At 49.7% G+C, this 142949-nt stretch overlaps 1 protein-coding gene and 1 non-coding gene across 2 annotated transcripts; both read left to right on the top strand.

The window, feature by feature from the left end:
* The first annotated feature begins 70676 nt into the window (after positions 1-70676).
* On the top strand, positions 70677-70748 carry TRNAA-AGC (transfer RNA alanine (anticodon AGC)). The gene has a single exon. It is a non-coding gene; the product is annotated as a tRNA-Ala (tRNA).
* Positions 70749-87196: 16448 nt separating this feature from the next.
* Positions 87197-142359, top strand: SEZ6 (seizure related 6 homolog). Its single transcript, XM_056865419.1, has 15 exons — positions 87197-87331; positions 99406-99598; positions 102521-102706; positions 102812-102980; positions 106182-106348; positions 106926-107120; positions 109498-109636; positions 115463-115659; positions 117006-117200; positions 127520-127711; positions 131315-131512; positions 138222-138260; positions 138657-138777; positions 140514-140616; positions 142196-142359. The coding sequence occupies exons 2-15, from the start codon at positions 99463-99465 to the stop codon at positions 142223-142225; spliced, it is 2067 nt and encodes a 688-aa protein (XP_056721397.1). The 5' UTR covers positions 87197-87331; positions 99406-99462; the 3' UTR covers positions 142226-142359.
* Positions 142360-142949: the final 590 nt, after the last annotated feature.

The following is a 142949-nucleotide window of genomic DNA, read 5'->3' as shown; positions in this document are numbered from 1 at the left end:
GCGGAGGCTAATCTGGTGAACTGGATTTGTTTCCCCACTCCTACACATGAAGCCAGCTGGGTGACCTTGGGCTAGTCACACTCTCTCAGCCCCACCTACCTCACAGGGTGTCTGTTGTGGGGAGGGCTCGTCACAGCTCTTAGAGCTCTCTCGGCCCCACCTACCTCACAGGGCGTCTGTTGTGGGGAGGGGAAGGGAAGGTGATTGTAACCCGGTTTGATTCTTCCTTAAGTGGGAGAGAAAGTCAGCATATAAAACCCAACTCTTCTTCTTCCACCCAGCAGGACCAACTAGCCCCACTGGAATGGCAGAGGGGGAACCAGACCAATCCATTATGAGCCAACCATTTGTACCAGCCCCCCCCCACACACAACCTTTTTGAGCCTGCAGACACCTTTTGAATTCTGACACGGTGTGGTGGGCACCGTAGGGTTGCCAGGTTCGGGTTGGGAAATACCTGGAGATTTTGGGGGCGGAGCCAGAGGAGGGTGGGGTTTGGGGAGGGGAGGGACTTAAATGCCATAGCATCTAATTGCCAAAACGGCCATTTTCTCCAGGTGAACTGATAGGGTTGCCAGCTTTAAGGTGGTTTACCTTCAGACACACAGTGAAGATCCTTGTGCTGTGGTGGCTGCTGCTGCCAAAGCAACATTTAAAAAAAAAATCTGCAGAGTCAATCAAATCTCCAGTGGCCAATCAGAAGCCTTGCTGGGCAAAATCCCCACCTGGCCCTGCCCATTTTCTAAAAACACTTGGGGGGCACCAGGAAAGGGGTCAGAAGGCTCCATGGTGCCCACATTGGGGACCCCTGATTTACAAATTGTACATATACAAACAGCACAAAAATTGCAGTGGCCATTAATCCTCTCAGGTTTTCCCCCACGATGGAGAAGTGAAAGCAAACCAGGGGTTGAGCTGAAATGTGAACTTCAGTTAGGGTTGCCAGGTCCCTCTTTGCCACCGGCGGGAAGTTTTTTTGGGGTGGAGCCAGAGGAGGGTGGGGTTTGGGGAGGGGAGGGACTTCAATGCCATAGAGTCCAATGGCCAAAGCGGCCATTTTCTCCAGGGGAACTGATCTCTATCGGCTGGAGATGAGTTGTAATAGCAGGAGATCTCCAGCTAGTACCTGGAGGTTGGCAACCCTAACTTCAGCAGCATCCCCAGCCCATAGGGTTGCCAGGTCCCTCTTCACAACCAGCAGGAGGTTTTTGGGGCGGAGCCTGAGGAGGGAGAAGTTTGGGGAGGGGAGGGGCTTCAATGCCATAGACTCCAATTGGCAAATCGGTCATTTTCTCCAGGTGAACAGATCTCTATCGGCTGGAGTTGTAATAGCAGGAGATCTCCAGCTAGAACCTGGAAGTTGGCAACCCTAGCAGCCCAGAAGTGACTGAGCTGTCACCAAGCGCAGTTCTTCGTGGCACAGGAGAGAGGGCCTGGTTTAGCATGGAGGGCCCGTGGCCACGTTTCCCTAGGAGAAGACGCAGAGCTGCTGCTCAGCTGAACTGGGCTGTTGCTGGGTGGGGGTTATTCCTCTTGCAATTGCAGGGTCCGCAGCTCCATCTTGTAATTTCCTAGCAGGGAGGTTGGCCTCTAAGAGGCCTGTCAGGAAGCTATTTTGGACAAACAGTCATTATCGCCGCGAGAGCCAACCACGTCCCGCTTGCGCAGCGGCCGCCGAACCCAGACGAGCGTGCTCCTCTGACGCTTGCACGGGTTTCAAAGACGCGCTGGCGCTTCCCCAGGCAGGCCGGCGGGCCTGGCGGCGCCAAACTGCCACGCATCAAACTCTTTCGCCAGGCCTGTGATTTCTTTTCCCCTTTGCACAAAAAGCGAGCAGGAGGTGGCCCGCTGGGAATTACTTTCAGCGACAGTTGATTGGAGGCAGCAGAAAGTCGAAACGCAGCAGGCCCAATGAGAAGGAAATTACTGCCAGCGTCTGCAGGCAGCAAAGGCCTGTGGGATTATCTGGCCAAAGCAATTGCGGTGAGCTGGGTTTGCAGAACTGGGAGGGTGGGCGGGGGATGGACCCTGCCTTGGCAGCAGTTTTTTCATTCCTCTGTACGGGGATGAGAAAAAGAACATTGCCGGCAGAAAAGAGAAACCCCACGCTGAACAATGCGCCCTGCTGAGGCATGAAGGAAGAGACAGGGTTTCTTGCTGAATGGGCAAAACTGTGAAACAGTTCACTTGTGGAACTCGCTGCCACTGGATGCGGCAATGGCAAGCGGCTTTCGTGGAGGATGGGTACGAGCTGGACTATTGAAATGGAACCTCCATGTTCAGGAGCAGCCTACCTCGGAGTGCCAGATCATTCCGATAAGACCACCTTATCATTCCGATAAGGGCTGTTGCCTTCCTCGCCTACCCGTGAGCTTTCCAAAGGCATCCGATCTGTTTGGTCAATACTGGGAACAGGATGCGGGATCCGGTCCAGGAAGGATGTTCTTAGGGATAGCTGTCAAAGAGGGCATCTGATTTGAGACTGGAAGAACCTTGCACATGATGCTTCTGCAAAACAAAATGCTCCCTCCCAGCTTGAGGCCTCCACTTGCTGAGCCACTGGAAAGAGCAACCAGAAAGACCAAAAGACTGGGTCTCACACACATGAACACACGGAGCTGCCTTATACTGAATCAAAGTCCATTAAAGTCAGGATTGTCTACTCAGACCGGCAGTTGCTCTCCAGGGTCTCAGGCAGAGGTCTTTCACATCACCTACTTGCCTAGTCCCTTTAACTGGAGATGCCGGGGATTGAACCTGGGACCTTCTGCATGCCAAGCAGATGCTCTACCACTGAGCCACAGCCCCCCCGCCCCAAGTCTCTGTCATTACCTGAAACGACCAGGGAGTTTGGGATGTTTAGAAAGAAGAAATGGCGTGAGGGAAGGGGGAAATAGCGGGTTATTAAATTATGTACAATGTCGTAAATTTGGTTTTTGTCTTATGTATGTTGCGCTCAAGATCTTTGGTCAGATGAGCTTGAAATAAAAGGAAAGGAAAATTATGTATAGTGTGGAGGAAATGTATAAAGATATTATTTCCCCCCTCTCCCAAAACACTAGAATTCAGGGCACTCATGAAGCTGAGGGGCTGTCAGTTCAGCCAAGACAAACAGATGTAATTCTTCCCATGATGCAACATGAACTTTGGCCACTAGCTTAGACGGCTTTCAAGAAGTATTGAGTGAATTTGTAGAGCAAGGCAGGTCTGTCTGTGGCAATTAGCCATGCTTGCTAAATGAAACCTCCACCGTCAGAGGCAATGTACCGCTTAGCAGCAGAAGAGAAAGGCTGCCCTGCTTGTGGACTTCTCACAGATGGATTTGGGTCTGATCCACCAGAGCTACACCATCGGGAAGGTTCCTCTATCCCCTCTGCTGTCGCTGTTTTGGCAAGGGGGGCAGGGGCTTGGCTCTTTCCCTGCTTGGTCCTGCCCAACCTGGCCTGACGGCTGTGCCTGCCACTGATGTGCAATGGAAGGAACTCCTGGCGGGGCTCATTAACTTGCCTCTCCAAACCACCGGAAGGGGCTCAAGGTGGCTGCAACAAGCTTGCAGCTGTTCTGCCCCTCAGCGGCTGTCGCCTCCAGCAAAGTATGAATCCCCTTGCCGATATACTCATGCGCAAGCCAACAGGGGAGGGGCTGTGGCTCAGTGGTAGAGCCTCTGCTTGGCATGCAGAAGGTCCCAGGTTCGATCCCTGGCATCTCCAGTTGAAGAGACTAGGCAAGTAGGTGATGTGAAGGACCTCTGCCTGAGACCCTGGAGAGCCACTGCTATTCAGAGTACCCCTTGGGTATCTCTTGGGCACTAAAGACCAAGCAGGTGGAAGCCTTTCTTTGAGAGAGTCGGCTCTTGAAAGATGGAGACCTGAAGGGAAAGGAGTGCCCTGCAGAAGGGAGATGACAGTTGAGGGGTGGGGTGAGGAAGGGAATACGTGAACACATGAAACTGCCTGATACTGAATCAGACTACAGCTCCATCAAGGCCAGTATTGTCCACTCAAACTAGCAGCGGCTTAAGCAGAAATCTTCCACATCACCTCCTGCCTGGTGCTTTTTACCTGGAGATGCCAGGGGTCGAATCAGGGACCTTCTGCATATGAAGCAGAGGCTCTTCCTTTGAGCCACAGCCCCTCCCCTAAATGAACACATGAAGCTGCCTTATACTGAACCAGACCTTAGGTCCATTAGGTCAGTATTGTCTGCTCAGACTGGCAGCGGCTCTCCAGCAGCTCTGGTGGAGGTCTTCCCCATCACCTACTGTCTGGTCCTTTTAAATGGAGATGCCAGGAACTGAACATAGAACTATCTGCACACAAAGCAGATGCTCTACCACCGAGCCACAGCCTCTTCCCCTGAAAGACGCATGACACATGAAGCTACCTTCTGCTGAATCGGACTACTGATCCATCATGGTCAGTACTGTCTGCTCAGACTGGCAGCAGTTCTCCAGGTTCTCAGGTGGAGGGTTTTTGCATTGCCTACCACCTGATCCATATTAACTGGCCATGCCAGGGATTGAACCTGGGACCTTCTGCATGCCAAGCAGATGCTTTACCTCTGAGCCCCAGCCCCTCCCTGGTGAAGCAAGGGATCACAAGCATATAGCCTGCAGGGCAACCTCTGAGCAATGAACCTTTCCCTCATTGCTGGGCACCCCGAACCAGTTGGGGGGGGGGTGAAGGAAAAAGGAGGGGAGGGGCCGTGGCCCAGTGGTAGAGCAACGGCTTGGCATGCAGGTCCCAGGTTCAATCCCTGGCATGGCCAGTTAAAGGGACCAGGCAAGTTGGTAATGTGAAAGACCTCTGCCTGAGACCCTGGAGAACTGCCGCCAGTCTGAGTAGGCAATACCAAGGGTCTGATTCAGTATAAGGCAGCTTCATTTTAGGGGAGGGGCTGTGGCCCAGTGGTAGAGCCTCTGCTTGGCATGCAGAAGGTCCCAGGTTCAATCCCTGGTATCTCCAGTTAAAGGGAAAAATTCATAGAAATTTGGAATTTAATAAGAGAGAACAAGGTAGGAGGTGTGTGCGCCCTCGCTTGTGTGTGTTGCAAAAATCTGTGACATGAAGAATGGGACAAGCTGAGGAAGACTGAAGAAGACGCTCTGGCGGGTGGAGGGGAGGGGTGTGGCTCTGTTTGTAGAGCCTCTGCTTGGCATGCAGAAGGTCCCAGGTTCAATCCCCGGTATCTCCAGTTAAAGGGACTAGGCAAGTGGGTGATATGAAAGGCTGAGACCCTGGAGCGTCGCTGCCGGCCTGAGTAGGCAGTACTGACTTTGATGGACCAAGGGTCTGATTCAGTGTAAGGCAGCTTCCTGTGTTCACGCGAGGCAGGAATTCCCGGCGGGCAAGCCCCCGCACGTCTCGTGTTCGAAAGCCTCAGATAGACTGCTCGCCGACGCCGCGGTGGAACTTTGGACTTCGTGGTCCAGTTAAAAGAGGTAATTCACAGTGGGTAGCCGTGTTAGTCTGTCTGCAGTAGTCGAAAAGGGCAAGAGTCCAGTAGCACCTTCAAGACTAACACAAATATTTTCTGGTAGGGTGTGAGCTTTCCTGAGCCACAGCTCACTTCTTCAGTTAAAAGAGGGAAAAGCAGCGCCCGTTGGGCGAAGCCCGAGACGATTCCAGCGCTTTGGTCGGCAGGTTGAACGCAACGTTTTCCTCCCGGAGCAGGGCGCGACCCCCGCTCCCTCTGCCTGATGGGGCGGCCGGTTTCTCCCTCCAGGCCCTCCCCACTGCCGCCGGCCTTGATCTGCGAGGGTCGGGAGGCGCTTCCAACGGGGGAATTAACTCCGCGCGGCTAATGAAGCCGGGGCCGGGGAGGGCATCCGCCGGGCTGCCGATTTCCCCGGGATCGCGGCGGTGTTTGCGCCGGGCGGTAATGAGCGGGAGGGCGCGCGGCTCGGCGGACGAGGCGAGGACTGAGGTCAGCCGGTCTGACAAGCGCCTGGGCGTCGGAGCCGGAGGAAAGGGGGTCTGTGGAAAGTGGAGAGGGAGGAGGAGGAGGAAGAGAAGAAGAAGAAGAAGAAGAAGAAGAGGAGGAGGAGGAAGAAGAAGAAGAGGAAGAAGAAGAAGAAGAAGAAGAAGAAGAAGAAGAAGAAGAAGAAGAAGAAGAAGAAGAGACACTGTCCTTCAGTGTTACTCCTCTGAAGATGCTTGCCACAGCTGCTGGCGAAACGTCAGGAAAGAAAATGCCAAGACCACGGTCACACAGCCCGGATAACCTACAAGAACCAAAGAAGAAGAGTTGGTTTTTATATGCCAACTTTCTCTCCCACTTAAGGAAGAATCAAACCGGCTTACAATCACCTTCCCTTCCCCTCCCCACAACAGACACCGTGGGGCTGAGAGCGTGTGACTAGCTCAAGGTCACCCAGCTAGCTTCCTGTGTAGGAGTGGGGAAACACATCCACTTCTCCAGATTAGCCTCCGCTGCTCATGTGGAGGAGTGGGGAATCAACCCCGGTTCGCCAGATCAGGCTCCACCACTCTAAACCCACTGCTCTAAACCACCACTCTTAACCACTACCCCACGTGGGCTTTTATATGCCGACTTTCTCTACCACTTAAGGAAGAATCAAACCATCTTACAATCATTTTCCCTTCCCCTCGCCACAACAGACACCCTGTGAGGTAGGTGGGGCTGAGAGAGTTCAGAGAGAACTGTGACTTGCCCAAGGTCACCCAGCTGGCTTCATGTGGAGGAGCAGGGAATCGAACCCAGTTCTCCAGATCAGAGTCTACCGCTCCAAACCACCGTTCTTAACTACTACACCACACTGGCTCCCTGGGGAGGAGGAGTCTCTCTTCCTATTGCGGGCCGGGGCCCAGTCTGGCGCCATGGTTTGTTTACGCATGGGAGCTTCCCCTGAGGTTCATTGCTCACTGGACCCACACTTTCCTGTTGGGAACCTATGCACCAGCAGACTCCCAGCTTGAATCAAGTTCCCACCCCTTGAAATGCTGCTTTGTAATTGGCTGACTTTGTAGCGCTTACTGTGAGAGAAAGTCCCCCCCCCCTTGAGGGGGTCGTCATCTGTGACTTGAAGGCACGAAAAAGAAGTTTGTGGCCATTACTGCATCCTCTGGCAGCGAATTCATCCTGAATCTGATGCCTATCAACTTCATTGTTGCTACTTTTCCATTGCCTTGGTGGCTCCACATCAGAGGGGCCTGGTGTGTTGGGCTGGGGGCACAGTCCGAAGCTGGTGCTTAAGCAGTGGAGCAAGGTAGGCTGCCTTGAGCCAAGCCAGGGCTTGGCTGACTGCATGAAGTTTTATTGTTAGTGTCATAGACCAGCACATATGCTGACTGCATGAAGACATTTCATCTTTCAGATGCTAACCTGTATTTCTTGGACAGTGGTGATGCAGATCATCATCAGAAGAAGAAGGAGGAGGAGTTCTTTTTATACCCCAATTTTTCTCTACCATAAGGAGTCTCAAAGTGGCTTACAATCAACATTCCCTTCCTCTCCCCACAACAGACACCTTGTGAGGTAGGTGGGGCTGAGAGAGTTCGGAGAGAACTGTGACTGGCCCAAGGTCACCCAGCTGGCTTCATGTGGAGGAGCAGGGATTCAAACCCAGTTCTCCAGATTAGAGTCTGCCGCTCTTAACCACTCCACCACGCTGGCTCTCAAAACATACTCACCAATAATATTCCACCCAACAGGCCTTCAGTGCAAACTGAACACAGTGGATGGGCCAGGAAGATGTACCATCTGGTGCTGGCGTTGGCACTGCCCAGTGTGCCCGCCCAGCTCATGCAGAGTCACAGGCTGAAAGCGTTGGCCAAAGAGCCTCTGCCAAAGCCAGACTGTCTGGAGAGGAGCCAGGGCCAATCCCAGGTCTTACTCAGCTCAGCTCCCAGCTCTTGCCTAATTCAGCTTTCCTAAGGGCCTGACCAGGAGCCCCGTGGCGCAGAGTGGTAAGCTGCAGTACTGCAGTCCAAGCTCTGCTCACAACCTGAGTTCGATCCCGACGGAAGTCGGTTTCAGGTAGCCGGCTCAAGGTTGACTCAGCCTTCCATCCTTCCAAGGTCAGTGAAATGAGTACCCAGCTTGCTGGGGGTAAAGGGAAGATGACTGGGGAAGGCACTGGCAAACCACCCTGTAAACAAAGTCTGCCTTGGAAACGTCGGGATGTGATGTCATCCCATGGGTCAGGAATGACCTGGTGCTTACACAGGGGACCTTTACCTTTAAGGGCTTGACCAGATACCAGGCCTGGGTCTTAGCTGGAATTAATCTCTAGCATTTTGTAGGAGAGTGTCTGGCAGGATCAGACTCCCAGTGTGAGACCTAAGCACTGCACTCCAAAAACCAGGCAAAGTGGATAGGCAATGCTCTGACTTCTCCTGGTGCAACCTTGTTCAGGATGTCAGGGGCTGTGGGGCCATGGCTCCGTGGTAGAGCATCAGCTTTGCATGCTGAAGGTCAAAGGTTAAATCCCCAGCATCTCCAGGTGAAAGGATCAGATAGTAGGTGATGTGAAAGACCTCCACTTGAGATCTTGGAGAGCTGCTGCCAGTCTGAGTAATAGGGATGCCTGTCTTCAGGTGGGACTTGGAAATCCTCTGGAATTGCAGCTCATCTCCAGTCTACAGAGATCTGTTCCCCTGGAGAAATGGATGCTTTGGAGGATGAACTCTGTGTCCCTGTACCTTGCTGAGGTCCCTGAGGTCCCCCTGAGGTCCCAGGCTCCACTCCCAAATCTCCAGGAGTTTCCCAACCTGGATATGGCAACCTTACCCGCCCCCCCCCCCATACCCCACCGGTGACCATGGGGGACCTGGCAACTCTACTGAGTAGACAATACTGACTTTGATGGACCAACGGTCTGATTCAGTATAAGGCAGCTTCAAGTGTTCCCGCATGTGTTCAGATCAAATCCAGCAGTATCCGTAAAAGTCACATGACAAAAGGAGGGGGCGTGAAAGCCAGACTTCTCCAGGCCCCACCCAGCCCACTCCATCCACCCACTCCACTCTTCCATCCCTTTGAATTTACACATCATGATTATATGGAATTTGGAATAAACATGTTTTGACCCCGAAGCCTCCCTCTGTTCCCCGAAGCCTCCTCTATAGCAGTCCAAGGGGGTTACTGCACTTGTATTCCCAGCTATGTATTAAGAGTTTGAAAATGTTATAAAAAATACTGTTCTCACTTTCTATGTATTTCCACCAATGTATTAAGAGTTTGAAAATGTTATAAAAAATACTGTTCACACTTTGTTTGGCCCCTTTAGCTGTGAAGACGTCTTCCAACCATTTATAAGCCGTGATTTCCAAAAACCCTTTTAAAGCGATGTTTTTTACAACATTTTCAAACTCTTAATACATCGTTGGGAATGCAAAGTGTGGTAACCCCCCTAGTTTGATAATAATGGATCTCTACTGTGATTAGGTCCTTTTCCAGACAGCAGAAGGCCTTGAATAATAGGGTTGCCAGGTCTCTCTTCGCCACCGGTGGGAGGTTTTTGGGGCAGAGCCTGAGGAGGGCGGGGTTTGGGGAGGGGAAGGACCTCAATGCCATAGACTCCAATTGCCAAAGTGGCCATTTTCTCCAGGGGAACTGATCTCTATCGGCTGGAGATCAGTTGTAATAGCAGGAGATCTCCAGCTAGTACCTGGAAGTTGGCAACCCTATCGAATATAACCATGCTGGTGATAATGGGAGATTGCAGCACTCCCTTCCTTTCCTTGAGCCCTTCTGGCCTGACCCACCCCTGGACAAAACAAGCTTCAGAGTCGAGTCTATTCTTCACAACGTCCCGATGAAAGAGAGGCCGGGACCTCTTCCCTGGCTGCTTCCACCACTGGCCTCTCTTTATGCCCAGGAAATGTAGCCTGACATGAAATCCATATCCGCCTTCTCCCCACTCCCACCCTTTCCCCCTCCTCCCCTCCTCCTGGTGACAGGCGACCATTGATTTGCATCCCATTTATCGCTCTGTTTGCATATTTGAAAGCGTTAAGCAGGCCGCTTCCTACGATACTTCTTGATAGGTCTTAATGCGAAATCTTTATCACCCATAGTGTCTGTTGACACAGTTGGGGGAGGTAGAGAGCTTGATGAACTGGTCCTGTGCAGCTGAACACTGGAATTAGTACTACTAGTAGTAGTAGGAAGAGGAGGAGCAGGAGCAGGGGGAGGAGTATTTATTTTATTTTACAAAATTTAGCTCCTGCCTTTCTGCCCCATCAAGCCATCTCCAAGACGGCTAGCAAATTAAACTGTGCCTAACCGAGCCCCATGGCGCAGAGTGGTAAGCTGCAGTACTGCAGTCCAAGCTCTGCTCATGACCTGAGTTCGATCCCGGCAGAAGTTGGTTTCAGGTAGCCGGCTCAAGGTTGACTCAGCCTTCCATCCTTCCGAGGTTGGTCAAACGAGTACCCAGTTTGCTTGGGGGTAAAGGGATGATGACTGGGGAAGGCACTGGCAAACCACCCCGTAAAACAAAGTCTGCCTCGTAAACGTCAGGATGTGACATCACCTCATGGGTCAGGAATGACCCGGTGCTTGCACAGGGGACCTTTATCTTTTTAACAAAATCACATTTTGAAACCATTAAAACCAACCCCACAAACACAAAAAGCACACATCATTAAAACAAATAAAAACAGATACATCCAAGTGCATATAGTTATTAAAACATTGGTCAGGAAGGAGGTATCACTGAGCAAATGCCAAACAAAACCCAAAAAATGGTATTCACCTACTTCTGGAAGATGGCACTGGAACAGACAAATCTCCCTGAGGAGAGAATTCCAGAGTTTTGGGGCCACAATCAAGAAAGTCCACTACTAGTCATAGTAGTAGCAGCAGTAGTTAGCCATAGTAGTAGTAGTAGTGGTGGTAATATTTATTTGTCCATTTACATGATGCTTTGCAGAATAGCATAAGCAAAGAAAAGATACACAGGTGCTCTGAGGAGCTTCCAATTTTAACAGTGAGGCTAACATTAGAGAAAAAGGAGGGGGGAAAGAAGGAGAGAGGTAAAGATAGGGTTGCCAGGTTCCTCTTTGCCACCGGCGGGAGGTTTTTGGTACAGACGGGCGGGGTTTGGGGAGGGGAGGGGCTTCAATGCCATAGAGCCCAATTGCCGAAGCGGCCATTTTCTCCAGGTGAACTGATCTCCTGGAAATCAGTTGTAATAACAGGAGATCTCCAGCTAGTACCTGGAGGTTGGCAACCCTAGAAGGAGGGTTGGGGGCTGCTGGGGCCAAAGGCAGGGCTTTGGAATATGCAAAGAGATGGCATGATGGCACTTGTCTGGCCAGCAGTGGGATTTCGAGGGGCACTTCGTATGGTCCCATGGGCCACAGCCAGAAATACTGTAGAGGAGGGACTCACTGAAACTTCTGGCCTTTGTTCCGCTGGGCCTTCCTTTGGCCTTCCTTGCTTCCCCAGCGGAAGAAACCCACCCATAGATGCAATGAGGGGGGCACTGTACCTTGGGCGATACCATCTCCCACCCTGCAGCTGCAATGAGATAGTACTGCCCTTGCCCATAGAGCTGCCAGGTCCCTCTTCGCCACCGGCGGGAGATTTTTGGGGCGAAGCCTGAAGAGGACAGGGTTTGGAGTGGGGGGGGGGGACTTCAGTGCCATAGAGTCAAATTGCCAAAGTGGCCATTTTCTCCAGGTGATCTGATCTCTGTTGGCTGGAGATCAGTTGTAATAGCAGGAGATCTCCTGCCACCACCTGGAGATTGGTAACCTTACTTGCCCACCCAATCTTGACCTGAGTTCCCTGTTTCACACTCACTGTATTCTTCCTGGAGCCTTTCAACCTTTCTCTGTCTCTCTCAATCCCCGCCCCAGCTCCTTCCAGCCTCTGTTCCTTTTTTTGTCATGTTCCCCACCCCACACCCCGTGATGCATGGATTATAAATCTCTCCTCTGTCAGATAAAGTTTAAATCCTTCCCCCTACTTTGCCAAATCTGCTTAGTCTCTGGCCCACTGGTACATGCACAATGGATTCCACAAAAGGCTGATTTCGACACCTCGGGTCCCGCATTTTGCCCCTCTGCACCCCCCCAATATGTACTTCCTGCTTGGCATGGGTGCTATTGCCCCCTAAAAGAACCCCTTAACTCCTCTCTTTTCTGTTTCCACTCCTCTTACATACTCAAGTGACTTATGCTGTTATTGACACAAACGTTCAAGGGCAGGTTGCCTAGCGATAGCAGAAGTGCCCGCCTACTTACCAGCTGGGTTTTGTGAACAGTGGTGTAGTCAGCCTAGACTCTGAAGGCTTCGCTCCCACCCCACATATGCGCCCCAACCCGAGAGGTTTCAACAAGGCATTGGCTATCTACCGCAATGGTGCCTTTGGAGACAAAATTGGGGAGGGGAGGGGAGATGGCCCTTCAGAAGGCATGTTTACATCCCTCCTCTGTTGTGATGGCCAAACTCAAAAACTGCTTCAAAGAGAGCGGTACAAACATATTGTAAGACTAACCCCCCATCTGTTGCTAAGGAATATGCTGCGTACGTTCCTACTCTACAACTGTGCGTCATTCTATAGGATTCCAACCCCCCCCCTCTGCCCTCCATTGCGTTTACTTGAATTGAGGGTTTCCTGAAAATGACCCCAATTAGGACAAATGAAACATTGCACATCCAAGGTATGGGGAGGGGGGGGGTCTAAATGACCCCAGCACAGTAGAATCTCTCATTTAACAACACCACAGCAACTTTATATTGATTCAGCAGTGAAGAGAAGGAAATGTTAACTACTTTATTATTCACAGCTATAGGAGATTCGGAGCCTGTAAATAAGCACTTTGGAGTGTTACAGATCCCAGAGTAAAAGTAACTCCACGCTGTAAACAATAATCCTGAAGACACGGTCATAATTTCTCACATCCAAGTGAGTCACAAATCAAGAAAGAATGAGATTTATTTGACAATAATTAAATTGGGGGTCTTTCGGACCCCAATATCGGATTAGTAAATTCTTTTTATAAGCTTCGGTGGTTTTTAAACATGTATCAGAGAGAAAAAGAGGGAGGGAGGGAGTGGGGGAGAGAACTCTCTTGGGACAACCTACTGTCTGCAGTGGGGAGGGGGTGCTTTCCAATTAAATCCACTTGTCAGTCTGTCACATACTTCAAATGCTTAACATGCCGGGACACTCAAGTACAAACATGCAAACATTGGACACACAAATGTGTGCATCAAAGATGAACACTTGCTCATTTCCTCCCATGAACAGCATTTGCTTCCTTGTCTGTAGGGGGGAAACGCAGCCTTCATTCGACCCTCCCCTCTCCAAAAATCCATGGTTAGTTTTCTTTTAAAATCCAAATGGGCTAAGAGAGAAACTTGGGCTGGTGTCTCCCCTCCCTCCCCCTTTTTTTGTTTCACCCCCCCTTCATTCGCAGAGCAGACTTCCCAAAGAGCCTCCAGATTCGAATCCCATCTGAATCTCACGATGTTACGGAAGTCCAATTTGTCTACAAAGTGCTTCACTTCTGGGGAATTGCTTTATTATTGCATTAAACATTTATGGAGTAGTGAGAATTAAAGAAGGCAAATTGAACAGCGGGAAAGGTGTTGCAGGTGACGGGGGATCACTGCAGCGGGGGGGGGGGGGCCTGTCTGTGGATCCCAGCTGGCCCAGACTCTATCCAAGATGCCACTGGAAATGACACACACACACACACACGCCCGCACACCTGTTTGCTTCCTTGGGCCATCTGGTACGACTTACAGCCTCAAGTGGAGCAATGTGGAGCATGGGGGTGCACATGTTCCTTCCGCACTTTGGATCCATACCCTCCTGGCCTCTGGGATCAGCCTGGTGGGGTACAGTGTGACTTTTCACAGGGCTCCGTCTTTCCCCACTGAGATCTGGGACTGGAACATACTGTCCAGAAGGCCATAGGAGACAAGACCCGGGGTGGGAAAGAACAAGAAGAGTTGGTTTTTATATGCCGATTTTCTCTACCTTTTAAGGAGAATCAAACCAGCTTACAATCTCCTTCCCTTCCTGTCCCCACTACAGACACCTTGTGAGGTAGGGGGGCTGAGAGAGCTCTAAGAAAACTACAACTAGCCCAAGGTTACCCAGATGGCGTCATATCTAGGAGTGGGGAAACCGATTCTGTTCACCAGATTAGTATCTGCCGCTTATGTGGAGGAGTAGGGAACCCAACCTGGTCCACCAGATTAGAACCCGCTGCTCATGTGGAGGAGAGGGGAATCAAATCCGGTTCTCCAGATTATCCACCACTCATGTGGAGAGCCAGCATGGTGTAGTGGTTAAGAGCGGTGGTTTGGAGCGGTGGAGTCTGATCTGGAGAACCGAGTTTGATTCCCCACTCCTCCACATGAGTGGTGGGGGCCAATCTGGTGAACTGTGTTTCCCCACTCCTTCACACGAAGCCAGATGGGTGACCTTGGGCTAGTCACACTCTCTCAGCCCCACCTACCTCACAGGGTGTCTGTTGTGGGGAGAGGAAGGGAAGGTGATTGTAAGCCGGTTTGATTCTTTCTTCAGAGGTAGAGAAAGTTGGCATATAAAAACCAACTTCTTCTTCATGTGGAGGAGTGGGGAAACCAACCCTTGTCTCCATACTAGAGTCCACCACTCTAACCACTATTCCACGCTGGCTCTCAGCAGTGACAGCAGCTCTTGGTCAGTAAAATGGCCCTGGGGGGGGGGGAACAGGAGGGCTCCCCCACCCCCCACTGCTCCATTTCAGGCTTTCCTTTTAAAAAGTCCTCCCACCATCTCATCCTGCCACGATCGGCCGTACGCGGGTGCTGCGAACTCCGCCCATGGGCCATGAAGGGAACAGACGGCATGCTGTGATGCCACCGACGCCCGCCCGGTGCAACAGTAAATGAGGTTAAAATAATGACAAAGGAACTTTATTAAATGAGAGCTCCAGAAGGATGCTCTGATCAAGTTAGAGTTCTGCATCCATATGTCAGTGGTCACGCGCAGCAACTGTTGTGCCTCATCAAGAGTCTGCCCTCAAACTCCCATGACTGTGAAATATGAAGCCTCTGAATTGGGCAGCCGTGTTTTGTTTGCCGGCTTTTCTGTCAAGTTGGAGCCGATGTATTGAGACCCCCTCGGGTTTTCAAGGCAAGAGATGTTCAGAGGTGGTTTGCCATTGCCTGCCTCTGTGTAGCAAGCCTGGTATGGAACCTAGTGTGAAGAGCCAGCGTGGTGTAGTGGTTAAGAGCAGTGGTTTGGAGTGGTGGACTCTGATCTGGAGAACCGGGATTGATTCCACATGAGTGGTGGGGGCTAATCTGGGGAAACTGGATTTGTTTCCCCGCTCCTCCACATGAAGCCAGCTGGGTGACCTTGGGCCAGTCACAGTTCTGATAGAGCTCTCTCAGCCCCACCTACCTCACAGGGTGTCTGTTGTGGGGAGGGGAAGGGAAGGGGATTGTAAGCCAGTTTGATTCTGCCTTAAGTGGTAGAGAAAGTCGGCATATAAAAACCAACTCTTCTCCTTCTTATTTTTTAAAAATTAAAGATTAACAAGCGACCATCAACAGCTTCCTCTAGTCATGGCTAAATGGAACCTCCAGGTTCTTCTTCTTCTTCTAGAACTTCTCGGTGGTCTCCCATCCAAGTACTAACCAAGGCCAACTCTGCCGAGCTTCCAAGATCTGCTGAGATAGGGCTAGCCTGGCCCATCCAAGGCAGGGAAGCCATGGTACAGATACTCAGACTGTGGCCTTTGCCTAATTAACCGCATTTCCACCTGCTATGCCGGTGACCCTGTGTGGAAGGTATGTACCTTCTGAGTCTTGCTTCAGGTAGTCAGGCTGGCCCTGATGGAAGTTCTCTGGAGTGGGCTATCCATGGCTAGTAGTCAAAATGAATACTGGTCATGATGCATACCTATTCTCTCCAGGATCAGAGGAACCTGCATATTATGTTTGATGCTGTGGGAACACAGGCAGGATGGGGCTGCTGCAGTCGTCTTGCTTGGGGACTTCCTAGAGGCACCTGGTTGGCCCCTGTGTGAACAGACTGCTGGACTTAATGGGCTTTGGTCTGATCCAGCATGGCTTTTCTTATGTTGTTATGTTGACCCTCTGCACAGTCCAGTTTGTCTTTATCCACCTGGCAGAAGATAGTTTAGAAGGCTTAGAAAGAAGGTGGCTAAGGGTAGATATGATAGAGGTCTATAAAATTATGCATGGTATGGAGAGAGTAGTAGAATTGTGGGACTCCCTGCCTCAGGATGGGGAGATGGCTGCCAACTTGGAAGGCTTTAAGAAGGGAGGGGATATATTCATGGAAGATAGGGCTATCCATGGCTACTAGTCAAAATGAATACTAGTCATGATGCTTACCCATTCTGTCCAGGATCAGAGGAGCATGCCTATTATATTAGGTGCTGTGGAACACAGACAGGATAACGTTGCTGCAGTCGTCTTGTTTGTGGGCTTCCTCGAGGCACCTGGTCGGCCGCTGTGTGAACAGACTGCTGGACTTGATGGGCCTTGGTCTGATCCAGCAGGGCATTTCTTATGTTCTTATGGATGATTTGCCACCTCTGCACTGCTGAACTGGGAAGACGAAGTCAGACAAAAGGGTGTGCAACACTGAATCATGCTGAGTTTCCAGAGACGTTTGCTGCAGCAATACTGGCAATAAGGACTTTCCCTTCACAACTGGCCCTGTTGTAATGTTTGGAAGTAACATTTTCCATTGCACCGGGAGTCTCCACTTCCTCTGCTATGGCGGCCAAGACTGTGGAGTGGCAAATTGCCAATGTCCCACTGCTCTTGCTCTCCAGCTCCATCTAAAGCAGGGAACGGGGTGGCTGGTTGGGTGCAGACTGTTCAGGACAGCACTACCAAATCCTAGAGGGCAGCGGTGCTTCTAGCAGAAGAGAAGGGAGGTCTGGCTACCAAGCCCTGTTTGGGCTGAGCCTCAGTGAGCCTGATTGGCCAAGACGGGACCAAAGGTCCATGTCATCCAGCACCCTATTTTCTGAGCCATATGCAGGGCTTGAAGGTGTGAGTCCTCCCTGTCAGTTTCCTTGCATGTGGAAGATCCAGCGTGGTGTAGGGGTTAAGAGCGGTGGTTTGGAGCGGTGGAGTCTGATCTGGAGAACCAGGTTTGACTCCCCACTCCTCCACATGAGTGGCGGAGGCTAATCTGGTGATCTGGACTTGTTTCCCCCACTCCTACACACAGAGCCAGCTGGGTGACCTTGGGCAAGTTACAGCTCTGTTAGAGCTCTCTCAGCCCCACCTACCTCACAGGGTATCTGTTGAGGGGAGGGGAAGGGAAGGTGATTGTAAGCTGGTTTGAGTCTCCCTTAAATGGTAGAGAAAGTCAGCATATAAAAACCAACTCTTCTTCATCATAATCCCTTCTAATCCTGACGGCCTTTGCAGAGGAAGTCTGTCTCCTCTCCCTTTCTGCTTCCTAGCAATCCATCCACCCAACGTGGAGTAGGCTGGCCAGGGAAGCAGGCAGGTAATGCCTTCCTGCTAAAAATAATCCCCGTGTTTTACAGCTCTCTTCTTTGGTCGGTGCATTTCTACAGCACTTTGTAGATGTAAGGGCTGGGATTCTTTTGCTTTCACCCGCTTGGCACCCACATGTGGGACTGAATTATCAAAGAGCCAAGCCCCCAACCCGCACAGAGCTCTTTTGGAGATGCTCGCCTAATTGTTACTGCCTCAGGCCAGGCCTGGGCGGTAGCTGTTTGCTCACAGAAGAACCCCCTCTGAACAGTTTAAAATGTTACTGTTTGGGCTACCCCTCTGGTCGGCAGCTGCTGTTGCCAGATCGACTGCATTTTCTAAAGTGCCTTTGATAAAGAGAGGCAGGGGGGTGCTTGGCCGTTGGTGCTGCTAAGGGGAAGGGGCAGGGAAAATGGTGTTATATAAACATTTATTAAAGTCAGTTCATTAATTCAAAAAAAAGTTTTTTCCTCCCCTTCTCTTTCCAGTTCTGTGCTGCTGCTGCTGCTGCTGCTGTCTCTTAATACAGACTGCTTCCAGCAAGATCTTCCTGGTGATCAGTACAAGCCCACACCACCAACCCATAACCTCCAAATCCTAAAAGTGCAGGGCCATTCTCTACTGAACTCCCTGGAGACTGATCAGCCCCAGATCCCTCAGTGAGCTCAGAGATCCAACCCATAAATCACACCAGGTTGACCACACATCTAAAGGTAAGGTGGAAGGTGCAATGCAAAGGGGGTCGATGGTGCTGCAGGTTGAGCCTCGGAGCCGGAGCAGTTGCCCTGGCAGCCTCCAGCCAGCGTGGTGCAGTGGTTAAGAGCAGTGGTTTGGAGTAGTGGAGGGTTTGATTCCCCACTCCTCCACATGAGCGACGGAGGCTAATCTGGTGAACTGGATTTGTTTCCCCACTCCTACACATGAAGCCAGCTGGGTGACCTTGGGCTAGTCACAGTTCTCTTAGAGCTTTCTCAGCCTCACCTACCTCACAGGGTGTCTGTTGTGGGGATAAGAAGGGAAGGTGTAAGCTGATTTGATTCTTTCTTAAGTGGTAGAGAAAGTCAGCATATAAAAACCAACTCTTGTTCTTGCTCTTGCTCTTCTTCTTCTCTGTCAGTTGCCAGCCAGGCTCTGCTTGGTAGTAGAATGACTCACAGTGCCATCTTAAACAGAATTTCACCCACCCCTGACTGCAGTGGATTAGGAGGGTGTAAGGCTAGCTCGGGGAGGGAAGGCAGCATGGTATAGCCTAATCTTGTCAGATCTTGGAAGCTAAGCAGGGTCACCAAGGAATACCAGGGTTGCTATACTGAAGAAGGCAATAGCAAACCACCTCTATTAGTCTCTTGCCTTGAAAATCCCATAAGGGGTTGCCATAAGTTGGCTGCAACTTGACAGCACTTTACACACAAGGCTAGTCCGATCTTGTAAGATCTTGGAAGGTAGGCAGGGTCAGACGTGGTTAGTCCTCAGGCAATGGCAGACCACCTCTGTTCCTCTCTTGCCTTGACCTGGATAGCCCAGGTTAGTCTGATTTCATCAAATCTTGGAAGCTAGGCAGGGTCAGATGTGGTTAGTCCTCAGGCAATGGCAGACCACCTCTGTTCATCTCTTGCCCTGACCTGGAAAGCCAAGGTTAGCCGGATCTCATCAGATCTTGGAAACTAAGCAGGGTCTGCCCTGGTTAGTACTTGGATGGAAGACTACCAAGAAAGACCAGGGTTGCTATGCAGAGGCAAGCAATGGCAAGCCACTTTGGAAAATCTCTTGCCTTGGAAACCTTACAGGGTCACCATAAGTCAGCTGTGACTTCCATCACCACATCTGCTTAAGATAACACTGTCGGTTGGGCTTTGAGATGTGCTGGGTCAACTTCCTGATGTCCTGGTGGGGCTAGCACACGTGACCTTCCACCTGCTCCTGCTGCCCCTATAACCTTGTTCTGCCAACCTTTGCCCCACATCCTGTGAGGTTCTCCTTCAGGCTGGGCTCTGAATACGACAAAGGAGAGCCCTAAAGGTGTTTCTGCCCCAGAGATGTAACCAGAGCTGCTCTTTTCCAGTTGAGTGAAGATAGAGAAGGCGAAGTCCAGTCCATAAGCTTCTCTTTTCCCTTCAACATTTGCAAACTCTTGAAAAGACTCACTTCAGATGGTTATGGAGTGGGGGAAGGGACATATTTCCTGTCCTCTATCCCTCCCCCTGGCTTAACCTGAACCAAAGATAATCATTGGAACCTATTTTTAGTGTTCAATATGACTTTCTAAATACCTCTGCTAGGTTATCAGTTTTTTTTGGGGGGGGGGATATGTTTTTCTATTGCAAAAAGGGAGTCTCTTGGCAACTAATATACATAACCTATTTATACACAATAAATAAATCTGCTAGCATGCTAGTGATATGCAGACCTCTCTGGGTATAACTGGACAAACATTCCCTCTTTGTTCATGATAGAAAGGAAGGGAGGTTTCCTAGAGTGGCTCTGCAAATCAGTACCTCCCTCTTCCCAAAAGCCCCTATGGGTTTTGATTAATGTTGTATATTATTAAATAAACAGCCAAACTTCTTCTCCCTCCGACACTGAAAGAAATGTCCAGACATCAGCTTTGAGCACTTTTCACTGTTAGATCCTTCCGAATGCCATCTGCCTGCTTAAAGGAAAGTCTCAGTGCTTGCATCAAATCTCTCAGCCTTGGTAGGAGGTTAAAATTCAATTTAAAGCAATTCAGGGGAAAAAATTAAAATGAGTCAGGGCACAGGAGCAGATTTCTGAAAGCCGTGATGTGTTGCAATCCATTAACTGTATTAAATAAAAAGGATCACCGTTGGAATTTAATTGTGCATGATATCTGGCCCAGAAGGATGTCAGGCTGAGAAATATGGCCCCATTCGGGATAGTCAATAAGGTCTGGAAATAAAGATGCTGAGCCCAAATCTTTCTGGGCCCAGCCTAATAGGCAGTACAGGCTGACCCACAGGACAGTACAATTCCAGGGCCCCCAGTGCTGAGCAGGAAAACCCTCTCGGAGGAACACCATTTCCTCCCTTCTCCAGGCCTGTAAGACAATTCATTCTGAGGCATGGGGAAAATATTGCTCACTCCCCCACCCCGCATGACTGCAGCCTCCTCCGTGCAAGAGCATGGGGTGAACGCAGCATGGGCAATTGAGAAACCCCCTTAAGGAGAGAAGAGCTCATGTCCCCCTTGCTGTCACACCTCATGATGCAGGCTGGATAGCAAAATTCCTTTATTGCCAAAAGCAGCAAAAATTGCTCAAGCCAGACTAGTACGGGAAAGGGGGGAGCCCTTATCTTCACTCGGGCCCCTTCGAGTTGTTCTGAGGACAGACAACACTGAAATCTTGACCCAGGGCTACTTTTCTGCTGAGGGCCTTCTGCCTGGGCTGCTGGCTGTTTGCCAGGCAGGGATCTGTTCCTTCACAGCAAGTCCTCCCTTGGTCTCCCCCCCCCCCCGCCACCACGGCCTCCAGCTCTTCCACAGACGCTGGTACGGGGTGCCACTGGCTTTTAATTCTAATATAATGATAATTAAGTTCTCTCTCCTCCCTATGAGCACAGTTTGCTGCTGAGGCAGCTGCCTAAAGCCTTGGCATTTATTGAGTGCAAAGTAATAATTTATTGTCCTTTGTATGCTCAAAAGCCATCTTCATTATCCTGCAAATTTGAAATGCGGAGAGAATAGATGGGAGTCTTTAGATCAGCGTTTTCCAGGGGCGATGATGGGTGGGAGTGGGGGGGGGGAGGATGAGACTGAGTGCTTAGGAGCTGACATCAGAAGGGCACTCTGTCAAAGCCCTTCCTTGGCCAAGAACCTCCTCCCCTCTTCCCCCTTGCCTTGCTAGCTTATACCCCCCACCCCCATTCCTGCTAGGCCATCCCTCACTTTCATTAAAGGGATGGAAATGGAAAGCCTCCCAATAGGATTCCCGGCTGCATTAAGCGCAGGGGCCAAGACGATGAAGGGGATGCGTCGCAGCGAAGGCTGCCTGCTTTGACCAGTTCAGAACTTGGAGGGAGCAACTCTGAAGGGTCCTCCTCCCCCCCCCCTCCAAAAGGTGGAGAAAGAGGGAGAAAGGCCGGAGAGAGAAAGAGGGGGGGGCGCAGGGTCTGCTCTCCGCCTGCCCCAGCCCTCCAAAACCGGACCGACCCCGGGGCCGAGCCCAAATCGGGGAGGGGGCTGGATTTTTTGGGAGGCCGCCGTACTCGGAGCCTTACGGTAAGGAGCTGTTCTTCAGCACTCCGCCAGCCCGGCGATCCCCGGCGCAGACGCTAGGAGCTGTCCGCGGTGCTGAAAGCGGAGCGTCCGCCGGCGCCACGATTTGGGGCTTTCGCTCGCGTGTAGAAGCGCCTGCTCCGGCTCAGCTGGCCGCTCCGGGCTGCGAATCGGGGCCAGCGGCTCAGCTCTCCTCTGCCGGGAGCCAGAAGCCCCCCGGCCAGCCCTGGAGGGGTGGGGAGCACGAGGCGTTTGCATCCAGGCGAGGGGCGAGGAAGGGAGAGGAGCCACCTCCCCCGGGCAAAGTACCTCCGAGCGGGCATGAAGGGGTCTCCAGCCCTCTGTCTCCTCCTGGCTGCGCTGCTCGGGGTCCGGGCGCAAGGTAGGCGATCGCTTGGGGGTACAGCCCCCCTCCCCCGCCCCGTGTGTTCTTTTTGGGCAATCCAGGATGTGGGCTGGGGGGGGGGTAAACTGACCCCCCGTCATTCATTTGCCCACCCCAGTCCGCTTTAGCATAAATCACGTTCTTAATGCCCCTGATTTCCTCTCTTCTTCTTCCCTTCCCTTCCCCCTTTTCAGGGCTTAGCAGATCATGAGCCAATAGCTTCAGGGGCTCTCCTCGTAATTATTTGCCATGCGTGGTAATCTCATTTCCACCACCCCCTCCCAAAATTATTAGTGGTAGTATTTGACCGAGCAATGAATACGAAATAACATTTAATCACGTTCAACCGTCTCTGAAAATAATTGATTTTATTTAATTCCCCCCCCCCCCGTCTGTACTACAAACAGGGAGGAAAAGAGCCCTGGCAGCGGTTTTAATTAAGCTACAGAATAAGCTGGTCTGTGTTGTAAACGGGGGATCTCCAGAAGCCTCAAGCTAACGCCCCCTCCCCCTTTTCTAAGCTCCCAGCTCTGGAGACGCTGAAGCTCTCTCGGGCTGGCAAAACCCGGAGCCACTCCTCGGACAAAACTTCTCCCAAGTTCCTCTCGCAAAGACTTTTGTTTTTTGGGGGGGTGGGGTGGGGGAGGACAGACGCTGAATTTAAAACGAGCTCTCCCCTTTTCCATCTTGGAATCCAGCCCCCGGACCTGCATGGCTGAGATGGTTTCAGGCTGACCTCCAACGCCCCCTTTTAACTCCAAATTATGCCTCTGCCTGGCCTGGCCAGGGGTCGAGCCTATTTAATCCCAGATCAAGCTGTGGCCTGTTTACCACTAATCTAGCTCGGGAATGGAAACAAAGAGGGTTGGGGGGGGGTCCGCCAAGGCTTTGATCTGGCAGGTCCAGATTACAAGGAGAGAGGAGCCAATTGTATTGTTAGCGTTATTAAACTATTATTAATTTCTCGGCGCTTTTCATGCAGAAAATACTTAAGAATTGATGGAAGGGGCTTGTGGGGGTCTTTCATTAGGTGCCTTTGACTTGATACCGAGCACTTTATTTTTCTTTTTAAAAAATATATATTTATTTATTCACACAGAATGACATTACACCAAAGAGCTCGGGGGGGGGGGTTACCATCATTAAACAAAGAAAACAACTTAACAGACATTTTCCGGTTCCTTCTTAATATGCCATTTGATTGATTTTATTGTTTGCATTCTATTTTTATTAAGCTGTAAGGGTGTCTCCTACTCCCTCTAGTAAACTGCTATGTGGACAATTATTAAAAGCAATATACAAATATTGCAACTAATACAATAATACATAAAATCATCTTTGGAATTCTTGTTAGGAGAGCCTAGGGGGGCATTTTCCTTCTTTTTATAAAGATGCTTATAAAATAAAGATTCTTGTGCTCCAGGGCAGGGGTGTGCTATACAAGGTCCCTTCCCATTGTAGGTGCTGGGCAAGCCAAATGGTATCTTGGTTGCAGATGCAATCCCCTTTCTGTGCCTCATCTTCCTCTTCAAGGGTCCCTGCTGCACTAGGACCCTTGTTGCCAAATTCTCTTGGAAGGACTGGTTCTCTTTGGGGTCCTCAAACTATCAGGAAGTGCTGAGAGAGGACAGCCATTTGGATCGCTCCCCTAGACACAAAAGTATTTCCAAAGTTGAGTCCATGTGTTGAGAATAACACCATCCTTAAGTTCAGTAGGCTGTGGTATATCCTGTAAATAAGTGCAATGCCTTTGGAAGTTTTTTGTTTATATCAAGAGAATCGAGGAGCCTGTAATGTATACACACATGCCCCATAATTTAGAAATGTGATAGCAGCACAATACCTGTCATGATAATAGGTACAAATTTCCCCATGTGGCTGCTCTGAGCCGGGTTTTGCTGGGGAGAGCAGGATACAAGTGTGATGAATAAAAATAAATATTTTTTCTTGGATTTACTAATAGCCAATTTAGAGGAGGAAAATCCCCAAGAGAAGCAAGGGTAGCATTTTAAGTTTGAGAGGGGAGGGGGACATTCAGTGGTGGCAGGGCAAGATTCCCACCAACAACTGAAGGCCAGCTCAAAATTAAATTGGAGGAAAAGTGGGTATTTCAAGATCCCCCACCCCTAAAATACAATACACAGTATATAGATGCTCCTGAGAAATCAGTTCATGGGATCTTCCCTTCCCAAGTGCTGCCTTGGGATTTCCCCCCCACACACACACACACCTGCATGGTTGAGATGGTTTCAGGCTGACCTCCACCGCCCCCTTTTTATTTCAAATTATGCCTCTGCCTTTACTTTGCCTGGCCAGGGCCTATTTAATCCCAGATCAAAATGTGCCCTGTTTACCTCTAATCTAGCTCAGGGATGGAAACAAAGAGTCGCAGACTTTCTCCTGTGGCCTATTTTATCTTTGACTGAGAGTTTTAGAAATCATTGGACAGTCTGAGATTCCTTCTTCCAGGATCAGATCCTTTCAGTTGAGGAAGCTTTTGAAGCCCATCTAGTTTCCCGGCAGGTAGCAGATTGTTCCCCTGTGCTGTGCACAAATTAATCCAGAAGGGTTTGGGGACTTCAGGTCACCAGAGATGACTCAAATCACCCACAGGTATGCATTGAAATTGAGGGAAATCCACCTTGATTGTATAGTCAAAGGATTTTGAGAAGGGGCTGACCTGTGAACCGTGATCTTGCAAGCGTTCCCTGAGCTCTTCATTTACTTCGATGTACCATTCAGAGAAATTGAAGTCCACTCATAGAAATTTGGAATTTAATAAGAGAGAACAAGGTAGGAGGTGTGTGGGTGTGTGTGCCCTCGCTTGTGTGTTGCAAGAATCTGTGACATGAAGAATGGGACAGGCTGAAGAAGACTAAAGTAGATGCTCTGCTCTGGTGGGTGGAGGGGAGGGGTGTGGCTCTGTTTGTAGAGCCTCTGCTTGGCATGCAGAAGGTCCCAAATTCAATCCCTGGCATCTCCAGTTAAAGGGACTAGGCAAGTAGGTGATGTGAAAGACCCCTGCCTGAGACCCTGGAGAGCTGCTGCTGGTCCGAGTAGACAATACTGACTTTGATGGACCAAGGGTCTGATTCAGTGTAAGGCAGCTTCACGCGTTCATGTGAGGTCTCTCTTTGTGCTCTTTGCTGGGGTAAACTGGATCCACTTGATTCCACGGGCCCGTGGAATTGCTTTTAATAACTGAGGCACAGGCCACCTCCTATGGGTAGTTTGCTTGTCTGTTTTCAATTAGCTTTGACTTGGTTGTCCAGTCCCCTAGAAAGGGAGGGGAAGAAGGGCTGGCTGCTTCTTGGGGGGGGGGCTTTTGTGCGCCCTGGGCATAGTGGTTTAGGGACTGCATATATTTAAGTTAGGACACATTCCGTGCTGTCCATTCTGAGAAGAAAGATTGCCACAATGCTGTAGTGCATCTCCCAGGGAGGCTTTTTCTTTATCTTGGCCATAAGACCCTCGGGAGCTTCCCTCGACAGTTGGTAGATTTCCCCTTATTAGTCTTCCCTAGATGCTATGGAATGCCTCCATTTGAAGAGGTGCCGGGGTATCCTGAAAGAGATGCAGAGGGCAAAATTTCGGCAGAGTGCCAAACTGGGGAAGCCGGCTGGATTAATCGCTCTTCTGTCCTCATCGCTGCTGCTTAGGTCTTGATCCTCTTCTTGGCCATTAATCGAGGATGGGCGGATGGATTGTCTGTTGGGGAAATCAGATGCTCAGCTATGTTACAAATCCCTTATTTGGGCTCTGCTGATCCCAGCGAACAGCTCCAATATTAACTCTCTTGCTAGGGACGGTCACACCATATGCTTGATTTAGTCCCAGATCGGTGAGTTATTGTGCTCGCAAAGACAAGGGGACTCCGGAGAAGGTGTTAATCTTCTCCATGAATTTTCTTGGATGGATTCTCCCACCTATGGGCACAGTTCTCTTGCTCTATCTCTTTGGAGAGCACTGGGGGGGGGGGAGAAAAGATTGATCGTGTGAGTTGTCAAGGGGCATAAGGGTTGCAGATTTGTTTTAAATAAGAACAGGAGAACAGGCCAGGTTTTTGGCGGGTTCGAATCTTGACATTGTGCCAAACCAGCTAGTAGGTTGTACTTATCTTCTAGAAGTTTTTATTGAGACCAGTTTGGGAAACTGCCAGAAACGACTGGAACTTTTCCTCTGAATTTGATTTAGGCAGCGTGGAGATCTTTGCTCCCAGTGTATGATGTATCTGGATGGACTCTAGCTTGTTGTAGGGGAATGAGAGAACATATCCAAGAAATATTTGTCTGGAATTGATTTTTCTGGAAAATCTATGGGCAGGATACTGGGGAGAGAGGGGATGAACAGAAAGGATTCTTTATTTTTTTTTCTCCCCCTCCCCATTCAAAACACTACAACTTGATTGGCCAAAGGTCCAGAGTGGAGTAAAAGTATTTCTTCATATAAACACATAACAATGGGACTCACCGTTGAAACATTCAGCAATGGCCACTAGTGTTTAAAATGATTAGGCAAATCAGCAGCGAGTCCGACTTTCGACGGCTGTTAATCAGGATAACAAAATGGAACATCCAGGTTCAGAAGTAGTATACCTCTGCATATCAGATGCTGCCAACAAACAGCAGGGGAGGGTTATTGCCCCCTTACCCTGCTTACGAGCTGCCTGATGGCATCCAGCTGGCTGTTGTTGAAAAAATGAACGCTGTGTAAGATGGGTCTTTGCTTCATCGAGCAAAGAAATGATCACTATACCTAAGATAAAAATGGCGTGTCCTGCATTAAGCTTGATAGTAGCAAAACCAAGCATTGCACATACAAGGAACAGGTCTCTGCCAATTTGAGGAACTCTTCCGGCCTTCAGGGGAAAAAAATATAACTATTAAATTAAAAATGTTTGTGCTTGCTCACACACAAACATGGATGCGAAAATTCTTCAAGAAGGTTGGAATGTGGAGAGCAGCAGAGAGTCAATCAAAGGGGAAAGGGAGGATGGGACATTAATCTGCTAGTCCCAGCGAGCTGATAGAAACCTGGAAGGGGACATTTGGAGAGGGCTTTTGAAACACTTCCCCCTCCGATAGTTCCTTGAGGGCCCGGCTTGTTTTGTTCTTCTCCTTGTAAAGGTAAAGGTCCCCTGTGCAAGCACCAGGTCATTCCTGACCCATGGGGTAATGTCACATCCCAACGTTTCCAAGGCAGACTTTGTTTGCAGGGTGGTTTGCCAGTGCCTTCCCCAGTCATCTTCCCTTTACCCCCAGCAAGCTGGGGCCTCATTTGACCGACCTCGGAAGGATGGAAGGCTGAGTCAACCTTAAGCCGGCTACCTGAAACCGACTTCCGTCGGGATCGAACTCAGGTCGTGAGCAGAGCTTTTGACTGCAGTACTGCAGCTTAACACTCTGCGCGACGGGGCTCCTCTTCTCCTTGTACCAGCTTCCATTTACAAATCATTCCTGGGAGAGAGAGAAAAATCAATTTTTAATGTCAACAAAACTATTTTTTTCATATGCATTCTGCTGTGGGAATCATCCTCAAGCCTCTTCCTCAGACCTTGGGCTTCTATGCTGGGGGGTGGGGGATTCCAACAAACACTAATTTTGCACTATGCCTCTAGCAAAGACTGCCTGAGCCGGATCAGACCCAGGTTCATATAGCGCTCCACTCTCTGCCTCCGACAGTGGCCAAACAGATGCCACAAGCAGAGCAAGATGGACTTGAGGTAGGATGCCTCAGAGCATGGAGGCTCCACTGAGTAGCTAGGTCTAACAACCTTGAATATAGCCCTTTCCTCTGTGAAGAGGAGGGACTTTACAGCGCACCTATGATGAGATAAGTTGGCCGATAGGTTTTGGTTGTGGGGTCCACACTGCAGGGGATACTTTCAGATGAACCTCAGTCAATTTCCCTGATCGGCTGCAGATCAGTTGTAATAGCAGGAGATCTCCGGATAGTACCTGGAGGTTGGCAACCCTAGTCATATCCAGTCCTCATAACAGTTTAGTTTGACATCTCCGCTTTAGCAGCAAGGGCCCAGGTCACCCAGAGAGCCATCCCCAAAGCTCCAAGCAATCCAACCAGTTTAAGCTCTTAGTGTAGATATGCACTATGATTCTTCTTCTTCTTCTTCTTCTTCTTTTTTACAGGAAGAGTAGTTCAGCAGTGGAATTGGCTGCCTAGGGAGGTGGTGAGCTCCCCCTCTCTGGCAGCATTGAACCAGTGGCTGGACTATTACTTGTCAGGGACGCTCTAGGCTGATCCTGCATTGAGCAGGGGGTTGGACTAGATGGCCTGTGGGGCCCCTTCCAACTCTATGATTCCATGATTCTTTTGGAGACGGAGTGGCAGGACTGTTGCAACCTACACTGGAGCAAACGTTATGGGCTCAGGATCAGGGCCACACATAAAAATACTCACCCCAGCCTTGCCGCATTTAAGGACTGCAGGGAGTCGCTTTGAGAGCCAGCATGGTGTAGTGGTTAAGAGCAGCAGAATCTAATCTAGAAAACCGGGTTTGATTCCCCGCTCCTCCACATGAAGACTGCTGGGTGACCTTGGGCCAGTCACAGTTGTCTCAGGACTCTCTCAGCCCAGCCTACCTCACAAGGTGTCTGTTGTGGGGAAGGGAAGTGATTGTAAGCCACCTTGAGACTCCTTAAAGGTAGAGAAAAAGCGGGGTATAAAAACCAACTCTTCTTCTTCTGCTGCTGCTGCTTCTTCTCAACTGCAATTTCTGTTTAAAGAAAGTTGCCGTTTGACCCCCTGCTTGCAACAGTTCCAGCCTTTGATCTTTATTTTTCAAGCATCTTTTTAAAAAGAAGGAAATTGCCTCCCTAGGCCTTTCTTTTTAGAATTCCAAAGATTATTTTATATATTATTGTATTAGTTGGCTGATTCTATGATTCTATGCCCAAAGCCACTGCTCCCCCAACTATCTCCCCGATCACCACCGCTGCTCACGCTTATGGGGACTGAGCTCCAGTGTCCATTGTTCCGAATGTTGCAAGCTTATAGCAGCTCTGTGCCTGCCGTGGATCCTCCCCCAAATACTGGGGATGACAGCGGCTGAAAATCCTGTAAGAGACCCCTTGGCCATTTATGCAGGGTCAATTCTGCTCCTCCCTCAATGCTGATTTTTAAAATCCAACCTTTAAAATGACTGTTCACGGTCCCGATGCAAGAGGAGGCAGCTGGGATTCTGCATGCTTCCTTCAGTGAATGCTTCAATGCGGGGGCAGAGCAAAAACAAAAGGTCATGTTAAAGGAGCTCTTAAGAAATGCGAAGCAGGTGTGCGCCGGCTTCGAAGTGACATCTGAATGACGGTTCAGCGTGAAGAAATTAATATAAAATATTTTTTAAAAAAAGAAATCAAAAAAATATGCAGGCACTTAAGCCTGGAACGCACTGCTAATTACCAAGCATAAACGGCCAAGGTGTCCCTCCCTCCCAGAACTACAGTTCCCAGAGTTCCCTATGGTGAAAGAGTGAGTTGAAGTCTGTAGTCAGAGTTGTCTTTCCTCTGCAGTCTAGATGGCACCTGCTGATTTGTAGGGTGGTGGCCCTTGGTCAGCACGTCCCCGGGACCCTTTGCAGCTCTCTGGACAGTAAACCTTGGAGAGAGATGAAAGCATGAAAGGAGAATGGTGTTGCAGCCTTTGGTGGTGCATAACTATCCCTCACACTCCAATGACCCAGTCATCTCTGGTCACAAAGGTTTCGGCTCTTTGACCGAGGACAGTAGAGGGTGAATTTTCACACTGTGAGTAACTGCTGGGTTTCAGCGTGGTTGTTTTCAGCCTGAGTTCCATCCTGGAGGCTCTTGGATGTATATGTGGGTTCCTTATTTGGCAGTCCCACAACCTTTCCTGAAAGACGGCTCAGTAGCTGTGTCCTCCCTGCACCATTTCACGGTTCCCAGCAAATCTCAGACCCTGTTTGTCTCTAGTTTTGCTTCTGCGGAATAACTTGTTAAAATATCATCAGTGCCAGGTCGCTTGAGGCGCTGCCATTCGTCGGGGTTTTCACTCCCTCTGCAGGATCCGTGAGGTTGCGCCTAGTGTCTAGTGTGCATGCTCACGCACACAGACGCAGGAACACTAAGACATTGTATGAACACTAAGACCCTACAGCCTGCCACATCCCGCACGACAACTACTTGAGATACATTTTGGAACATGCCTGTAATATACTGTAGGACAATGTGATTGTTGCTGCTGTTTTGCTAGTATTATCTGAAGCCAAAACCAAATGCTTTATGGCACTGGTTCCCAACCGGGGGTCCGTGGACCCCCAGGGGTCCGCGAGAACTAAAATAAGGTCCGTGAAACAAAGTTATAAACCCATAATAAATTAATATTTTCAATTAAAAGTTCTCTATTATAAAAATATATATTCAAATATTATTCTAAGTTTAATGTTTAACTAACAGTTATGATTAAAGTTTATTTTCAAATTCTCTGAATTTTTACTTTGAATCTTGGGGTCCCTGCCCCGAACAAAAAAGTCCTAGTGGTCCCTGGTCAAAAAAAGGTTGGGAACCACTGCTCTATGGGTTTTAAAACAGAGCCTTGTTTCCTGCAGAGTAACCTGAATTATAGCTCATCCTCCAGAATTATAGCTCAACCCCAGAATATGGTCATCAGTTCCCCTTGAGAAAATGGACTCTTTGGAGAGCAGACCCTATGGCTCTGTACCCCACAGAGGTCCCTGTCCTCCCCAGACTCCATCCCCAGATCTCCAGGAGTTTCCCAACCTGGATCTGGCAACTCTACCCCACCCCATCCCCTGTTGGTGGCAGGGGGGGATTTGGCAACCCTATCAGCAGACAAGCCAATGTTGGCAGCTGTCTCTGTGAATCAGAAGTGTCCAAGGTTAGGGCTGTTGAGCTTGGAAAGAAGGCGGTTCAGGGGAGACATGATAGAGGTCTATGAAATTATGCATGGTTTGGAGAGAGTGGACAGGGAGAAGCTTTTCTCCCTCTTTCATAATACTAGAACATGGGGTCATCTGCTGAAGCTGGAGGGAGAGAGATTCAAAAGAGATAAAAGGAAGTATTTCTTCATACAACACATAGTTAAATTGTGGAACTCCCTGCCCCAGGATGTGGTGCTGGCTGCCAACTTGGAAGGCTTTAAGAGGGAAATAGACATGTTCATGGAGGAGAGGGGTATTCATGGCTACTAGTCAAAATGGATACTAGTCATGATGCATACCTATTCTCTCCAGAATCAGAGGTGTATGCCTATTATATTAGGTGCTGTGTAACACAGGCAGGACAATGCTGCTGCAGTCGTCTTGTTTGTGGGCTTCCTAAGAGGCACCTGGTTGGGCCACTGTGTGAACAGACTGATGAACTTGATGGACCTTGGTCTGATCCAGCATGGCCTTTCTTATATTCTTATGTTCTTAAGGTGTCTCTCAAACAGCAGTCCAGTCACGCTGCCGAGACTGCCCTCTTGCCTTGGGCAGGGGTCTTCCTTCCAGCCTCTTCCATCTTTAGCTCTGTCGTTCCTCTGGGTGTGCCTTCCCTGGCCACCTGCACCCCACCCCCATCCCCTTCAGTAGCGCCTTGCAATGCTCAGAGCTGCCTGGCGCTCCGAGACGCTTGGGACTTCGTGAGATGTGCTGCTCGCAGCGTTGGGCAGAATCCATCTTGCAGCCTCCCTGCGAGACCCGAGGTGTTAGCAGCACAAAAGCTGACTCAGTCCTTTCTCCCTCCCTCCCCTAACTGCCACTCACCTCCTGTTCTCTTTCATTATTAGCTGACATTAGTCAGACGTGCTGCAGAGAGTGTGTGGGGGGGCCATCTTAGATGTGGGTGGCTGGAGGGGAGGTTGCAAGGAAACTGTGCCAGGGGATAAGTTTTGCGACTTCTGTTCTGGAGGGGGAGGCGGCTGCTTCTCAGCCTGTGCCTCAGGGCAGCAAGAGAAGGTCCTTGGGGAGCCAGGATGGTGGGCTAAGCTTTTAGTAAACTTCTGGCTGTTGGGAAGGAGCCAGCAGAGAAGCAAGCCGCATCTGACATCTCCAGGGGCCGGGAGTTGGAACATGAGCTGCTCAGTGTCAAAGCCGTTGTGCGTGTGTGTGTGTGTTTTACCTTCCAAGACTAGTGGTGCATGTCTTGGACGCTTGCACAAGAAATGTCTTGAACAGAGAAGATCCTGTTTGAAAGAGAGCTCGCCTTTACAACAGCCTCACTGCTTTCCTTGTGCCGACCATGTGATGTGGGGAATGTCCAGTCCCTTGAGTTTGAAGAAGGTCTTTCCATGTCCTTCAATTGTCCTGGTTTACCAGGGTCCAGGACAGTCTCTGTTTTCTGGAACCTGTCCCTGGAGGTTCTCTGTCTTGCCTTTAGATGAGGCGCTGGGCCTCGACGAGGGGCACTCGATGTCTTCCAGCCAAGGGCCTCCTCCCTCTGAGTTTTGAGAAGCCCCATCTGATTGTGCAAATGTGCACTTTTGCACAGTGGTTCTGATGTGTGTACATGAAAATGCATGCATGGGCACACAGTGGTTCTGGTGCACGTCCATGAAAATGTATGCATGCGAACACAGTGATTCTGATGCACATACATGAAAATGCATGCACGCGAACACAGTGGTTCTGATGTAAATAAATGAAAATGCATAAATGCACACATAGTGGGTCTGACATGCATACATGAAAATGTATGCATGTGAACACAGTGGTTCTGAGGTAAAGGTAAAAAAGGTAAAGGTCCTGACCCATGGGGTGATGTCACATCCCGACGTTTCCTAGGCAGACTATGTTTACGGGGTGGTTTGCCAGTGCCTTCCCCAGTCATCTTCCCTTTACCCCCAGCAAGCTGGGGACTCGACCTCGGAAGGATGGAAGGCTGAGTCAACCTCGAGCCGGCTACCTGAAACCGACTTCCGTCGGGATCGAACTCAGGTAGTGAGCAGAGCTTTTGACTGCAGTACTGCAGCTTAACACTGCGCCACGGGATTCTGAGGTACATACACGAAAATGTATGTCTTCCACGTCCATGAAAATGTATGCATGCGAACACAGTGATTCTGATGCACATACATGAAAATATATGCTTGCAAACACAGTGGTTCTGATGCCCATACAAGAAAATTCATGCATGGGCACAACCCTGTCTCCACCTCCCCAGCCCCCGCCAGACTGAATATTCCAGAATGTCTTTTTTCCGTTGCAGCTTTGTCATTATAAGTACTACTGGAATCCATTGTGTGATTAACCCATCCTTTTAAACATTGCTGTTTGTTGGTTTTAAAGGGGAGGGGGAGAAACAGTTGTGGAGACTTGACAACCCCTACTTTCAAAGTCAGGGCAAGACAGGCCGCTGCAGAGTGAAGGCAGGCAATGTTCAGCGGGGCTCCAGAAGAGTCTCCATCCCAGCGAGCGCAGCAGGCGACGGGAGGGGAGGGGAGCGGTCCCCGGAGTGAGAACAGGGATGCATTTGAGCGGGACAAGGGCCTCTCTGTTTCTCTCCAGGCAAACGTTGGCAGATCTTCCTTCTGCATTGGCCAGAGGCCTGGCCGAGAGGCTCCTCGGTGCTCCCCGGAGGAAGCGGCCCTTATCTGCAGCGAGCCTCTGAGCGTTTTATGCATGGAGGCAGAGAGAGAGGGTGGGTGGGCGAGGGGGAAGGCATGTGCTGGCAGGTTGAGTTTCTCTTTTGCTCTGAGTGCATGAAAATTACAGCTTTCCAGAGATATCTGTATTTTTAGCTCAGGCCGTGTGAGTCGTAATTAATCTTGCTAAGGGGATTGGGGAATGCATTTCATCTTTCTCCTTGAGAGCATAGAGTGGTGCGTTTTCCACCCAGTGGCTCCCGGGAACAGGGATAGGAGTGGGGTTGGAGGGGCTGTTGCCAAAAAAGAACAACCTTTTTTTAAAAAAGAAGTTGTCTCTCATCTGTTGCTCATCTGCCTAGCCATTGACACCAAGTGGAGACCTGGTCCCAGCTGGGAGGCACCCGCCTGTGGCAACAGCCAAGAAGGGATCCAGCAGTAGCAAACGTGGGAGACAGCAGGTGGGCACTGAGCATTGGCAGAAGGTTGCCAGGCAGTATGGCAATATCTCCAACAGATGAAAGCCTTGCAAATTCCCAGTACCTGCAAGGAATTGAGAGAGAGGGGAATAATCTGGAAATTCTCCCCACCCCCACCCCCGAGATCTTTCTCTCCATAATTCATGAACTCATGAAACTGCCTTATACTGAACCAGACCCTCAGTCCCATCAAGGCCAGTACTGCCGAATCAGACTGGCAGACTGGCTCTCCAGGGCCTCAGGTTAAGGATCTAACACATCTCTTCCGTTTAACTGGCGATGGCGGGGATTGAACTGGGGCCTCATGCATGCAAAGCGGATGCTCTACTGCTGAACCATGGCCCTTCCCCTCTAAGCCAGGGGTATGCAATCTTTTGTCCAAATGCACACCAGGGTTGCCAACTCCAGGTTGGGAAATACCTGGATATTTGAAGGGTGGAGCCTGAGGGGGGCGGGATTTGGGGAGGGGAGGGACTTCAACGAGGCGTAATGCCATATTCCACCCTGCAAAGTGGTCATTTACTCCAGGGGAACTGATCTCTCTCGCGATCAGTTGTAATAGCAGGAGATCTGCAGCCACCACCTAGAGGTTGGCATCCCTCTTGCATCATTTGCCTTGGACTGCCATCCATGCCAGCATTCATTGCTGTCCCAGACATGTGGCCACAGAGAGACAGAGAGAGAGAGAGAGAGAAATCAAAGCACGCCATTTGCCTCCTTTCTTTCCTGCTTGCCTCGGAAAGCTTCCAAAGCACAGAGCTTACCCTTCCTCCTCTCGGCTCGGCTGCCAAGTCTTCCTGCAGCCAGGAACACTGCTTGTTCCTCGAGTCCAGATCGGGCAGGATGCTGCTCTCTCCTCGGGGGGCCAACATCTCTGCTCCCAGGTTATAGCAGCGTTTTGGGAATGACTCCAATTGGCCCGAGGGACCCCCTACTCTGTTGCGAGCTTAGCGAAGCGGTGAAGCTGGCTTTGGACTGGACGTGCTGTGATTTCTGCTTTCCCAGAAATTTCTGAGTCCTGGAATTGGAAATGGGTTCTGGGATTAAGCCTGGGCGAGTCCCCGGCTCACATGAAGCTTTGGCGTCGCTCTTGCCTGCGTTCAAAACGCGTCCTGGATTTTGTGCCACCCTAGAGGGGCCGGCCTCTTGGCAGAGACAGGATTCCTGTTGTCACACTGCCCTCAGGGGGAGTTCTCCTCCTGGTAAGCACTGGCTGTGGGAGGCAGAGGCAGCCTGACTCCTTCTGTCCCTTGCCCAGGTGGGCGGTCTGTCTGAAATGGACCCGTTTCTAAAGTAATAGGTGCTGAACTGGTTCTTTCCTTTTTCTGAGAGCAGAGCTCCATCACTCAGATCAAAACAGGTTCGGGGGCTGAAGTCTGGCTCAGATTGGGGGAGGGCCCCAAGGACACTATCGGCCCCTCCAATAGGGTTGCCAGGTCCCTCTTCGCCACAGGAGGGTTTTGGGGCAGAGCCTGAGGAAAGTGGGGTTTGGAGAGGGGCGGGACTTCAATGCCATGGAGTCCAATAGCCAAAGTAGCCATTTTCTCCAGGAGAACTGATCTCTATCAGTAGGCTTGCCAGGTCCCTCTTTTGCACCGGCAGGAGGTTTTGGGGCGGAGCCTGAGGAGGGCGGGGTTTGGGGAGGGGAGGGACTTCAATGCCATAGATTCCAATTGCCAAAGCAGCCATTCTCTCCATTTTCTCTACCTGCTGGAGATCAGTTGTAATAGAAGGAGATTTCCAGCTAGTACCTGGAGGTTGGCAACCCTGCCTACCAATGCAGAACAGGGCAATGTGGAGAAGAGGGTGGGCTGTGCCAGGAGAAAGAACAGAATGCCCCTCTTGAAAATTCCTTCCTCTGCTCGGTTACAAAGGGAAGGAGGGCCTCCCTCCCTAGCTCGAGTAACCACTTCTTCCTGCCTGCCCTTGTCTCTGTGTCTGCCTTACTGTGTTTGGAGAGGACAGCCAAGGACACACAGACTCACACGCAAAGCCATTTGCACATCTCTTCCCTCTTCCCCAAGGTGGCGAGCCACTGAAGGAAAGCCAGATGTGGTTAATAGAGGGCAGTCAGAGCAGCATGCAGGTGGGAGATGCTCGCTGCTTCCCTCTTAGTCTCAGGCCCTGTCTGTTTGCTTAGATGGTGCTGGGTTCTGCCTCCCCATTTCCAGAGAAACCCCTCCCCACTCCCAAGAGCCTGTTGCATCTTCCCAGGATGTGATTCTCTCCCCAGTTGCTTGGGGGGAGAGAAACAGACAGACAGACAATTTCTGTGAGCCCCTAAAAGTTATAAGAATGCTTGCTAGGGTTGCCAACTCCAGGATAGGAAATTCCTGGAGGTTTGGGGGTGAAGCCTGGGGAAGGTGGAGTTTGGGGAGGGAGCTCTGCAGGGATGCAATGTAGGGTTGCCAACCTCCAAGTACTAGCTGGAGATCTCCTGCTTTTACAACTGATCTCCAGCCGATAGTTCTCCTGTTCACCTGGAGAAAATTGCTGCTTTGGCAATTGGACACTATGGCATTGAAGTCCCTCCCCTCCCCAAACCCCACCCTCCTCAGGCTCTGCTCCAAAAACCTCCCGCCGGTGGCAAAGAGGGACCTGGCAACCCGATGCCATAGAGTCCACCCTCCAAAGCATCCATTTTCTCCAGGGGAACAGACCTCTGTAGTCTGGAGATCACTTGTAATTCCAGGAGAACCCCAGACCCCACCTGGAGGTTGGCAACCCAAGACTCTTCAGCTGGATTTGGGCCTGTGGTTCACTCTTTTGGGATTGGGGGGGGGGGCGCCTCATGGGAATCTTTCCAATCTGCCTCACAAGCACATTGGAGACCGAGCCGGGTTATAAAGAGAAGCTGCACTGTTATGTAAAGAGCCAGATGTTGCCGGAAATAATCCAGTGTAGTCAGTAATATGAAAAAAGACATCAGCCCAACCAGCAGGGCCTGGCCCCGTCACCCCTGGGGCCCCCTGGGTCTTCCCAGAGGGGCTCTGCAGGACTACAGGGGGGCGCGCTGGGTCTGTAGGCAGCGGCCCAGGCCAGCCTCTCTTCTCAGGGCTGGGATTAATTGAAAAGGAAGGTTAATCCATTTCCCCCTTCCGTCATCAGCTTGGCTGCCTGCCGGAGCCGTACCGAGAAGACGGAGAAATCATAGGTTGGAGGTCTGAAAGGCCACATCCGGCACATATGAGGCGGCCTCGTCCTAAATCAGAGGGATAGTCCATCCAGGCTGGGCTTGTCTGATGCAAAAGGCAGCAGCTTCTGAGGGTCCGTGGCGGCGAGAAACGTCTTTGCCAGCCTAGAGCCAGCGTGGCGTGGTGGTTAAGAGCGGTGGTTTGGAGTGGTGGACTCTGATCTGGAGAACCGGGTTTGATTCCCCACTCCTCCACAAGGTCACTACACCTTGCTGGCTCTCGTGAGTCAGAAGTAGGAACGTTGTCCCATTGCGTCGTCACGTTGTTTTGATACAAAGAATCCCATTGCTGACACCAGCTCTCCCACTTTGGGTTGAAGCAGCAGTCGGTCGTCTTTCCCCCCAAATGTCGTAACAAAATTCGATGGTAATATTACTGCTAAAATGAACACCTGGTTTTTCTGTGCATGAAAGAACTGAACAAAAGCAGGGAATTTATCAGAGGAGATAGGAGAGGCGACAATAATCTTCCCAGCCATGCACAAATATGGGAAACAACCCCCTGCCCAAAAACTCATCCCTACATCTCTCTTGAGATGTTGTTATTCTTTTCTTTTTGTGCTATTCACTGTGAATTATGTGGGGGGGGGGTCCAACGGATGCCAGCAAGGCGAAGAGAGGGAAACGTAATGTTTTCTGAATTGGCTGCGTTCAAAGCGGAGGCAGAAATAGCCTGGCATGTCCTGAGGTCGAATTCCTGGGGGCCCTCATGGCTTCCATGCTGCCCGTGCCAGCTGCTGAGCCCCTCCCATTCCTTTGGAAGTGGAGAGTGGGCTGCAAAGACCCCTGCTCTCCATAGCACCCGTCCCCCAAAGGAAAATGATCCTGCGTGCTGGCTGTGGAGCCCTTCCCAAGGAGGAAGGGACGGAGCAATGTTACATCGACAAACCTGCCCCCGATCTCTTCCACCATTCCCAGCATAACAATCTCTTGTAGGGTTGCCAGGTCCCTCTTTGCCACCGGCAGGAGATTTTTAGGGTGGAGCCTGAGGAGGGCAGGGTTTGGGGAGGGGAGGGACTTCAATGTCATAGAGTCCAATGGATAAAGTGGCCATTTTCTCCAGGTGAAGTGATCCCTATCAGCTGGAGATCAGTTGTAAGAGCAGGAGATCTCCAGCTAGCAATTGGAGGTTGGCAACCCTAACTCCAGGATAGGAAATTACTGGAGGTTTAGGATGGAGCCTGGGGAGGGTGGAGTTTGGGGAGGGGAGGGAGCTCAGCAGAGATGCAATGTAGGGTTGCCAGCCTCCAGGTACTAGCTGGAGATCTGCTTTTACAACTGATCTCCAGCCGATAGAGATCAGTTCACCTGGAGAAAATTGCTGCTTTGGCAATTGGACTCTATGGGATCGAAGTCCCTCTCCTCCCCAAACCCTGCCCTCCCCAGGCTCTGCCCCAAAAACCTCCCACCGGTGGCAAAGAGGGACTGGCAACCCGATGCTATAGAGTCCACCCTCCAAAGTTGCCTTTTTCTCCAGGTGAACTGATCACTGTCGGCGGGAGATCAGTTGTAATAGCAGGAAATCTCCAGCTAGTACCTGGAGGTTGGCAACCTTGATTTATTGGGATGGGGCATGACGGTCGCTGAAATACCTGGCTACCTATGGAACTTGAGGGGAGTCCTTGCTGGTGGGGCAGATTCACAACAGAAAGAAAACACAACGGTTGTGTCTCCTGATTAGGCTGGGGGGCAGCTGAGGAAAGGAATAAGCACCCCCAATTTCCACGGCTGCTTAAAAATCCGGATGCAGTCCCGGGGGGAAAGTGGCAGGATTGGGGATAAAACCTCACAGTGCCACCAGGACACGATAAAGCCAAACAGCAAATGTTGCCACTGCGTGAGTTTAATCTGGAGATTAGTTTGTGAAGGATGCTCAGCACAGTCTCTTCCATTTCAATTTGGGAGGCATTGTGCTCGGCTGGCTGGGAGCATCTCTTGTCTCTTCTACCATCTCCTGAGCTCAGAGTTCCCATCCTCTCTTCTGCCTCTACCACCACCAGCACCCCATGGAGGTATGCACATATTTATAACCCGCCTTTCTCTCTGAGACTCAATGCGGATTGGGGGTGGAAAGTACTGTCAAATCACTGCTGACTTACAGCAATCATGTAGGCTTTTCAAGGCAAGAGATGAAGGAGGAGGAGGAGACCTTATATATTCTGCCTTTCTATGTGTAACTCTAATCCTATATATTAATAAATTCTAAATATTTTAACTTTAACTAATTTATGGGGTACCAGCTGGAGTTTCCAAGTTGACTTCAAGGGCAGACCCATGTTGAGGGCATTACAGTAGTCTGGTCTAAAGGTCACTGTGGCACGGATCCACATGGCCAGCTCGGCCAGCGGTTCCACCCCATCATCTTGTCCCCATGTGAGCTTCCACCCACCTCTTTTCTCGGTCCCCTTGCCCTTCTATCTCCTTCCCCCCCCCCCACGTTTTGTCTACGCTTCACCTCTTGCCTCTTGATTCACAGCCCCCCACCCCCACCCCGGCTCTCAGTAGCACTCATGCTCCTTGTCCTAGGGAAAGGTGCTCTCATTTCTTTCCCTGTTCAGCCCCCTGGCCGTTGCCCCTTCCCCTGGACTCAGATAACTGCCTGCTCTGCCCTTTTCCCCACCAGCAGCCTTTCCCAACACCCAACCACCACCACCCCCAGTTTCTTCAAACAGCAGCAGGGACCACCTAAGACAACTTTGGTTCTTAATTATATATCCTGTTTCTGATGTTTCCGCTCCACAGCTGCGAGTGAGTGAGCTGTAGAAGAGAGTACCTCTGAGCATGTGCAGACCATGCATCCCTAAATCCAGCATAGAACCACAGCGAGATCTTCCACCATTTAGGTATCAGAGACCAAGGTTTTGCAGAGCTTAATTTGTATAACGATAAGTGCTGGGACTTGTTTCTCACTGCATATCATGCCTTTCAGCCTGTCAAGGTTTCCAGTTCTGTCCGGTCGGATTGGGACTAGCCTATGGATGGGCTAGTCACAGAGAGCCAGCGTGGTGTAGTGGTTAAGAGAGGCGGATTCTGATCTGGAGAACCGGGTTTGATTCCCCACTCCTCCTCGTGAGCGGCGGACTGTGATCTGGTGAACCGGGCTGGTTTCCCCGCTCCTCCACATGAAGCCAGCAGGGTGACCTTGAGCTAGTCACAGTTCTCTCCAAACTCTCTCAGCCCCACCTACCACACAGGGTGTCTGTTGGGGGGAGAGGAAGGTAAGGTGATTGTAAGCCGGTTTGATTCTCCTTAAAAAGGTAGAGAAAATTGTCATATAAAAACCAACTCTCCTCCTCCTCCTCCTCCTTTTCCTCCTCTTCCTCCTCCACACATACAGAGGTTCTCTTCAGGAATTCCACGGCATGGCCCTCATGTTGACACTGGTTCTGGGACAAGATTTGTGTTTGCATTGCGCAGTGTGCAAATTCAACGGCACGAACCAGGCAACCCCAGGAAACATGTTTGTTTTAGTGAAGAGTTTGGACGAGCATGGCTCAGAATGTTTTATTCCTCAAGGGCAGGAAACCCTCCGCTCAGACTCCCCCCCCCCCAACAACTTATTCCCATGTTTTCCTATTAATGCAAGTCGTTCTCCCCCACCCCCCACACAACACAGAGAAGGAAGGAATCTGCTTCTCAGTCGCCAAGCTCTGCAACGCTAGCAGGCGACCTGTGTTCCGCTGCCCAGCCAGCCGTGTCCTGGGTTGCATTTGTTCGGCAGCTGAGCCCCATCCAGTCAGCGGCATTTGGGATGAACCAGTCGCGGCCTGGCATGGGGGAAGCCAGCCAGCCCCAGTTCCCACCGACAAGCATTGGGGGAGCTCGCTGGGGCAGAGGGTGGCCGGAACACATTAAAAGGGAACTAGGAAGCCAGGCCGTTTGGTGCCTGCTGTGTCAGTTTAATGGTTTTTAATGAGCAATTACCTTTAGTCGTTCGCCTAATTTCTGAATATCAATAAAGTTAATTAAACTCGGCATGGCTCATCCTTTGGAGAAGCCAAAGCTTGAAAGGTAGGGGAGGTGCTCTGGCGAGAGCGGCTGCTGATGGGCACCAGGGCCGGGTACAAAGAGCGATGCCAGGGGACTGGTTAGCGTCTGATGGCATGGAGAGGAGGGCGGCCCTTTTCCAGGGGAATCCTGCAGGAGGAAAGCTCTGCGAAGAACCTCGGCCTTTGATGCAGAGGTCTGCCAGGGGGGCCCGGCCAGCTGGCCTGCCCTGGACTTCTGGGGAGAGGGATGTGAGATTTGTGCCCGGGCGACCTGGTGCAACGCAGCAGATCACACCGGCTTAGAGATTCCTGGTCTTGATGCCTGGAGTGATCACAAGCTGCGGCTGACTCTGTAACCTCCTCTGCCAGAGGTTGCCTTTGAGTTCCTGCTGCCCTCAGGTTACAAATCGTGCCGGGCTCCGAAACAAAGGTGTTGTGTGGCCAAGCGGACAACAGCATCCTGCTTCAAAGGGGCTGCCCTTCTCAGGAAGGCAGAGGAAAGTAGACAGTTTCATCAAGCCAGGGCAAGAAAATACCTTGCCCTGGGGTTGCCAACCTCCAGGTGTGTGTGTGTGTGTTAAGTGCCGTCAAGTCACTTCCGACTCATGGCGACCCTATGAATGAAAGTCCTCCAAAATGTCCTATCTTTGACGGCCTTGCTCAGAGCTAGCAAATTGAGGGCGGGGGCTTCCTTTATTGAGTCAGTCCATCTCTTGTTGGGTCTTCCTCTTTTCCTGCTGCCCTCAACTTTTCCTAGCATGACTGTCTTTTCTAGGTACTCACCTCAAAAAGAAGAACCTAGGTTGTTAGAATGATGGTGTTTTAGCAAAAACAGCCTATTATAGTGTAAACCAAGTTGCAAAATCTAAGTTGCAAGTTTTGTTGTTACTACCCTCCTGGACAAACCTAAGGAGGAAAAAACCTCAGTTCCCAACCTCCAGGACTGGCCTGGAGAAAAATTCTCTGTTGCCACCCTCCAGGAATGGCCTGGAGGAAAAAGGGTTAGCCAATCTCAAGGGCTTCTGTAGACTGAAATTCTGTGGTTGCCAACCTCCAGGGCTTGTATTATAACAAAAACAATCTATTATAATCTTTACCAGGTTTTCATATCAAGGTTGCACATTTAATGATGATATTCCTACGCTATGTGCTCTTACTACAACTATAATGCTAAACATGAACCAACTCAATGTTATACACAAAAAAGGGTAGTAACAACAAAACTTGCAACTTAGATTTTGCAACTTGATTTACACTATAATAGGCGGTTTTTGCTAGAACACAAACCTCCAGGTACTAGATGGAGATCTCCCTCTATTACAACTGATCTCGAGCCGATAGAGATCAGTTCACCTGGAGAAAATGGCCGCTTTGGCAACTGGACTCTATGGCATTGAAGTCCCTCCAAACCCCACCCTCCTCAGGCTCCACCCCAAAAACCTCCCACCGGTGGCGAAGAGGGACCTGATAACCCTACACTTGGGGGTCCGTCGGAATTGCAGCTGATTTCCAGACTACAGAGATCAGTTCCCCTGCAGAAAATGGATGCTTTGGAGGGTGGACTCTATGGCATTACACCCCACGGAGGTCCCTGTCCTCCCCAGGTTCCTTCCTCAAACTCTCCACCAGTTTCCCAACTTGGATCTGGTAACCCTACCCCCCCATCCCCCTCCGGTGGCCATAGGGTTGCCAACCTCCAGGTACTAGCTGGAGATCTCCTGCTATTTACAACTGATCTCCAGCCGATAGAGATCAATTGCCCTGGAGAAAATGGCCACTTTGGTAACTGGACTCTATGGCATTGAAGTCCCTCCCCTCTCCAAACCCCGCCCGCCTGAGGCTCCGCCCCCCAAAATCGCCAGGTATTTTCCAGTCTGGAGCTGGCATCCCTAGGTGGGGGGCTGTGCAGGGTATTTGGGTCAATCCAGTACAACTGAAGCACTGAGCACGTGGTCATTCCAGGCATTCCAGAAATCAAAAGGACTTAAAAGGGCTTCATAGTGGCTGGATTGCATTTAGGGTTGCCAGCCTCCAAGTACTGTTAATAGTACTGGCAAGAAGAAAACAAGAAGAAAACTTGCCTGCACTGAAAAGAAAACAAGAAGAAAATTGCCTGCACTGTTTTCTTCTTGCCAACCTCCAAGTACTAGCTGGAGATCTCCTGCTATTACAACTGATCTCCAGCCGATAGAGATCAGTTACCCTGGAGAAAATGGCTGCTTTGGCAACTGGACTCTATGGCATTGAAGTCCCTCCCTTCCCCAAACCCTGCCCTTCTCAGGCTCTGCCCCAAAAAGCTCTTGCCGGTGGCAAAGAGGGACCTGGCAATCCTACCTTGTCCACCGACCCTGAGCCAGCCTCTTGGTGCCCTGAAATGGCTGAGAAAGACAAGGGATGCCCGGAAACTGACATGGGAAGGCATTCAGACTGCACCACGGTGGGAAATCTACCCTATTTGGGATGGTTGGGCTGAGACATGGCTGGACAATCAGCTAGGGTTTCCCATTCTAGGTTGAGAAACTCCTGGAGATTTGGGGGATGGAGCCTGGAGACGGTGGGGTTTGAGGAGGGTGGGGTCCTCAGCAGTCTATAGGGACATAGAGTCCATCCTCCAAAGCAGCCATTTTCTTCAGGGGGAACTGTTCTCGATTGTTTGGAGGATAGTTGGAATACCAGGAGATCTCCAGGCCCCACCTGGAGGTTGGCAACCCCACACTCAGCAGAAAAAGGGGGTGAGAAAGCTGTAGAGAGCACAGGAAAAGGCCTGCTTTTTTCTGAAGGGATCATCTTATATCAGAGAAGTACCACTTCAAATAGTAGGCAGGGTGAGGGGTCTTATATGATTCAGTGTTCCTCCAAGCAAAAGAATACTCCCTGCCCATGGACAATTGTGGTCAGCTGCCAGCTGTCAAGTCACAGCTGGCTTATGGCAACCCCCTAGGAGTCTTTACGGCAAGAGATGTTCAGAGGTGGTTTGCCATTGCCTGCTTCTATGTGGGCCGAGCGAGTTCCGAGAGAACTGTGACTAGCCCAAGGTCACCCAGCAGGCTTCATGTGGAAGAGCGGGCAATCGAACCCGGTTCTCCAGATTAGATTCTGCCACTTTTAACCACCACACCATGCTCCATGGACAATTAGATGTCAAGAAAAGGGTTTTAGTCTAGGTGTCTCCGTAGCATGATAGTTTTCTGTGTGGGATTTGGGGTGGTGGTGGTAGGGGAATATATTCCACAGTGCTGTGGAATATAATTCATAGAAACATAGAGTTGGAAGGGACCACCAGGGTCATCTAGTCCAACCCCCTGCATAATGCAGGAAATTTACAAATCCCTTCCCCCCACACCCTCAGTGACCCCCACTACATGCCCAGAAGATGGCCAAGATGCATTCCCTCTCATCATCTGCTTAAGGTTATAGAATCAGCATTGCTGACAGATGGCCATCTAACCTCTTCTTAAAAACCTCCAGGGAAGGAGAGCTCACCACCTCCTGAGGAAGCCTGTTCCACTGAGGAACCGCTCTAACTACTAATTAATTATAACGTCTTATAATAAGTTTTGTAGGAATGCATCAGGCTTTTATTTTTTTCTACAAGGCATCTGTTTTTGAAAATTGGTTAGCAATGGGGGGGCACAAGTAGTTAGCCTTGCCTAGGGCGCAAAAAAAAACTAGCACCCGGCCCTGGTCTTCACATACCCGTGGGACCCTCTGGGGACTGCGTGTGGATGCTGAGGAATCTGGTGCCATCCCCGCTGGGGCTGCGGCTCAGCTGCAGGCGGAAGACTCGGCGCTTCTCCTCTTGCTTAGCAAGCCGGGGAGCCGTCGAGAAGGACGGCGGGCGGAGGTGTTAAGTGCATTTAATTCCCTGTCATGAATAAGGAAAGGGAGAGAGAGGAGCGAGAGAGAGAGAGAGAGGCAGAGCCCAGGGGAGCCCAGAGGGAAGTTGGTGGGCCGTTGATAGGCAACCGAGCCTGGGAGAAGGGGGGCAGGAAAAGGTGCCCCCTGCTCTCCTAGGGCCTGCGCCCGCCCCTCTCTGGCTTCTCTTAGGGTTGCCAATTGTGGCTTGAGAAAGTCCTAGAGATTTGGTAAGGACAGGGTTTGGGAGGGGCCTCAACGGGCTACAATGCCCTAGAGACCACCCTCCAAAGCCGTTGTATTGTCCAGGGGAACTGAGCTCCATGGTCTGGAGATAATTTGTAATTCAAAGAGATTTCCAGCCTCCCCCCCCCCCACTGCCCGGTTGGCAACCCCACACTCTGCAGCCATCCGTGTGCTTCTTCAAGAAGAGGAAGAGGAAGAACACATGAACACATGAAGCTGCCTTCTACTGAATCAGACCCTTGGTCCATCCAAGTCAGTATTGTCTACTCAGACCGGCAGCGGCTCTCCAGGGTCTCTGGCAGAGGTCTTTCACATCACCTACTTGCCCGATCCCTTTAACTGGAGAAGCCGGGGATTGAACCTGGGACCTTCTGTATGCCAAGCAGATGCTTTACAAACTGAGCCACAGCCCCTCCCCAGAAAGAGGAGAAGGAGGAGTAGGTTTTTATATGCCAACTTTCTCTACATCTTAAGGAAGAATCAAACCAGCTTACAAGCCCCTTCCAACAGACGCCCTGTGAGGTAGTTGGGGCCGATAGAGCTCTAAGAGAGTTGTGAGCAAGTTCCAAGGATTTCGGTGCTGGACCCTGGCGTCGAGCCTAGGGCTCCAGTGTTGCAGCATCAAGGCAGAGGAGGGTAGGAGAGGCACATGAGCCACACAGAGGGACTCTCCATCCAGCCTCAGGCCAGTTCCGTGGAGGCAGCAGAGTGAGTTCTTTATGCAGCGGAGAGAATTTGCCGCCTCTGGCCTCTCCTCACTGGACGAGAAGATCTTTTGGCTTCTGATCGATGCTTGAAACACGCCCAGTTGAAAAATCACCTTGGAGACGAAAAAGAGCAACCAAAATGATCAGGGGACTAGAGCAACTGTCCTATGAGGAGCGGTTAAAACTCTTAGGGCTGTTTAGCTTGGAAAGAAGGCGGTTAAGGGGAGACATGATAGAGGTCTATAAAATTATGCATGGTCTGGAAAGAGTGGACAGGGAGAAGCTGTTCTCCCTCTCTCATCATACTAGAATGTGGGGTCATCTGCTGGAGCTGGAGGGTGAGAGATTCAAAACAGATAAAAGGAAGACTTTCTTCACACAGTGCATTGTTAAATGGTGGAACTCCCTGCCCCAGGATGTGGTGATGGCAGCCAACTTGGGAGGCTTTTAGAGGGGAGTGGACACGTTCATGGAGGAGAGGGGTATTCATGGTTACTAGTTAAAATGGATACTAGTCATGATGCATATCTATTCTCTCCAGGATCAGAGGAGCATGCCTGTTATATTAGGTGCTGTGGAACACAGGCAGGACGGTGCTGCTGCAGTTGTCTTGTTTGTGGGCTTCCTAGAGGCACCTGGTTGGCCCCTGTGTGAACAGACTGATGGACTTGATGGGCCTTGGTCTGATCCAGCAGGGCCTTTCTTATGTTCTTATGAGATGGGGCCTGTCCACTGGCATCGCCTCTGGCCGTTAGCCATCGGCAGAGCAAGTCAGAAAGACTGGTGGGGAGGGGGGAGCTTGCCCAAAGAGCTCCTGAAACCGCCTCCTCTGATTCCATGGAGGGGGCATCTCTCCCCTGCCAAGAGATCCCTGCCTGGCACAAGGGAAGAGACTCCCCCCACCCCAACCCGCCTGGTGCCTTCCAAATGCTTCAGAATCGACGTGCAGAAGCCAGAGTGGCAAGATGGGGGTGGTTGGGTGGGTCAGGATGGGAAGGCAGTAGGGTTGCCAGGTCCCTCTTCTCCACCGGTGGGAGGTTTTTGGGGTGGAGCCTGAGGAGGACAGGGTTTGGGGAGGGAGGGACTTCAATGCGATAGAGTCCAACGGCCAAAGCGGCCATTTTCTCCAGGGGAACTGATCTCTATCGGCTGGAGATCAGTTGTAATAGCAGGAGATCTCCAGCTACTACCTGGAAGTTGGCAACTCTAGAAGGCAGTGATAAGGTGGAGGGCCTACCTAGCCCCCTGGAGATGGGAGTTCTCTGGGGTTTCGCTCCACAATCTGTTTTCATCTCCCTCCCTTTTATTGCGTTAGCTCAAAGCCATAGCAAAGCAAACAACCCCCCCCCCCATAAAACACACTCACACATAAGGCAATGGCCATCTCAAGTCAAATCCATGAAATCTCCATTAGAAGATTATAATACGTTATAAGAGTTTTCAGCACCAAGTCTCAACCTTGAACTCGACAAAGCATACAATAGCACTTTTATGCATGCGCAGAGTGCAGACTCCCATGTTTATGGAAGTCGAAGCAGTGAGAGCCAGTGCGGTGTAGTGGTTAAGAGCAGTGGTTTGGAGTAGTAGGCTCTGATCTGGAGAACCAGGTTTGATTCCCCACTCCTCCCCATGAGCCATGGAGGCTAATCTGGTGAACTGGATTTGTTTCCCCATTCCTACACATGAAGCCAGCTGGGTGACCTTGGGCTAGTCACACTCTCTCAGTCCCACCTCCCTCACAGGGTGTCTGTTGTGGGGAGGGGAAGGGAAGGTGATTGTAAGCCGGTTTGAAAGTTGGTGGTAGAGAAAGTTGGCATATAAAAACCAATTCTCTCCTCCTCCTCCTCCTCCTCCTCCTTCTGTGTCTGGAACTCTGAGTCATCAATGAGAAGCCCCCTGGGTTGAGGCTGGAGCCTAAGGGAGGGCATCAGAGCCCTCCCCAAGTCCAGAAGGGTCTTGATCCCTGAATGAGCCAACCCCGACAGAGGAGGAGAAGCAGTGGTTGGCAGAGATGCATTTGGAGTACTGGGTACGGCTCCAGGGGTGGAGTAAGAACGGACAGAAAACAGCACCGCCAAAGAAGAAGGGAGGCAAAGATAAGGAGATCAGAGCATTTCAGTCTAGAAACAAGATGGAGGGGGTGAATAACATGGAGGTAGGTGGGGCTGAGAGAGCTCTAAGAGTACTGTGACTAGCCCAAGGTCACCCAGCTGGCTTCATGTGGAGGCGTAGGGAAACAAATCCAGTTCACCAGATAAGCCTCCGCCACTCATGTGGAGGAGTGGGGAATCGAACCCGGTTCTCCAGATCAGAGTCCACCGCTCCAAACCACGGCTCTTAACCACTACACCCCGCTGGCTCTCCAATATAACCCAAACCATGTGCGCATGGGATGCTCTCACTTCCAGTGCATCTATTGGGCCCAGGGCAGCGTGGGCTTGTGAGCGTGTGTTTACCTGCTCCATTCCCCACTCCCCATGTAAATCATGCACTCGACCATGACAGAACAGCTCCTGCGCCACACGGCTGCATGTCGTGGCACGGCCCTGGGCCTTGTAATAAGAGCGGCCGCCTGCTGCGCGTGACTCTGCAGCCCCTTGCCGGCGCAGAGAAAGGTCTGCGCTTGTGGGGGTGAAGGGCCTGGTGGAACCTTTGGAATCCGTCGAAAAGCCATTATGGGGAAGCTCACCAGCGCCGGTTCCCACCGGGGGCTGTTGCATATATAATTCAAACCCAGTAACAAGATGAGCTGGAGGGTTAAAATATTAATCAGCCTGGAGAACATCGCTCTGACGGGGGGGGTGGGGGGAGAAAAAATGGAGCGAGGCGCTTGAAATGGAAGATTGGTTGTTGCTCAGGTGTTCGCTCCTGTGACCGAATGTCTTTCCACACCTCCCTCCCCAGTCCCTGCTAAATCCCCCCCCCCCGCGCCCAGGCTTGTTCAGGTGAGGATAGTGGACTCGGAGCTGTGCAGATGCCTGATTTAAGAGGATGCAAGCAGGCATTCTCCAGGAAGAAGGGCACCTTCGCCAGCCGCTGCGGCTTACCCGAGCACTAACATCCCTGCCTTCTTTAAGGCAGAAAATCCCAACTGTGCATTGCCAAGGAAAAAATAGGTTAATTGAATGATTCTGCAGAAGAGTTTGCCTGCTGCATCTGTGCATGAGTCACTACACGGACCTCACCTCCTTGTGATGAGCCTCTGCAGAGGAGGTGGGGTCATTTGGACATGCCTTTGCGATGGAAGCGATAACCACGCACAGAGAGGCGCAGAAGAATTGTCTGCTTTTGGAGGAGGTTGCTCGTTGCTTCCCTGCAGGAGTCACTGCTCTGCCCTTGTCTCTTTCTGATCAAGCGTGCTGCACAGGACGGGGCAGTGGCTCAGTAGCAAAGGACCTGCTTTGCTTGCCGGAGGTCCCAAACTAAGTCCCTGGCATCTCATGAAAGGATTTCAGATAGCAGGTGTCGGGGAAAGATTTTTATGTGCCTGAGACCTTGGAGAGCACCTGCTGGTCAGAGTGGACAGTGTGCCTCTAGATGGACACAAGTTCCTTCACATGTGCTCAGAAGAGGGGAACCAACAGGGGGAAACACTGTGAGAATGGGCTTGATAACTGTTTTCAGGAATAAAAGTGAAGTGTGCTTCCTGTTTTCATTCAGAAACAAGTGCACCTGGACTTCCTGACATTTGGGAAATGCAGCATGGGGGCAGGGAGAGCAATCGACTGTTTCCTCCCTTCTGTCCCACCCTTTCCCAAGGTCTGTATGTTGGAGCCAATGCTGAAGTCCTAAGCACAATAAAAACCAATGAGGTCAAACACCTGCTCAATATAAGGTTAGAAGAAGAAGAGTTGGTTTTTATATGCCAACTTTCTCTACCGCTTAAGGAAGAATCAAACCAGCTTACAATCACCTTCCCTTCCCCTCCCAACAACAGACACCCTGTGAGGTAGGTGGGGCTGAGCTCTAAGAGAGCTGTGACTGGCCCAAGGTCACCCAGCCGGCTTCATGTGTAGGAGTGGGGGAACCAACCCGGTTCACCAGATTAGCCTCCGCCGCTCATGTGGAGGAGTGGGGAATCAAACCCGCTTCTCCAGATTAGAGTCTACCGCTCCACACCACTGCTCTTAACCGCTACAAAACGCTGGCTTGGAGGGAGGAGGGCTATGAAAAAGGCTTATGAACACAGGAAGAAGAGAGAAATTACTCTTTCTTCTAGAAATGCCAGTGGACCCAATTAAATTGACTCGGAGTTCTGTTTGCCAATGCTTTTGGATCCTACCATGGCGCTTAGAACATTTCTGCTCTCTTATGCTCATAGTGACTCTGGGAGAAAGGTGAGGCTGAGATGGTTCCTGGCCCACAGTCACCTGATTGACTGACTTTCATAGCCAAGGGGCTACTTGAACCTAGATTTCCTTAGTCCTCGTTCAGCTCTCTAACTACTGCATCACACCAGCTTTGGTTTATGACCGGCCTCTTATGGAGTCTTTAAAAAACAGACAAATCCGTGGAAGGCTAAAGAGGCTAAGAATGGTTTTGCTGGATAAGACTCAGGCATATTTTTTCTTTGTTGCCGACAGCATCCACAATCAAAAAGAAATAAGGGGAGAAAATCCAAATGGAAATTCAGCACCATGGAAATATGTACACAAGTGCTGGCAAGTCACAAACTGACTAATGGTGACCCCACTAAGGGTCCTTCAAGGGAAATGAGAAGCAGAAGTGGTTTGCCATTCCTTCCTGATCTTTTAAAATGGACTTAGCTTGACTCTTTTGTGTCCTCTTGGTCAAAGATAGTAGATGAAAGACTTTCAAGTTTACAGATTTCCTATCCAAGTTTTCTCTCAGGCCTCCCTTTAGTATTGAGTAAGATACTCACGGACTTAAACGAAGGGACCATCTTGAACTATGCGGTGATGCCAGAAGGAAACGCCCACCCTCCTTTTGGGGACAAAGCACCCCATCTTTTCCTGTGCTCCCAGATTATCTTGAATTCTTAACCATTCCAACTTTTCACAGACTTTTCTCCTTGGCCAGACGTAATGCCTTATCTCTCAATGAATTAACTGGCAGGTTCTTGAAAACCCCAATCAAACAGCGAGTCTGCCCGTGTGAAAAGGCAAAGACAGAAACACTTACCCATTTTTTATTCCGTTGTGATTGATATTCTTCTATAAGATACTTTTTGATTACTCCATTGATTTCACACTTTCCTGGAGGTTCTCATGACTACCACTTAATCTATCCGCTGTCTGGTAATGATAAGGCTGTTACTCTATCGGTAGTTTACTACTTAACTGCCTCTTTGAAGATACACTGAAAGTTATCGTTGAGTTACACCTAAATGCTCATTTGCATACAGGCTCCTTTTTTGCACTGGAACTGGTTTGCCATTTGCCTTCCTCTGTAGAGTCTTCCTTGGGGGTCTCCCATCCACGTTCCGACCCTGCTTAGCTTCCGAGATTTGACAAGATCTGCTTATACCATTCCATCTTCCCTCCTTACCATAGAATTAGGACTCCAAATTGTGTGAATTATTAAAACGGTCCTTCAGTGGCTGCCCTTTGGCTGTCCAGCCAGTGAATTGGCGTAGGGGGTTGAGATTTTACAATGTGAAACTCAGCGACTGTGGCAAATTGCTCCATATTGTTAAATCTGGAACCAGGCTGGGTTTTTAAGCACCAGCCCTAGCGATGCAGACATAATGAAAGACGCAGCAGCCGTTTCAAAAGCACATAAAATTGTACAGCCCTCATCACCGACATTTTTAAAACAAATATCTGGACACATTTTGACTTGCTAGTTTTCCTTTACTTAGAAATGGACACGAAATCAATCCCAGAAGAGCGAATCATCCATCTTCCGGACAACTCTGGCTCCCATGACGGGTCCAAACAATGAATCTGGGAACAATTCTTTTTCCCGGAGAAAATGAGCTTCAGAGACATACTCATCATGAAGGTTTCTTTGTAAATAAGCTATATGGACATAGGAGATTATATATATATAAGAGGAAATGCATGCAGAAAATGAGTTTGACAGTAAGTAAGAAAAATCGAAGACCTGCGGAGACTGAGGGCTCCTAAAAGGGACTTTTTTGGTTTGCTTGTTTTTAATCTCTTGCCTCTTCAGAAGAGAAATGGTTGGGCTGGGAATATCTGGTTCAAACAGATTGTTCTTACTCTATCAGAAGAGACTGTTCTTGGCTGTTTGTTTGCTTATTTATTTACTTCATTTATGCCCACTTTTCTCCCCAATGAAGACCTGAACTGGCATACATCATTCTCCTCTGTTCCATTTTATCCTCACAATGACATTGTGAGGTAGTTAAGCTGAGACCGTGTGGCTGGCCCAAGGTCACCCGTCAAGCTTCTATGGCAGCGTGGGGATTCGAACCAGGGTCTCTCAAATCAGAATCTGGCACTCTAACCACTACACCCCACTGGCTGTTATGATGTGTTGTGATGTGCTGTGATGCACAGCGCATTCCTGCCTACCAGGGATGGGAGATGTGCTAACTGGATTATTTCATGAACTTTTCCAAGCAGATGCTGCAGAGGAAGACAAGCAAATGGGATCACATCAAGCAATTGAGAGGATTTTTTTTTTTTTATGTCAACCGGTTTGTCAAGGAGGGTTTTTGTTTTGTTTTGTTTTTGCTGTCAAGTCACAGCTAACCTATGGTGACCCCATATGGTTTTTAAGGCAAAAGATGCTCAGAGGTGGTTTGCCATTGCCTGCCTCTATGTTGCAACCCTGGAATTCCTCTGTGGTCTCCCATCCAAATACTAGCCAGGGTCAACCCTGCTTAGTTTCTGAGATCTGACAATATTGGGCTATCCTGGGCTATCCAGATCAGGGCGAGAAGGATTATACAATGAACGTTTTTTCCATAAATAACAGAAATAAATACCTTTTAATTAGGACCTAAACATCACAACCAGCTTACTGGGGGTAAAGGGAAGATGACTGGGGAAGGCACTGGCAAACCACCCCGTAAACATAGTCTGCCTAGAAAACGTCATGATAGGACGTCACCCCATGGGTCAGGAATGACCCGGTGCTTGCACAGGGGACTACCTTTACCTTTATCCTTTTTTTGCCATCAAGTCACATCTGACTTATGGTGACCCCGGTGGGGTTGTCAAGGCAAGAGACATTCAGAGGTGGTTTGCCATTGCCTACCTCCATGTCACAACCCTGGTATTCCTTGGAGATCTCCCATCCAAATATTTGCCCGGGTTGACCCTGCTTTGCTTCTGAGATCTGACAAGATCAGGCTAGCCTGGGCTAGCCTTTTTAAACATCACAAAATAGAGAACAAACTTTGGAGTTCCCCAGAACTCTTCATCAACCTGGATGTTTGGGAGGGGGGAGATGTTTAGGGGAAGAATGAAAAGACCCCCAAGTTTGTAGTCTGTAAAATCTGAAAAGGGAGTGCATTGCAAAATTAATAGGAATAAACGGTACTGGGTGCAAAACAGGTTTCAAGAGACACCAAATGTTACGGGGCAAGAGAAAACCCCCCGAAAACAACTGGTTTCTCTCCCCTTAAGAGCATTAAAAGCCTGCCGAAGTCAGCCTGATGTCTCCCCAGCTCGGATTGGAAGGAACAAACAGGCCTCTCTTAAGTCAGGCAGGCAGCGGGAGAACCTGAGAGCCCTTCTGTTGACGAAAGTGGAGGTTAATTGCAGGTGGTGCGGCATACGTTTGACAAATGAGAGCTGTGTGTTCCATTACTTCTGCCTCAGTAGGACCGTGGGTTAATAATCCAAAACCGTTTTAGTCTTAATGATATGGAACGATTTGCAACGCTCTCTTTCGTGGACTTTTCTCACCTGGTAAAGAACGCTTTCGAAAGGTCGTCTCGACGCTGATAAAACCCGCTCTGCCCAGTTCGAGGCCCTCGGCCTCGCGCCCAGCCGGATAATTCTGCGGAAAAACAAGACGCCTCGAAATCTGTCCCTAGTATCCAGCGTGGTGTAGTGGTTAAGAGCGGTGGTTTGGAACAGAGGGCGCCAAGTTATTATTTCCAGGAAGTACAGCCGGCCCAAGAGCTTGGTTGGGTGATGTCAAGACGACACTTTCATGATTTAAAAAACACCACCACCATGCAAATTGACTTACCGGATCAGAGCAAAGATCTATCTGGTCCAGCAAATAATAATCTGGAGAACTGGGTTTGATTCCCCACTCCTACACATGAGCGGTGGATGCGAATCTGGTGAACTGGACTAGTTTCCCCTCTCCTACACATGAAGCCAGCTGGGCTAGTCACAGTTCTCTTAGAGCTCTCTCAGCCTCACCTACCTCACAGGGTGTCTGTTGTGGGGAGGGGAAAGGCAGGTTTTGTAAGCTGGTTTGAGTCTTCCTTAAGTGGTGGAGAAAGTCGGCATATAAAAACCAACTTTTCTTCTTCTTCCCTCAAAGGTAGACTGCTTCTGTGTAGTGTGGAGGTTCCATTGACCTGTCATGGGGAGGCCTTTATGAATGCATGGAATCCTTTTAGAAACCGCCTTAGGCAATTTGCCAGGCTTCTAGGCTCATGGCCCAGAGTCCTGCCAGCAAACTGCCCGCTTCTGTGAAGAGTTGCCTTCATCAGCTCCTCCGCTCTGTTGGATGACCTGGAGCAAGGAAAGGCCCTTTGGCGGCTGAATGAAGGATGGAACTGCATGCTCAGAGACCATGTGCCAGGGTCTACAAATAGCCGTCACTTCTAGATCCAGCATCTGTTCCCAAGTTCATGTTTATGTCCATCAGCCATTGGTTATGATTTTAAAAAAACCCAGGAACTATAGAAAAGGGAGCAAAGGATTTGTCCAGCTTTCATCACAATCGCAAAACCAATTCACAGAATCATAAAGTTGGAAGGGACCACCAGGGTCATCTAGTCCAACCTCCTGCACAATGCAGGAAATTCACAATTACCTCCCCCCACACACACCCAGTGACCCCTACTCTATGCCCAGAAGAGGGCCAAAAAAACCCTCCAGGATTCTTGGACAATCTGGCCTGGAGGAAAATTGCTTCCTGACCCCAAAGTAGAGATCGGCATTTCCCTGGGCATGTGAGAAAGGGCCATGACAGCCAAACACTGATGGACCTTCCTGCCTTCCCTCTCATGAACTGCCAAAGTTCACAGAATCAGCATTGCTGACAGATGGCCATCTAGCCTCTGCTTAAAAAAAACACAAAGAAGGAGCGCCAACAAACAAGTCATATGATCATAGTGGTGAGAATGTGTGTATGGGCGGGGGGAGACATAGCTCTGAGACCAAAAAGCTCAGGATCAGCCCCCAGTGAAAGGCAGGCTGTGGTCACTGGAGAAATGTCCAGGCAGCGGCTTCCAGGCAGAAAAGGTGAGGCTGAGCTGGAAGAAGGCATATCGTGTGGTTAGCTGGACATAGGAGATCACTGGGGCTGTCAGTAAACAGATGTGCATACATTTATATCATTTCTGCTAATCTGGGAATGGGCTTGGGACCTGAATGACACAGGGTCTAAGATTTCAGCACTTGCCTTTTGCCTCCTTGAGGACTAGAAACTTGCCTTTACTGAAAAGACAGCCGAGGTTCTCAGGATGCTGGATTCCACATCAGCTATTGCACTTGACAGTGTGTGTGGTCACTAAGAAGATCGGTAATATGGGGGAAAGGGCAGGACTGTGAAACCATCCCCGCTGATCTCTCCATGCAGGAAAAGCAGCACCCAACATGACCTGCTAAAAACCTCTGGTAAACTGGGGATCCATCGTAAAGGATGCCCCCAGAATCTCCAGCTGTGCCCAGAGGGTTCTGTCGGGAGGGGCTGTGGCTCAGTGGGAGAGCATCTGCTTGGCATGCAGAAGGTCCCAAGTTCAATCCCCAGCATCTCCAGTTAAAGGGACTAGGCAAGCAGGCAATGTGAAAGACCCCTGCCTGAGACCCTGGAGAACCGCTGCCAGTCTGAGTAGACAATACTGGCTTTGATGGACCAAAGGTCGGATTCAGTAGAAGGCAGCTTCATGTGTTCATGTGTGTTCTGTGGCAGAAAGGCCGAGAAAAGAATGACCCTGAGGGTAACATGAGCTAAAGAATTTGAGAGAAGCCAGGGAGACTAAGATGGTGGAAGGATGTGGATATGTGGGGGGAGGTAGTTGTGAATTTCCTGCATTGTGCAGGGGGTTGGACTAGATGACCCTGGTGGACCCTTTCCAACTCTATGATTCTAGGTGAGGAGGGCAAGAGGGCAGCTCCAGCTTGGGATCCAGGATGATTCTGGTCCTCGTTATGGTGGTGGATCCAGGCTAAATTATCAGCATGGTATAGTGGTTAAGAACGGCGGATTGGAGCCATAAACTCTGATCTGGAGAACTGGGTTTGATTCCCCATGAGCTAATCTGGTGAGCCAGGTTGGTTTCCCCACTCCTCCACAGGAGGCCAGCTGGGTGACCTTGGGCTAGTCACAGCTCTCTTCGAGCTCTCTCAGCCCCACCTACCTCACAGGGTGTCTGTTGTGGGGAGGGGAAGGGAAGGGGGTTGTAAGCCAGTTTGATCCTTCTGTAAGTGGTGGAGAAAGTCGGCATATAAAAACCAATTGTTCTTCTTCTGTGGGACAGAACACTGCCCCCCCCCAACCCCGCTGCATCTCCCTGCTCTCTCTGCAACGCTGTTCCTGGCAGACAGGAGGCCCTCAGGAATGGCATAAGAGGCCAATCTGGGGTGGGCAACAAGAAGCGGGAACTGCTGGAAACTGCTCTACCCCTTCCATTAGTGGAAAATTTAGTCTGGACGCCACCCAGCACGTTGCGCCGGCGAGAAAAGTTGCTCTTTCTTTTCCAAGCGTTGCATGGAGAGAACGTGGCAGACCCTGGCAGCTGGCATCTCAGCCCATCTGTGCAACCGGCAGAGGGCCCAGCTGCCAGCATGGAGGCATGCCAAGCTGAAGCATGATGGGAGAAGCAGCTGGACTGACAAGGGGCTCCCCAGAGCTTTCCAACATATGCCCTTCCCCACGTCCAGCAGGCCATTATACCCAAATAGGGGCTGAGTATCAAGCCAGACTTACAGAGGCAGGAGAGAGACAGGGAACTTGGGCAGAAGAATCTGTGTGAGCAGCATCAGAAGGGAGGCTGGCCAGTAGGGTTGCCAACTCCAGTTTAAGGAATTCCTGGAGATCTGGGGCTGGGGAGAGCAGAGAGCTTGCAGGGATGTGTTGCCTCTGAGTCCACCTCTGGAACTGCTGTTTTCTGCAGGGGAACTGTCGAGTCCAGTGGAAATTCCAAGGGAACTCCAGGTTTCACCTGGAGGTTAGCAACCCTGTCGGCAAATGCAGGGAGGTAGGCTGCTTCTGTTCCAACTGCAGTAAATAAGAGCAAGAGTCCAGCAGCGCCTTAAAGACTAACAAAATTTCTGGCAGGGTGTGAGCTTTCGTGACTCACAGGTCAAACATACATTCTGTGAGTCACATAACAAATGTACCAAATGTCATGTACCATGACAGCTGAATCTACCTGCCTGGGGACTAGCTGCTTGGCTAGTTTTGAAATACAGGATGCTGGACCGGATAGATCTATGCTCTGATCCTGTAAGTCAATTTGTTTTTTAAATCATGAAAATGTCGTCTTGACATCACCCAACCAAGCTCTTGGGATTGCTGTACTTTCTGGAAATAATAATTTGATCAAAATTAGCATTTATACAGCGGTATGTGTGTTTCCTTCAATTTGCAAGATCTGAGCAAGGCTATCAAAGATAGGACATTTTGGAGGACTTTCATTCATAGGGTCGCCATGAGTCGGAAGCGACTTGACGGCACTTAACACACACACACACACATGTGTGTTTCCAGAGTTCAAGCATATTGTTTATACCTGGGAGCCAGCATGGTGTAGTGGTTCAGGACATGGTTTGGAGCGGTGGACTCTGATCTGGAGAACTGGGTTTGATTCCCCACTCCTCCACATGAGCGGCAGATGCTAATCTGGTGAAGCTGGTTGGTTTCCCCGCTCCTACAAGTGAAGCCAGCTGAGTGACCTTGGGCTAGTCACAGCTCTGTTAGAGCTACCTCAGCCCCACCTACCTCACAGGGTGTCTGTTGTGAGGAGGGGAAGGGAAGGTGATTGTAAGCCCGTTTGATTCTCCCTTAAGTGGTAAAGAAAGTCGGCATATGAAAACCAACTCTTCTTCTTCGTAGGGTAGGCACAAGAACCAGCGTGGTGTAGTGGTTAAGGTGTCGGACTTGGATCTGGGAAACCCAGGTTCGAATCCCCACTCTGTTGTGGAAACTTGCTGGGTGACCTTGGGCCGGTCACACACACTCTCAGCCCTGACCCTGGCTAGTATTTGAATGGGAGTCCTCCAAGGAATACCAGGGGTGTGATCACAGAGGCAGGCAGTGGCAAACCACCTATGAACACCCCTTGTCTTGAAAACCCTACAGGGTCGCCATAAGTCAACTGTGACTTGACGGCCAAAAAAAAAGGTAGGCACATATTTGCATCCCCCAGATCGAAGATGAGAGCAAGGGGGACATTTTGCCAAGGCCTCGTTTTCACCTGCCGGCAGAAGCAAAGCTTCAATTTGGGGAGGGGGTCTTTCGCATTAGCAGCTCCCCTTCTGAGCCACACAAGCCCTTTGTGAAGGGCTCCAGTTGTCTTGGCTTAACTGCTGATGGCAGTGAACCCAAGAAAATTAGAGAAGAAGCTGGGATAGTTGCACGAATGTAGAACTCAACTTCCCCCCACCAAAAAAATTTTTTGTTGTTGTAGGGTAGGATTAAACGGGTGATCCAGGAAGTGCCCAGTTCAAATCTCAGCAAAGCCTTTTGAGCATATCCTCACAGCCATGAGAACCAAGAAACTTAATAAAAAATACAGGAAGCCAGGTTTCTCAGAAAGTCTAACTCAGTGGCCTTCAGCAAGTTTCTAAGCCCCCTTCTGCAGTGTGTAGATGACTATCTACCTTATAGGGTTGGTTTTTTTGTATGAATTGTTTTGCTAATGCATGTCTTTTAGGGTTGCCAACCTCCGGGTTGTGGTTGGAGATCTTCTGCTACTACAACTGATCTCCAGGCCACAGAGAACAGTTCACCTGGAGAAAATGGCCTCTTTGAAAGGTGGAATCTATGGCAGTATACCCCACTGAAGTCCCTCCCTTCACCAAACCTGGCCCTCTATAGGCTGTACCCCCAAAATCTCCAGGTATTTCCCAACCCAGAGCTGGCAGCCCTAACGTCTTTGAATGCTCTTTTTTGAAGGCAGGCATCTAGAGAGAAATAAAAGCATAAGGGCAATACCTGGTGGCAGGTGGGCATTAGTAAGGCCAATCGGGCCATTCAGGGTTTGCAGAATGGGGATCACTGCCCTGCAGAGGTTTTTGTGCTCATTACTAGGGTTGCCAGGTCCCTCTTCGCCACCGGTGGGAGGTCTTTGGGATGGAGCCTGAGGAGGTCGGGGAGGGACTTCAATGCCATAGAGACCAATTGTCAAAGCTGCCATTTCCTCCAGGGAAACTGATCTCTATTGGCTGGAGATCAGTTGTAACAGCAGGAGATCTCTAGCTAGTACCTGGAGGCTGGCAACCCTACTCATTACTGATGCCAGATGAGCCAATGAGATGCGCGGAAGTTGCAGAATTTGCCTTTCTTGGGTGCAGAATTGTGATGTCCTTCCCTTCTGATGCAGATTATTCACAGTGTCTGATCAAGTCGAGTCACATGGAAGCTTTGCGTGCTCACATATCCCCCCTCCCCTCTCTCTTAGACTACAAGGTCAAACTGCATTGCTTTCCCCTCTCCTCCCCCCTCCCCCAGCTTCTGAGTAGCTGCCTTATCTCATACAAACATAATCGCATAGGGACCGTGCTGCTGGCGTGCTGGCAGAACACATCCTCTGCTGCCGGGGGCTAATGTCGATGTCCCTGTCCCCCGCCCAAAAAAAAACAACCCAGGAAGACATTACATTCTGCAACCCAGCAGAGCTGGCAGGAGGCGCTGGCCACCTGGGCTGGGGTAGGAGAGAGTTTTGGGTCCCTTTCCACTATTGCTGGGGGTGGGGGGAGAGCTTAGAAAGGCAGCCAAAGGAATCCTTGGTCACTATTTCAGATTGCAGTGAAGGAAAGCCATTTTTATAATCATGGGGAGGACAGAGCTCCTCTCAGCCATTTAAAAACATGTTTTTTTGCCATCAAGTCACAGCTGACTTATGGCAACCCTGTAGGGTTTTCAAGGCACAAGACAAACAGAGGTGGTTTTGCTATCGCCTGCCTCTGCACAGCAACCCTGGACTTCTTTGGTGGTGTCCCATCCAAATACTAAGCAGGGCTGACTCTGCTTCGCTTCTAAGACCTGACAAGATCAGGCTAGCCTGGACTATTCAGGTCAAGGCCAAAGACATTCAGAGGTGATTTTGCCATCGCCTGCCTCTGCACAGCAACCCTGGACTTCTTTGGTGGTGTCCCATCCAAATACTAAGCAGGGCTGACTCTGCTTCGCTTCTAAGACCTGACAAGATCAGGCTAGCCTGGACTATTCAGGTCAAGGCCAAAGACATTCAGAGGTGGTTTTGCCATCGCCTGCCTCTGCATAGCAACCCTGGACTTCCTGGGTGGTCTCCCATCCAAGTACTAACCAGGACCGGCCCTGCTTAGCTTCCAAGATCTGACAAGTTCAGGCTAGCCTGGGCTATCGGGGCAAAAAGGGCTTATGTTTATCAAATCAGGTGTTGTTGTTTTTTAAGCCACAGGGAGAAAGAAGGATTTGGGGCTGTCACCTAAAGGAACATAAGTGGGCACCAGGCGAGACTGGAGAGGCAGGGCATTCCAAAACTGAGGCGCCACCACTGAAAAAGCCCTGTCTCTGGTTGCCACCCACTTTGCTGCTACAAGCGGCAACACGTGAGCAGGGCTTGGGAAGACGGTTTTAACTGGCAGGATGGAGAGTGTAGGACAACTACATAGTTATGCCAAAGAAGAGGAATGATTCAGTCTCTGTAATTTATACACCTTGCAGAATTCTGGGGAGGGGCCGTGGCTCAGTGGTAGAGCATCTGTTTGGCACGCAGAAGGTCCCAGGTTCAATCCCTGGCATCTCCAGTTAAAGGGACTAGGCAAGTGGGTGATGTAAAAGACCTCCGCCTGATACCCTGGAGAGCCCCTGCTGGTCTGAGTAGACAATACTGACTTTGATGGACCAAGGGTCTGATTCAGTGTAAGGCAGCTTCATGCGTTCATGTGTTCTAGCACACCTTTGCATTGTTTATATTTGGCTCTTGAAGGTTTATAGCAACAATTTCTCAGTACTCAGAACTAGAGAACTAGCCCAAGGGTGCCCCTACCCTTCTGTACACCCAGTTCACGTTTGCAGGAAAAAGAGGTGGCAATAAGGCACTGAAGCTGGGGGGTGGCAGAATGGAGTGCACCCCTTCAGACTACAAGTGTGCAAGTCTGTTCCTTTGCATAAAGATGCAAGTTCCTTTTGCGTAAGACATCCCCAGCAAATAAGAAGCCAATATACAGCTGATTCATTTTATTTATTTACATTTACTTTTATTTGTATTCTCCCTTTCTCCCAGCGGGGGACCCAAAGCAGCTTACACTGTTCTCCTTTTCTCCGTTTTATCCTCCTAACAACCCTGCGAGGTAGGTCAAGCTGAGAGTGCCTCACTGGCCTGAAGTCACCCAGCAAGATTCCATGGCAGAGCAGGGATTCAAACCTGGGCCTACCAGATCCTAGTCCAATACTTTAACCACTCTCAGTCAGCAGACGTAGTTATAGCTATACTCAGCTGAGGGAGCCAGCATGGTCCAGTGGTTAGTGTTGGACAAAGATCTGGGAAACCCAGGTTCGAACCCCCACTTTGCCATGGAAGCTTGCCGGGTGACCTTGGGCCAGTCACACACTCTCAGCCTCGACCCGGGATAGTATTTGGATGGGAGACCTCCAAGGAATACCAAGATCATGATGCGAAGGCAGGCAATGGCAAACCATCTCTGAACGTCTCTTGCCTTGAAAACCCCACCAGGGGTCACCATAAGTCAGCTGTGACTTGACAGCAAAAAAGGAAAAAACAGCAGAGGAGGATAGACTGTGGGTTGTTTGATGGCCATCGGCTGGATAAGGTGAGATTTCAGAGCCCAAACCTCAAAGTTTGCAAGACCTGGGTGCCTTCTGCCCCAAGACTCGTTTTTGTCTTCGCTGCTCCACCTGGAATTTGCACACCTACCTGTCAAGAAAGAGCCCTGCAGCACAGAATGGTAAGCTGCAGTACTGCAGTCCAAGCTCTGCTCACGACCTGCGTTCGATCCCAACAGAGGTTGGTTTCAGATAGCCGGCTCCAGGTTGACTCAGCCTTCCATCCTTCTGAGGTCGGTAAAATGAGTACCCAGCTTGCTGGGGGTAAAGGGAAGATGACTGGGGAAGGCACTGGCAAACCACCCCGCAAACAAAGTCTTTCTAGTAAACGTTGGGATGTAACATCACCCCATGGGTCAGTAATGACCCGGTTCTTGCACAGGGGACCTTTACCTTTAGCTTTTACCTGTCAAGAGCCACAAAGAGCCATGGCACAGGTGTGGGTTTCACAGAAGCAGAGATGTGCCGGGGAACCAGAGCTGTGGACAGCCCTGGCTGTGGAAGGCGGCAGCAACTCATGCGCAGGCCCTTTGAGCATCTGTGTGATTTAAGAGTCTCCTTAGCAAAAGCCGGCGGGGGCTTCTCGTCGCACCCTCTGCGGCGCTGGTCCATTGTTTGCTTGGCATGGCTGGCCCCTCTTTCTTTGGGCTCTCTTGTGTTCTTTGAACAAGGCCCTTTCAAGCCGGCCGGGGAATTTAGACTCCTGAGTAATTTTGCTTCAAAAGGATCCCGTAGTTTCAGGAGCGGGCTGTAATTATTTTTTCCCTTATCTCTCTCACTTCCTCTGGCTCGCATCGTCGGCGCACACAAAAAAAGGGGGGCGAACAAAAGGCTGAAAGGATGCCGAGCTGGGCAAAGAGAGGCATCGCTTTCAAGGTGCCTCAAAAACACTCGGGGAGAGAGACACAGGCCTGACCTGGGTTGGGGAGCCCAATATGGACTCTTTAGGGCATGGAGTGATGTCACATCCCGACGTTTACTAGGCAGACTGTGTTTACGGGGTGGTTTGCCAGTGCCTTCCCCAGTCATCTTCCCTTTACCCCCAGCAAGCTGGGTACTCATTTTACCGACCTCGGAAGGATGGATTTGCCACTCTCTAGATCAGGAGCAGGCAGGCATCCAACCGGTGGCACACTTGCCCACCTGGTGGCACAGGATGGTCTGTTGCACCAGCTGGGCATAGCCGTCCAGCCGCACGCTGGAGTTGTTCTTGCTCCACACGGTCAGGGCCGGATTCTACAGCCAGCTCCTGCTACCTCCACCTGCAGGGATGAAATGAGGACACACTGGCTAAGAACTCCCCCCGCCCACATGCATTCTGGCCCTGCCCCCTTTAACCCCTCCATTGTCGCACTTCAGCCCCCAGCCCTCTTGTAGTACAGAGGGAATACATTTCTCCACGGCCTGGGTGAGAAAGGGTTAACACAGTTTCTTGGGCAGTCCTAGCAGCTCCATAGCTAAGGACTCTTCTGCAAGGGGGGGGGGGAAGGTTCGTTTTCTCAGCAAAACAAACTCACATCTGCCTTGAATGGAGGCTATTCCTGTTTGTGGGAGGCAGGAGGGGGCGTATTGCCAGTCTTAGATCCTTCTGAGCTAGAGATCTGCCAGTACCCATGAAGGGCCAGACCAAAGGGGCCTGATGTTCCCCACCTCTGCTCTAGATGCACCTTTTCCCCATCCGAATTCTCAAAACTCAAAAATCAGCCCCCAGGCAGAGTTTTGACAATTCGGATGGGGAAAAGGTGCATCTCGCGAGCGGCAAATCCAAGGTGAAACCTGCCGTGCATAAGAGCCCAAGGAGCCGGCTACCCGAAACCGACTTCCGTCGGGATCGAACTCAGGTGGTGAGCAGAGCTTGGACTGCAGTACTGCAGCTTACCGCTCTGCGCCACGGGGGCGTCTGACAAGCCGACTTGGGGGGGTTGACCAGTGGGGGGAGACATCTTTGCCTGGGGACCCAGGAGGTCTCTCGGCAGCCCCGTCCCCTACATAGAGCCTCAGCCTGCCCCCCTCCCTCGAGGCCAGCCCCACCTGGAGAGGTGGGCGCGGCGCCTCTTCCCCCCAAGTCGGCCAGCTCCAGAAGCACGGGGGCCCGGCCAGGCGGGAGACGCGCAATCTGTCATCTGCGCTGTCTGTGGAAATTGCTGTACAAATGCATTCGCTCCGCAGGGAGAGCCGGCGAATTGGAATTACGCGGGGGGCGGCGAGGGGAGGGGAGGCGGCGGAGAGGCGAGAGGGTGGGTGGGGGAGCGCAGAGAAGCCCCGCTTCCCTTTCACAAAGAAGAATTCAGCCGTGGATGCATGGGAGGGTTCACCTTGGACTGGCCGCTCTCCAGAGGCGCATTTTCCCTATCCAAATTCTCAGACCTCTGCATGGGGGCTTACTATTGAGTTTGGAGAATGTGGATGGGGGAAATGTGCACCTGTGGGTAAAGTGCCGTCAAGTTGCAGCCGACTTATGGCGACCCCTTTGGGGGGTTTTCATGGCAAGAGACTAGCAGAGGTGGTTTGCCATTGCCTTCCTCTGCACAGCAACCCTGGACTTCTTTGGTGGTCTCCCATCCAAATACTAACCAGGGCCGACCCTGCTTAGCTTCTGAGATCTGATGAGATCAGGCTAGCCTGGGCCATCCAGGTCAGGGCTAAAGAGTGGCAAATCCAAGGTCAAACCTCCCGTGTAGAAATGACCAAAGAGTTGGTTTTTAAATGCCAACTTTCTCTACCACTTAAGGCAGAATCAAACTGGCTTACAATCACCTTCCCCTCCCCGCAACAGACACCCTGTGAGGTAGGTGGGGCGGAGAGAGCTGTGACTAGCCCAAGGTCACCCAGCAGGCTTCATGTGTAGGAGTGAGGGAAAAAAATACCAGTTCACCAGATTAGTGTCCACCACTCATGTGGAGGAGTGGGGAATCAAACGCAGTTCTCCAGATCAGAGTCTGCCACGCCAAACCACCACTCTTAACAGCTACACCCCGCTGGCCTGTTGGGTTCCTGATCCTCACAATAATCGGGACCCGATTTCCAGCATTTAGTCCTCACAGGGATTGCCGACTCCAGGTTGGGAAATGCCTGGAGATTTGGAGGGTGGACCCTGCAGAAGACAGGGTTTGGGGAAGGGAGGGATGGGGAGATAATGCCATAGCATCCACCTTCCAAAGCAGCCATTTTCCCCTGGGGGAACAGATTTCTGTTACCAGGAGATCTCCAGGCGCCACCTGGAGGTTGGCAGCCCCAGTCCTCACCTTCCTGGGGTTTGCAGACATGGGGGTGGAAGGCCCGTTTTGCATCAAAAAAGCAGGTCTGCCTGCTCCGGCTGGAATATATGTTGCTTTGGGCGCAGAACTGTAAATATTTATTATTATTTTTTAAAAAGTATAGCCCTTATTGCTCAAAACTGCGTGAATACATTCACACAGGGTAGGAGCCAAGCAGCCTGTTCCAAACTACTCTAAAACCAGGATTACGGTTAAACTTCCAGAATGCAGCCAAAGGTCACAGGCGGCGTCTGTGGACAGGGAGAAACTTTTCTCCCTCTCTCATAATACTAGGACACAGGGTCATCTGCTGAAACTGGAGGGTGAGATAAAAGGAAGTATTAAAAGGAAGTATTTCTTCATGCAATGCATAGTTAAATTGTGGAACTCCCTGCCCCAGGATGTGGTGATGGCTGCCAACTTGGAAGGCTTTAAGAGGGGAGTGGACATGTTCATGGAGGAGAGGGATATTTGTGGCTACTAGTCAAAATGGATAATAGTCATGATGCATACCTATTCTCTCCAGGATCAGAGGAGCATGCCTGTTATATTAGGTGCTGTGGAACACAGGCAGGATAATGCTGCTGCAGTCGTCTTGTTTGTGGGCTTCCTAGAGGCACCTGGTTGGCCACGGTGTGAACAGACTGCTGGACTTGATGGACCTTGGTCTGATCCAGCAGGGCTTTTCTTATGTTCTTATGTCTGACTTATTTCTATGAATTAATTTATTAAAACGTGTTTTTTATCCCTGCTTTCCTTTTGGTTCAAGGCGGCATACAATGATACAACTTTTGCGGCCCTTCTTTAGGCTGGTTTAGGCGCTTGACTAGGCACTTTGTGGCTTGCATGGTACCCTGCCCTGCCAAACAGCCATGGACCTCTGGGCGGGCAGGAGCCGGGGTTGGAGAGATGAGGAGGGGGCCTGCCAGGGGCAATCTCGCAAAGGGGGAACCTGAGAGGAGGAGGAGGAGGAAGAGGAAGAGGAAGAAGAAGAAGAAGAAGAAGAAGTTGGTTTTTATATGCCGACTTGCTCTACCATTTAAGGGAGACCCAAACCGGCTTACAATCTCCTTCCCTTCCCCTCCCCACAACAGACACCCTGGGAGGTAGGTGGGGCTGAGAGAGTGTGACTAACCCAAGGTCACCCAGCTGGCTTCATGTGTAGCAGTGGGGAAACAAACCCAGTTCACCAGATTAGCCTCTGCCGCTCACGTGGAGGAGTGGGGAATCAAACCTGGTTCTCCAGATCAGAGTCCACCACTCTTAACCACTACCCCACGCCGGCTCCACTCTGTCCTGTGGCCCAGGAGGCGTAGGTCCTTCAGACTCCTCCCTCTTGGTGTTGTTCTTTTTTTGCCATCAAGTCACAGCTGATTGATGGCGACCCCACAGGATTTTCAAGTCAAGAGACGTTGAGAGGTGGTTTGCCACTGCCTGCCTCTGCGGTCACACCCTGGTATTCCTTAAAGGACTCCTCTCCAAATACTAACCAGGGTCAGGGCTGAGAGTGTGTGTGGCTGGCCCAAGGTCACCCAGCAAGTTTCCTTTCCAGTTCCCGAAGCTGGGTTTCCCAGATCCTAGCCAGACATCTTAACCACGACATCACGCTGGTCCTCCCTCCCCCGATTAGCATATTTAAAATCAACTTATGCCCATCTAAATCGATCCCAGCCAACGGATTCCCCATCTCTGGGCGCAGAGGTGACCCTGGCTCTATTAATTTTCCAAAGTGCTCTGCCAACCCTTGCGATTACAAGCAACTTTTGGTAACACTGTGAAGTGTGCCAGCGTGCTCTCCTTTCCCCAGAGGGAGCACTGAGGCCAAGAGATGCAGAGGACCCTGCGGGTAGGGGCAGGGCCCAAGCATCCAGAGGGGGCGTCCCGGGTTCATCCTTGCCTGGGACGCAGCATTGCAGGCTGGCAGCATCAGATCTTCGGAAAATTCATGCATAACTCCAAGGAACAACTGAGACAGACTGGGGGTGAACGTGAATGAAAGTACCCAGTCATAAACAACCAGTCTGATCTGGCAAGACTGTTTTTTATTTGCAAGATATTTTGGGTTGCCAAAAATGTGGTCTGCCGTTTGGAAAGGAAAGGTCAGTTCTAGAAGCCCCTTCCACTTCCGGGAGGTTTGCCACCACCTGGGGATGCCAGCAGTGTTCCACGCGGACTGGAAGCTTTTGCTCCGAGTTAGGGGGATTACCAGATGTCTTCTGGCCTTGACTCCTGTGTCTTGAGGGTTGCCATGGTTTTAAGTTCCCTGCTCCTGTGCAGTTAAAGACCTTTTGTGACAGCTTTCCTGTCTTGGGGGGGAGGGGAGATTTCTGCCCAAATGCATGTGTGTCCGGCTGCTGTTAAAGTCACAGGAGGAAGTAAGGAAAATAATTCACCCTCCTTCTTAAAATAGGACTGGGGGGGTCTCCCGCCTTGCTCTGCCGTGCTGGCTCCGTGCCAATCCGCCACGCCCATGAGCTGGCAGCCACTGGTGCCAAGATCAGGTGCCCAGAAAGGCCATAAACAAGGATCAATGGGGTGTAAAAAAAGACAACATTGGATTAATTCAATCGTGCGGGGATGCCGCAGCCACCTGGCTGGAATTAGGGACATCTGGCAGGAAGTGAAACCCGCCTGTTCGTTGGTGTGTGTGTGTGGGGGTGCTTTTTCCTTCATGACCGCCCGATTCAGCTACATGCTATCGAGGTTTAGGGTTGCCAGCTCTGGGCTGAGAAATTTCTGGAGATTTTAGAGGTGAATTCTGGGGAAGGTGGGTTTGGGGGAGGGGAGGGAAGTCAGCAGGGTACTATGCCATAGAGGTACTATGCCATAGAGCCTCCAAAGCAGCCATTTCCTCCTGGGGAGCTGATCTCTATTGTCTGGAGATCAGTTGTAATAGTATTGCCAGCCTTCAAGCCTTGGTTTCTAACAATTAAAGGACGACAACCCTTGGGAGGTTGGGAGGAGGCTGCGTCAGGAATCATAGCTCTGCTGGGTTCAGCCGAGGGTCACTCTGGGTTGCAAGCCGTTTTCCCACAGCAACTGGGGTGCCAAGGGATGCTGCTTCTGTACATGGAGGTTTGTGGTTACCAGCTGCGGTGCTGTTCAAGAGCCAGTGTGGTGTAGTGGCTGTGTTGGACTAGTATATGGGAGACCCAGGCTCGAATTCCTGCTTGGCAGTGGAAGCTTGTAGGGTTGTTGTGAGGATAAAGGAGGAGAGGAGAATGAGGTAAGCCGTTTTGGGTCCCCATTGGGGGAAAAGGTCATTAGGGAGGAAAAAAGAAAAAAGAAGAAGAAAATTCCCTGTCATGATTGATAGCCATTGATAAAACAGCCTCCCTCTGACTAAAGGGGCTCTATAGGTTTATGAAAGAGATGCAAGAAATTGGGCTCACCCCAGGAAACCTCTAGGCAATGCTCAGGAAATTCTTTTTCATATAATACGTCATCAATAGATCTAATTCTTGACATGGACAGATCTGTGGATACTTACATCCAGAGGTTGGAGCCATTAACAGATCAGGCAGATGTTTACACAAACCTGAAAGATATTCCAGGTTTGCAGAAAAATTTTAAATCTTAAAAAATACATCCGGATGTTTTAAAAAATCAGAAGAATAGAAGCAGTACCTGCAGCTTTTAAGACATGAATGCCTCAGTGGCTGTTCCTAGACAACCACAAAAGTATTGCCAGCCTTCAAGCCTTGGTTTCTAACAATTAAAGGTAGGGGGCAGGGTCCTTTCCAGGGCTGTTTCGCCTTTAAGGGAAGCCTCATAGTGGCCAGGCCTGGCAGCAACCAGCTGGTGACTCACTATCACTCAGCTTGCATGACTCACCTGGGATTGGCTGCTTGCTACTGTTCAACAGCAGCCACCCCACGAAAGCCGATTTGGAGTAGTAGTTTAAGATTCAGTCTAGGATCTGGGAGACCCAGGTTCAAATCCCCATTCTGCCATGGTGCTTGCTGGGTGACCTTGGGCCAGTCACACATTCTCAGCCTGACCTACCTCAAATGGTTGTTGTGTGGATGAAATGGAGTAGAGGAGAAGGATTTAAGCAGCTTTAGGTCCCCATTTTGGAGACAGGTGGTGTATAAATGAAGCAAACAAATATAGCATAAGATGGGGGGGCATCTAAAAAGATGGTGGGTGGGTAGGAAAGAGAGAAGGAAGCAGGGAAAGAGGAGTATGTGGGGACTGCCAGGAGGAGGGAATGAGGAGTTAGTGTAGGGAGGTGCATAGGGGGGAAATTGAGGTGCTCCCTGCAAGTCCTTGAGGGTTCTGCACCCTACAACTGGGCCTGGCCTTCTGCTAGCACTATGAAACTCGGCCAAACTAGCAGCCAGCACCACACAACTGGGTCGTAGTTTTCCCAGGTAGATGCTGTGGGGAGGGGGAAGCTGAAGACAAGAGAGCAGGTAAAGATAGGTTGGTCAGCTGATGGAAGAGAAAAAGAAAAGGAAGTGGGAAAAGGGGGAAAGCTATGAGAGCTTTCAGGGAAGGGAAAGAAGAAATAGTGGGGGAGAGAAAAGAGACTCCCAGAGATCCTTGTGGGTCCCCCACTTGTACAACAGCGAACAACTTGGAGGGCCAGTGTGGTGTAGTGGTTAAGAATGGTGGTTTGGAGCGGTGGCCTGTAATCTGAAGAACCGGGTCTGATTCCCCACTTCTCCACATGAGCAGTGAAGGCTAATCTGGGGAACCGGGTTTGTTTCCCCACTCCTACACATGAAGCCAGCTGGGTGACCTTGGGCTAGTCACGGCTCTGATAGAACTCTCTCAGCCCCACCTACATCACAGGGCGTCTGTTGTGGGGAGGGGAAGGGAAGGTGATTGTAAGCCGGTTTGAGTCTCCCTTAAGTGGTAGAGAAAGTTGGCATATAAAAACCAACTCTTCTTCTTCTTCTAATTTTTAGATCCAGGTTCAAAGGCAGTATACCTTTCTTTTGAGTATCCGATGTTGGGAGCAAACATGGAGGGAAGACCGTTGCCTTCCTATGCTGCTTGTGAGACCCTAAAGGACCCCTGGCTGTCCTTGATGCGGTGAAGCTGGAGGAGGTGGTCCTTTGATGGGCATCTCCACAGTGCCAGGAATTGCAGGGGGGGTGAAGAAAGGGTGTTTCACAGGATGGAAAGATGGCCCTGTGGCCTCCCATCTGAACTGCTCCCCCTCCATCCCTCTGTGCCCTTCTCTGTTTCTTGAGGAGGGGCTGTGGCTCAGTGGTAGAGCCTCTGCTTAGCATGCAGAAGGTCCCAGGTTCAATCCCTGGCATCTCCGGTTAAAGGGACTAGGCAAGTAGGTGATGTGAAAGACCTCTTCTGCCTGAGACCCTGGAGAGCCGTTGCCGGTCTGAGTAGACAATACTGACTTTGCTGGACCAAGGGTCTGATTCAGTAGAAGGCAGCTTCATGTGTTCGTGTGAGTCCATGGAGGGTTCTCTCCCACCAAGCCCCCCTACCCCTCGTGCGCCGCCCTCCTCCACAGGGTAGCTCCATTACGGCGACATGACTGTAATTTCCAAACGTTGTATTTGATCCGTCATCCATCATTTGTCATCTCTTCCCTTCCTCCCCGATGCTCCGGGGAGCCCATTGAGACGACATGTGACAAGTGTCAGCGGGTAAATGACTGTTCAATTCAAGGAGAATCGCGCAACATGCAAGGTCAAATGCTTCCCGGAAAGCCACCGCATGAATATTAATCCAGTCCAGGCTTGGGAACGCCGTGCTGGAGGGGGTGGGGGGGGGTGGCTGGCGGCGGGCAGGTGGCCCAGGGGACAGGAACGGAACAGGCCTGCTTCTGCCCGATTGCAGAGACTCTGGGCGTCTTCTGCCTGTCTGCTGAGATTCTGCAAAAGAAATAGACAGACAGTCAGAAACCCACTGCAGAATACAGCCTCTTTTTGTTGGGTTCTTTCTAAGAAGAAAGGAAAAGTTGCTGTCTCTCATGACAGCTTGCAATCTTCCAAGCCAGACAGGGAGCTGAATCAGATTTCCTGTGATTGAGGTCAGGCCCTCGAGCGCTTTGTCCTTCGCGCGGCCAGCAGCAAACCAACCAGGCGAAAGAGGAGGACGAAATGACGCCAAATGTTTTGCGATACGAGGAGGGAAATATGCAAATAGTCCCAACAACAGCAACAACTTGGAATTATGCAGCATTTGCATAGTGGTGGCGGGGTGGGGGGGAGGCCTGTCATTTGCCTTTTTTGTCTAGAAGGCAGCATACAAACATTTCAGATCCCTGCATTCTTCCAGCAGTCCTAAGAGGCCGGTCTGTCCAGGTCAAAGACTGACCTTGGCTAGGTGCATGCTTGTGGTTAGGGTTGCCAACCTCCAGGTACTAGCTGGAGATCTTCTGCTATTCCAACGGATCTCCAGCCAACAGAGATCAGTTCACCTGGAGAAAATGGCCGCTTCGGCAATTGGATTCTTATGGCATTGAAGACCCTCCTAGGGTGGCCAGGTGTCAGGAGCAGGCCATGAGGATGATATGCGGTAGTGCGATTGTGCTGCTTCCAGGTGCTGTTGTGCTATTCTGTCCAAGGCCAGTCTATGCCCCGTGTTTAGTCTTCATAGATTCCCATACTGTGGGAATTGCCAAGTACGACTTTCTGCCTCCTGGAGGGGGGGAGTTGCCTGGGAAACCGGTTATCTCCTTTTGCTCTTCCATATATGCTGTGTACCTTGCCTTTGACCCTTACTAGTGTCCTTTTGAATATGGCTTCTGAAACCTGTCGATTCTACCCAATAAAACTGCTTTTGTGGATTGGTTGTCTGCTGAAGTCTGTTTAATGGTGCCGCAGGACTAGAGCTTACACCAGGTCCCTCTTTGCCACCGGCAGGAGATTTTTGGGGCGGAGCCTGAGGAGGGTGGGGTTTGGGGAGGGGAGGGACTTCAGTGCCATAGAGTTAAATGGCCAAATTGGCCATTTTTCTCCAGGTGATCTGATCTCTATTGGCTGGAGATCAGTTGTATTAGCAGGAGATCTCCTGCTACTGCCTGGCAGTTGGCAACCCTAGTCCCTCCCCTCTCCAAACCCCGCCCTCCTCAGGCTCTCCCCCCGAAAAAACCTCCTGCCGGTGGTGAAGAGGGACCTGGCAACCCTATCTGCACAGGTAGGAGAATGAAGTGGTACAGTCCGGAAGCAGGCTGGCAGTATTGTACCACTTCAGACCAGCCCAGGCATTCTTGCGGGTGGGTAACCGAGGCCAGCGGGGGTGCCTCCCTGCCAGCCAACTCCAGACTTGGGAGCTTCTCTTGGGATCAATCCCGGCTTCGGAGAACTGGTTCCAGGAATGACGGCTGACGCACTGAGCCGGTTGTCTGGCTGCCGATTAGCGGGAGCCCTGGTGCCGTCACATTAGCGCCACCCGCCGTCGCCTGCCTGGCCTGCCGGTTTCCTAATGCCTCCTTATTATCCCCCAAACGGAGCCGGTGCTTAGCACCTGCCAATTGCATCCCGTCTCAGCCCAGCAGCTCCCTGGACAGGCGGCGGCAGCGATGCTTGGCCCAGCACCCTCTTCCTTAGTACTGCCTTTGTACAAATCTATGGCGAGACCACACTTGGAATACTGAAGACACACAACGCATGGAGATGCCTTGAATCAGACCCTCGGTCCATCAAAGTCAGTACTGTCTACTCAGACTGGCAGCAGCTCTCCAGGGTCTCAGGCAGGGGTCTTTCACATCACCTACTTGCCTAGTCTCTTTAACTGGAGATGCCGGGGATTGAACCTGGGACCTTTTGCATGCCAAGCAGAGGCTCTACCACTGAGCCACAGCCCCTCCCCAAATGAACAAATGAAGCTACTTTATACTGAATCATACCTTTGATCCATCAACGTCAATATTGCCTACTCAGACTGGCAGTGGCTCTCCAGGGTCTCAGGCAGGGGTCTCTCACATCCCCTACTTGCCTAGTCCCTTTAATTGGAGATGCTGGGGATTGAACCTGGGACCTTCTGCATGCCAAGCACTGCAGAGGCTCTACCTCTGAGCCACAGCCCCTCCCCTGTACTGTGTACAGTTCTGGTCACCACACCTAAAAATCGATATTACAGAGCTTGGGAAGGTGCAGAAAAGAGCTACCAAAATGATCAGGGGACTACAGCAGCTGCCCTATGAGGACTGGTTAAAACACTTAGGGCTTTTTAGCTTGGAAAGAAGGTGGTTAAGGGAAGACATGATAGAGGTCCATGAAAGTTTGCATGGCATGGAGAGAGTGGACAGGGAGAAGCTTTTCTCCCTCTCTCATAATACTAGAATGCAGGGTCATCTGCTGAAGCTGGACGGTGAGAGAGAGTCAAAAGAAATAAAAGGAAGTATTTCCTCACACAACGCATTGTTAAATTGTGGAACTCCCTGCCCCAGGATGTGGTGATGGCTACCAATTTGGAAGGCTTTAAGAGTGGAGTGGACATGTTCATGGAGGACAGGGGGCTATTCATGGCTACTAGTCAAAATGAATACTAGTCATGATGCGTACCTATTCTCTCCAGGATCAGAGGAGCATGCCCATTGTATTAGGTGCTGTGGGACACAGGCAGGATAATGCTGCTGCGGTCGTCTTGTTTGTGGGCTTCCTAGAGGCACCTGGTTGGCCACTGTGTGAACAGACTGCTGGACTAGATGGGCCTCAGTCTGATCCAGTATGGCTTTTCTTATGTTATGGTGTAGTGTCTTCTACCTTTGTAGCTCGTTTATTGCATTATGGGATGTCAGGTCTTAGACAGGCTGTTTGTTTGTATTGTTTTCTAATTGTGTGACCCTAGTCCTGTGGTATTGCACATGGGATATCTTATGATGCCTGGCTGATTTCCCCACCCCCCTATTTTGTAATCTTCCTTATCCGTGTCTGTGCATGAATGACATAAAAGTGGTGTGATGGATTTCTCTCCTGAAAAGTGCTCCATGACTCAAAAAGTTTGGGAACCTCTGCTGCAGGTCATCTACCTGAGACAAGAGCCCTGGACTCTACAGATCTTTGCATCTGATCCAGCAAGACCATTCTGGTCTTTTTAGGCATTGCATTTCCTGCAGCTAGCAAGTGTGGTATGTTTGTTCGTGCTGCGCAGCTAGAGCTGCGGCAGCTAATGCTCCTGCGCACATCTAGGTCACGGCGCCATTCTCTCCTGATGGGGCCGTTATTAGTATTTCAATTTATTTACCCGTTTCCCCAGCACACAAGTGCCCATTCAGTAGTTCCATCTCATTATCGGCGCTATCGAGGGAGCAGCGGGGGGGAAAGTTATAGCATTGAATGATGGGGGGAAGAGGGGAGGGCGGAGTTGTGTGAGGGGAGGGAAGAATCCAGCATTGGCACTGGGGGGTGAATGTTCCCCAGTGGCCAGAAACAAACCCAGCTGTTTGAGAGCCAGCGTGGGATAGTGGTTAAGAGTGGTGGCCTGGAGCGGTGGACTCTTAAGTCATTCTGGAGTACCGGGTTTGATTCCCCACTCCTCCACATTAAGCCAGCTGGGTGACCTTGGGCTAGTCACACTCTCTCAGCCCCATCTACCTCACAAGGTGTCTGTTGTGGGGAGGGGAAGGGAAGGTGATTGTAAGCCAGTTTGATTCTCCCTTAAGTGGTAGAGAAGGTTGGCATATAAAAATCCCCAACTTCTTCTTCTTCTTCTTCTTCTTCTTCTTCTTCTTCTTCTTCTTCTTCTTCTTCTTCTTCTTCTGTCATCCAGAATGGTCTGTCGTCCAGCATGGTGTAGTGGTTAAGGGCAGTGGTTTGGAGCGGTGGACTGTAATCTGGAGAACCGGGTTTGATTCCCCACTCCTCCACATGAGCAGCGGAGGCTAATCTGGTGAACTGGATTTGTTTCCCCACTCCTACACATGAAGCCAGCTGGGTGACCTTGGGCTAGTCACACTCTCTCAGCCTCACCTACCTCACAGGGTGTTTGTTGTGGGGAGGGGAAGAGAAGGTAAGCCGGTTTGATTCTCCCTTAAGAGGTAGAGAAAGACAGCATATAAAAACCAACTCTTCTTCTTCTTCTTCTTCTTCTCTTCTGCCTTGCTCCGCTTCAACCATATACACTGAGCCCCACTCTTCTTTGGTGCACCCATGCATTTTGATGTGAGGCTACAGCCACATAAAATGCCTCTGAGCATGTTAAGAGTACCTTTTCCTACCTGCTGAACAACTGCATCTGGCCCCACACACTCAGAATTAAGAGGACGTTCTTCTGGCCCTCATTGGGGGGGGCACCAAGTCACAATTGATTTATGCTGACCCCATCATGAGGTTTTCAAGTCAAGAAATGTTCAGAGGTAGTTTGCTATTGCCTGCCTCTGTGCAGTGACCCTGGTCTTTCTTGGTGGTCTCCCATCCAAGTACTAACTAGAGCCGGCACAGTTTAGCTTCCACTTTTTAAAGAAAGCTTTTTTTTACCTTTTATTGCTTCCTTGACTTGGGTCATTAACCACACAGACAGCCTTTTAGACTTGGTAGTAAGCTTTCCTAACCTGAAGCGTGCATCCTTTCTGGACCTCAGTTAGCTTGGTTTTGAGTGTTTCTAAGCATCCTGGAGGGCTTCGACTCTCTTAAAAGGTAAAGATAAAGGTCCCCTGTGCAAGCATCAGGTCAATCCTGACCCATGGTAGAAAAAATCAGCATATAAAAAACCCAACTCTTCCTCTTCCTCTTCTTCTGTCGTCCTTGGACCCAGGTGAGCAGGGGAAGTTTTTCCCAGCAGGAAGAGAAGCATTCTCAGGTGCCAGTGTCTGCAGACTGATGCCACAGGAGCATGGAAAGGTCAAAAAAGTTGGCACCCCTACCCCTAACCCGGGTGCCAGATGTAAATACCCAGCACCCAGCTCAGCTGGGGAATTCTGTGAGCCTAAGGGATCCCCTTCCAGAGTTTAATTCACACCAAAGAGTTTAATTCACATATATGCAAACCATAGCCTCAGAGCTTGCTTTGAACGCCAGGACTCATTTCAGAGGTGTGTTCGAAGGTCTAACCAAAGTGCCTCCGAGCATGTACAAAGTGCACTCTCTCTGCCAGTAAAGAGACACAACCCAGTCCCACACAAGGGTTGTGTATCTATGCACGACTTTTAGACTAGAGGGGGAATTTTGGGGGGTGGATTGTCTTTAGCCCCTGTGCCCTTTCATGCCATACAAACACTCGGTGGGGGCTTGCACTGGAGAGGGAGCTGACAGAACACCCTCCCACACCCGTTAATGAGCCAGTGGCAGAGTCTGGGACGCTGCGCTAATCCCCTATTAAGACCTTAAAAGGAATGCTGGCGCCTTTCCGTATAAACTCATTAACTTTTATGGGGTAATAAATGGATTCTATTAAAACATAATTCCCTCCATGCTGGGGGCAAGTTAACCTCTTTAAGCATCAACCGCAGAGTGGATTCCTCCCCGTCCTCGGTCATGCGGGGATGGCTGGCACCATCTTGGTGGCATCGATGCCTGTGAATGGCTGTGGCACCTCCGGCTGGCATCACTAAGGTTGCCACCATTTTCCAGCCATCGACTCCTGCGCCTGTCAGTGGCACCCTGAAATTTTGCAAGGGCATGTTTTCCTGGCAGGGAGAGAGAAGCCCTGGACGCACCTGCGCATGCCACTGCCCTGGTCCTCTCTAGAAGCAGTTGTGAGCAGCTCACCTGCCTCTCCGCTTGTGGCAAGGGGTGGGCAAATTATGCCCATTTCCTTGACTTGGGTTCCCAACTAGTTCTTAACTTGACCGGAGAACCTCTGCCAGTCCTTGGAGGAGTGGACTCTAATCTGGAGAACCGGGTTTGATTCCCCATTCCTCCACATGAGCGGGGGACGCTAATCTGGTGAACTGGGTTGGTTTCCCCACTCCTCCACACAAAGCCTGCTGGGTGACCTTGGGCTAGTCACAGCTCTCTTAGAGCTCTCTCAGCCCCACCTACCTCACAGGGTGTCTGTTGTGGGGAAGGGAAAGGAAGGTGATTGTAAGCCGGTTTGATTCTCCCTTAAGTGGTAGAGAAAGTCGGCATATAAAAACCAACTCTTCTTCTTCTCATGCTATGCTGTGTTTGCACATAGTGAGGGTCTGGGCACCATATTTAAAATCTGTTAAGATGCCATAGGGAAGAGCCACATTCTTGCCTGGCTCACACATGCAGAAGAATGTGATGGGGAGGTAATGGCAGGTCCCCTGCATCCCTTAAGACAGGGGTCCCCAACCTTTTTGGGCACATTTGGAATTCTGACATGTCGTGGTAGGCACAGGAACAAAAATGCTGCCGCAAGAGGCGAAGCCAGCCACAGAATGATCGCCACAACTTAACTTCAGTAACACAGTGCTGATCCTTGTGCTGTGGTGGCAGCTGCCGCCGAAGCAACATTTTTAAAAAATCTGCCCAGCCAGCCAATCAAATCTCCAAAAGTCAATCAGAAGCCCTGCTGGGCAGAAGCCCTACCTGGCCTCACTTCTAAAAACACTTGGGGGGCACCACAAAATGTATCGACGTGCGCCATGGCACCCACAGGCACCACGTGGAGGACCCCTGCCTTAAGACATCTGGTGGAAGACACCAACTTTGAACATTCCTTCAGGTAAAAGAAAGCCTCCATGCAAACAGAAAACCAGCAGAGCAGGGAGGAGAGGGCTCCCCCTGCTGTTTGCTTGTTGTACCGGCTGGCTTTCAGCTTGCAAGGAGCTATTCCTCCATACAAAAACATCCTAAAATCTGACCCCTTAGGTGCTCTCTGAAAGAGACGCAGCCCATTCAATGATCTCGTTCTCCTGTGTGAACAACTTTCCTGTCTGGCCAGACTGACAGGGGCGCTCCAATCTCAGTAAGGGGGAGGGGGTTAGGGTTACCAGGTCGCTCTTCGCCACCAGTGGGAGGTTTTTTGGGGCGGAGCCTGAGGAGGGCGGGGTTTGGGGAGGGGAGGGGCTTCAATGCCATAGAGTCCAATGGCCAAAGCGGCCATTTTCTCCAGGTGAACTGATCTCTGCCGGCTGGAGATCAGTTGTAATAGCAGGAGATCTCCAGCTACTACCTGGAGGTTTGGAAATCAGCACAAAGTACAAAATTACAAAATTATTATTAGTGATTAGGACAAATTACAACAAGTGCTATACAACAAATGCTTATCCTACTACGATACATAAGATTCACTTGATGTCAACCATTCAGGTGTACAATTATTCTTTGGTTGACATCAAGTGAATCTTATGTATCATAGTAGTAGGATAAGTATTTGTTGTATAGCACTTGTAATTTGTCCTAATCACTAATAATAATTTTGTAATTTTGTACTTTGTGCTGATTTCCAAACCTATTTAGGTACAAGCATAGTGTTGCCTTTATTTGTTTAATCTGTTACTACCTGGAGGTTGGCAACCCTAGGGATGTTGTATGGTATAAGCCTATCGAAATGTATGGGAGTGTTGCAAGAGCTCAGCTCTGTGCATTTATAGGTCATTTTGATGGGGCCTGGGCAAGAGAACCGCCTGGTGGGCTAGGAACAGAAGAGCCCTCGTGATCCTGGAGATTGGCAATTCTCGAGGGATCCAAATGTATATCGTAAACTCCTGGAAAGGTGGGGTGGGGGGACTACTGCCTTCTGCCTTCGTTATGCTGAAGCACATTCTTCCCTGCTGGTGCCATATAAACCGCAGGCTCTCCAGCCTATGGGTCGGGCCGGGCATGTCCTGGGGAGTAGTGCCACGCGGCCTCTCCCTGGTGCCCACCCCTCCGCCAGCCGCCACGCGAGGAAGGAGGCCAACCCACCGGGGAGGCATTTTCGATGGCTCATTAAGGGCTAATGAAAGCAGTCTTCCATTTAGTCTAACAACTCTAAATGGCTCTGTGTGCATAGCTTAGTTAGGAGATAATGTGCCGGGATGAACGGGGAACGGCACCAGGGAATGAGTCTTGACACCAGTCGCAGTCTGCCGAGCGGCGATAACATGCTCTCCCCCCACTCCTTTAATGCCACCCCTCCCCTCCCCTCTTTGGCCCTTCCCCATCAGTTGTCAAACACTCGTTTATTAAAATAGTATACCCCGCCTTTCCTTTGTGGCTCAAGGCAGCTTTCTAGGCCAAGATTAAAACCACATACAATACAGGGGGAGGGGGACCCTAAGCCCCCTCCCCAAGGAAAGCCTACCGCTTAAGCCCCATTAGAGGACTTTGCAATTAAAATGTGTTTCCGCAGGGTTGCCAGGTCCCTCTTCACCACCAACGGGAGGTTTTTGGGGCGGAGCCTTAGGAGGGCGGGGTTTGGGGAGGGGCTTCAATGCCATAGAGTCCAATTGCCAAAGCGGCCGTTTTCTCTCTGTGGGCTGGAGATCAGTTGTAATAGCAGGAGATCTCCGGCTAGTACCTGGAGGTTACCAAACAAAATAGTCACCTGCGCTGTAAGGTACAGGTGAAAGTAAAAACCAGCACTCAGCTCTATATATGCATATATTTACACAATAGTGAAATATAAGAAAAACAGTTCAATCATAAAGATATACAAAATACTATGGAGTCATAAGTGACAGCATCCAAACAAGGAGAGAACAGAAATATATACACAAAGGAAAGCTGCTATTAAATATCAAAAAATCCACTATATAAAAAGTCCAATGTATATTTCCAAAAGTCAATCAGACTTTCCTTTAACCAGGAAGATACTCTATTAAATATCCAAAAATCCACTATACTCTTCCTGGGTAAAGGAAAGTCTGTTTGACTTTTAGAAATATACATTGGACTCTTTTTGATGGTGGATTTTTGGATATTTAATAGCACCTTTCCTTTCTGTTCTCTCCTTGTTTGGATGCTGTCACTTATGACTCCATAGTATTTTGTATGTCTTTATGATTGCACTGTTTTTCTTATATTTCACTATTGCGTAAATATACATATAGAGAGAGCCGGGTGCTGGTTTTTACTTTCACCAGTACCTGGAGGTTGGCAACCCTATCCCAGGGTCTCCCACAAGGTGGAAGCCGTTATGGAAAAGGACTGAGCTTTGGTAGCTGCCAAAAGGCAACCTCAATTTTATTTTAAACCCCACCTCTCTCCCCAATGGGAGCCCAAAGCAGCTTACAGTGCCCTCCTCTCCTCTTTTATTCTCACATCCACCTGTGAGATGGGTTGGGCGGGGAGTGTGTGACCAGCCCATGGGTACCCACCAGCAAGCTTCTATGGCACGAGTGGAGTTTTGAACCTGGGTTTCCCAGATCCTAGTCTGACACCTTAACCACTATTCTACACTGGCTGTTAAGTGGGGAAACAACCAAACGATAACAACCGGAAGACCATCACTAGTGTGCGGGGACCTAAGGGAAATCATGGTCCTTTAGTGATGTGACTCGTAGGGCTTTAAAGGTTATCATCAGCACTTTGAACTGACCATGGAAACAAACCGACAGTCCTGTGTAACTGTTCTAGAATAAGCAGGATATGTTTGTGTTGGCTGGTGGTGGGGGAAAGTGCCGTCAAGTCACGGCTGACTTATGGCGACCCCGTAGGCTTGTCAAGGCAAGAGACATCCAGAGGTTGTTTGCCATTGCCTGCCTCCGCATAAACACATATGAACATAAGAAAAGCCCAGCTGGATCAGACCAAGGCCCATCAAGTCCAGCAGTCTGTTCATGCAGTGGCCAACTAGGTGCCTCTAGGAAGCCCCCAAACAATGCAAAAGACAACTGCAGCAGCATTGTCCTACCTGTGTTCCAAAGCACCTAATATAATAGGCATTTTAATGCCATTTTTATGCAATTAATGAAGGTGTTAATTTTAACTGGGGAAATCTGGTGCAAGCAATGAGAAAGTGGTGTGATTTCTGACAAGAGAGAAATGAAATTGACTGGAGGGATTTTGAAATCAGACCAGCCAGCCTTCCAAATTCAGCCTGTTTCCTGGCTGAGGCCAGCCTGGTGTTCTTGAGCCGCCATGAATCCCGATGTACTCGGCTTGGCACATTTCCCACTAGATCCAACCCATTTTTTGGCTTAAGCAGCAGCAGGCCACGGAGCTCTTCTTCTCCTTGGTGAGTCCCTTAAGTATGACCTGTAAGCAATCTCTGGACGTTTGTAAGCAGCTGCTTTGGATTACTTAAAACACGTCCCTGGTCGAAAGTTTCTGCCTCGGGGACCAAGTCTGTAGAGAGGCCTGGCCATTTCCCCGAATTATGGTGACAGGGTTGTGCTCAAAGAAATCACTGCTTAATTGCTTATTGAACTTCGGTGTCGGAGGAAGAACGCTTTGCAGAACTGCCGGCGTGGGGGCTCTATGCGTGTGTGCATGCGCGCATTAATCATGCCCTGTTTGTACCCTCGCTTAAACCTGTTTGCCTCGCGGGTTGTTTCCCCCCCCCCTTGTTCTTTCCCTTTGTCTGATAAATGAGAAAATTACGATGGTTTCAATGGATCCCCAATCATATTTGTGAGCTTCCCGACCTGAACAAAAACTGCCTTGTACTAAAACCTGGTATTGAAGCGTGAAACTGAGCACCGTGGAATCGGTAACAGATCCTTCCCACATTGTTTACTTACCACAATAAAGCGGCGATTTGGGTGATGGCTTTGAGCTTAGAGGGCCTTTGAGAAGGCTCCCGTCTGCTGAAAAAGAGGGCTTCTAGCCAGGCCAGTGAAATGCCCATCCATCTTCAGAGGAGCCCATTTAGGGATAACCAAACGCTGACACCATCATAATGGTTGTCAACCTCCAGGTACTAGCTGGAGATCTCCTGTTATTACACCTGATCTCCAGCTGATAAGAGTTCCCCTGGAGAAAATGGCCACTTTGACAATTGGACTCTATGATTTTGAAGTCCCTGCCCTCCCCAAACCCTGCCCTCCTCAGACTCCGCCCCAAAAATCTCCCGCCGGTGGTGAAGAGGGACCTGGCAACCCTAATCATCATGCCTTTGCCTGCGACTCCAAGAGGCCTGGGTTGAATCTAGCAAGGCAGTTCTGAGGATGAGACATGTTATGAAGTTAAGGTTGTCAGGTCTAGGTTGTGAAATACCTGGAGATTTTGGGGGTGGAGCCTGGGGAGGGAAGGGTTTGGGGAGGGGAGGGACTTCAATGGGGTATAATCCCATAGAGCCCGCCCTCCAAAGCAGCCTTTTGCGCCAGGGGAACTGATCTCTGTCATCTGAAGGTCAGTTGTAATTCCGGGAGATCTCCAGACCCCACCTGGAGGCTGGCAACCCTGAAACAACAGGAGATGCCAGGAATTGAGCCTGGGACCTGCTGCATGGCAATCAGGGGCTCCAGCACTGAGCCATGGCCCCTCCCCGCCCCACCTGTCATTTCTATTAACACCCCCTCCATGCTTAAGATTGCAAGTTCCAGATTGGGAAATACCCAGGTTGTGAAATACCTGATTTTGGGGGTGGAGCCTGAGGAGGGCAGGGTTTGGAGAGAGAAGGGACTTCAATGCCATAGAGTCCAATGGCCAAAGCAGCCATTTTCTCCAGGGGAACTGATCTCTGGCGCCCAGAGATCAGTTGTAATAGCGGGAGATCTCTAGCCACCACCTGTAGGTTATATCAAAATAGACACTTCTGTGTACCTTACGGTTCAACCCAAATCACACAAAAACTCAATTATATAAATAAGCCAATTCTATAATCCAAAATACAATTCTTCCACGTAGTCAACATACATTCACTGGAAAATTCATTCATGTCCTAGAGTATCACGCAAAAACGTGTTTACAAAGGTGAGTATACATAGAGGTAAGTCCATATGCGTTCACTCCAACTTTCTAATAATACAATCTTGTCTTATTACAGGAACAAAATTCCTTGATTAATCAACAAATGTCAGGTTGATTAAGCTGACATTTGTTGATTAATCAAGGAATTTTGTTCCTGTAATAAGACAAGATTGTATTATTAGAAAGTTGGAGTGAACGCATATGGACTTACCTCTATGTATACTCACCTTTGTAAACACGTTTTTGTGTGATACTCTAGGACATGAATGTATTTTCCAGTGAATGTATGTTGACTACATGGAAGAATTGTATTTTGGATTATGTGTGTGTGTGTTAAGTGCCGTCAAGTCACTTCCGACTCATGGCAACCCTATGAATGAAAGTCCTCCAAAATGTCCTATCTTTGACAGCCTTGCTCAGATCTTGCAAATTGAAGGCTGTGGCTTCCTTTATTGAGTCAACCCATCTCTTGTTGGGTCTTCCTCTTTTCCTGCTGCCCTCAACTTTTCCTAGCATGACTGTCTTTTCCAATGACTCTCGTCGTCTGGAAAATTTTTGGATTATAGAATTGGCTTATTTATATAATTGACCCCCTGTAGGCTGACAACCCTAGCAACCCTATCCCGGCTGACATTGACTTCACCGTGTCTTTCCTCCTTCCAGGCCTCTCCCCTCAGGAATCTGAGAGACCAAGAAACTCTGATGGGGAGCAGACAGTGCCCCCCACCCCCGATGAGCTGGAGCACGAGGCCCACTTTGTCACCACAGCCCCCACCTTGAAGCTGCTGAACCACCACCCGCTGCTGGAGGATTTCCTTCACGAGGCCATGCTGAAGAAAGACTACCTGCAGCAGATTCCCTTCATGGCCGCCGGCCTGGTCGGCCCGGGGCCCGTCCTGCCTGACGCCGACTTCGCGCTGGCCCCCGCAGGCAACATGGCCGGCCCGGCCCTCTCCGATGCCACCACGGATCCCCCCGTGGCACCCGCAACGATGGCGACTCCCCTGGCCCTGGCGGGCAAAGCGGGAGCAAGCCGGGATTCCGAGAGGCCCCCGGAGATGGCCCATCCGGCGCTGACCACCGATCTGCTGACCACGGCGATGGGGCCTCGAGCCGAGCTGGGCCAGGACGCCCCCCAAACCAGCCCCCCGCTCTTTGAGCACCTGCGGCACCCTTTCACCCCGGCACGGGTCTTTCCCCAGACTGGTCTTCCCAACTCGGACCCAGCTGCTGCATCTGCAGGGTCTGGCAGCAATGAGCACCCCTCCCCTGCCACCCCCACGGCGCAGCCTAAAGCTGTCACCCCCAGCGTCGGGTCTGATGAAAACGAAGAGACGGCAGCAACCACCATCACCACCACCACGGTGATCACCAGCGTGCCGGCAGCAGCTACAGGTGGGTGGGCGGCACCTGAATCCTGGCAACCCGGGAGAGGGTAGGGAAAGGGTGGCCCGGCTGAGCTGATCTTCAAGCATCCTGCCAGATCTTTGCCCAGACTTCTGGCTAGGCAACTCAGATCTAGGGGTTTGCTCTGTCTGAGCGGTTAAGCAAAGTTCTTTTAACTTGCAGCCATTTTAAGCTCTAGAACTCTAAGGTTACAGATTAGCAAGTAAAGTCTAGCCAAGCGTGGTGTAGCGGTTAAGAGCTGTGGTGTGGAGCGGTGGACTCTGATCTGGAGAACCGGGTTTGATTCCCTACTCCTCTTCATGAGCGGCGGAGGCTGATTTGGTGAACTGGATTTGTTTCCCCACTCCTACACATGAAACCAGCTGGGTGACCTTGGACTAGTCACACTCTCTCAGCCCCACCTACCTCACAGGGTGTCTGTTGTGGGGTGAGGAAGGGAAGGTGATTGTAAGCCGGTTTGATTCTTCCTTAAGTGGTAGAGAAAGTCGGCATATAAAAACCAAATCTTCTTCTTCTTCGTGTGTAGGGTTACCAACCTCCAAGCGGAGTAGGGGTTCCAGGTCCCCCGTGGCCACCAGCGGAGATGGGGGGTAGGGTTGCCAGATCCTGGTTGGGAAACTCCTAGAGATTTGGGGATGGAGCCTGGGGAGGACAGGGACCTCAGTAGGGTACAATGCCCCAGAGTCCACCCTCCAACGCATCCATTTTCTCCAGGGAAACTGATCTCTTTAGTCTGGAGATGAGCTGTAATTCCGGGAGATACCCAGGTCCCACCTGGAGGATGTAGGGTTGCCAGCTCTGGGTTGGGAAATACGTGGAGATTTTTGGGGTAGAGCCTGAGCAGAGCGGGGTTTGGTGAGGGGAGGGACTTCAATGCCATAGATAGGGTTGCCAACCTCTAGGTACTAGCTGGAGATCTCCTGCTATTACAACTGATCTCCAGCCGATAGAGATCAGTTAGCCTGGAGAAAAACGGCTGCTTTGGCCATTGGACTCTATGGCATTGAAGTCCCTCCCCTCCCCAAACCCCACCCTCCTCAGGCTCCATCCCAAAAACCTCCCGTCGGTGTCGAAGAGAGACCTGGCAACCCTATTTTATTCTCAGCAATAGTGTCCAGAGAACCAATCAGGAGGTTAAAAACGGATTGGAGCAAAGGGAAAGCCTGGAAAAAAGCGATCAGCGTTAAAATCCACCAGAGGCTTTTCCTTGCCCTAACTAGCTGACATGGAGAATAACCCAGCAGTCCCACTGAAATGAGCAGAGTCAGTTCCTGGCCCAGTTTCCAGCCTTTTTAGTTTGTACAGAGGAATTTCCCCCATGGAGTGCATCCCATGGGTCAGCTGTGACCCATTCGCATCCACAGAGAGCAATCTGTTCCTTGCACCTGGGAGCATCTCTCTTTGTGGTCTCCCTATAATTGCCCCCCCCCCAAAGTTTATTTATTCCCTCCAGAATTTGGGGGCAATGCAAACTTTTCCTTCCATGAATTTGACAATATCTGCAGCAATCCCAGAGTGTGCCTGCAGCAGGCAGCTACTCAGAAAGTAGGGTTGCCAACCTCCAGGTACTAGCTGGAGATCTCCTGCTATTACAACTGATCTCTCTTTTTTTTTAAATAAAATTTTTATTTTTTCCAAATCATTATACATTCCATTTCACATATTAAAAAGTATAATTCTTTAACTTCCCCTCTCCCCCCTCTGATCCTTTAATTTACATTGTTTCTCTCTTTGTATTATTTATCTAATTCAATTATAACAGAAACATCCGTGTCCAATACATCCGCTCTGAATTAGATCAAAATATGTTTGTTAATATCACAGTTAAGTTCATTTCTACAATAATTAGACCATGTCTCCCATTCTTTTGCAAATTCATTATCATCGTTTTGATTTATCGATGCCGTAAGTTTTGCCATTTCTACTAATTCCATCATTTTTTCAATCCACTCCGATTTATTTGGTATATCCGTCATTTTCCATCTCCTGGCATATACCATTCTGGCGGCAGTAGTAGCATACATCAAAAAAGGTCTCTGGTTCACTATGGTATCAGGTATTATACTCAACAGCATCATTTCTGCTGTTTTAGGGATATTTTGTTGTAATACCAGCCTTAATTCATTGTAAATCATGTCCCAGTAATTCTTAGCCTTCTCACATAGCCACCAAACATGATGAAAAGAACCCACTTCTTTTTGACATTTCCAAGAGGTCTACCCTCTGAAGCTACCATTTTATCCAGGGGAACTGACCTCTGCAGTCTGGAGAGCAGCTGTAATTCTGGAAGAACTCCAGGTCCCACCTGGTGGTGGGCAACCCTACCGGTGGGTAGGGTTTCCAGGTCCCTCTTCACCACTGGCAGGAGGTTTTTGGGGTGGAGCTTGAGGAAGGCGGGGTTTGGGGAGGGGAGGGACTTCGATGCCATAGAGTCCAATTGCCAAAGCAGCCATTTTCTCCAGGTGAACTGATCTCTATTGGCTGGAGATCAGTTGTAATAGCAGGAGATCTCCAACTAGTACCTGGAGATTGGCAACCCTACCAGTGGGGGCAACCCTACCAGTGGGGTCACAAAAATCCTGAGGTGGGTCCTGGTGGGATAGTCTGGATATGAAGCCCTCCTTCCTTCTTTGTTCTCTCTTTGTTGCCAGGTCCTTGCAGCTGGAACCTGACTGGCCCCGAAGGCTCGCTGGCCTCCCCACTGCCTTCTGGCATACCCTACGAGGGAAACACCCTGGAATGCATCTACACCATTTCTGTGTATCCTGGTTATGGCGTGGAGATCCGGGTGAGTCACCAACAGAGGGGGACCACAGCAGAGGGGGACCACAGCGGAGGGTGGCAGGATCTGTTTGACAGGCCGCTGAATTTTGTCTACAGCAAAAGCTGGACTGGATTAGGAGAACCAAACTACTCTAGGCCACTTGCAGACTTGACGATAAACCTTAGTTTCTAAACCACAGTTTGATTTAACTCGGGTTTATTAACACAATCTGAATGCAGGCTGTCTAACAAACCGGGGTTTGATGGTAAGTGCTAAACAGGGATTCTAAACAACTGTGTTTGGCTTGTTGAGTGTCTTTCAGCCTACCCATGTTTTTTCTTTACATCCCAGTTCAAAAACCCTGGTTTGTCCAGCAGCTGCACCCCCTTGGGGCTCAGATAAATGAGACATTTGAGTTGCGCCCACAAAAAGCCAGCTGCTGCCCTGTGCAACCTTCATTGGCCTCAGAGCCAAGTGAAAAAGAAAGGGGAGAGCGGCAGTATGATCTTAAACAGAGCTGTACCCTTCCAAGCCCACTGAAGTCAATAGGCTTAGAAGGGTGTCCCTCTGTTTAGGAGTGCAGTGAAAGTCATTCAGCCTAATAAATAAATAAATAAATATTTTTTACTTGCGGCTGATATGCCAGATAAAACAGAAACTGACCATACAGAGTAGATGTTTACAACCAAGGCCGACAAAATTAGGAATCACCCAATTTTACGTTTCCATCGATTAGGGAACATTGAGGTGATGTAGCTTTATTGCTACGGCACAATATTTTGCAACCTGGGTGGTGATTGGCGAGCTGTCTCCCAGCAGAAACCTTCTTTTCCATTCACTCTCATCACTAGAGCCCATTTCCCTAATCAAAGGGTCAATAATATTGAAGCGGGCTGACTTGTAGAGGGGACATCTAAAAAATACATGTTCAATGGTTTCCAGCTCCCCTGTGTTACACAGGCAAAGTCTCTCCACCCTGGGGATCTTCTTAAATCTCCCTTCTAATATGGTAGGGCTGCACATCTGGCCAATGTATAGGCCCTCCTATATGCAGCTGGTGCTAGAATATACCTGGAATGTTGAGGTGCTATAAATGCAGGGGATCTCAAGAGATCCGTTTGACACTCAGTATCTTGGACGCTTTCATTTATAGTTAGTCTAGCTTGGTCCATACCCATTTGCAAAAGTGCTGACGGAGCAAGTCCCAAACTATTTAGTTTATCCCCTATAGCAGTGGTTCCCAACCTGTGGGTCGTGACCCCCTTGGGGGGGTTTTCTGGGGGATTGTCGCTGGTCGCTTTTTCCTTCCTGCCCGCCTTCCAGCAGCTGGGCGGGACCTCCTGAGGGCGGGGGGGGGGCGCCGGCCTCCCGCTCGCCTCCCAGCTCCCCTCCTCCTCCTCCTCTTCCACACGGCCAAGCAGGCAGTTCCTTCCCCGCCCTCCTCTTCCTTCCCCAGTCTGCCCCACTCTTCCTGCCACTGGGATCGCAGGAGGGAGGAGGCAGGGATGGGAGACGACTTCTCTTCTCCATCCCCCTTCTTCCTCCTCCTCCTGCTTTCCTTCCCCGGCTCCTGGGAGGATAGAGTCTTGTTTGGGGGGCTTCCTAGAGGCACCTGGTTGGCCCCTGTGTGAACAGACGGCTGGACTCGATGGGCCTTGGTCTGATCCAGCCGGGCCTTTTCTTATGTTCTTAGGATCTCCTGCGGCAGCGACCTTGCTTTGCCTCCCTTCCCGGAGCTGAGGCGGGGAGAGAAACAACAAGGCCGGGAGGTTGAAGAAAACAAAACAGGCGATAATGGGGAGGGAGACTAAAAGGCGACTGCAGCGTGGTCGCTATTCTGGCCTTCCGGTGTGCCTTTCTTTTGGGCGGCCTGAAAAGTTTGAGAAAAACCGAAAATATTCAGAAGACTATCTAAAATTTGGCTTTACCACCTTGATCAGCAATGGCATAGAGAAGCCACCATGCGTTTCGTGCAATGCTGTTCTCAGTGCTGAATCTATGAAACCTTCAAAACTCAAACGTCACTTAGAGACAAAACACTCAGCCACGAATTGTGAAGCTGGTTACCCAGATGCAAGCACAACCATCGCATTAAATATTAATTAATTATTTAATGAAATTAGTTAATTAAATATTATGTTGGAATTGTATTGTGAAAAATCTATTTTTAATGTGTGTGTTTTTATCCTATTGAAAATGTCATTTTATGGCTTTATGCAAATGTGGCGGAGGTCGCAGGTTACTTGGCAATTGTAAAAGGGGGTCACGACTCGAAAAAGGTTGGGAACCACTGCCCTATAGCAATGATCCATCTTGACCTAAAGGAGTCACTCAGTACCAGTGGCAAGACATTTGGCCTATTTTCTCCTTTAAAAATTCTAACAGCAGAGCAGGGAGCCAGTTTCAAATACAGCTAGAGTATCCCTTATCCAGACATCCCATATCCGGACCAATACGAAAACTGGACCCTTTGAGCCGGTAGGCAGGCAGATCCGTGCTGCCTGCTTTCAATGTTTCCTCTCACCTAAAATAAAATAAAATACAGTGTACACTGCATCGTAGGTGGAGACTGAAAGCCGGCCGTTGTTAGTTAGTTTGTTGTTGCTCTTGTTTAACAGTTGATACAGGTATTCTGGTGAGATAGTTACATCTTTGCTTTCTGTTGGTTCAGTGTACACAAAATTATTAAAAATATTCTTTAAAATTACATTCAGGCAATGTGTACAAAGTGTATATAAAACATAAATGAATTTGGGTCTCATTCCCAAAATACCTTATTATGTATATGCACAAAGTCCAAAATTTTCCAATATATGGAAAGATCTGAAATACGGACCACTTCTGGTCTCAGGCATGAACACATGAAGCTGCCTTATACTGAATCAGACCCTTGGTCCATCAAAGTCAGTATTGTCTACTCAGACCGGCAGCGGCTCTCCAGGGTCTCAGGCAGAAGTCTTCCACATCACCTACTTGCCTAGTCCTTTTAACTGGAGATGCTGGGGATTGAACCTGGGACCTTCTGCATGCAAAGCAGAGGCTCTACCACTGAGCCAGGTCCCTCTTTTCCTCTGGTGGGAGGTTTTCGCATTTACGTGTGTGCGCGCGCGTGTGTCGCCTCGTAAAGGGCCTTTACCTCTTAGTTTGAGTGGTAAAGCGGCCCTTTCCCACTCAAACGAAGAGGTAAAAGGCCCCTCGCGAGGCAGAACTTCCGGTTCTAAACCGGGAGTGCCATGCTCGGTATGCATGCGCGCGTGCACGTTTGCCTGCTGACCCTCAGGTGGTCGGCAGGCAGAGGGGGCAATTGCCAGGGGTTTGCCTGCCACCAGTGGGCGCCTGGCAACCCTACGGGAGGGGGGGTAAATTCAAGGTTTCACTGAAAACGTGAGGTTTAAGGGGAAAATTGAAGGAAGGGGGTATGCCCCTGGGATGACCTGAGTTCACAGGATAAAGGTCAGCAAGGGGGAAGAGGCAGAATCATTTGAAAGCAGGAGGGTAGTGGGCCCTGGCAACTGGGAGAACTGGGCTGACGGTCCTTGGCAAAGGCATCCTGGGAAATGAAGTCTGAGGGTATAGTTGGAGGGCGCACCATCCAGCCCCCTGGTGGATCTAGGTCCATGCCTAGGGTTGCCAACCTCCAGGTACTAGCTGGAGATCTCCTGCTATTACATCTGATCTCCAGCCAATAGAGATCAGTTCACCAGGAGCAAATGGTCGCTTTGGCCATTGGACTCTATGGCATTGAAGTCCCTCCCCTACCCAAACCCCGCCCTCCTCAGGCTCCACTCCAAAACCTTTCACCAGTGGCAAAGAGGGACCTGGCAACTCTATCCATGCCTGACCTCTTGCGACCCCCTTTCCATGGATGTCAGCTTGGGTTTCATGATGGAAGAAAGGCAGGATATACATGTAACTAATCCATATAAAGAGCTAGTGTGGTGTAGTGGTTAAGGTGTCGGACTAGGATCTGGGAAACCCCAGATCTTCGAATCCCCACTCACACCATGGAAGCTTGCTGGGTGACCTTGGTCCCGTCACACATTCTCAGCCTCGACCCTGGCAAGTGTTTGGATGGGACACCTCCAAGGAATACCAGGATCACTACACAGAGGCAGGCAATGGCAAACCACCTCTGAATGTCTCTTGCCTTGAAAACCCTGCAAGGTCACCATAAGTCAGCTGTGACTTGATGGTACTTTCTACCACCACCAGCGTTTGGTTTTATTAAAAGGTAAAAGATAAAGGTCCCCTGTGGAAGCACTGGGTCATTACTGACCCATGGGATGACGTCACATCCCAACTTTTACTAGGCAGACTATGTTTACGGGGTGGTTTGCCATTCCCTTCCCCAGCCATCTTCCCTTTATCCCCAGCAAGCTGGGTACTCAGTTTACCGACCTTGGAAGGATGGAAGGCTGAGTTAACCTTGAGCCGGCTACCTGAAACCAACTTCAGTTGGGATCAAACTCAGGTCTTGAGCAGAGCTTGGACTGCAGTACTGCAGCTTACCACTCTGCGCCACGGGTTTTATTAGAAGGGAAAAAATATTTTCTAGTGCTGTATAGTACATACTAGCCTAAGCCTATCAGATCTCAGAAGCCAAGTAGGGTTGTCCGTGGTTACTAATTGGATGGGAATCCTCCAAGGAATGCCAGGGTCACTACGCAGAGGCAGGCAATGGCAAACCACCTCTGAACATCTCTTGCCTTGAAAACCCTGTGGAGTCACTATAAATCAGATGTGACTTGACGGCAGAAAAAAAATCCATAGGAGCAGAAAGATAAGAATGGGACAAAGTCATGGAGGACTTGAAAGGAAATGAATGTCTGGTGATGTAGAAGAGGTTGGAAATTTGTGGGGGGGTGTTAAAAGGAGTAGGAAGGGGAGTCACAAAAATCAAGCCTCTGCTGGGACATTTTGGCATACTTTGGGATGGACTTTTAAAAAAAAATTTAACTAGCAAATGTCAACATTTCCAAATGAAAAACGACCCCCCAGCAATATAAGATAAGCACCTTTGCAGGAATAGCTGGAGGAGGGTGACAGAAGAGGAAGGGAAAGGAGGGGGGCCCTGCTGGCCCTCCACGTGCCGCTGCGAACCAGGACCTGGCCGGCATTTTAATAAGCACTTACAAATACAGACATCTCATTTCAGGGATGCAGCCAGCCATCCCGGAGTTGAAACACATCACAGCAAATGTCAAATCAATATACGTGGCATTTGGCCGACATTTCAACAATACCTGCTCCCCCCTAGTTCCCCTGGGGCTTCATTAGGGCTGCTGAGAAGAAGGTTTTGCTCGCTCAAGAGCAGGAGGGACAGGGCTCGGCTCAGGTCAGCAAGACCCGCTTCTGTCGCCACACATCTGGCCCAAAGCCTCCTGGGTATAACCTCCGGTGAGCCTGGAAGTTGGGCTGCTGGATGCAACTATGACAAACTGGGGTTGGGGGTTCCTTGGATTCTTAGCCAGACTTTTGCCTGAAGTCAGGTTGGCAGGGAAGAAGAAGAAGAAGAAGAAGAAGAAGAAGAAGAAGAAGAAGAAGAAGAAGAAGAAGAAGAAGAAGAAGAAGAAGAAGAAGAAGAAGAAGAAGAGGAGGAGGAGGAGGAGGAGGAGGAGGAGGAGGAGGAGGAGGAGGAGGAGGAGGAGGAGGAGGAGGAGGAGGAGGAGGAGGAGGAGGAGGAGGAGGAGGAGGAGTGGTACTTGGAAGAGAGACCACCGAGGAAGGCAATGGCAAACTACCTCTGCTTCTCACTTGCCCCGAAAAGCCCCTTGCTGGGGTCACCATACGTTAGCTATAACTTGGCACCACGCACACAAGTTAGTTGGCATCAGTGCATCATAAGAATGCAAGTAGAGCCAGCTGAATCAGTGATCCATCTAGCCAAGCATCCTGTTTCACCCATGCAGGCTTTGAGAGCTTGGCCTCCTCCGGGGCTGGTCTTCCCAGCTGCCTGCTACTTTGCTGGCTCCAGCTGTTTACGGGAGGCTTTGGATGCTTCTTCCTCCAGCTCATTCCTACTCTCAGCTTTCCTTGGCGTCTGTCTCACTGCCTGCTGCCTTTCGCCTCCCCCCACCCTTTTCAGTCTCATCCTTAAAGTACCCAGCCGGCTATCCTGACCTAGGGTTGCCAACCACCAGGTACTAGCTGGAGATCTCCTGCTATTACAACTGATCTCCAGCCGATAGAGATCAGTTCCCCTGGAGAAAATGGCTGCTTTGGCAATTGGGCTCTATGGTATTGAAGTCCCTCCCCTCCCCAAACCCCGCCCTCCTCAGGCTCTGCCCCAAATACCTCCCACCTGTTGCAAAGAAGGACCTGACAACCCTAGTCCTGACCCTGCCCACACGCTGGCATCGGAGATTGCCAGCCACACCATAAATACACACACCAGCACCTGAACAACAAGGGCAAGAAACATGGCAGCTGGTGGCAGAGATGGATGAGAGAGCACAGGTCAGAGGAGCCCTGTTGGAGCCAGGCCAGTCATATGTTCCCAGTAGGCCCACAGCTGGGTCTTAGAGAGCAAAGACCCCATCCGTTGGTCTCCCCCAGCAAATGGCATTGAGAGGTACACTGCCTCAGAACATGGAGGGTCTGTGTATTAATGGATCATTCCAACATCTGGCCAATCCACGTTTAAAGCCGTCTAAGCTAGTTGGCAGGAGGGAAGGTGGCACGGTACAGCCCAGTCTCATCAGATCTCGGAAGCTAAGCAGGGTCAGTACTTGGAAGGGAGACCACCAAGGAAGATTCTGCAGAAGAAGGCAATGGTAAACCACCTCTGCTTCTCACTAGCCTTAGAAACCTACGGTGACCCCTTATGCTGGGGTCACCATACGTTGGCTGAGACTTGATGGCACTTTACGCATGCAAGTTAGTTGGCATCAGTGCGTAAAAAGAACTCAAGCAGAAACTGCTGAATCAGTGATCCGTCTAGTCCAGCATCCTGTTTCACACAGCAGCCAACCCGTTGCCTGGGAGAACAAACAGGCCATAGAGGCCAATGCCTCCCCCTGATGATACTAGCATTGGTATCCAGAGGTTTGCTGTCTATATATATAAAATCACCATGGCTGGTAGCCATAAATGGACCTTTCCTCCATGCATCTGTCTAACTCCCTTTTAAAGCTGTCTCTGCTTGTGCTAGGAGCTCTGTGCAAACTGTGGACATTTGTTTTAGAACAGAAACCCCCTGCCTTGGAAAGAGGGATGGCCCAGGCTACCTTGTCAAATCTCAGAAGCTAAGCAGGGCTGGCTAGTATCTGGCTAGTACTTGGATGGGAGACCACCAAGGAATACCAGGGTCGCTATGCAGAGGCAGGCAGTGACAAACCACCTCTGTTAGTCTCTTGCCTTGAAAATCCTACTGGGTTGCCATAAATCAGCGGTGACTTGATGTCACTTTTCGCACACACATGCTCATGGCCATCACTACATCCACTGGCAGTGAATTCCACACTGTAATCACGCATTGAGTAAAGAAGCATTTTCTTTTGTCCATCCCACACCTATTTCCCAATAACTTCATTGGGTGCCACCCAAATTCTAATATGGGAGAGGAAGAAAAAAGGCCTCTCTGGTTGTTTATGCATGGGAGTTTTACCTGAGGTTCGTTGCTCGCTGGACCCACACTTTCCTATTGGGAATCTATGTGCCAGCAGTCTCCCAGCTCAAATCAAGTCCCTGCCCCTTTAAATGCTGCTTTGTAATTGGCTTACATTGTAGAGCTTACTGTGAGAGAAAATCCCCCCAAAACCCAATTGCTGCATAAAAAAGCATTTTAAGAACAATAAACCAAAAATGGAGCAATCTGAAGGGGTGGGGGGAGAAATCCAAGCCTCTGTTTTAAAAAGCCTTTCTTCTACTCAGAAAGAGCTCCGAGGAAGCAGGAAGCATTTGAATCCCCACCTCTTTACACGCTGCTTTGTAATTGGCTGTGAGAGAAACCAAGCTTGTGTGTCCTGCGCTTTGCCTTATGTAATGTCTACTGGATCTCCCTTCGCCATATGCTTGTTAATCGGCTCAAAGAACTTCAAAAAGTTGGTGAGGCAGAACAGAAGCCATGTTGATTTCCCCTCACTGTTAATTTATCTAGGACAGATGTTAGTCTAACTAGCCCGTAATTTTCTGAATACCCTCTGGACCCCTTTTTAAAAATTGGTGTGACATCTGCCACTTCCCAGTACTCTGGCACAGAAGCCGATTTTAGTGACAAGTTACCAGCAATTTGACATTTGAGTTCCTTAAGAACCCTTGGGTGTATGCCTTCCAGACCTGGAGACTTCTTTGATATCAGTTTACCTAGTAAACTTCATCTCTCGTCACCTCAACTTCAGAACCCCTTCCTCAGAAGAAGAAGAGTTTCTCTACCACTTAATGAAGAGTCAAACTGGCTTACAATCACCTTCCCTTCCCACCCCTACAACAGACACCCTGTGAGGTAGGTGGGGCTGAGAGAGTTCTACGAGAGCGGTGACTACCCCAAGGTCACCCAGCTGGCTTCATGCAGAGGAGAGGGGAAACAAACCCAGTTCTCCAGATCAGCGTCCGTCGCTCATGTGGAGGAGTGGGGAATCAAACCCGGTTCTCCAGATCAGAGTCCACCACTCTTAACCACTACACCCGCTGGCTCTCAGCTGTTCTGCCCCATATTTTCCACAGTGAAAACAGATGCAAAGATTTCCTTTGGTAGGGATTTCCCCATGGAGAGCTGAGAGGGAAGAGGCTCATCAGCCTGGGGGGGGGGGAGACACTTGGTGGGCTTCTGTGTTGGAGGGAAGAGCTTGAGGCTTCCTTTTCCTGCCCAATATCAGCTATGGGAGGCCCTCGACCAGGATCCATTACACATGAATGCACATGAAATTGCCTTATACTGAATTGGACCACTGGTCCATCAAGGTCAGTGTTGTCTACTCAGACTGGCAGCAGCCCTCCCAAGTCTCAGAGAGAGGTCTTTCACATCACCTGCTACCTGGTCCTTTCAACAGGAGATGCCGCAGATTGAACCTGGGACCTTCTGAATGCCAAGCAGATGCTCTACTACTGAGCTATAGCCCCTCCCCTTCCTAGGCATCCTGAAGCTATTTGGTTTGGCCTCGAACCATGAGACGTTTTACTCTTTCCAGTGATGTCTGGTGGCTCATTTGCATGAGCCAGCAGGAAATCCCATGCAGAGTCCAAATTCAGGAAGATCTCCCGCTATGACTTTTTAAATGGTTGTGTCAGTGAGGGGCTCCATTCTATCCCAATGTGCCCCTCCCCCCAAAAAACCTCCCAAATCTTCCAGCACCCACGAACATATTAAGAGTTTGTAAATGTGGCTTTTTGCAAGCAGTTTGAGAAACTGCAGCGTGCCTTTCTTGCCACCAAATTCCTTTTTGGTCCGTCAGTTGGGCGTAGCAAGTTAGAGCCATCTGCGGCATAAGTGAGCTGGGCATGAGCTGCACAAGAGGTGGGGCACCTGCACCAGCCACCTCCTCCTCCTCTGAGCTCCCGGCCCATAAATCACATGGCAACCTGGATGATGCACCCACAGAGATGGATCTCCCACACCAGCCGGCTCTCCCTGTATGGTTCTTTCTCCCCCACCCCCGCACTCACGCTTTCTCCCCTCTACCAATACATCTCTGGCACCTTTGGTGTAATTAGCGCAAAGAGGCTCCTGCCTTCAGCCGTTTATTACCTAGCGGTGCTGTTTAATTACCGTAATTAATATACAATCACCACTTTAATGAGAGACAGCAGCAGAGGCTCGTTTATCAAGATAAGTTACACTGCTGACACCAAGGCAGGACGTGGCCGTTCTGGACCTCGCTGGGGTGGGAAAGAAGTTGGCACACGGTCCCACAAGGCCACGTCCCTGGGATCGGGGCTGAAGGCAAGGCACAGCTCTCCGGCTCGGGACCCCGGACAGTTGTCTCAGCAGAAGCAGAATGCCTTTTCTTCCTCAGGGAGCAATCACAACTCATCTTCATATATCTGCCAAATTATAGGGCAGGAATGTCCATTCCCCCACCCTACCCCCATCGCATTGGGCTGCCAGGCCAGTTTGAGACTAAGGGAAAGAAGAGGAAGGAAGGAAGGAAGGAAGGAAGGAAGGAAGGAAGGAAGGAAGGAAGGAAGGAAGGAAGGAAGGAAGGAAGGAAGGAAGGAAGACCACCTCTTGTTTTTCTAAACACTCAGCCTAGGGTTTTCAACTCTAGGTTGGGAAATTCCTGGATATTTTTGGGTGGAGCTTGGGGAGGGCAGGGTTTGGGGATGAGAAAGATGTCAGAGGGGTATAATGCTATAGAATCCACCCTCCAAAGCAGCCATTTTCTCCAGGGGAACTGATCTCTGTGGTAGAGCATCTGCTTGGCATGCAGAAGGTCCCAGGTTCAATCCCTGGCATCTCCAGTGAAAGGGACTGGGCAAGTAGGTGATGCGAAAGACCTCTGCTTGAGGCTCTGGAGAGCCGCTGCCAGTCTGAGTAGACAATACTGACTTTGATGGACCGAGGGTCTGATTCAGTATAAGGCAACTTCATTGGTAATTCTGACAGATCTCTAGATCCTACCTGGAGGTTGGCAACCCTAAGCAAAGAGGAGGTGGCTGGGGATTCAAATCTCGACCGGGTGCTGAGCCCCAATGGGTGGACCAGCAAAATGGCAGGGGCAAGGAGACAGCATGGTTCTGCCCACTCCTCCGTGCCCTCTCCCCTCCAACCAGTTACGACTGGTTGTCGTAACATCACTTGGGGTTTTTACTGCTGCCTTGGATTGTGCCAAGCAGGAGTGGTGTACACCGGTGCCCTTTTCCATTTCTTCATGTTTGCATGTGTAGTCCCGGTGAGGTTTTTTGTTGTTGCGCTGTCGTCGTCGTTGCTTGAGGTCTTGATTCAGGTGTTTCTTTTATGCCGTTTTTTGGCATCGATCTGTCATTGACACAAAAGTAAAAGGAAAGATTTCCTTTGCGTCGCTTTAATGGGAGAAAATTCAGCGCGAACAAACAGGAAAAGACCTGAACAAATAAATAATAAGGCTTGCAGGTTGGGTTGGTACGAGGGAGGGATGGTAACAGGAGTGGGGATTTTCAAGCTGAGCCAGCAGAGATTTAAAAAATTCAGCAGCAGCCCTAGTGAAGAGGGACTGAGAGCGCCTCTGAGAATGCACAGAGATCCTTCTTTCTTTTTTTTCTCCTGGCTAATCCCAAGCAGCTCCCACAAATATTTCACCGTGGCCGCAGGAACGATGATATCAGTTTAACCAGCCTTGAGCGGCCTAAATAGCCCAGCACAGCCTGAGCTTGTCAGATGTTGGCAGCTAAGCAGGGTTGACCACACTTGGTGGGAGTCCACGAAGGAAGTCCAGGGTCGCTATGCAGAGGCAGGCAATGGCAAACGATTGTCTCTTGCTGGAATACCCCAATGGCACCTTCTTTTTCTTCAGAGTGTGCTTGGACCCCCGTTCTGCCCTCAGTGGAAAATAAAATGATAGGTCAAGAATGTACAGTGCTTCTGATCTTTATCAACTGGATATGGCTAAAGTAGGGTTGCCGGGTCCCTCTTCGCCACCAGTGGGAGGTTTTTGGGGCGGATCCTGAGGAGGGCAGGGTTTGGGGAGGGGAGGGACTTCAATGTCATAGAGTCCAATTGCCAAAGCGGCCATTTTCTCCAGGTGAACTGATCTCCATTGGCTGGAGATCAGGTGTAATAGCAGGAGATCTCTGGCTAGTACCTGGAAGATGGCAACTCTAAGCTAAAGCCCCCCTTTCCCCCAATTTCTCCTGCCAGGGCCCAAGGCTGGGACTTAGCCATGGAGATACTAGCCCTCTGTAGGGTTGCCAACCTCCAGGTGGTAGCTGGAGATCTCCTGCTACTACAACTGATGTCCAGCTGATAGAGATCAGTTCACCTGAAGAAAATGGCCGCTTTGGCAACTGGACGATGGCATTGAAGTCCCTCCCCTCTCCAAACCCCGCCCTCCTCAGGCTCTGCCCCAAAAACCTCCCGCCGGTGGCAAAGAGGAACCTGGCAACCCTAGCCCCCTAGCCTTGGCCACTCAAAAACTTGTGAATGGCAAACAGCCACAAGCTTCTCTCTCTTGGCTCCTTTGCAGGTCCAGAATATCAGCCTCACGGAAGGCGAGACGGTCACCGTGGAGACCCTCGGAGGGATGGAGCCTGTCGCCTTGGCCAACGAGTCGTTCCTGATGCGTGGGCAGGTCATCCGGGGCCCCAACAACCAAGTGGTGGTTCGCTTCCAGAGCCCGGCACCTGCCAACCCTGGCACCTTCCATTTCCATTTTCAAGGTGAGGGTCATGATGATCGGGGGAAGGCGTGCCGTGGTCTAGAGGCTGCCTGTAGATCCTTTGGCTACCGCTGGGGGAAAGCATTCACCAGGCCCTTCAGAATTAGGGGGAGGAGTTGTGCAGGGGGAGGGGCTTAGCCCAAACAAGGTTCCCACGCTCATCTCCCCTCCTAAAAATGACATCTGAGGTCACCTGAATAAACCTGAATGGCAGCAGGTAATGAAAAAAGATAAATGTGCAGTTAGCTTAGGGAATTCACTGCCACAAGAAGCAGGGAGGCCGTTATCGAATGATAAAAGGGGCCATAGTGCTGGGACAAGCAATGATCAGATCATCCTGACATTTTAAAGGAAGTAAATTTCAGGCTCATGTGCTCTCCCATGCAGATTGGGGCTGTGTGGGGAGCAGGGGAAGAGGGTTTATCTTCCAATCCCAGCTGTCAGCCACCCTCTCTTCTCCCCCCCCCCACTTGCAATTCTCGGGCAGAATTATGCAGATACAGGGGGTTACCCTCCTCTTGCCTTCCCACATAGCCCCAATCCAAATCTGAACTGTGCACTCATGTGAAGATGCTAGGAGATCTGTGACCCCTGCCTTGCCTATTCCTCCCTTAAGGATTTAAAGGTGGGGGGGAGGATTGGACAAATAAATAAAGAGCCAGTGTGGTATAGTGGTTAAGAGCGGTGGACTGTAATCTGGAGAACCAGGTTTGATTCCCAACTCCACATCAGATGCAGACTCTGATCTGGTGAACCGGGTTGGTTTCCCCACTCCTACACATGAAGCCAGCTGTGTGACCTTGGGCTAGTCACAGCTCTCTTAGAGCTCTATCAGCTCCACCTACCCCTTGTGGGGAGGGGAAGGGAAGGTGATTATAAGTTGATTTGATTCTTTCTTAAGTGGTAGAGAAAGTTGGCATATAAAAACCAGCTCTTCTTCTTCTACTACTACTTCTTCATCATCATCATGGTGGGCGGTCTATCAAAAGCTATTAAGCCATGACAGCTAAATAAAGCCGGTACCCAAAAGGTTGAGTGAACTAAAATTAAATTAAACAATGAAATATATTTATTACCAAGTATTACCAACCCTGTATTAGATTATCAACCCTCTATCTGTTGCCACAAGGGCTTGTTTTTATTGCTTTGTAATAAATTGTAATATATAAATTTATTGCTTTGTAATGAATATATTTCCCTGTTTAATTTCAGTTCACCCATCCATTTGGGTAGCCAGCGTTTCTGTTTGGTCCAGCTAAACAGAGCCTCCACATTCAGGGGCAGTGTACTTCTGCTCGTGATAAACAACACAGGAAGGCCTTCCTGTCCAGGCTGGGCTTGTGGCCTTCCCAGAAGCATGAGGATAGAGAAGGAGGCTTCAGTCTAATCCAACAGTTCTCCTCGTTTTTTGGGAGGGGGGATAGGCAAAGGGCAGCCTTCTGCTATGGGATGCTGCCAGCGCCACCATGATCGTGCGCACGATCCCCGCACAGCCAGCACAGGGGCTGCCGCAGCACCAGGGCTTCCCTTGCAGCTGCAGCGCAATTAGCTAATTGGGAGCTTGCTAATCACTGCTGGAGCTAATCGCTGATGCTGCCAGGTTAAAGCGGGCACCCACCGAAGAGACACTTAATGGGGAGCTAATTGGTCCCAGCAATTAACGTAATTTGCATGGAGCATGGGGGGGCTGCCGTCGTGTCTCCCACCTTCGTGCCTTGCCGGTGCTGGTACCCACACACCTTCTCGCCCCTCTTGCCCCCCCCCTTGTACCAAGCAGTGCCCCCAACAGAGAAGAGAATGAAGTAAGCCACTTTGGTTCCCCTTTGGGGAGAAAGTTGAGGTATAAATCAAGTAAATAATAAATAAAGATAAAGATTCTCAGAGGTGCTTTGAACACTGGCAGTGCTCTGTGTAAAGACAAACCCACAGTCTCTCCAAGGCAGGCCAACTCAATGTGACATTAAGCCTGAAAAAGACGAGAGCCAGTTATGCATGGAAGGATTTGCCTTGGATTTGCCACTCTTTAGATGCACATTTTTCCCATCCAAATTCTCAAAACTCAACAATAAGCCCCCATGCAGAGTTTTGAGAATTCAGATGGGGGAAATGTGCATCTAGAGAGCGGCGAATCCAAGGCAAAACCTCCCATGCATAAATGGCGATTTATTCACTCTTGCCCAGCAGATGAATCAGGGGTTTCATGGGAACATGACGCTGGGGAGGCAAAAAACCCTCTCATGGGGCTTTGCCCTTGTGCAGAACCTTGTCGCAATGAAACAACATAGGCCCTCTGCAGTTACAGATGAAGAAGAGTTGTTTTTTATATGCCGATTTTTTCTACCTTTTAAGGAGACTCAAATCTGCTTACAATCGCCTTCCCTTCCTCTCCCCACAACAGACACCCTGTGAGGTAGGTGAGGCTGAGAGAGTTCAAAGAAAACTGTGGCTAGCCCAAGGTCACCCAGCTGGCCTCATGTGTAGGTGTGGGGAAACTAACCTGGTTCACCAGATTAGAGTCCACCGCTTTTAACCACTACACCATGCTGTGGCTACACCACAGCCCCACAGACAAGTGAAGAAGAAGAAGAGTTGGTTTTTATATGCCGACTTTCTCTTCCACTTAAGGGAGAATCAAACCGGCTTGCAATCACCTTCCCTTCCCCTCCCCACAACAGACACCCTGTGAGGTAGGTGGGGCAGAGAGAGCTGTGACTAGCCCAAAGTCACCCAGCTGGCTTCATGTGTAGGAGTGGGGAAACAAATCCAGTTTGCCAGATAAGCCTCCCCCGCTCATGCAGAGGAGTGGGGAATCAAACCCGGTTCTCCAGATGAGTCCACTGCTTTAGCCTCACGACACATCATATTCCAGTCATATTCCACTTCTCTACAGCTGCCAGTGTCAATCCTTTCTTCCTCTCTTCAGCCTACCTGCTGAGCTGTGTCTTCCCAACACGTCCGGCCTACGGCGACGTCTCAGTCACCAGCTTGCATTCTGGGGGCAGCGCCTACTTCTCTTGCGCCACCGGCTACCAGCTCGTGGGCCAGGCCCACCTCACCTGTCTTAATGCCACAAGCCCCTTTTGGAGCAGTCGGGAGCCAACATGTGTCGGTCAGTGAAGGACACAATGGGCACTCCATGAGTGGGGCAAGGGAAGGGCTTGGGGGTTTGGGGTCTTCACCCATCGGGCTTTCTCTCAACCCTCTTGCATTGCAGCGGCTTGCGGCGGAGTGATCCGGAATGCCACCGTTGGACGCATCGTCTCGCCAGGCTTCCCTGCCAGCTACAGCAACAACCTGACCTGCCATTGGCTGCTGGAGGCACCACCAGGACAGCGTCTGCACCTCCATTTTGAGAAGGTTTCATTGGCTGAAGATGATGACAGGCAAGTGTGCAGATCTACCATTCCCCAGAGGCCACCATTTTGAAGCCCCTTAACAGAGCCATGGGCTGGCAAGGTGATTGCTTTTTCAGTGGACAGGGGCCTGCTTCTTTGTGTGAGAAGCTGGGGCTCTCCCACCCCTTTGCATTTATGTAGGGTTACCAACCTCCAGGTACTAGCTGGCGATCTCCTGCTATTACAACTGATCTCCAGCCGATAGAGATCAGTTCCCCTGGAGAAAATGGCTGCTCCACCCCAAAAACCTCCCACCAGTGGCGAAGATGGACCTGGCAACCCTAGTATCTGGGCGTGTGTCGTCCAAGATAAACATGGGAACAGGCTCAGGGTGCAAGAAAGGGCAGAGAGAGGATTCCAGGCCACCCCAAGTCCCTGAACCTTTGATCCCCGTGGCATAAGCGGTCAGTACGGAGGCATCAGTTGGGTTCCCACCGCTGCCACCATGCACAGCTGAACAGGCAGCCTGGATTCCATGAAGTGGTGAAACGCAGCATCATTTCTGTTGCTTCAACTATCGAATGTCTTTGCATGGGGTCACCCCAAAGAATGCTATGACACTCCCCCTTTTTCCTAGCCCTGTCAAGAGGCGGCTGGGATTTGAAGCAGCAGCCTCTGGAACTTTCCTTTGTGTAGAGGCTCAGGGAAAACCAAAGGGTCGAGCTGAACACTTATCTAATATAACAACCAATAAATCTACCTTTATTAAATATTGTACACAATTATATTTAAAAACTCAGGGCCTAAAATACAGGCTTCCTAAAAAAGCACAGTTACAAATATTACCAACACATTACAGTTGATGTTAGAACATAAAATGACCAAAATCTAACCAGACGTGTTTCGGCCTTTTACAGGCCTTCCTCAGTGGTCATACATACACAATTTTACAATACACATCCTGACATATACACAAACATTGTACAAGGTAAAAATATATATAAAAGCCTTTTATTCTGTGTGCTTTATGTTAAAATAGTTAGTCCATGTGCCTTAAAACATGTCTCTCAGTTCACACCTTGTATAGGGTGTCCAGCATCTGGGTACCCACGGTCAGGTAGAATAAAATATATTCGACTCTATGGCATTAAAGTCCCCTCCCCAAATCCCACCCTTCTCAGGCTCCACCCCAAAAACCTCCCGCCGGTGGTGAAGAGGGACCTGGCAACCCTAGGATGTGTATAACATCAACAAACATGAAGAAAATAATGGCACAGGGAAGACTGAAGCTGTTAGAGTCTCCTCCTATGTTCCGACATAGCTCTACCCACAACTGGGCTATAAATTGTGTTGGAGAGACCGAACTTTGGCTCTAAAGTTTCTAGCCCTTTTTTCCCTGTTCAGCAACAATATTTTAACTTTCTTACAGTCCCAGTATATCATCAGCTTTCATTTATAGCCCAGGTAAATGCACTACCTTTGGCAGAAACAGTGGGCCGTTGCACTGGAGTCCCTCTAGCCCAGAGATCGTGTCCATGCGGAAGAGCAGACATTGAATCATTAACTCGTTTTCTTCGTTTGTGGTTTATATTCCACTCAGAGGGCTTGCTTTATAACACCTCCTGTTGCTACATTTCCTGTCTGCTTGCACGATTTTCACCTTTTATTTTTCTTGACTGGTAGCGACAAGGGAGTTACATTCTCTGGAGTTAAAGTCACTGGAAAAGTCAATCATGCTAGGAAAAGTTGAGGGCAGCAGGAAAAGAGGAAGACCCAACAAGAGATGGATTGACTCCATCAAGGAAGCCACGGGCCTCAGTTTGCAAGATCTGAGCAAGGCTGTCAAAGACAGAACATTTTGGAGGACATTGATTCATAGAGTCACCATGAGTCGGAAGCGACTTGACGGCACTTAACACACACACGAAGTGTTGGAAGGGATCACCAGGGTCATCTGGTCCAATTCCCTGCACAGTGCAAGAAATTCCGAACAACATCCCCCCCCCACCTTCAGTGACCCATACTTCATGCCTAGAAGATGGCCAAGGTGCCCTCCCTCTCATAATCTGCTCTTAAAATTAGGAGCTTGTATGTATTAGACAGTCATGCTAGGAAAGGTTGAGGGCAGCAGAAAAGAGGAAGACCCAACAAGAGATGGATTGACTCAGTAAAGGAAGCCACGGCCCTCAGTTTGCAAGATCTGAGCAAGTCTGTCAAAGATAGGACATTTTGGAGGACTTTCATTCATAGGGTCGCCATGAGTCGGAAGCGACTTGACGGCATTTAACACACACACACACACATGTATTATCTGACCTGACCTGGATGGCCCAGGCTAGCCTGTTCTCATCAGAGCTCAGAAACTAAGCAGGGTCAGGCCTGGTTAGTATTTGGATGGGAGACCACCAAGGAGGAAGGCACTGGCAAACCACCTCTGTTAGTCTCTTGCCTTGAAAACCCCCAAAGAGGTCACCATAATTCGGCTGCGACTTGACAGCACTTTACACACACATGCAGTTGTGAACATTTTAATTCATTTATTTATTTTAATATTTAATAAGTTCAGACTTGTTTTTTTGATTCGCCCAAGTTCTTTGGCATGTAGGCGCTCGGATTTCTGAACAGGAACAGGCTCTAAAGTTCTCCAGCAGCTTGCTAAGCCCCTGGGCTTTGTGGCGATCACCTCTTCCCTTGCCTGCACACCTGCCAAGCATCTCCCTGAGCCTGGGTCCCATTCAGCTGGGATTCCATCTCTAGCAACTTGTTCCTCGGCAGCTTACGTCCCAGTGCTAATATCCCCTGAGTCCTGTCTGGCCCCTTCCTGAGGCATCCGTTCCCTCTTAGGGTTGCCAGGTCCCCCTTCACCACCGGTGGGAAGTTTGGGGGCAGATCCTGAGGAGGGCGGGGTTTGGGGCAGGGAGGGACTTCAGTGCCATAGAGTCCAATTGCCAAAGTGGCCATTTTCTCCAGGGGAACTGATCTCTATCGGCTGGAGATCAATTGTAATAGCAGGAGATCTCCAGCTATTACCTGGAGGTTGGCAACCCTATTCGCTCTTCCTCTTCCAGATTGGCCAAGGATCCTGGAGGATTTTGGGGGAGAGCATCTTCTTGGTGTGGAGTAGTGGAGTCACTGGGGGTGTGGAGGGGAGGCAGTTGTGAATTTCTTGCATTGTGCAGGGGGTTGGACTAGATGACCCTGGTGGTCCCTCCCAACTCCGTGATTCTATGTTTCTGCGGTTCCTTGCAGGCTTATCATTCGGAACGGAAATGACATTGAAGCTCCCCCTGTGTATGATTCCTATGAGGTGGAATACCTGCCGATCGAGGGGCTGGTCAGCACGGCCCGCTGCTTCTTCATTGAGCTGACCACAGACAGCAGTGGCGTGGCTGCAGGCATGGCTTTGCGATATGAAGGTGAGGCAGGAGGACTGTCAGGAAAGCTATACCACATCCCTCCCCGAAGATTTGGGGAGGCTTCACTCATAGGGCTGCCAACCTCCACGTAGTGGCTGCAGATCTCCTGCTATTACAACTGATCTCCAGGCAACAGAGAACCAGTTCCCCTGGAGAAAACGGCCGCTTTGGCCATTGGACTCTTATGAACTTCTATGAAGTTCTCCGAGAAATTTCCTAGTCCCCTTTCCAAGCCATCTAAGCTAGTGGCCATCTCTACATCCTGTGGGAATGAGTCCCACAGGTTCATTGCATCTTGTGTGAAGATAGGGTCACCAGCGCCGGGTTGGGAAATACCTGGAGATTTTGGGGGCAGATCTTGAAGAGGGCAGGGTTTGGAGAGGGGAGGGATTCCAATGCCATAGCCAAAGCAGCCATTTTCTCCAGGTGAACTGATCTCTATCGGCTGGAGATCAGTTGTAATACCAGGAGTTCTCCAGCCACCACCGGGAGGTTGGCAACCCTATGTAAAGATCTGTTTCTTTTTCTTTTCTTCCCTGTCCTATCCCCTTCCTCCCTTCCATTCTACCCATTGTAGCCTTTGAACCGGGGCACTGCTACGAGCCATTTGTCAAGTATGGGAACTTCACCACCAGCGATGCAACCTATACTCTGGGCACTACAGTGGAGTTTGCCTGTGAGGCCGGCTACACCCTGGAGCAAGGCTCCGTCATCATCGAGTGCATCGACCCCACCAGCCCCCAGTGGAATGAGACGGAGCCAGCCTGCCGAGGTAGGTCTACGGAGGTTCCTGACTCAGGCGAAGCCTGGCTTCTGAGAGGTTTAGGGTAGAACTTTGGTGAGCCTCCAGGGCAGAGGTTCCCAAAGTGGGCTCCAAAGAGCACTTGGTGCTCCACGAAACATCTCCTAGCGCTCCATTATCACCATGGCCCAAACCCATCTTTGAAGGAATGACCATAACCGTGGCTCAATAGGGATGCCAGCCTCCAGGTGGGACCTGGAGATCTCCTGGAATTACAGCTCACCTCCAGATTACAGAGATCCGTTCCCCTGGAGAAAATGGATGCTTTGGAAGGTGGACTCTCTGGCATGGTACCCCACTGAGGTCCCTGTCCTCCCCAGGCTCCAGCCCCAAATCTCCAGGAGTTTCCCAGATTGGATCTGGCAACTGTATTCCCTCTCTTGTTTGCTGACGGTGGTCAGGGTACATCTGGCAGCGCTATGGCTCAGTGGAACAGGATCTGCTTGGCATGCAGAAGGTCCCGGGTTCAATCCCCAGCATCTCCAGTTAAGGGTCAGGTAGGGCCTCTGCCTGAGATCCTAGACAGCCACTGCCAGCAGGCAATACTGACCTCGATGGACCAGTATAAAATAACTTCATGTGTTCATGTTCCTGTGTTTATCAGCCAAAGCTGATAGAAGACACTGCATACCATAGAGGAAACCTGAGCCTTTAACTGTAGGCCAGAATCCAGAAGCACCCCCAGACTGTGAACCTGTTCTTTGCAAAGGAGGGCAGCCCCATCTGGAACAGGCACACTCCTCCTTCTGAGTGCCCTTATCTCTGGCCAGCCGTCTCATCTAGAATGGCTTCAGTTTATTGACCTCCTCCATTTCGTTTGTTCAGAATTTCCACAGCCCCACCTGACTCAACTCTGAAGAAGAAACAGAGCGGGGTGTCAGTCACATACCGGTGGCCCCTCACTCCAAATCCATAAGCACATAAGAAAAGCCCTACTGGATCAGACCAAGACCCATCAAGTCCAGCAGTCTGTTCACACAGCGGCCAACCGGACAATCCCCAGACAATCTTTTCCCATCTTTTACAATAGTTTCATGTAGATGTTGAAAAGCTTGGAGCGTTGCCAAATGGAACTATGTCGGACCCCGTAGCTTAAATGCCACGGGGCAAGCAGAGTTCCTCTACTCCACCATTAAAAAACAGCTGACTGGGTAAGAGTGGAGCCAACAAATCATGGTGCCCCCCCCCCACTCCCAATCCTGCCAGACCCTCTGGGACACCAGGTTTGATGATCCTGAAGCCACTGAAAGATCCTTCTCCCATTGCAGAATGTCAATCATGGCAACAAAGGCTGCTTCCATCCCAGCTCCCTGGCTGAATCCAAATGGAAACTGGTCTGGATAATCAGTCTCCTCCAAAATTGCCTGAAGCGGAGTGGCCATCACTTTCTTGAGCACCCACCCCAAGAATGAAATGTTGGCCACTAGGCATAGCTATTTAGGCCAGGGGTGTCGAGCTCAATGGTTACGAGGGCCAGATATAACATAAATGTCACTTGGCCGGTCCTGACCACGCCTCGCCAGCCCAGATCGACAGTGCGGGGGGGGTGGCTTCCTCGGCTGGCTCGCGGGCCGTTTAAGAGCTCTCAGGGGGCCGGATCCGGCCCATGGGCCTTATGTTTGTCACAAGTCCTTCTTCAAGGTAAGAGCCTTTCAGAAGGCTTCTGAAAGAAGCTGTGATCTTAGACCTCTTCTTTAAGAGGTTGTCTTTGGCGCTTTCACTCATGCTGAACAATGTGCTTTCAATCCACTTTCAATGCACTTTAGCGATCGTTTGCAGGTGGATTTTGCCGCTCTGCACAAAGACACTTGCAAAGTGCACTGAAAGTGGATTGGAAGTACCCTGTTCAGCGTGTGAGGGATGTAAGTAATTATCGACCGGTGTCCAGTGTCCCCTTTCCGGGCAAGGTGACGGAACGGCCTGAGGCAGAGCCACTGTGCTTTCGAAACATCTGTCCTTGACCTGCTTCAGTCTGGCTTCAGGCCAGGATTCAGGACTGAAAGGGCACCAGCAGCTGCTGTTCTTCACTTACATCACTGCTGATTTTGCTGGACCTATCAGCAGCATTTGGTAGGGGTGACCTCAATATTTAGGCGGGTCAACTACAGTCAATATTTGGGCTACCAGGGGACAGGCCTCTGTTGGTTTCATTATTTTTTGCTGGCATGAAGCAAAGGATTTCCATAGGGCAGGCAGTCTTCTAGTTAGGGCTGACTGTGTGGGGCTCCCCAAGGGAAATCTGTACAGCTGTTCTTTACACACACTCATATCTCGCTTTGGCTGCCTGCCTGCCTGACCCCTGTGCGGACAGGGACCCCTTCTGACCCCTCTTTTCTGGATCTCACAGCCGTGTGCAGCGGGGAGATCACGGATGGAGCCGGCGTGGTGCTTTCTCCTAACTGGCCAGAGGCCTATGGGAAGGGCCAGGACTGCATCTGGGGGTTGCATGTGGAAGAGGACAAGCGCATCATGCTGGATATCCAAGTGTGAGTGTACCACTGATGTGGCTCTATGTGCTGCACCAAGAAATCATGGATGCTGTGGTAATGGAGTCCATGAGAACAAACTTCAGGGAAATCTCTAATCTTTGTGAAAACACTCTTCACTGAATGGTTTTGCCTTTGGTGCTGGAAAGTGCCATCAAGTGACAGCCAATTTATAGAGATTCTGTAGGTTCTTCTTCTTCTCCTTCTGCATTACTTCTTCTTTTCTTCTCCTTTTCTTCTTCTCCTTTTCTTCTTCTTTTCTTCTTCTCCTTCTTTTCTGTCTTCTTTTCTCCTCCTCCTCCTCCTCAAGGGAAGAGACAAACTGAGGTTGGGTTTGCCATTGCCTGCCTCTTCCTTTTTTCCCCTTCCAACATCACCACATACACCCAGTTGTGTTTTCCTATTCAGGGGGCACGGTATGAGTACCCACAAATTTTCCTCAGCACAGGCAGCCTGGGAGTAGTCACTGTCGCCAGGAAAACAGTATAAAGTAAAAGCGTTCAATAGTCTAGCCTCACCCCATCCTCCAGTGCTACATTCAGCCTTTGAATCGTTTCTTCTGTGGACGCAATATGTTTTTTAAACCACCTTGGAGGAAAATAAAAACAGAAGGAGAAGAACTGTTTTGTTCCACCCTTGAACTGCCAACCTCATGGATATGCAGTCTTCTACACACACACCCTCACACACACATCATTTGCTTTTGGAATGCCATCAAGTCGCTTCCAACTCATGGCGACCCCATGAATCAACGTCCTCCAAAACGTCCAGGCGTTAACAGCCTTGCTCAGGTCTTGCAGACTGAGGATCGAGGCTGCCTTTACAGAGCCTATCCATCTCAAGTTGGGTCTTCCTCTTTTCTTGCTGCCTTCAACTTTTCCTAGCGTTATTGTCTTTTCTGGTAACTCTTGTCTTCTCAGAATGTGCCCAAAGTACAATAGCCTCAATTTAGTCATGTTAGCTTCCAGGGACAGTTCAGGATTGATTTGATCTAGAACCCACTGGCTTGTCTTTTTGGCGGTCCAGGGTATCTGTAAAATTCTCATCCAACACCACATTTCAACGGAATCTGCTTTTTTCCTGTCAGCTTTCTTAATTCTGCAACTTTTACATCCTTACATACTGATAGGGAACACTATGGCACTGGGAACACTGGAATAACCAATTCATGCCATCGTATTCCCTATTACTATGTATGGGTGTGAAAGCTGGACAGTGAAGAAAGCTGATAGGGACTTCCTGTAGAGCGTTTGGTCCGAGCGCCATTGTTTCCTGGGGGCTCCCAGGAAACACCAAGAGTCGTTTAGATTTGGAGTGCAAAAAGCACTCCAACTCGGTCCTAAATAGTGGATCGGGAAGCAGGAAATTCCCCTGCAGCCTTCAAGAGCGGTTTGGACTCCCATATTCTCTAAGAGAGCTTTTTTAAGCCTCCCGTAGAGTTGGAAGTTGTCCCCGCCGGCATAGGGGCTACCATTGCCACGGACGACTCTTTGGATTATAGGCTTTGACCTCCTCTATACATTAACATCAAATAATCTATGAAAAGAACAAGAAGCCTCACCTTTGGAAGTCAGAGTGAGTAAAAAGACACTTTTTGCCTTTATCTTGATTGAGAAGACCTGAATGACGATAAAAACACCTACGAAAACCGGCGACTCCCTGCCCAGCGTAATGAGACTTTTAAAATAAACAAATGCCATTAAATGAACTGACTAAGACCTTATCAACTTGATCAGTGAGTAGACGCAATAAAAGGGACTTTTGAATGACTTTACAACTACCAATTAAATGCTTTGAGGGGAGGGAGGGAGACGAAAACCTTCCCCCCCCACTTCCGGCTCTCTTTGATTCATGTCCAGCCACGTCGCCTCTTAAGACCGGAAGATAACAAGAAGGGCTTTGTTACCATCGAAAAGACAGGGCAGATTGGAAGACTTGAAGTGAATCTCCCCTGTGTAACCATCAAATCGTTCCTACTACTTAACCACCGAGAGGAGACGACGCAGGGTCTATGATACTGCAGTTTCCTGTCTACTTTCTTTTCTTTATCTGTGCTGCTTTGAAGCATAATTGAGGATATCTTGAAAATTACAAAGCCTGCTTCTATATAAGAATACAAGCAGATATGTCAAACAAGAGGATGGAAGAGATGTTACTCAAACAAATGGACATGTTTGCAGTGCAACAAGATTTAGTCTTTGAAAAACAACAAGCGCTCTCACATCAAGTATTTCAACTAGCTGAGGTGATGAATATCCTATTTAAATCAATTAATGGAAAACTGGACACAATTATTGAGGAGATCCACAATATGAAGACCCAAGATTTTAAAGAGGTAGCTGCAAGTGACCAGCTGGCAAGGAGAGAGAGCAACATGAGAGAACTCAATACCTCTACAATTTACTTGTCTGAGTTACTGCTGACAGGAGGAGCATTATTATCCCAAGAAAACACTTCCTGCCAGCCAGCGATGGAGGGAGACATGACGAAGGATTTTACCAAGAAGATGCTGGAAATTTTAACAAGAAGCCAATGGATACAATCACCGGGATCTTCTTTTACATCTTCAGAGGCCAGAATTGCAGCTACTATATTGAAAAACGGGGGGTGGGGATTGGGAAATAAAGAAGGACTGGCAGATCCCCTCCCAAAACAAGATAATGGCTAAAATGATGCTTATTTTTGGGGTGTAAGGGAGCCACAGTGGATTTACTTTGATGAATTTTTAATGGGAAAATTTGTTTATGTATTGATCTAATCCCTTTAATTTAGAATAATAGAATGTTATATAGAGACAATGATGATAATATTATAACTAGGTAGGACTTGAAATTGCTTATAGAAGTAGTATAGATAGCTTAAAGCAAGTCTGTATGAGAGAAAATAAGGATTAGAAATTAATTTGAAATGCAAAAGTGTTAACCAGTAGAATTAGTGACTGAAGAAGATGCGGGGAAGTCACATATAGTAGATAGCATAGAATATTATAGATAACATATTCTCAGTAATAGCAATGAACTTTTTTTGTTACAAGCAGTTACAACTGAATATATTGTTGAGATATGTTTATTTTAGTTGAATTGTAGAAAATAATAAAAATAATAAAAAAAAAAAGAAAGCTGATAGGAAGAAAATAGATTCCTTTGAAATGTGGTGTTGGAGGAGAGGGTTACGGATTCCGTGGACTACTAAAAAAACAAATCAGTGGGTTATAGATCAAATCAATCCTGAACTGACCCTAGAAGCTAAAATGACTAAACTGAGGCTGTCGTATTTTGGTCACGTCATGAGACGACAAGAATCACTGGAAAAGACAGTCATGCTAGGAAAAGTTGAGGGCAGCAGGAAAAGAGGAAGACCCAACAAGAGATGGATTGACTCAATAAAGGAAGCCACAGCCTTCAATTTGCAAGATCTGAGCAAGGCTGTCAAAGATAGGACATTTTGGAGGACTTTCATTCATAGGGTCGCCATGAGTCGGAAGCGACTTGTCTGCACTTAACACACACAATAACCAATTAATGAACCTCAACTGTAATAAGAAAACACAGGGGTGGGATGGTTCAGCCTGGGGGTGTCTAAAGCATTTCCCCATACCGAATTTTATAAACACAATTTGAAGATTTCAGCTCAGATTTGAATTTGGGAACACTTTGCCCTCTTTCAAATGCGTGGGCTATTTCATCGTGGGCAGAGAAGAAAAGCGTGTCAGGCTGGCTAGCCAAGTGTAAAAAACACTGTGAAAAATATTGAGCAGATGATACCAGATCTCAGTGAGGAGTTTCTTTTCACAACTTCGGATTTGTAAGTTTTGAGATCATGCCAAAGGCCCGCCAAATATAGTACCCAGTTTTGGAACCATCACCAGCTGCCAGATAAATTTGGAAAGGCTTTCACAAGCAGGCCACAAAGTGAGCAGCCATCTTCACCCGCCGTGTGTCCCTAGCCCTGGCAACTGGGTGTGTCTCTGAATACAGAGGTTCTATTTGGGAGCCAGCATGGTGTAGTGGTTAAGAGCAGTGGTTTGAAGCAGTAGACTCTGATCTGGAGAACCGGGTTTGACTCCCTACTCCTCCACTTGAGTGGTGGATGCTAATCTGGTGAACCGGGTTGGTTTCCCCACCCCTACACATGAAGCCAGCTGGGTGACCTTGGGCTAGTCACAGCTCTGTTAGAGCTCTCTCAGCCCCACCTACCTCACAGGGTGCCTGTTGTGGGGAGGGGAAAGGAAGGTGATTGTAAGCTGGTTTGATTCTTCCTTAAGTGGTAGAGAAAGTCGGCATGTAAAAACCAACTCTTCTTCTTGGTTATTTTGGCAGCCAACATTGATGGGCTTCTCCTTGATGAATTTGCCGAATTTTTTTTTAAACCATCTAACTTAGTGGCCACCATCAAAGCTAGTGGTAGTGGTATATGTTAATGTAGGGGTCCCCAGCATGGTGCCTGTGGGTGCCATGGCACCTGCTGACACCTTTTCTGGCACCCACCAAGTGTTTTTAGGAAGTTGATGGGGCCAGGTAAGGCTTTTGCCACTGTAGATTTGGATTTGTTTTAATGTTGAGTTGGCGGCAGCTGTGTTACTGAAGTTACGCTGAGGCAACAATTTTGTGGCTGACTCCGCCTCCTGTGGCAGCCATTTTGTGGCTGCCATTTTGTTGCTGCACCCACCGTGCTGTGTCAAAACTCCAGTGTGCCTGCAGGCTCAAAAAGGTTGGGGACCCCTGTGGTAATGACAAACCGGGAGACGAGTCTTTCCTTTGGCAGTACTGCCTATATTGACTTCCTTAAGTGTCCTCAATAAGGGAGGTCCCCAGGAATTTAGGCCTGCAGTGGGTGGGGGGAGCCAAGAAAGTCACACTCAAAAAGCACAAACCCTTCAGCCTGCAGAAACACTCAGCTGGATCTAGGGTTGCAAGGTCTCTCTTTGCCACCAGCGGGAGGTTTTTGGGGCAGAGCTTGAAGAGGCCACAGCAAAGCAAGCCGCTCAGGAGGCAGCGTGGCTGCACCATGGCGCACCGCAACTACCCCCCGTTTAGAATTGTAGAGCCAGCACGGTGTAGAGGTTAAGAGCGATGGTTTGGAGCAGTGGACTCTAATCTGAAGGACCAGGCTTGATTCCCCACTCCACCACATGAGCGGCTAATCTGGTGAACCGGGTTGGTTTCCCCGCTCCTCCACGAGGCCAGCTGGGTGACCGTGGACTAGTCACAGCTCTCTTAGAGCTCTCTCAGCCCCACCTACCTCTCACAGGGTGTCTGTTGTGGGGAGAGGAAGGGAAGGTGATTGTAAGCCAGTTTGATTCTTCCTTAAGTGGCAGAGAAAGTCGGCATATAAAAACCAACTCTTCTTCTTCATCTTCATCTTCTACTACTACTCCTACTCAAGTTGTCCATTTTCTAAATGAAAAACCCCAAGAGTTTCTTCCCCTCCCACAGCTGTAGTTAATTTAGACTATTTTTTTTACACAGATTGTGCCCCCTCAAAGTTGTTAAGAGCTCTGTGCAAACTATGGACATGTGTTTTGGAACACTAGAGGGAGGGAGGGAGGAGGGATGGCCCAGGCTAGCTCGTCAGATCTCAGAAGCTAAGCAGGGATGGCCTTGGTTAGTACTTGTGTGAGAGACCACCAAGGAAGTCCAGGGTCGCTACACAGAGCAGGCAATGGCAAACCACCTCTGTTTGTCTCTTGCCTTGAAAACCCCACGAGGGATTGCCATAAGTTGGCCTCAACTTGACGGCACACTCCACCACCACTGGCAAAGTGGGTCACAGAACCATCGAGACCCTTGGTTCTTTGCTGATAGCAGCCCTGCTGTGTTCCTTCAGGTTGCGCCTAGGCAAAGGGGATGTGCTGACCTTCTACGATGGAGACGACCTGACGGCACGCATCCTGGGCCAGTACTCTGGCCTCAACCGGCACTTCAAGCTCTTCACCTCTACGGCCGATGTCACCATCCAGTTCCAGTCTGACCCTGGCAGCAGCGGCTTAGGCTACCAACAGGGATTCATTATCCACTTTACAGGTTTGCATCACATTTCCTGGACATTTGGAAGACAGGTGCTCTGTGGCAAGACGCCCCAGCTTTCCCTCTGCTTAATTTTTCTTTCGGGGAGAGGTTGGCAGAAGAAATCCAGAAGCCATTTTCAATGTTCACTTTGAGCACTGTATGCTGCTTGATTCTGTGCAGACGAAGGATTCAGCAAAGGAAGCAGAACTGAGCCCCTGAACAATTAAAGCTTTCATCATCTGCTTGGCATGCAGAAGGTCCCAGGTTGGCATGCAGAAGGTCCCAGGTTGGCATGCAGAAGGTCCCAGGTTCAATCCCCAGCATCTCCAGTTAAAAGAACTAGGCAAGTAGGTGATGTGAAAGACCTCAGCCTGAGACCCTGGAGAGCCGCTGCCAGTCTGCGTAGACAATTCTGACTTTGATGGACTAAGGGTCTGATTCAGTAGAAGACAGCTTCATGTGTTCATGGGTTCATAGTTACGAAAAAGCTGGTTAGGGTATAGTTAGATCAGATGCCCAGGTTGGGTTCTCCTCCTCTGTGAAACTTACCTTGGGCGCTTTTACACATGCTGAATAATGTATTTTCAATCCACTTTCAGTGCACTTTAACGATAATTGGCAAGTGGATTTTGCCGTTTCACACAGTAAAAATCCACTTGAAAAGTGCATTGAAAGTGGATTGAAAGTGCATTATTTGGCATGTGTGAAAGCACCCCCTGTTGGGGCTAGTTCTCACATGATCTCACATAAAGCTGCCTTATACTGAATCAGAACCTTGGTCCATCAAAGTCAGTATTGTCAGTAGGCTGTGAGAAATTTATTTGTATGTGGCCATAGGCCTTCACAAAACATCATCTACAAAGTAATACAATATTTTAAAAAGACATGTACAAGAAAATAAAATCTAGTAGGGTTAACATGGTTACGAAGCACCAAAAACAACATCATTTGTGGGATTCAAAGTCAGTATTGTCTACTCAGACCGCCGCCGATCTCTGGGGTGTCAGGCAGGGGTCTTTCACATCACCTACTTGCCTAGTCCCTTTAACTGGAGATGCCAGGGATTGAACCTGGGACCTTCTGCATGCCAAACAGATGCTCTACCACTGAGCCACAGCCCCTCCCCTAATAAGGGTGCAGTGAGATTGTGTCCAACACATAGCTGCTGCTGCTGAAATCAGCAGCTCTGGGCTGAGTTCTCCTTCTCAGTGAATCTTACCCCAAAATAACAGTATTGTGCATTTCCCTGTATGTCTGGTAGGGAGGGCAGGGAAGCATGCAGGGGGAGCTTGTGGCCAGGCAGGGAGCAGGCCAGTCTGATCTCCCATCTCTCTGATCAACACGTGCTCTTTCCTTCTCAGAGGTGCCCCGCAATGACACTTGCCCTGAACTGCCAGAGATCCCCAATGGTTGGAAGACAGCATCCCACCCAGAGCTGATCCACGGCACTGTGGTCACCTACCACTGCTACCCTGGCTACGAACTGGTGGGCACCGAGCTCCTGATGTGCCACTGGGACTTGACTTGGAGCGGGGACCTGCCCTCTTGCCAGCGAGGTGAGTGTGTACATGGAGGGGAGGCATGCCCGTGCCAAGGAGAGAGATAACAGGTTGTCCTATGAGGAAAGGTTGAAGGAGCTGGGTACGTTTAGCCTGAAGAGGAGAAGATTGAGAGGTGATATGATAACCATCTTCAAGTACTCGAAGGGCTGTCATAGGGAGGAGGGTGCCGAGTTGTTTTCTGTTGCCCCAGAAGGTCGGACCAGATCCAGCGGGTTGAAATTAAATCAAAAAGAGTTTCCGTCTAGACATTAGGGAAGAATTTTCTGACAGAGTGGTTCCGAGGCTTCCTCGGGAGGTGGTGTGCTTTCGTTCTCTGAAGGTTTTTAAGCAGAGGCAGCAGTGCTATCAGCAATGCTGATTCTGTGACCTTAGGCAGATTGTGAGAGGGAGGGCATCTTGGCCATCTTCTGGGCATGGAGTAGGCTCACTGGGGGTGTGGGGAGGAGGTAGTTGTGAATTTCCTGCATTGTGCAGGGGGTTGGACTAGATGACCCTGGTGGTTCCTTCCAACTCTATGATTCTGTGATTCTAGAGAGAAGGCCTCTCTCATTTCCTACATATTTTCCTTTGTTTCCTACCTGGATTGCCGCTCTTTATCTGGACCCTCCTAGAAAGCAAAGAGGTAGAGGTGAAGAAAGGGGAGAGCCCTTTCCTAAGCTTGAGATTGCTCAGGAACAGGCTTTTTTGTGTGTGAGTCTGCATTGAAACTGAAGTCACACGTCCCTAAATACTCAATAAGTGCATAAATATTTTCTAAATGAGGTCTTGGAAGGATGGGCAGGCATCCATCCTCTTAGGGATGCCGGCCTCCAGGTGGGACCTGGGGATCCCCCAAAATTACAGCTCATCTCCAGACTACACAGGTCAGTTCCTCTGGATAAAATGGCAGCTTCGGAGGGTAGACTCTAGGGCACTATGCCCCTCTAAGGTCCCTGTGCAGACTTCTAAAAACATTGCTTTGGTAGCAGCTGCTACCACAGCTCAAGGAACTTCACTGTGTGACTGAAGGTAAGCTGCAGTGGCCATTGTGTGGTTGGCTCCGCCTTCTGAGGCAGCCACTGTGTGTCAGTCATTGCGTGGCTGCGCCCACCATGCTGTTTCAGGATTTCAAAGGTGCTCACAGGCTTTAAAAGGTTTGGGGACCCCTGCAATACAGAGGGCCAAGATTCCTTTCGGATAGGGTTGCCAGGTCCCGCTTCGCCACCAGCGGGAGGTTTTTGGGGCGGAGCCTGAGGAGGGTGGGGTTTGGGGAGGGACTTCAATGCCATAGAGTCCAATGACCAAAGTGGCCATTTGCTCCAGGTGAACTGATCTCTATTGGCAGATCAGTTGTAATAGCAGGAGATCTCCAGCTAGTACCTGGAGGTTGGCAACCCTACTTTCTGAGTAGCTACCTGCTGCAGGCACACTCTGGGATTGCTGCAGATTTTGGGCAAAAACGCATGGTTGTTTTATCCTCCTTTAATCCCTGTTTTAGCCAGGATTGAACTCACATTAGGCGAAACGCATGGGTTCGATCCTGGATGAATCCTGGCTGAAACAGGGATTAAAGGAGGATAAAGCGACCATGCATTTTCACCCATTGTCAGATTCATGGGAGGAAAAGTTTGCATTGGCCCCAAATACTGGAGGGAATAAATAAGCTGGGGGGGGGGCTGTGAGAGATCCCCCTCTCTGAGTTTGCTTCTCCAAATCAGTTGCTCAGACGTTGATACAGAAACAATAGATTTATTGAAGCCTTCAGGAGATGAGACAGGCACAGGTAGAAAGTTGCAAGTGAGGGGCTATACGGGTTTACAGAATATATTGACTCCAGGGCACTGGGGCACTGGGGTTCACACTTATTGTTATGGGAAGTTACAAGCTTGGCATAATACAAAACATCAGACGGATCCCAGGAAGTCTGGTGCGGCTATCACACTTCCAAGGCCGCACCGGCCTGAGGGAGTACTGGCAGGAAGAACAGCGGGGGGGAAGATACATGGGCCATCAGGCCTGGCGCCTGAGACCAGAAGGTGTGAACTGCTTTTACGAGTTCACTGATAACACCGCAGGTGATGGAAAGCAGAGACACAAAGACAGAGACCCTCACATTCTGCCCCCCTTAAGGCCCCCCTCCGAGAGGACGAGGCTTATCGGGATAAGCGAGGTGGAATTCTCGGACCAAGCGAGGAGCTGCCATGTGGGGTGCGGCCACCCATTCGTCATGAGCGGAGCCAAGGTTTTTCCAGCGAACAAAGTAAAACAGTTTCCCTTTCTTCCATTTGGAACCTAAAACCTTGGATATTTCCAAATGGGTATCCCCTCCTACTACGGTAGGAATCTCATGAGCGGGAGGGGGGTGGAACTGGGGAGCTGCTACATAAGGTTTGAGGAGGCTTATATGGAAGACTGGATGAACTCCCTTGAGAGTCTTAGGGAGACTCAGTTCCACGGTAACCGTTGATTACTCTGGTAATGGGGAAAGGTCCTACATAACGGTCGCTTTTTGCCCTTTCCAGATTTTTGAGCAACCATGGCCAGGTGGATTTAACCACCTGAATCCACTCCTGAAGATCAGGGGCAGACTGGAGCTCTGGCGAGACGGGGGCAGAACCGAAAGGGCCAAAATCCGTCCCGTATATAACTTGGAAGGGACTAAAGCCGGTAGAGGAATGAGGCGCATTGTTGTACGCATATTCGGCAAATGGCAGCAGGTCGACCCAGTCGTCCTGGTGGAAATTTACATAGCAACGCAAATAACATTCTACTACCGCATTTACTCGTTCCGTTTGACCATCCGTTTGGGGGTGATAGGCGGAAGAAAGGCCCTGTTCCTCCACTCCCATTAACTTTAGGAAAGCCCGCCAGAATTTGGCAACAAACTGGACCCCCCGGTCGGAGAGGACCTTCCTCGGGATCGAGTGTAGCCTGAGGACGTGCGTGATGAACAGTTTAGCTAAGCCCTGGGCTGAAGGAAGACCTGCACATGGAACGAAATGAACCTGTTTGGAAAAGAGGTCTGTGATAACCCAGAGAACCGTTTTCCCCCGACTTGGAGGTAGGTCGGTGATAAAATCCATGGCGATGACTTCCCAGGGACGGGAGGGGTTCTCAAGCGGTTTGAGAAGCCCCGGGGGTTTTCCCATCCGTTTCTTGGCTGTGGCGCAGGTGGGGCAGCTGCGCACATACAACTCTACATCAGATCTCATACCGGGCCACCAGAATTGCCTTCGAACCAGGTGAAGCGTTTTTATGAAACCAAAATGACCCGCTAGCCTGGCCCCATGTACAAGTCCCAATACTTCTTTGCGAAGGGAAGATGGGACATATAGTTTCCCCCCTTGCACCCACCAAGTGTTGGTTCGTTCCAAGCCAGTGGGGAGGAGATGGTGCTCCTCCTCCTGTAAGGAGGCGTCCCGGAGTCGCTGTTGGAATGCTTCCGGGATACCTTTGAGCGTAGGGGGGGTCTCCGGTTGGCGGGCTTGGGATCGGGTGGTGACGGCCAAGCCAGGGACTTCCCCTCGCTGTTCGGGAGTGAACAGGGAGTCGACGGGGCGATCGAAATCGTTGCGATACTGGGGAAGTCGTGACAAAGCATCAGCTAGGGCATTTTCTTTGCCAGGGACATGTTTGAGGGTGAACCGGAATTTTGCAAAAAATTGGGCCCACCGAATTTGTTTGGCATTGAGTTTTCTAGCTCCCTTGAGAGCCTCAAGATTCTTGTGATCTGTGCACACTTCGAACGGCAGCTCGGCCCCCTCTAAGAAGTGTCTCCATATGGTAAGGGCATGTTTGACCGCTGCTGCCTCCTTCTCCCAAATGGCCCAGTTGATTTCGGACTGGGAAAACTTCTTGGAGAAGTAGGCGCATGGCCTCAACCGTCCCCCCTCATCCCTCTGCAATAGGGCCCCGCCCATGGCTACATCCGAGGCATCCACCTGCACCACGAAGGGCTTGGTGCAATCCGGGTGAGCCAAAACGGGTTCGGATGAAAAAAGTAGCTTTAAACGTTCAAAAGCTTGCTGGCACTGGGGAGACCATTGCAGACGGGCTGAGGGGAGTGCGGCGCTAGCCCCCCTGTCCTTGGTACGTAACAGGGCAGTGAGGGGAAGCGCAACTTGGGCAAAGTTGGGAATGAAATTCCGGTAAAAGTTGGCAAACCCCAAAAACTGTTGAAGTTGGCGGCGGGTAGTGGGGGTTTCCCAGTCCCGCACCGCCTGGACCTTGGCGGGGTCCATTTCCAACCCTTGGTGGGAAATCACATACCCCAGAAATGTAATAGAAGGTTGGTGGAATTCACACTTGGACACCTTAGCATACAGTTTGTGCTCCCGCAGCCGCTGGAGCACTTCTCGCACTAGGCGCACATGTTCTTCCATGGTCTCAGAGTAAATAAGAATGTCATCGAGAAATACCACCACCCCCCGAAACAGTAAATCATGCAAAACTTCATTAATTAATTGCATAAAGACACTCGGAGCCCCCGAAAGTCCGAACGGCATGACCAGGTACTCAAACATCCCAAAACAACTGGAAAAGGCCGTTTTGGGTTCGTCTCCTTCTTTGATGCGAATGCGGTGGTAGGCTTCTACCAAGTCCAGTTTGGTGAAGATTCGGCCCTCCTTTAATTGTGCTAGAAGGTCAGGAATAAGAGGGAGGGGGTAAGCATTAGACTGGGTGACTGCGTTCAGTCTGCGAAAGTCAATACACAGTCTTAAATCTCCCGTCTTTTTCTTTACAAAGAAAGCTGGGGCTGAATAAGGAGCCTTGGAGGGGCGTATGAAACCCCTCGCCAGATTGACATCCAGATAGTCTCGCAATACAGTCTTTTCACTAGGGCTCATGGGGTAAACCTTTCCCTTAGACAGTTTGCCTTCCCCTACAATCTCGATGGCACAGTCCGTTTCTCTGTGGGGAGGCAGTTCGTCGCACTCTCTAACATCGAAAACATCAGTAAACTGCGAGTACTCAGAGGGTAATTGAGGAGAGACTGGGGCGGGGGACCCTACCAGTGCGGCGGCTGGAGTTCTGAGTACCCGTTCCTTGTCATGCAACCCACAGGGGTTTTCGGGGAAGGAAAGCACCCGTTTAACCCAATCAATGGAGGGATTATGTCCCCTTAACCAGTTCATCCCTAACACCACAGGGGTTACAATAGGGGCGATGGTGAAATACAACCGTTCCCAATGTTCCCCCACGGACATAATCACGGCTGCAGTTCGGTGGGTCACAGGGCCCCGTTTAAAGTCACTCCCGTCCATTTGGGAAAAACGGAGGGGTCCCGGAAGCCGCTTGCGCCGGACACCCAACTTCTTGGCAGTTTCCTCATTTATCATGGTGCGGGCACACCCCGAGTCGACCAACGCGGGGACCTCTAACGGGGGACCCCCTTTGGGTAGGGACAGATGAACACGCACAAATACATTGTCCTCTTGGGCGCTTACCATCGGTGGAGCTCCTTGCACAACGATAGGGACGGTCTGCTGCGGAGCCCCCTCTACAGCAGACCGACGGCGTTTTTTGCCGGCTGTTCCCACTCTTCCTCCTCGCTGGAAGAGGGGGACGGGGTGGTGGCTTCCGGGGAGCCGTCCGAATCAAAGACGGTATTTGTAATCCGGGACCCCGATGGGACCGTAGAGTCGGATGCCCCATCCTGGGGGCGCGCGTGGAGAGCGGAGGGTGCGCCGGAGCGCCGGCTCAGTGGTCCACTTCTGCGGCGAGGCTGGCTGTCGGCGGCCGGTTTCGTCGGCTCGGCCTGGGTTTGGCGGGGGGGGGTCGGACGGCCTGAGCGAGAGGGGCATTGCGATGCAAAGTGACCCTTTCCCCCGCAGATCAGGCAGACGCCGGCCTCGAACCGCTTGCGGCGTTCCGCGGCCGAGAGACCCCCGCCACCCCCTTGCCGGAGTTCCCGGCCACGGTCACCTCGGGGCCTGGGGTCTCGCCCAAGCCGTTGCTTGGACAAGTTCAGGAGTTGTTTGCGATTCTCGATGTCAGCAGCATGGCGAACCCAACCTTCCACATCCGGGGGGTTCCCTTGCATGAAGGCCCAATGTTGGAGGTCTGGGTTGAGACCCTCCCTGAAACATTGTACCAAGGTAGCTTCACTCCAGTCCAGAATTCGGCTAGCCAGTGACTGGAACTCACTTGCATACTGCGCCACCGACTTAGTCCCTTGGCGCAGTTGCATCAGGGAGGCTTTAGCCCGCTCACCCAGAGTCGGGTCCTCAAAACGGTTTCGGAGTGCTACCATGAACTCGTCCAGGGTTCGCAGCACCGGCGAGCGGAGTTCATACTGCAACACCATCCAGGCAGCCGCCTCCCCTTGCAGTAAGGAAGCCACGTACTGCACCCGGGACTCCTCAGAAACGAAGGTTCGGCCTTGTTCCCGCATAAAAATGTCTACTTGGACCATAAAAAAGGTCAACTGGTCTCCCGACCCGTCATACGTGACTTTCAGGTCCCGACGGGCCGGGGGGGCAGGGGTTGCGGGCGGAACTACCGGCGCCCCGTCTGGGGGAGCACCGGCTGGAGGTTGCAACTTCAGCGCATCTAGGGTCGTGGCCATCTCACCCATTACGCGTTGCATGATCTCCATCTGCTCCTGCATAGCCCGGCGGTCTTCCTGCCACTGCTTTCGTTCTTCCTCCATGAGGGCCTCTTTGCGGGCCGGGTCCCCTTCGAGTCCCGTGCTGGGGAAGGCCAACCGGCGATCCTTCGCCGCAGTCCGCGAGAGCGACCAGCCCTTGGGAGAGTCCAGCCAATAAGTAAGCCCCCGGGGACGTCCGTCCCGATCTTGGTCGGGGGCGCGATCCTTCGGTTTCTTTGGCTTGGCTCCCTCCTCCTTCGGGTCCGGCTTCTCCGGCTCGTCCGGTTCCTTGGGGGCATCGGGGTTAGGGGTAGTGTCCTCGTCGGCTGACATTCTGTCCAAAGCGGTACAGCTGCAGTCCGAGAGGCAAGGACTTGCAACTTAATGTGAGAGATCCCCCTCTCTGAGTTTGCTTCTCCAAATCAGTTGCTCAGACGTTGATACAGAAACAATAGATTTATTGAAGCCTTCAGGAGATGAGACAGGCACAGGTAGAAAGTTGCAAGTGAGGGGCTATACGGGTTTACAGAATATATTGACTCCAGGGCACTGGGGCACTGGGGTTCACACTTATTGTTATGGGAAGTTACAAGCTTGGCATAATACAAAACATCAGACGGATCCCAGGAAGTCTGGTGCGGCTATCACACTTCCAAGGCCGCACCGGCCTGAGGGAGTACTGGCAGGAAGAACAGCGGGGGGGAAGATACATGGGCCATCAGGCCTGGCGCCTGAGACCAGAAGGTGTGAACTGCTTTTACGAGTTCACTGATAACACCGCAGGTGATGGAAAGCAGAGACACAAAGACAGAGACCCTCACATTATAGCGAGACCACAAAGAGAGATGCTCGCAGGTGCAAGGAACAGATTGCTCTCTGTGGATGCAAATGGGTCACAGCTGACCCACGGGATGCACTCCATGGGGGAAATTCCTCTGTGCAAACTGAAAAGGCTGGAAACTCTTCACCAGACTACAGAGAACAGTTCCCGTGGAGGAAATGGATGCATTGGAGGGTGGACTCTATGGCACTGTACCGCACTGAGGTCCCTGTCTTCCCCAGGCTCCATCCCCAAATCTCCAGGAGTTTCCCAACCTAGATCTTGCAAAACAAAAACAAAAAAAAATCCCCCACTGGTGGGCAGGGGGGACTTGGCATCCCCCATCCTCCTTGTAAAGAGAGGGATAGCCCAGGGAATGATTCCCCTCGGTGTCCCACCCACCCCTTTGCCCATTTATTTGGAGTCTGGGGATGGGACGGAGTTTTCCAGGATTCCCCTTGAACTATTAGCAACAGCACTTGCCAGATCAGTGATGCATGGGATCTCCTGGCTCTGAGGAGCGTAAGGGAGTGTGTGCATTCCACACACATGTGTGTGGTTCCTCTACCACTAGGGGGGCTATTAGGCACGTTTGCAAGGGCCCCTTTTTCTGAGAGGCTTTGTGATTGTAAATCTGGAAAATTAGACCCCATCTGGCATTTCTTTATTGACTGTAATAAATATGCTACTGCTCGAGATAAGTGAATCGCAATGTATATTCATCAATAGACCCAGCTAGGGTTGCCAGCTTCAGGTTGGGAAATACCTGGAGATTTGGGGGGGGGGGAGCTTGAGGAGGGCAGGGTTTGGGGCAGGGAGCGACTTCAATAAGGTATAATGCCATAGAGTCCACCTTCCAAAGCGGCCATTTTCTCCAGGTGAACTGGTCCTTGTTGCCTGGAGATCAGTTGTGAGAGCGGGAGATCTCCAGCCACCACCAATTTTTGTTAATTCCACCTGGAGATCGGCAAACCTAACTCCAGCTCACATGAACACATGAAGCTGCCTTATACTGAATCAGACCCCCTTGGTCCATCGAAGTCAGTATTGTCTACTCAGACCGGCAGCGGCTCTGCAGGGTCTCAGGCAGAGGTCTTTCACATCATCTACTTGCCTAGTCCCTTTAACTGGAGATGCCGGGGATTGAACCTGGAACCTTCTGCATGCCAAGCAGATGCTCTACCACTGAGCCACAGCCCCTCCCCTGAGGTGATTGTAGCTAAATGTTAGCTGATGTTGATCCTCATGTGACTCTTGCAGTGGCAAAATTCCTGTCTGTGGCATTCAATGATCATAACGATGTCTCATAATGTAACTATATCATTTATCATTATGCATCTTGCTTTCTCCTATATGTGCTTATGACCAATTGGTCTGTGAGCATAAATAAAGAAGTGAAGAAGTGCATTAAACAAGACAGCTTCGTCCAGCAAGGTGTGCGCTTTGGCCTCTCTCTGGCACATGCCTTTGCTCCAGGACACAATCTGGGGATGGCTGGGGATGAGAACGGGACCGGCCAAGCCTGTGAAGTTTTGGTTATGGCACGAGCTCCCCCTGCTGGCACTGCACAGACCTTGCCACGCTTTCTCTCCCACAGAGGTTGGCATTCTTACCAATGACCGGGGGAAGGTGGATTCTTTCCAGAGATAAAATGAACTGGCAGGGCAGGATTTAGAAGGAAATCCCTTCTTGTACAAATTCTCTTGCAACAAATTATTGTTTTCCAAATTTATATCAACCTAATTGGAAAGTCTTGGGAGGGGGGGGCAACATTGCCAAATACCAGGGTGAATATAGAGATTTTTAAAGGGGTGCAGGGGGTGGGGTCGAGAGGCTGGAACTCAACAATATTGCCTTCAAACACAACGGAAGATTCGTTGAATTCAGAAAGGTTGTTAACTTGTGCGAAAGTTCTCACCAGCTTATGAACATATGTATATTTAAATTGTTGTTACCCACCCCGAGCCCTGCTGTGGGGGGGAGAAAGAAAGAAAGAAAGAAAGAAAGAAAAAAAGAAAGAAAGAAAGAAAGAAAGAAAGAAAGAAAGAAACCAACCAACCAACCAACCAACCAACCAACCAACCAACCAACCAACCTAGACCCATTCTTGGCAAAACTGAATTATTCAAGAGAGCTTTTCTACGCAGACAACAGACTCACACTGTACTAAATGATTCACAAAGTTACTTAGAAAAATTATTAGAGACTGTGATCTATATGCTGCTGTGTTTAACTTGTTGAAACTAGGATCCTACTGTGGAATTTTGTAGCATTTCATGGGTCATGGTAATACGCTTTGCTTCAGTTCTGTTTTTTAGACTTCTGGTTGGCTCTACAACCCTAATTCCTATTGTGTTGTTCATCAAATGTCCCATCCTGTCAATTGTCTATCAACTCAATCGGTGTTATCTGCCTTGAGTCCAAGTGAGAAAAGCAGACTACAAATCAATCAATCAAACAAACCAGACCACCGGCCCACCTAACCCAGCAGTGCCTCCACACCAACTCAGCAGTTCTCCAATACCTCGGTCTCTTCCAGCCCACTTACCTGAGATCCTTCCAGCTGATATTACCAAGTACTGAATGCAGAGCCTTCTGCATGGGTGTTCTACCTGGCCCCTTCCTTGGCATACTAATACTTGATCATTACTGTTGGAAAAAACATATTGGCAAGGCATCAAGAATTGGTTTGTTGGTAGTATTGCTTAACTCTGAATCTCGTAAATATATTTCAGATTTTTATTTTCAAAGTTTTGCTGCATTCTGAATTTTTGTAGAGAAATATCCCTCCTGCCAGGCAGGACTGTCAGCACTGAGGAGTGGATGGTTCCCCTGCAGACAGGGAGGACGGACTGAACCAGTGGATAGCAGCCATCACCTGCCGTGTCTTGCTTCACTTGATCCCCCATCCTCTTCTCTCCATAGTGACCACATGCCGGGACCCTGGAGACGTGGATCACAGCCGCCGCATGGTCTCCAGTAGCAAATTCCCTGTTGGCTCCACCATCCAGTTCATCTGTGACAAGGGTTATACACTGGCTGGGAGCGGAGTGATCACCTGTCACGACCGACAAGCCGGAGACCCCAAGTGGAGCGATCGTCTTCCCAAATGCATCCGTAAGTCACTCAAAGAAGAAGAAGAGTTGGTTTTTATACCCCACTTTTCTCTACCTTAAGGAGTCTCAAAGCGACTTACAATCACAATCCTTTCCTATCCCCACAACAGGCACCTTGTGAGGTAGGTGGGGCTGAGAGAGTTCGGAGAGAACTGTGACTTGCCCAAGGTCACCCAGCAGGCTTTATGTGGAGGAGCGGGGAATCACAGATGGGGGCTCCTCACCAGAGTCAGGTTCAGAACTTCCAAGTCCAGCAAACTTGTGTGTATGTGTGTGTGTGTGTGTGCGAGCGCGCACTAGGGCTTAGGGCAAGGGACTTGGGAGGGCGCTCATTTTTCCTGTGTTCCAAAGGCATCACATGAGGATGGAGCACTCTCCTTATGAGGAAAAAGTAAAAAGTGTGGGGCTTTTCAAGTTTGTAAAAAGACACCAAAAGGTCTATAAAATTAAGTATATAAATTAGGCACAGGGGAGAAAAAGCAGAGAGGATTTTTTCCCATCCCCCTTAAAATACTAGCATTTAGGCGCACCCAATGAAGTTGATGGGCAATAGATTACGGACAGACAAAATAGTTTCTTTAAACAAGGGATGCTGAGAACAACTATGACTGCAAATAAAGTCTGTTCTGAGAACAACTAAAAGGGGTTTTTACAGTAAGTTTGGTAAAATGGTGTGTGTGTGTGCTATCAAGTCACAGCTGACCTATGGCTACCCCATAGAGTTTTAAGGCAAGAGACACGCAGAGGTGGTTTGCCACAGCCTTCCTTCAGTCCTGAGAGAGCTGTGACTGGCCCAATGTCACCCAGCAGGCTTCAGGTGGAGGAGTGGAAAATCGAACCCACTTCTACAGAGTACAGTCCCCAGTTCTTAACTACTACGCCACGCTGGCTCTCCTGGTGTAATGTTAGTGGGTGACAAAGGGAAGTGCTCAAGTCTTGCTTCACCTCCATCTTCTGCAAGCAGGCAAACCGTGTGCAAACTAGCAAAAATAGCATGAATGGCCCGGGGAAAGGTGATAAGGGGTGGGTCAGGAAACGCTTGGCTAAACCTGAAACTTGCTGATAGACTCAGAGCCTCTGACTTCCAGGGGCAGTCTTAGTGATTCTGAGGCCTTGGGCAAAAGTCCAGGATGGGACCTGAGAACCACTGCCCACTCACCCCATCAAGCAAGGCCCCTGCCCCATGTAAAGCAGGCAGGCGCCTCCTGCCACTGCCAAGCCAGAGCCCCAAAAGGGGCAGAGGCGGATGGCCAGCACCAAGCCAGCTGCCTAAGAGCTGGAGGGGGGTTCACATGAGCCTGCCTCCTCTTCCTCTTCTTTCCCACCCTGTTGAGAGAAGAAGAAGAACAAGAGTTGGTTTTTATATGCCGACTTTCGCTACCACTTAAGGAAGAATCAAACCGGCTTACAATCACCTTCCCTTCCCCTCCCCACAACAGACACCTTCTGAGGTCGGTGGGACTGAGAGAGTGTGACTAGCCCAAGGTCACCCAGCTGGCTTCATGTGGAGGAGTGGGGAAACAAATCTAGTTCACCAGATTAGCCTCTGCCGCTCATGTGGAGGAGTGGGAAATCAAACTCGGTTCTCCAGAGGCAGGGCCTTTGGCACTCATCCCCCGCCCCCCCAGCCCAGGGCAACTGACCCAGATGCCCAGTGGCTAAGATTGCCCCTGGAGGAATCTTGGAGGACCTGTGCAGTGCCACAAGAATGGAGACTGGCGACAAGGAGACAAGAGAGAATGCAGGAAACAACTGAATCATCAGTTTGAACATGGTACTAGAACAGATTATGAAGCAGCCTCTCTATAAGCATCCTGGAAACATTGCAGTGATCAATAGGAGCCAGTGTGGATTTGTTAAGAATAAATCCTGTTAGATTAATTTTATCATGCTTTTTGACTGGCTTATTCTCCTAGTGGATCATGGGAATGCCATAAGTATAATATACCTAGAGTTCTCCAAGGTGTCTGACAAAGGCGCCGGTGATATTTTAGCAAGCAACCTGATTTAAATGTGGGTCAGATGACAGGACCATCAAGTGGATTTACAGCTGGTTGGAGAATTGTACTCAAAGAGGGCTGGCCAATGAATAGTATTTTGTCAAACCAGAGGGGGGGTCTTAAGTGGGGTGCTGTAGTGCTCTATTAGGCCCAGTGCTCTTCAACATTATTAGCCACCTTTCTCCCTTGCGGAACCCAAGGTAGCTTACAACATAAATAAAACATTATTTTAAAAAACACAATAAAACCAACAATTAAAACCCCAATTAAAACTCGCTGGAATTTAACAATTTCAAGGAAGGAAAAAACACTCCAGTGTGTAAATGGCAGAAAGGGAATGATGTAATAATCATGCAGATTTTAGATAAATAGATGTATTGCTTGGTTCTCTGTTATGGGTATTTTAGTTATATTAGCAGTAAGGTTTTTGTTTCTTTTCAAGAATTTGTATTATTATGAGTATTTTAGTAATGTTATATTTCTATTATCTTTTATTGTTTAGTCTCATTTTCTCTTAATTTTTTTAAAAAAACGATTAAAAGTCAACAATTTACAAACTCCAAGGTAGCACTGCCAATAAAAACTAACAACCCATTCCTGGGGATGGGTTAGATCCGCGGCGGCCAGAAACAGCGCAGCCACGCCGCCGCCACAGAGGCTTCCGGGCCGCTGAAAAGACATTTTAAATGTTAAAAAATGGCCCCATTGAAAACAGGGAGGCTGCACCACCAAAAGTGGCTCAGCGACGCCGCTGTGAAAGGGGGCTTTCCCAGGGTGAAAGGGGTCCCCCAGGAACGCTTCCCCCACACCCTGCTGGTGCAGGCTTTCCCTTATGGGAAATCCCTGCTGGCATGGCTGCACTGGCAGTGGGGGCCGGCGCACCTTCACAGCACCCCAGTACCTTAACAATTCATAATGTTCTTGTAAAGTTTGGCTGAAAGCAACAAAATGAAATTCTTTGGAGACAAATGCAAAGCTCTGCGTTCATCTAACTCAGAATCTGTCTATGAAATAACTCGCAATGATGGGTTTAAATTGCGAACAGAAAGGTACGGCTGGATATTAGGGGAAATCTTTTTACAGTAAGAGTTGTTCGACAGTGAAATCAGCTACCTAGGGAGGTGGTGAGCTCCCCCTCAGTGGCAGTCTTTAAGCAGAGGCTGGACAAGCACTTGTCAGGGATGCTCTAGGCTGATCCTGCATTGATCAGGGGATTGGACTAGATGGCCTCTATGACCCCTTCCAACTCTATGATTCTAAATGGAGCTTCTCTGAGCAGACAACTGGAAAATGTGCTTTACCTGTTTCTTAAATTAACTTGCTCCAATGTTCAGCGTTGGCTGGCAGTTACCTTAACAGTACCACAAAAGGATGGAATAAATTCACATGGATCTCCTGGTACAAGTTCAGGAAGTTCTGGGTTCAGGTTGGGCTTTTGACGAGCAGTCCAAAGGCTTCACTGGGCATGGAGGGATGTTCCCTGGGTGGTTATTAGGGGTGCCCTCTGGCCCCTTGACCCCTTTTGTAATAGGCAGGTGAAGAAATGAAGGGTCAGCCCCAAAGACTTTCACTGAGCTCCATTCTGCATGTTCTGCCTTTCCTAGCGGAGATGTACGAGCCCTGCCACAACCCCGGCATCCCTGACCACGGAGCTCAGAATCCAGAGAAGAGGGTGTACCAGGCGGGGGCACTGTTGCGGTTCTCTTGCACGGCAGGCTACACGCTGCTTGGCGATGCCACCCTGCGCTGCGTCCCAGGTCACCCTTCCCAATGGAGTGGCACCCCACCATTCTGCAAGACAAGTAAGTCTGCTGGGGGAGGGTGCATTATCCATCGGTCACTGCTGACTATATCAGTTGCCCATCCATAGGGGAAGGAGGATTCAGAACCAAGAATACTTGGCAGAATTTCCTCAGTTCTGTGCCAAGGTCGAACACATTCTGGAACCTCAGTGAATTATGCAAAGATATTTTCTTATTTACAAAATGTATTCAGGACAAGAACACATGCAGAAGCCCTGCTTTAGCACTAAGCACTGGCTTATGTTTTCAAGCAGCCATGCGGACTAGAAACTTTAGGAGAAGGGGAGAAATTCATGCTTACACAGCAGGATCACAGATATAGGAAATGCCCACCTCTTGGAGAGGGTACCAGCATGATAGTGGACTAAAATAGGTCCACCAGGGATCCTGGAGGCTTCTGCCCAAGATGGAGCCAGGACTGAGCCCTGCTCAGATAGACAACAACAAAAAGTGTGGGGACTCAACCATGCAAGTACAGGGAGCCTCAAAGGTTGAGCTGGAAATCATAAGATCTTATAAAATAAGTATATTTCTTAAGTGTATACAATATATACGATAAAAAACACTAGGCCTGGAATTCAGGCTACATGTAAAACCACCAGTGTAAACTGTTACAGAAATATTCAACACAGTTGATAGGGTTGCCAACCTCCATGTACTAGCTGGAGATCTCCTGCTATTGTTGGATGTAAATATACACTTTCCTTTGTGACCAGATTTATTATCACAAAGTAGAGACGACGCCAGGTTTAAGAAGCAAAGGGAGAAAAAAGCTTTTTTTATTTTGCCAGGCAAAAGAGGAAGACATTTCAGCCCTTTTTGGGTTCAAAAGTGAAAGTCTCCTAACAGACTCCGCCTAGTTTTCATATTTATACTTCTCCAGAGTTTTTTGTTCTAAGAGGATTTGAATATTTCCTCCTCTCAAATCCACCCTAACTCTGATCTCATTTTGTGGTCACATGTATATGATTTCATCTGTTATTTGGTGATATCCTGTACCAGATACGAAAGATCACCTGCTTTGTTCAGTTTAAGTTAGACAGGACTATTTTCTACTGACTTATATAAATAACCACAGCTTACAAATATAATAGAAAAATAACATTTTTCTAATATGCTAGAATTAAATTAATTAAAATCTTACACATCCCACACTATTAGCGCTGCCAACTTCCAGGTAATAGCAGAAGATCTGCTATTACAACTGATCTCCAGCCGATAGAGATCAGTTCACCTGCAGAAAATGGCCACTTTGACAATTGGACTCTATGGCATTGAACCCAAACCCCACCGCCCCAGGCTCCGCCCCAAAAATCTCCCGCCGCTGGCAAAGAGGGAAATGGCAACCGAACAGTTTATGATATACATAATATAAATGACGAATACACCATATGCTTTTCGGCCTCTTGGGCCTTCCTCAGTGGTCATATATATATATAGGGTTATCAGCTCCAGGTTGGGAAATATCTGGAGATTTTGGGGGCGGAGCTTGAAGAGGGTGGGGTTTGGAGGGGGGTGGAACTTCAGTGCCGTAGAGTCCAATTACCAAAGCAGCCGTTCATCTGGAGAAAAACTGATCTCTATCGGCTGGAGATCAGTTGTAATAGTGAGACGAGGGCCCTGTGGGTCTGTAAAACAGAGCTATTCCGCCAGGCCTAAGGTTGAAGCCAGCTACGGTTCCCTATATAAGAACGATGGCCTTCCTAGCCCTCACTGCTGTTATACTTTTGAAATGCCTGGTTGCCTTATAGAGGCCAATGATAGACAACAAGGAGGTGGTTAAGTTAAGAGCAACAGTTCTTTATTTAGCTAAACACAGACCTGGGGTGAAATAACCACAGATAAGATGCAAGGTTACTCACCATCAAACAAGGGAAAGTCAGTATCATTTATGCATTCGGATGGGGCAGGCCCATAGCTGCTGACAAGCAGATTGATACACAAAAGCACCGATACACATTAGGTGTCTACTCCACGATAATTAGCATAGCCTATAGATATTGCCCGAAGGCGTCACTAAGTGAGTGTTTGATCTTGTGAGCTTAGTAACCAGAAACCACATTCCTGAGGATTGAGGTAATTCAGAGCTTTCTACTGGTACGAGGCAGTACCAGGCAAGCAAGTGTAAGCTGGTGGCAACCCACAGTCGTGGATGCCAACGTTCCCAAAGCTTCCATGTGTGTGCATATGAATACATAGTATTTTATACCAGCCCTTATATCTGGGCATTACATTTCCCTTTTTCTTGTGCCTTTGATTTTTTTCAAAGCACGGGAGTGTGAGGGGGCTAGGGGTTCAGGAGGCGCACAAACTCCCTTGGGACAGTGCGCACTTGATCAGCAGGTTAATAGAACAATTGGTGCTGAGAGCAACTGCAGGCATGAGAGTTTGAGTTAAAGTGTCAATATATGCAGAACCTAAGGGCAGGCACTGTAGGCAGCAGCAGACAATAATACCCATAAATGCAAAGATAAGAAACACAGAGATAAGCTCTTTAACCAAGTTAAAATCAGGTAACCAATGTGTGAGCCCTTGTCATGATAAACAAACCGAGATAGTTCTGGTGTAGCCTAAGAGGCTCTTTTCTTTGTTTTTAGAATTCTCCTCTTTGTAACACGTAGCAAAACACACAGAAAATAGCAATTCATTATGCAATAAAAGCACATGCTTAAAACAAAAAGGATCATTAAGCAATTAACGACCTTTCATGTAGACATATTAAGAAGCCCCCCATACATTTGCAGTTTATACTTGACATGCATCATGAAACACTTGCACCTGTAATATTGTCTATTGTCCATCTAGAGCAGTGGTTCCCAACCTTTTTTTGACCAGGGACCACTAGGACTTTTTTGTTCGGTGCAGGGACCCCAAGGTTCAAAATAAAAATTCTGAGAATTTGAAAATAAACTTTAATCATAAATGTTAATTAAACATTAAACTTAGAATAATATTTGAATATATATTTTTATAATAGAGAACTTTTAATTGAAAATATTAATTTATTATGGGTTTATAACTTTGTTTTGCGGACATTAATTTAGTTCTCGCAGACCCCTGGGGGTCCATGGACCCCTGGTTGGGAACCAGTGATCTAGAGTATCAAACTGAATGTCATGGGCAAAATGTCTTTAAGTGGCTTATAAGTCCAAATATGTCTTGGTTATGATGATTAGAAAACCATTGTTCTTGGTATCTCCACAATTTCTTTAGCACACCTGTGTTGATGATTTCATTGTAATAGTCACTTTCTGATAACACAGGGCTGACAGGCACATGACCTTGTACATGTGGGCAAGGTCCATACAATTAGTCTCTTTATGTATAGTCTGAAAGATGGAGATGTGTAGCCAAAGTCCGTATTAAAATCAAACACAATCTTAGTGTTTCCACAAACTTTTTAAACAACAAAACTTAGTCCTTTTGTATCAATCGCCTCCAGAAATCACATTCCACTCAGGAAAGACACCCATCATCCAGGGGGGTGTCTAAGTTAGTAAACGTTGTGCTCCCTCTCTGCAGAACAAAGTGAGGGTTTAGGGCCTGAGATTTTTATTGTTGATTCAGCAACAATATTGTTTTTATTGTTGATTCAGGCATCTGGGTTACCTTTTCCATGTGACTGGCATGTTCCCACGCTGTCTTCTCTGCGACTTTTGACCGCTGTAAAAGGTATTTGAGCAGTACCTGGAACATTTGCTCTACCTCAGTTGTAGGCCAACAGCTCCGCAGAGTTCCTGGATTAGTACCCATTTGCCTGGAACGACATTATATCTGGCACAGGCCCTCAGGAGTTTTTAGGCTTTTTAATTACTTGTCCTGTAGTAAGAAACACAGTCAAAACAGACATCTTTTGCAGCAGTACGAAAGTCCAAGCCTTACTTTTAAAAAGGAGTCTGTCTTTGTGAGTGTTGGATAAGGGGTAGAATAATGATGAAGAGGCTGGAAAGAGGATCAGGCACTGGAAACCACGTTCTTTGACTCTCAGGAAAAACATCTCTGCAATGGGGTCATTGTCTTTGATGTAGACCCTGCAATAAACTGCAACATTAAAAGTACCTGAACGCCATACTTCTGGCATTAAAGGCTGGATGGAGGGGTTATTTTAATCCTGTATTGTTTGATCCACTTGTGGGGATAGATTTATTTCACATGACAACTTTCCTGCACCAAACACACAAAGCTTTTCTTCTGATGTCTTCTGTTCACAATTCAGTCTTTTTCCTGGAAATAAAATTCTATAACAATTGCTCATGCGTTAGGTCTGAACAGAATTCCCTTTAACTAGATAACGAACTAAATGCCGGCATTTGTTACTTGTTACAGTTGGAGGAATGTGTGCGTGCTTTATGCAGACTTAAGTGAAAGGAAAAGAATAGAAAGAGAACGGAGGGGCGGTAAGGAGGATTCCTGCACCTGTTTATGTACACAGGGGCAGTTTATAGTGCCACAGGTAAAATACCTTTATTAGGGGCACTTTATTTCCCCCCCTTTTTTCATGTAATTGACATTCTTGTCAATTTTAGAGTGATTCCAGGAGATTCCTGGAGATTCCTGGATATTTCTGGAAATTCTGGGAGATTCCGGGAGATCCCTAAAACTGCTTTATTTAAGAGTCCAAGAGGTGGACAAACTTTGGGGGGGGGGTTTTGAAGAAGCATAGTCTTAACAGGAGCCCCAGTAGGGTTTAGGTGAGCCGGCAATGTAATTAAACAAGAAGCATTTACAGATAATTGAATAAACTTTAACAATACATGGCATGATTGGCAAAAAAAAAATCAAACTAACAATTGCACAGACACCACTAGCTTTTTGTAAGAAATTGTCCAATGCCAACTCGTCAGCGGGAGTTGACTGATGGAACCCGGGATTCTTTTCCCTGCCAGTTACCTGCAATCCGACCTTACCATGGTGGGGGCCTACTACCATTACTCAGGGATTTTATGAGGCAACACCTTTCACACAGACTGTAAAATACAGCTGCCTTCATTCACACACATATACATGTTCTGTTTTGTTTTTCTTCACCATACTCACAACGGATCGTGATCCCAGCCATTCACTCCTCTCCACGCAGCTTAACCTCCTTCAGCGAGCGTTCGGGTTGGGCTTTTTTTTTTTTTTGGAGTCTTTTGCCCCCCAGGGAAGCAAGCTGGAGTCCTTCCAGCCAAAAGGCCTGGGTGCGCACTAGAGACGTCAGGCCTCCCCCGGAGCAATTTTCCCCATGCCCACCTATTGAAGGCCAAAGGATTCTAAAAGCGAATCCCCTCCCAATTATGTTGGGGTGTTAAAAAAAAAATAGGGTGGCGGCCTTGCAGCTTCGCCCCACCTTGAGCGCCAAATGAAATGCCTGGTTGTCTTATAGAGGCCAATGATAGACAACAAGGAGGAGGTTAAGTTAAGAGCAACAGTTCTTTATTTAGCTAAACACAGACCTGGGGTGAAATAACCACAGATAAGATGCAAGGTTACTCACCAACGAACAAAGGAAAGTCAGTAACATTTATGCATTTGGATGGGGCAGGCCCATAACTGCTGACAAGCAGATTGATACACAAAAGCACCAATACACATTAGGTGTCTACTCCACGATAATTAGCATAGCCTATAGATATTGCCCGAAGGCGTCACTAAGTGAGTGCTTGATCTTGTGAGCTTAGTAACCAGAAACCACATTCCTGAGGATTGAGGTAATTCAGAGCTTTCTACTGGTACGAGGCAATACCAGGCAAGCAAGTGTAAGCTGGTGGCAACCCACAGTCGTGGATGCCAACGTTCCCAAAGCTTCCATGTGTGTGCATATGAATACATAGTATTTTATACCAGCCCTTATATCTGGGCATTACACTTTCCCTATATCGAACTGGGATTTTAGTTCCATCTGCTCGCCTAGTTGCCTAGTTTTAATTTTATGTTTTACACTTCAGAGGCACCTTAAGTAATTTAGGACGTTTGTTTTATATAACTTTTACAGGGCTATTTTAAATGCTGTTTTAAGGCTCTTTATTGATTGAATGGAATACTATATTCCTTGTAAGCCGCTCTGAGCCCGGTCTTGGCCGGGGAGAGCGGGGTATTAAATTGAAACAATAAAATAAATAAATAAATTAAATAGCAGGAGCTCTACAGCCACCACCTGGAGTCTGAGCAACCAAAAATTAACACCTCTGTACTAATATCTAAGATTAGGAAGAAAGTACAGAACACAGGCAATGCTGTCACAAAGTGACAAAAGTGATAAAAACATATACAGTAACTTTCAATCCAAGGTTGAGGTCTTGAAAAAGAAGAGGTGAAAAGGGATACGATCGTTTCAAGTCTCAAATCTTCCTCAGTCCCGTTCAACCGAAACAGTAATATGCACACTTGTCTTTGAACAAAAGCTTCGAGAGCTGTAGATTTCCGTTTCCCATAGGGATTAGCAGAAGCAACCCATGTATTCTTTTTCAAATAGTAATTCTTCCAACAGGAGAATAATTCACTGACACATGGTTGCACAGACAATTTCAACCAGTTTCAACGTTCCCAAACAGGATACAGGTTTTACATGTAGCCAGGCCTAGTGTTTTTATCATATCTATGGTGTGCACTTTAAAAATACAATTATTTTATAAGATTTTATAATTTCCAGCTCAAACTTTGAGGCGCCCCAAGCCCTGCTCAGCCTGGAATCCTATCCCACAGCCTCCCCCTTTCTCTTCTTTTGCAGCCTCCTCTGAGGAGTTCTACACCAATCGCAACCTGGACGGTAAGAAGGAGGGCCCCGATCCCTCGACTGCCAGAACTGTTCCCTGGGCCAGGCGTTCGTACTGGGGAGGGAGGGAGGCTGTGCAGGCCACATACCTGCGACCAGGGTTGCCAACCTCCAGGCACTAGCTGGAGATCTCCAGTTATTCCAACTGATCTCCAGTCGATAGAGATCAGTTCACCTCCAAACCTGGAGAACATGGCCACTTTGGCAATTGGACTCTATGGCATTGAAGTCCCTCCCCTCCCCTCCTCAAACCCCACCCTCCTCAGGCTCCGCCCCAAAAACCTCCCACCAGTGGTGAAGAGGGACCTGGCCACCCCGTTGGCAGTCTCCATTTGGCCCCCTCTGCCCGCCCTGGTTTTTTGCCCTCACTGCTTTCTTCTTCCCCACAAGCTGTGGCAAAAATGGCACCCGCTGAAGACCTCCTGCCAGGTTCAAACGTGGCCTTTGCCATCTTCCTGCCCGTGGCTGCCGTGGGGCTTCTCCTGGGCACCCTGTACCTCTTCGTCTCCAGGTGAGTCGCCACTTCAGTGGCCCAAGCCGCACCCAGTCCTCTGACGGGGGGAGGCCTTGACCTGGGCTTGCCAACCTCCAGGTGGGGCCTGGAGATCTCCTGCTTTTACAACCGATCTCCAGGCAACAGCGATCAGTTTCCCTGGAGAAAAATGGGGAAAAGAAGACTAAAGGATAGGATTTTTAGTGGTAGCTGGAGATCTCCCAGAATGACAACTTTATCCCTGGTTGATGATATACACATCCGTACAACGTTAAAAATACATTACAAGACTTTTGTGTGAGCCAGTTCCAGTGGTATATCCATGGTATACAACAATAAGTGACAACGGGCCACACAATATGGGGAGGGGCCTCTGCTTGGCCTGCAGAAGGTCCCAGGTTCAATCCCTGGCATCTCCAGTTCAAGGGACTAGGCAAGCAGGTGATGTGAAAGACCCCTACCTGAGACCCTGGAGAGTCGCTGCCGGTCTGAGTAGACAATACTGATTTTGATGGACCGAGGGTCTGATTCAGTAGAAGGCAGCTTCATGTGTCCATAACCTTATAAGAGAGGGGCTGTGGCTCAGTGGCAGAGCATCTGCTTGGCATGCATAAGGTCCCAGGTTCAATCCCCGGCATCTCCAGTTAAAGGGACTAGGCAAGTAGGTGATGGGAAAGACCTCTGCCTGAGACCCTGGAGAGCCGCTGCCTGTCTGAGTAGACAATACTGACTCTGGTGGACCAGGGGTCTGATTCAGTAGAAGGCAGCTTCATGTGAGGTAGGCAGTCAGACTGTCCCACAACTTTCTCAATATATCAGGTTATTGCTTTATAGCACACTTTTTACATGTTTTTCTGGATGTGTGTTTATAATAATTGTAATTGTATATATGACCACTGAAGAAGGCCACACAGGCCGAAACACATCTGGTTTATTATTGGTTTATTATTGGTCATTAACAAGGTTTTTATCATCAACAATGTTGGAAAGTTAGTAACTATACACATCTATTCTTTTTATTGGTTAGGCTATATGAAAGGCCAAGTGTTTTTATTTCTGCATGCACCGTATAATAAATAGTATTATTTTGTTATAATTTGTAGCTCAGCTTTAAGGTTAGGGTTGCCAGCCTCCAGGTACTTGCTGGAGATCTGTTATGACAACTGATCTCCAGCCGATAGAGATCCGTTCACCTGGAGAAAAAGGCCGCTTTGGCAATTGGACTCTATGGCATTGAAGTCCCTCCCCAAACCCCACCCTCCTCAGGCTCCGCCCCAAAAATCTCCAGGTATTTCTCAACCCAGAGCTGGCAACCCTATTTAAGGTTCTGACTCCAAGTAACAGAGATCAGTTCCCCTGGAGAAAATGGCTGCCTCGAAGGGTGGACTCTATGGCATTGCACCATGCTGAGGTCCCTCCCCTCTCCAAGCCCCACCCTCTCCAGGCTCCCACCCCCTCAAATCTCCATGAATTCCCCAACCCAGAGCTGGTAACCCTACCTTGAGCGTCTTTCTGCTTTCTGCTGGGGAGCCTCTGTGGCTCAGTGGTAGAGCATCTGCTTGGCATGCGGAAGGTCCCAGGTTCAACGCCCGGCATCTCCAGTTAAAGGGACTGGGCAAGTAGATGATGTGAAAGACCTCCGCCTGAGACCCTGAAGAGCCTCTGCCGGTCTGAGTAGACAATATTGACCTTGATGGACCAAGGGGGTCTGATTCAGTAGAAGGCAGCTTCATGTGTTCATGTGTTCCTCGCAGGCACCCAGGAAAGCCGTCGCTGCAGCTGCCCATGTCTGGCTCCCACCCCTACGGTCACATCACCGTTGATTCAGCCTTTGACAACCCCACCTATGAAACCGGAGTAAGTGTCAACTCCCACCTGTGGCCCACCTTGGGATACCCCTGGGATGGGGCGGCAGGGGGGAAAGGGGATCCTTGAACAAAACTGGCCTACAGCCGGAGCGGGGGGGGGGGGCACTTGGGTGCTGTTTGGTTTGGCTTGCCAGTCTCCAGGTGGAGCTGTAACAAATGAGCAGCACGTGGGCTCAAGAATGAAAGCTTAATTTTCAAAGCGAAAGCATTTATACTAATGTACTTATCTGAATGACTGATACACAATAAACAACAGGCCAATGGACAGTGATATTCCAATCAGGGCAGGTGATGAATTGGCATGAATTTAGTGCCCTGATTGGAATATCACTGTCTTTCCGTTGGCCTGTTGTTTATTGTGTATCAGTCATTCAGATAAGTCTACATTAGTATTAAATGCTTTCGCTTTGAAAATTAAGCTTTCATTCTTGAGCCCACGTGCTGCTCATTTGTTATAGCTGTATCTAATTAGCATGGGTTTCTATTTTACCATTATTCTCCAGGTGGAGCCTGGAGATCTCCCAGAATTACTACTGATCTCCAGAGTACAGAGATGAGTTCCCCTGGAGAAAAATGGCTACTTTACCAGCGTGGTGTAGTGGTTAAGAGTAGTGGTTTGAGCGGTGGAGTCTGATCTGGAGAACCGGGTTTCATTCCCCTCTCCTCCACATGAGCAGCGGAGGCTTATCTGGTGAACTGGATTTGTTTCCCCACTCCTACACATTAAGCCAGCTGGGTGACCTTGGGCTAGTCACAGCTCTCTCAGCCTCACCTACCTCACAGGGTGTCTGTTGTGGGGAGGGGAAGGGAAGGTGATTGTAAGCTGGTTTGAGTCTCCCTTAAGTGGTAGAGAAAGTCGACATATAAAAACCAACTCTTCTTCTTCTGAGGGTAGACTGTATGGCATTATCCCCTCCTGAGGTACCTCCCTTCCCCAAGCGCCAACCCCAAAATCTTCAGGAATTTCCCAACCCAGAGTTGGCTATTCTACAAAGGAGACACAGCCAGTATCTTCATGGCTATAGAACTTGTACACACAGAGGTTGGCTCATTGTTGCACATGAACTTTCCAAAGTGCAGTTGACACCCATACCATTGGTCCCAGCTCAGTCTCTGATTGGCAGTGACTTTCTCACTGAGAGCTAGCGTGGTTTAGTGGTTAAGAGCAGTGGACTCTAATCTGGAGAACCGGGGTTGATTCCCCGTTCCTCCACATGAGCAGCAGACTCTAATGTGGTGAACCGGGTTGGTTTCTCCACTCCCACACATGAAGCCTGCTGGGTGACCTTGGGCTAGTCACAATTCTCTCTGAACCCTCTCAGCCTCACCTACCTCACAAGGTGTCTGTTGTGGGGAGGGGGAAGAAGGAGATTGTCAGCTGGTTGGATTCTCCTTTAAAAGGTAGAGAAAGTTGGCATATAAAAAAACAAGCTCTAAGAGGGTTGAAAGGGAGGGCTGCCCAGGGCGGGCTAGAGCAAGGTGGACTTGGGAGGGGGGCATGGTGTCGGGTGGGAGGGGTTGGCTTCTTTGCCAAGCAGCCAACCTCCTGCAGGCTTTTTTCTCTCCAGGAGACGCGGGAGTATGAAGTTTCCATCTAGGGTGGCGCCGCCCTCAAGGCGGGAGCCAGAGGGGCAGGCCCCGCTCCTGATCCGTGCTGCCCTCCACCCTCTCCGCGCACCAACGACTGAATCCGAGGTCAGCCGACCACCTGCAGTGGCGAAGACCAGTGAAGACCCCCTCACCCATCCATCGAGACTGACCTTCTGGGTAGAGAAATCGGAACTCGATACCAGCAGCCGACGGCGGCCCTCTCCGAGGCTTCCCCCCTTTTGGGGCTAGCTCCGGAACGGGGTCAGCTCTGCGCTCGGCAGGGCGGCCCTCGCCTGCTTTCACTAAGACCCCACCCATTGTTTCCTTTTGGGACTGTCTGCAGCATCCCGACCAGGTGCCGCCTGGCCTCTGCTTCCTCTCCGCTGAACCACCCTTCAAGGCCTTTGGCCCCCTCCCCCAAAGGCCGCCCCGAGTCCAGAACCTTCTGAACTTGCACAGGGAAGGAGCTTCGGATATCAGGCCCCCTCCTCTCACTGGAGTTTGCCAATAGCCTGCGCCTTGAGCAGGTTGCTGACTCCCTCGTCCTCTTAGGCCTGCCCATGATGGCCAGTCGCAGGATCCCACACTGAATTTGATTGCCCACCAATGGTCTTGCTCAAGCAAAAAAACAAAAAACATGACGTATGGAAGTTAAGAAGAAAATGTGGATAGCTTTTCTCATGAGCAAGGGAGTCACATGCATTCACCCCCATTTGGCTGCCAGGGATTTTC

Source organism: Euleptes europaea, chromosome 19 (genome assembly GCF_029931775.1).
Source record: "Euleptes europaea isolate rEulEur1 chromosome 19, rEulEur1.hap1, whole genome shotgun sequence".
Taxonomy (NCBI): Eukaryota; Metazoa; Chordata; class Lepidosauria; order Squamata; family Sphaerodactylidae; genus Euleptes; species Euleptes europaea.
The sequence above is the reverse complement of the archived record's forward strand: the minus strand, read 5'-3'. Positions and strand labels throughout refer to the sequence as shown.

What these genes read in the sequence shown, in the direction of transcription:
- SEZ6 (XM_056865419.1), top strand. Translation starts at nt 99,463, where the DNA reads ATGGAGCCTGTCGCCTTGGCCAACGAGTCGTTCCTGATGCGTGGGCAG. An exon ending in GACGGAGCCAGCCTGCCGAG is followed by an intron (nt 107,121 to 109,497) that starts GTAGGTCTACGG and finishes TGGATCTCACAG; the next exon opens with CCGTGTGCAGCGGGGAGATC. An exon ending in CTGTACCTCTTCGTCTCCAG is followed by an intron (nt 138,778 to 140,513) that starts GTGAGTCGCCAC and finishes TGTTCCTCGCAG; the next exon opens with GCACCCAGGAAAGCCGTCGC.